The sequence below is a fragment of the Mya arenaria genome, chromosome 8 (assembly GCF_026914265.1).
Source record: "Mya arenaria isolate MELC-2E11 chromosome 8, ASM2691426v1".
In the NCBI taxonomy this organism is placed as follows: domain Eukaryota; kingdom Metazoa; phylum Mollusca; class Bivalvia; order Myida; family Myidae; genus Mya; species Mya arenaria.
Window position 1 is genome coordinate 1,809,066 of NC_069129.1, and position 144,179 is coordinate 1,953,244.

At 36.2% G+C, this 144,179-nt stretch overlaps 8 protein-coding genes across 10 annotated transcripts; 3 read left to right on the forward strand and 5 right to left on the reverse strand.

The window, feature by feature from the left end:
* Positions 1 to 1,381: 1,381 nt before the first annotated feature.
* On the reverse strand, positions 1,382 to 4,179 carry LOC128245050 (cholinesterase 2-like). Its single transcript, XM_052963258.1, has 2 exons — positions 2,257 to 4,179; positions 1,382 to 1,875 (listed from the first exon to the last, which is right to left on the reverse strand). Exons 1-2 carry the CDS (start codon positions 3,750 to 3,752, stop codon positions 1,596 to 1,598), a joined length of 1,776 nt encoding a protein of 591 aa, XP_052819218.1. The 5' UTR covers positions 3,753 to 4,179; the 3' UTR covers positions 1,382 to 1,595.
* Positions 4,180 to 9,681: 5,502 nt separating this feature from the next.
* Positions 9,682 to 10,851, forward strand: LOC128242946 (keratin-associated protein 10-3-like). The gene has a single exon (XM_052960399.1). It carries the CDS (start codon positions 9,682 to 9,684, stop codon positions 10,849 to 10,851), a length of 1,170 nt encoding a protein of 389 aa, XP_052816359.1.
* A 9,368-nt stretch (positions 10,852 to 20,219) lies between these two features.
* Positions 20,220 to 23,669, reverse strand: LOC128242947 (acetylcholinesterase-like). Its single transcript, XM_052960400.1, has 3 exons — positions 22,165 to 23,669; positions 21,588 to 21,792; positions 20,220 to 20,705 (listed from the first exon to the last, which is right to left on the reverse strand). The coding sequence occupies exons 1-3, from the start codon at positions 23,667 to 23,669 to the stop codon at positions 20,220 to 20,222; spliced, it is 2,196 nt and encodes a 731-aa protein (XP_052816360.1).
* A 4,173-nt stretch (positions 23,670 to 27,842) lies between these two features.
* LOC128243771 (cholinesterase 1-like) lies at positions 27,843 to 30,451 on the reverse strand. The gene is made up of 2 exons (XM_052961706.1): positions 28,883 to 30,451; positions 27,843 to 28,538 (listed from the first exon to the last, which is right to left on the reverse strand). Exons 1-2 carry the CDS (start codon positions 30,364 to 30,366, stop codon positions 28,259 to 28,261), a joined length of 1,764 nt encoding a protein of 587 aa, XP_052817666.1. The 5' UTR covers positions 30,367 to 30,451; the 3' UTR covers positions 27,843 to 28,258.
* Positions 30,452 to 37,652: 7,201 nt separating this feature from the next.
* Positions 37,653 to 71,353, reverse strand: LOC128243141 (membrane-bound transcription factor site-1 protease-like). Its single transcript, XM_052960704.1, has 26 exons — positions 71,219 to 71,353; positions 68,124 to 68,451; positions 67,271 to 67,419; positions 66,630 to 66,735; positions 66,121 to 66,203; positions 65,640 to 65,705; positions 64,609 to 64,657; positions 62,477 to 62,593; positions 62,059 to 62,168; positions 61,532 to 61,716; positions 60,389 to 60,568; positions 59,832 to 59,906; positions 59,090 to 59,260; positions 58,533 to 58,677; positions 57,670 to 57,852; positions 56,576 to 56,652; positions 51,344 to 51,439; positions 50,967 to 51,046; positions 50,167 to 50,202; positions 48,932 to 49,088; positions 47,559 to 47,683; positions 45,115 to 45,192; positions 43,530 to 43,667; positions 42,821 to 42,943; positions 42,253 to 42,379; positions 37,653 to 40,684 (listed from the first exon to the last, which is right to left on the reverse strand). The coding sequence occupies exons 2-26, from the start codon at positions 68,302 to 68,304 to the stop codon at positions 40,342 to 40,344; spliced, it is 3,180 nt and encodes a 1,059-aa protein (XP_052816664.1). The 5' UTR covers positions 68,305 to 68,451; positions 71,219 to 71,353; the 3' UTR covers positions 37,653 to 40,341.
* Positions 71,354 to 74,326: 2,973 nt separating this feature from the next.
* LOC128242299 (perlucin-like protein) lies at positions 74,327 to 87,461 on the reverse strand. The gene is made up of 6 exons (XM_052959398.1): positions 87,393 to 87,461; positions 85,693 to 85,787; positions 85,020 to 85,110; positions 83,748 to 83,834; positions 75,264 to 75,393; positions 74,327 to 75,042 (listed from the first exon to the last, which is right to left on the reverse strand). The coding sequence occupies exons 1-6, from the start codon at positions 87,445 to 87,447 to the stop codon at positions 74,994 to 74,996; spliced, it is 507 nt and encodes a 168-aa protein (XP_052815358.1). The 5' UTR covers positions 87,448 to 87,461; the 3' UTR covers positions 74,327 to 74,993.
* A 5,802-nt stretch (positions 87,462 to 93,263) lies between these two features.
* Positions 93,264 to 102,106, forward strand: LOC128244704 (organic cation/carnitine transporter 2-like). 3 transcript variants are annotated; one of them, XM_052962747.1, is made up of 9 exons: positions 93,264 to 93,894; positions 94,499 to 94,827; positions 94,951 to 95,372; positions 95,626 to 95,847; positions 97,619 to 97,753; positions 97,946 to 98,028; positions 99,586 to 99,703; positions 100,589 to 100,661; positions 101,054 to 102,106. In XM_052962747.1, exons 2-9 carry the CDS (start codon positions 94,519 to 94,521, stop codon positions 101,216 to 101,218), a joined length of 1,527 nt encoding a protein of 508 aa, XP_052818707.1. In that variant the 5' UTR covers positions 93,264 to 93,894; positions 94,499 to 94,518; the 3' UTR covers positions 101,219 to 102,106. The 3 variants fall into 3 exon arrangements, 2 of the variants coding, with proteins under 2 accessions (XP_052818707.1, XP_052818706.1); XM_052962746.1 differs by lacking the exon at positions 93,264 to 93,894 and having other exon boundaries at positions 94,333 to 94,827; XR_008262972.1 differs by lacking the exons at positions 93,264 to 93,894; positions 100,589 to 100,661; positions 101,054 to 102,106 and adding an exon at positions 99,006 to 99,169 and having other exon boundaries at positions 94,333 to 94,827; positions 99,586 to 99,641.
* A 1,179-nt stretch (positions 102,107 to 103,285) lies between these two features.
* On the forward strand, positions 103,286 to 114,808 carry LOC128242948 (organic cation/carnitine transporter 2-like). The gene is made up of 9 exons (XM_052960401.1): positions 103,286 to 103,368; positions 103,663 to 103,972; positions 104,287 to 104,708; positions 110,729 to 110,950; positions 111,107 to 111,241; positions 112,721 to 112,803; positions 113,055 to 113,172; positions 114,162 to 114,234; positions 114,394 to 114,808. The coding sequence occupies exons 2-9, from the start codon at positions 103,664 to 103,666 to the stop codon at positions 114,565 to 114,567; spliced, it is 1,536 nt and encodes a 511-aa protein (XP_052816361.1). The 5' UTR covers positions 103,286 to 103,368; position 103,663; the 3' UTR covers positions 114,568 to 114,808.
* Positions 114,809 to 144,179: the final 29,371 nt, after the last annotated feature.

The window sequence follows — 144,179 nt, forward strand, 5'->3', positions numbered from 1 at the left end:
ACTTTAAAGCTGATGCAATTTGAAAGGGACTACGACTAAGTTGGTTAGGATTCATTAAGTAATGTTTTCGTGAATAAGAAACCACGGTCGCTGTTCTGCGCTCCGCTCTCTGATGTTACTTATTCACGAATAAATTACTTAATTAGCTCTGAACTATATTAGAATACAACATACATTAACGGACAATTAATTTGCAGATAGGAACTTATTAAGTACTATGCTAAATCATTAAGAGTTTCAACTTTCGCGGGTGTTTAAAGGTCCGCCTACTGCCACTCATCCGATACACAATCCCTGCGTTGACAGATTTTGCGTTGACAATGTGTCAGCCAAAGAGGTTGTATTCTAAGTCAGTTAGATGACCTAAATTAAAATCTTAATGATTAAGAAGGGCTCGTTCGCCCTTTCTTAAGATTTTAATTTACGTCATCTAGCCATTACTTAAAACTACCATTGTTAACATTGCCACTTACCTTAAATCGAGGCTCTACGCTCTATACGTGTTAAACTGACTGCATTCCAATAGAAAGACAACATAGTTTTAGCGTATCTATTTTCACATATATGAGTGTCGTCTAATGAATTCAAAAATGGAGTATATTTGTTCAGTGTATTTCGAAAGGTTGATAAGAGCAGAGCACTGTATATGATACCCGCCATATGTGAATAGATTCGTTCGTGTGTTTTTTTTAAAATAGAATAGAATATGCTATATTACATATTGTTATGTGTACAACAAACTGGTTATGTGAATAACCGTTTCACTGGGTGAGAGTGGTCTGACGTGGTAAAGGTATCCGCCTCTCACCCAGTAGGTCTTAGGTTCGATCACAACCAGGGGTACTTTCTCATAGCCTCTCAAAATGGTCACAGTACAGGAAACGATCTCGAGAGTGATTCTATAAGCTCAGCTTTCTTCACAATCGAGCTAAATAAAATTAGTAAAAACTAACCGTTTCACACAATATGGTTTTTAGTTATGTTTGGTGTAATGATTCACAGATAAACGAAAACCATTTTAGTTGCATTTTTAAACAATTTCTTGTGGACGAATGTGTACAGTAAAGAAATGTCAATGGAAATGGTGTTTTAACTGTGTATCGAGAACTTAAAACTTCATTTAAATTCAAATCTAATTTAAACAATAATGCGTCCTGATATCTTAGAATTGTAATACTCGAGAGAAAAATTATGTAATGCTATAATTAATAGCTAGTGTTTATTTTTGGCCTTGTAAATGGTAGGGCTAAACGTACACTGTTTGCTCGTGGTAAGGAAAAGTATATCCAGTGTAAAAAAACTAACCAGATTTTAAACTTTAAATATTAACAAAGCTAGTTACCTTTAGACATTTCAATTTGTTAGGAAAACAACTCAATAATAAGGGTTAAGGTTAAATTTATGTTCAATACAAACCACATCTATCTTATTAATCATTTGCTTGAGTTCTCAAATAGTTCCATTCTTTTATTATTTGCAAAATAGAAGCCTTCAGTGTTATTGTATTCATACACGACTTATCAAAGATTTTGTTCAGTTATGTGCTAGACCGGTATTACGAACCATCTGCACATGAAGACTGAGCTTGAGTTGAATTACATCACAAACAACACGATAAGAGCAGAACACAACAAAAACAAAGTTGGCCAAATTGCCTCCCCACCGGCTACACAAGGATCCCATCCACCGCCACCACTATTCTCCGACATTTTAAGGATGGCTGGTACTACGTGGGTCCAGTAGTTGACCTGTTCCCGCCGGAAGTGCGTCCCAGTTTGGTACTCGGCCTTGCCGGCGGCCAGATGGATGTAAGTGGCGTCTTCCGGCTCGTACACTGGCCAGAATGTCAAGCTGCCGTCCATTACGTTTGGATCTCTGTAAACATAAAATAGTATTCGAACTTTCAAAGGAGAGAAGAAATTACTAAAATTAGTATGTCATTTTAAGTCCAACTACACTTTAAAAAAATTATCAATTTTTGATTGGTTTAGGCGATATGTTTACATTTACTTAACGCATGCATTTGTCTGAAAAGATAGAGCTTAATTAATAGGGTCAGTGTTAATATTTACACACTCTTCCCCTGCCTGACTACGTGTATGCAAAACATCCATGTGAAAGTTAAAGCACAGCTGTTATTAAGTAGGTTTGTATTTCACTTAAAACCATATACTTATTTTGACGAAGCTATTTTATTTAGACCGATTATATATTCACAAACGTATAATTTACATCGTATTAAAAATTAATACCAACCCCGTTTTAGCGAAGTTTGTCCAATACTTCATTACGTCCAAAGCCAATTGTACATCTTGTGCTGGTAAATACGGCGCTACGTCTCCGTTAGGACCAGGGAAGCCAAGAACATAACCGATTTCATCTGCATGGTTCGCACCTTGCAGCCATTCAGGTGCCGTGGAATAAGATGGTCTGTGGTCGAAGACGTACATATAGGTGTTTCCGGTGCCACCAGAATGTGCGTGCGATTTCAACCTCTGGATTATGGCAGTCGTAAAGTCAACGTCCATTGCATAGTGGAGTACAGCACTTCTCAGTGTTGTTGGGTCATCTGGATTGTTCCAGTCGGTGTACAGGTGTCTCAAAGATGCAATGAGCGCGTCAGATGCCGTGATATTATGGACCAAGAACAATGCATTCATGTACTGGGCAAATTGGGATTCGGACATCCCACTCTCTATGTCATCTAGTGTCTGTTGGATAAATGGCGCAATTGCTGTCAACGTCAATCCACCTTCATTCGTGTTTTGGCCCATCAGGATGTCCAAGTCACCAAACATTGACGTCGACATTCGGTCGTCATGAAACATTTGTCCTGGGTCGAAACGAATAAAGTCATCGTCTTGAACTGGTTTAAACATATCTGTATTTCTGATCTTTTCTCGAATAACAGACCATGGAACTGATTGTAAACAACTGATCGTTTCCCCATCCATGGCCTTATCATTGCATCCTATACGTTCAATGAACTCCTCAAACTGCTTGTCGGGATCACTTGAATAGCTCCAGTTTGGGCCGACCGATCCGCTCTCTCCGATGGCCCTCTGGAAAAGGCCCCAGTTCCCATCGTAATTTGTTTGATAAATGACGGAAGCCGAGCCTGCCGACTCTCCAAATATAGTCACCCTGTTAGTATCACCACCGAAGGCCTTGATATTGTCGCTGACCCACTTGATAGCTGTGTGTTGATCCCATAGTCCGTAGTTGCCGTACATACCGTACTCTTTACTGGCCAAGAAGCCAAACGCACCGACTCGGTAATTCATAGTGACATAAATTACGTCATTAATCCCTGAAAGCGCTGACGTCATGTACAAATCTTGTAATCCAACCTGAAAAGCTCCTCCATAGATCCATACCATGACAGCTTTCGGTTCCGTCCCGCCAATGGCTCCATCAGGCACAAATATATTTAGATTTAAACAGTCCTCACTGAATTCCATATCAATGCCGTTCTGAACCACTTGAGGACATGGGTGCCCTGGTGTTGTTGCATTAAATGGTACGTCAAAATCAGCCTTTCTGGTGGGCTTCATAAACCGCCCATATCCTTCCGTTGATTCAGCATAAGGTATACCGAGGAATCTGGTCACGTAGTACGAGGATCCATTAAACGTGCCCTCAATCCTCTCTCCAATTATAGAACCCACATAGGTATCGACGGTAACTTGTTGCGCGACAGTTACACATATTAGTGCAAAACACAACAAACTGAAAACAAGTCCTTTTACCATGATGAAGATTTCCCTCTGACAGTATTCTTACAAAACATTGAAAATGATTGCTTCAAATTACTTCGTTTTAAAGAAACCAGCCAACCGTAAGAGTTATTTGACGGGTGGTAGTGTAAACCACACGGCTGAGGTTAAAATCTATCGCATTTCCTGACGTATAATATTCATTGTAAATTAAAATGTATTTCAAGTGTGAAAAAAAAACACAAGCGAATTGTTAATGAATATTTTACTATTAAGTAACGTAATATAAACTGAACTCTGCAGCTGCATTGAATTGTTGAACTAGAAGATCGCCATAAGTTATTCCTGTAATCATCATCGGTTCATTCTGACAACAACAGTCGTTGATCCAGTCACAGGGCATATCATACTTGTAATTAAACAACACCAATGCGAACTTTTTAACAAGCAAAACGTTTCGTCTACTCTGTGCGCTTATTCAACACAATATTTGTTTACAAATTGCAATTTTGCATTCATAAGCAAGCGATACATTGTTCATTTACAGTCGCATTTCACGCAAATCAGGCGTGACTTTCATAACAGATCAAATATAATCAAAATTCAGAAAGTATATGTTCAGTTCTTAAGTATTGTAGGTGTGGTAGACAGGAGACTACATACCACAATCTCTTTATTTGTCCTCTCTTTACTGAACAAAGGCAAAATATGTTTAATACTGTTCAATCTCTGACTGAGGTTACCCTCCGTTCCTTACTATATGGTGATGACACACTGACTGAAGAGCAAAATAGTTCTCTGTTTGATGCAGTTCATCGTTTTATTTATTTGTCAAAAATATTTGAAAGCCAATTACGACTAAAACCACCAACACTCATAACACTCATACATCTTTTACTTTGCCTCTCATTCTTTTTTGTCCTCCTTCCTTTGTCATACTTTATTTTTTTGCTACTTTAATACAGTTGATTAATTTAGTATAAAGATTTTGTTTATTTAATATAGGTAATTACATTTAATCATTCAATCACCTGTATTTAAAACATGATTTAATATGAGCTTGTTTATTAATATAAGTATAACTTCATCACTGATATCTGCCTCAAATGCCAATTGTAATTTAATGGATTTTTTTATCATAACAGGGAAAGGAACTCTACTAGTTTATTTTTACCGTTCCAATCCTGAAATTTGATTATGTATTTGTATTGAAATGTTGATTAATTTTGCTCAAATAAAATATGTTTAAACCAAGTACAGACCACTAAAGAGAAAAATCTCTTTGGTTAAATATTAGTAGAACTGGTACTTGGTGTATTTGTTTGAAGTTGACTGATGGTTTGAGTTTGCGTTATATTTAAAAAACCTCCCTATGATATCATGTTTGTGGAAACATATCGGGCAAAACACCGTCTAGTTTAAAGTTCATTTGTAATAGAGACATCTGTTTCGCAATATTCAGTACAAGGGTTTAATGTCAGTCTTCATGATATAATGTTTTTACCGAAAAGCATGTCATGCGAATGAATTATATAGGTCGACTGTTTTGAATGGTGTGTATAATTCATCGGTGGTAAACTTGATTTAAACTTCATATTCATTCATTCCAGAAGCCTATTTCAATGTTTGTCAATGTGTAATTCGTTTAAAAAGCTCGCTGTCGTGTTCTACTTTAATCACATAGACCCGTTTATTTGTATAAAGCATGCCCTTATTTGCAAATATATCGGGACTACTACAAAAGAACAGCCTTGCCATATTATGTTACCGTCAAAGTACCAGTAACTTTATGGTTGGTATCACGGACGACGTTTGGCAGCGTTCATTAAGACGATGTCCTAATGTGTAAGTCTTAGCTAACGTCTGCTCTGTTCTTGTTAAATGCCTACGTATGGAAGAGAATTCTAAGTGGCTATACAAAACAGTGTTCATGTTAAGTAGCTACGTAAGGCAGCGTTCATGTTAAGTGACTACGCAAGGCAGCGTTCATGTTAAGAAGCTACGCTAGGCAGCGTTCATGTGAAGTGGCTACGCAAGGCAGCGTTCATGTGAAGTGGCTACGCAAGGCAGCGTTCATGTGAAGTGGCTACGCAAGGCAGTGTTCATGTGAAGTGGCTACGCAAGACAGCGTTCATGTGAAGTGGCTACGCAAGGCAGCGTTCGTGATAAGTGGCTACGCAAGGCAGCGTTCATGTTAAGTGGCTACGCAAGGCAGCGTTCATGTTAAGTGGCTACGCAAGGCAGCGTTCATGTTAAGCGGCTACGCAAGGCAGCGTTCATGTTAAGCGGTTACGCTAGGTAGCGTTTATGTTAAGTATCTACATAAGCCAGTGTTCATGTTAAGTGGCTACGTAAGGCAGCGTTCATGTTAAGCGGCTACGCAAGGCAGTGTTCATGTTAAGCGGTTACGCAAGGCAGCGTTCATGTTAAGCGGCTACGCTAGGCAGCGTTCATGTTAAGTAGCTACGCAAGCCAGTGTTCATGTTAAGTGGCTACGTAAGGCAGCGTTCATGTTAAGCGGCTACGCAAGGCAGCGTTCATGTTAAGCGGCTACGCTAGGCAGCGTTCATGTTAAGTCGCTACGTAATGTAGCGTTCATGTTAAGTCGCTACGTAATGTAGCGTTCATGTTAAGTGGATACGCAAGGCAGCGTTCATGTTAAGTCGCTACGTAAGGCAGCGTTCATGTTAAGCGGCTTCGCAAGGCAGCGTTTATGTTAAGCGGTTACGCAAAGCAGCGTTCCTGTTTAGCGGCTACGCAAGGCAGCAAGTAAGGCAGCGTTCAACTCAAATTTGATTCATGTATATGTGAATAGATAGTTTGTTCCACTGACAAACATATGTTTAGAATTTTCACGGAAAGAATCCGTCAAAAGATGTCACCACGAAGCCTAGCTTCATCCCTATTTCAATTAAATGTATACCGCAATTCACTTTACTATACAAAAAATGGTTTGTAATTCAATGTCCGTAAAGAAAAACGTACTCGATCAACGATGCAACGCATAAGACTGATCGTGAAGTTAGCTGTCTTGCAGCCTGACAACATAGCAGCATGACGTTGGCAGCCTGGAAGCGTAACTTGGGAGTGTGGCATCATGACTTTTGTAGCCTAACAGCGTGGCAAGTCTGGCAGCCTGGAAGCGTAACTTGGGAGTGTGGCATCATGACTTTTGTAGCCTAACAGCGTGGCAAGTCTGGCAGCCTGGAAGCGTAACTTGGGAGTGTGGCATCATGACTTTTGTAGCCTAACAGCGTGGCAAGTCTGGCAGCCTGGAAGCGTAACTTGGGAGTGTGGCATCATGACTTTTGTAGCCTAACAGCGTGGCAAGTCTGGCAGCCTAAAATTAGCAGCCAGGCAGCCTGGCAGTCCGGCAGAATGGCAACGTAAACTTAGCAACATTACAGCGTGGTAGCATGGCAGCCTAACATCGTAAAGCTGTCTGTTTGAAAGACTGACAGCTTAGACTGAACAGTCTAACAGAGTGGCGGTCGGACATCATGAAAATAGAAAACTCTGGTATATTAGCAGCGTCAGGTTGGCAGCTTTACCGTCTGACAGAAAGACATCGTAAAGTTAGGAAAATAACAGTCGGCAGTCTAGCAGAATGAGGGTATAATGCACAGTTGTACAACACTTGCATCTATATTGTTTTTATGTGAACTTAGCCATATCTCTTGACGCAGATTTCGCAAAGTAGGACCGTTAGAAACGAGCACACTGTTAGGACTCCCAGCTTCACGCTGCCAGACGGGCACGCTTCTAGGCTGATCTGTTCATACTGCCAAAATATTACGCTATCAGACTCAAAATCACGCTGCCAGACGAGCACGCTATATCAGACTCCAAACTTCACGCTGCAAAGCTGCTAACTAACCGTGCCAGATTGACACGCTGTTAACTCCCCGCTGCAAGGCTGCCACGTTGCTAACACCCCGCTGCCAGGCTACCGCGCTGCTAACTCCCCTTTACAAGACTGCCATGCTGTTGAATCCCCTCTGCCAGCCTGCCACGCTGCGTATCCCTCTAAAAGGCTGCCGTGCTGCTTACTCCCCTCTGCCAGACTGCCACGCTGCTTACCCCTCTAAAGGGCTGCCGCACTGCTTACTCCCCTCTGCCAGGCTGCCGTGCTGCTTACTCCCCTCTGCCAGACTGCCACGCTGCTTATCCCCCTGCAAGGCTGCCGCGCTGCTTACTCCCCTCTGTCGGGCTGCCGTGCTGCTTACTCCCCATTGCCAGGCTGCCACGCTGCTTACCCCTCTGCAAGGCTGTCGCGCTGCTTACTCCCCTCTGTCGGGCTGCCGTGCTGCTTACTCCCCTATGCCAGGCTGCCACGCTGCTTACCCCTCTGCAAGGTTGCCGCGCTGCTTACTCCCCTCTGCCAGGCTGCTGTGCTGCTTACTCTCCTCTGCCAGGCTGCCGTGCTGCTTACTCCCCTCTGCCAGGCTGCCACACTGCTTACCCCTCTGCAAGGTTGCCGCGCTGCTTACTCCCCTCTGTCGGGCTGCCGTGCTGCTTACTCCCCATTGCCAGGCTGCCACGCTGCTTACCCCTCTGCAAGGCTGTCGCGCTGCTTACTCCCCTCTGTCGGGCTGCCGTGCTGCTTACTCCCCTATGCCAGGCTGCCACGCTGCTTACCCCTCTGCAAGGTTGCCGCGCTGCTTACTCCCCTCTGCCAGGCTGCCGCGCTGCTTACTCCCCTCTGCCAGGCTGCCGTGCTGCTTACTCCTCTCTGCCAGGCTGCCACACTGCTTACTCCCCTCTGCCAGGCTGCCGTGCTGCTTACTCCCCTCTGCCAGGCTGCCGCGCTGCTTACTCCCCTCTGCCAGGCTGCCGCGCTGCTTACTCCCCTCTGCCAGGCTGCCGTGCTGCTTACTCCCCTCTGCCAGGCTGCCGCGCTGCTTACTCCCCTCTGCCAGGCTGCCGCGCTGCTTACTCCCCTCTGCCAGGCTGCCACACTGCTTACCCCTCTGCAAGGTTGCCGCGCTGCTTACTCCCCTCTGCCAGGCTGCTGTGCTGCTTACTCCCCTCTGCCAGACTGCCACGCTGCTTACTCCTCTCTGCCAACCTGCCATGCTGTTAACTCCCATCTGCCAGATTGCCATGCTGCTTACCCCTCTGCCATACTGCCGCGCTGCTTACTCCACTCTGTAAGACTGCCGGGGTACTTTCTCCCCTCTGCCAGGCTGCCATGCCGTTAATTCCCCTCTGCCATACTGACGCGCTGCTTACTCCCCTCTGCCAGACTGCCGCGGTACTTACTCCCCTCTACCAGGCTGCCATGCCGTTAATTCTCCTCTGTCAGACGGACGCGCTGCTAACTCCTCTCTGCCAGGCTGTCATGTGCTTACCCCCCTTTACAATACTGCCATGCTGTAAACTCCCTCCTGCCAGATTGCCGCGCTGCTTACTTCCCTCTGCCATACTGCCGCCCTGCTTTCTCCCCTCTGCCAGACTGCGCGCTGTTTACTCCCCTCTGCCTTCCTGTCGCCCTGTGAATCCCTTTGCCAGACTTACGCGATGTAAACTATCCGCTGCCAGACTGCTGCATTGCTATCTACCCGCTTCCAGACTTCCACGCTGCTAACTCCCCGCTGCCAGACTGCCACGTTGCTTACTCCCCTCTGCCAGACTGCCACGCTGCTTACTCCCCTCTGCCAGACTGCCACGCTGCTTACTCCCCTCTGCCAGACTGCCACGCTGCTTACTCCCCTCTGCCAGACTGCCACGCTGCTTACTCCCCGCTGCCAGACTGTCACGTTGCTTACTCCCCTCTGCCAGACTGCCACGCTGCTTACTCCCCTCTGCCAGACTGCCATGCTGCTTACTCCCCTCTGCCAGACTGCCACGCTGCATACTCCCCTCTGTCAGGCTGCCGCGCTGCTAATTCCCCTTTGCCAGGCTGCCACGCTGTTTACCCCTCTGCCAGGCGGCCGCGCTGCTACCTCCCCGCTGCCAGACTGTCATGCTACTTACTCCACTCTGCCAGAGTGCCATGCTACTTACTCCCCTCTGCCAGGCTGCCAAGCTGCTTACTCTCCTCTGCCAGGCTGCCGCCCTGCTAACGCCCCTCTGCCAGGCTGCCGCGCTGCTAACTCCCCTCTGCCAGACTGCCATGCTACCTACTCCCCTCTGCCAGACTGCCATGCTACTTACTCCCCTCTGCCAGACTGCCATGCTACTTACTCCACTCTGCCAGACTGCCATGCTACTTACTCCCCTCTGCCATGCTGCCGCGCTGCTTACTCCCCTCTGCCAGGCTGCCATGCTACTTACTCCCCTCTGCCAGACTGCCACGCTACTTACCCCTTTGTCAGACTGCCATGCTGCTTACTCCCCTCTGTCAGACTGCCATGCTGCTTACTCCCGTCTGTCAGACTGCCATGCTGCTTACTCCCCTCTGCCAGGCTGCCATGCTGACTACTCCCCTCTACCAGGCTGCCATGCTATTACTCCCCTCTGTCAGACTGCCATGCTGCTTACTACCCTTTGCCAGACTGTCATGCTTCTTACTCCCCTCTGCCAGGCTGCCATGCTACTTACTCCCCTCTGCCAGACTGCCACGCTACTTACCCCTTTGTCAGACTGCCATGCTGCTTACTCCCCTCTGCCAGGCTGCCATGCTGCTTACTCCCCTCTGCCAGACTGCCACGCTACTTACCCCTTTGTCAGACTGCCATGCTGCTTACTCCCCTCTGCCAGACTTCCATGCTGCTTACCCCCCATTTGTCAGACTGCCGCGCTGCTTACTCCCCTCTGCCAGACTGCTATGCTACTTACTCCCCTCTGTCAGACTGCCATGCTGCTAACTCCCCTCTGCCAGGCTGCCATGCTGCTTACTCCCCTCTGCCAGGCTGCCACGCTGCTTACTCCCCTCTGCCAGACTGCCGCGCTGCTAATTCCCCTCTGCCAGACTGCCGCGCTGCTAACTCCCCTCTGCAAGGCGGCCGCCGCGCTACTTACTCCCCGCTGCCAGGCACCCACGCTGCTAACTCCCCGCTGCCAGATTGCCCCGCTGTTAGTTCACGCTGCCAGGCTGCCATGTTGTCGTGTTACCAATGCACGCTGCCAGTCCGCCAACTTTACGGACATCGCAAAAAGCTATAATTTTATTAGGGATGCCAACGAGAACTAAAATTGGTACTCGATTACTCGGACAATCTTCCGATCGAGTACTCGGGTACTCGATTACTCGACTTGACTGATAACTTGAATTGGTTTTCGGGAAAGACAAGCTCGTGAATACATGTATCAGTCATGTACATTGTGCATTGGTCGTAATATTGGCCATTTCATCTTTAAATAAGACTGTCATTGTGTACTTTAACAGACAAAACAATAAAAAGAAAACAAATGTTTTTTCATGCTTTTAATTTGTCCTTTTCATTTATCTTTATTGCCCTACAATATAAATAGAAAGTAAACTAGGGTCATATTTCAGCTGTGTGAAGTTAGCTAAACATACGACATTGGACATTGGACATTCAAAATCGAATTTTGTGCTGGCACGACATTGGACATTCAAAAGTGAAAGTCGTGCTAGCACGACATTGGACATTGGACATTCAAAATCGAATGTTGTGCTGGCACGACATTGGACATTGGACATTCAAAAGTGAAAGTCGTGCTAGCACGACATTGGACATTGGACATTCAAAATCGAATGTTGTGCTGGCACGACATTGGACATTGGACATTCAAAAGTGAAAGTCGTGCTAGCACGACATTGGACATTGGACATTCAAAATCGAATGTTGTGCTGGCACGACATTAGACATTGGACATTCAAAATCGAATGTTGTGCTGGCACGACATTGGACATTGGACATTCAAAAGTGAAAGTCGTGCTAGCACGACATTGAACATTGGACATTCAAAATCGAATGTTGTGCTGGCACGACATTGGACATTGGACATTCAAAAGTGAAAGTCGTGCTAGCACGATATTGGACATTGGACATTCAAAATCGAATGTTGTGCTGGCACGACATTGGACATTGGACATTCAAAATCGAATGTTGTGCTGGCACGACATTGGACATTGGACATTCAAAAGTGAAAGTCGTGCTGGCACGACATTGGACATTGGACATTCAAAATCGAATGTTGTGCTGGCACGACATTGGACATTGGACATTCAAAATCGAATGTTGTGCTGGCACGACATTGGACATTGGACATTCAAAATCGAATGTTGTGCTGGCACGACATTGGACATTGGACATTCAAAAATCGAATGTTGTGCTGGCACGACATTGGACATTCAAAAATCGAATGTTGTGCTGGCACGACATTGGACATTGGACATTCAAAAATCGAATGTTGTGCTGGCACGACATTGGACATTGGACATTCAAAATCGAAAGTCGTGCTGGCACGACATTGGACATTGGACATTCAAAATCGAAAGTCGTGCTGGCACGACATTGGACATTGGACATTCAAAATCGAATGTTGTGCTGGCACGACATTGGACATTGGACATTCAAAATCGAATGTTGTGCTGGCACGACATTGGACATTGGACATTCAAAATCGAATGTTGTGCTGGCACGACATTGGACATTGGACATTCAAAAGTGAAAGTCGTCCTAGCAGTTAGCACATTTAAATCAATGTATGACATGTTTTATGAATGAATGTTTTTTTTACCGACTTTAAATTAATTTTGATTGCATGCATTATTCGGATTTTTTGTTTGAGATATTGTCTTGAAATTATTTGAAAAGGGTCAGAGATCACAAAGCAATGAAACATTATAAAATTTATTAACACCAAGAGAGCATTGTCATGACGATTCCATCGCAATATTTGAAACTCAAGCATGATTCAGATATATATGATGTCACATATGCAGAGAAAGATTCAAATGAATATACTTATGAATTGTCGTGGATTATATGTAGACAAACAGTGATAATGCTTTCAAAATGGCATATTTTTAATAAGCTTAATTGTTTACACACCACTGCTACACATCTAGTACCATTTATAAGGGAAGTGAAGATAATTATATCCACAGTATATAATGACATATGGAAAATATAGACATGCATTGATGATTCCTACAAGTATAAATGTAATCGTCCGTACATCTTTTTTATTTGGTTTTACGTAAACACAAAAAAATATTGTCAATGAGTCGATAAAGTAACCTATTCATGCCTGTCGACTTGTTTTTTTATCGACTCAGTTAGTCGAACATGCTACGTCGTCTTCATTTGGTAAAGTTTATATGAAATAATTGTGTTCGATAAACCTTTTTGATAAGTCGACAGAATTACACAAAGCGTTTTATAATCAATCGCATCGACATTAAAGAATTCAAAATGACGTCTTCATCACATACGACATAAGTTCTTATAGGTTTTACAGAATATACAATTTATACATGTAAAATGTGACACCAGCGCCATTGGAAATGGCATCTTGGGCAGAACTGACAATGGTTGAAAGGGTTGAAAGGAAACAAAGCGCAAATAATTATATAAACCCAACAAATGTGCACTTCAGTATGTGTTTATCTACAGAGCATTAGAATAATTATATGTATGTATATCAATCGAAAGGATTGTTTTAATACAACTCTCAATAACAATGTTGCGGACTTTCAAATACAAGTTTCTTTGTTAAATATGTGTTAGGTACCTCAAATGTATAATATTGTCGGACATGGATGTGACTTAAGGCAACATACACACACAGCTAAACTTGTCAATGCATAAACCATTGGCGATAATGCTACATTTTGATGCATGGGGATCCCATATAATTTTGGTATTATTTTAAAGGATACTCCTGACAGATAATTAATGAGTAAAAATGACCTTTGTCCAACAATTATTATTTGTATACTGGTTGTCGTTTCATTATATTTTTTCTCTTAATATTTACCACTTCCATTGGATGCCTAAATAATATTTGGTCACTATGAATAGACAGATAAACGTTATTATAAACCATATTTTAAAAAATAAAAGCTAAGTTGAATGTCGTTATTTAACACAATAATTTGAATGGACAAATTAGAATTGCAGCCTTATCACCAGTCCAAGATTTCGGATATATATATTTCTGCCACCTCAGAAAAGTAGATTCAAACATTTGTCCATGCGTGAAATTCTTATCTTCCCAACGGGCAAAGATAAACAAGTACCCGTATGGAACTCTTTTTTATTGCCTTCACTTTGCTGCATCCAGAACTATTTAAAGAACGATTTGACTATTAACATAATCTGAATCACTGCGCGAATATCTATGACAACCAGGAACTTTTGAATGTCCAATGTCCAATGTCGTGCCAGCACAACATTCGATTTTGAATGTCCAATGTCCAATGTCGTGCTAGCACGACTTTCACTTTTGAATGTCCAATGTCCAATGTCGTGCCAGCACAACATTCGATTTTGAATGTCCAATGTCCAATGTCGTGCCAGCACAACATTCGATTTTGAATGTCCAATGTCCAATGTCGTGCTAGCACGACATTCGATTTTGAATGTCCAATGTCCAATGTCGTGCCAGCACAACATTCGATTTTGAATGTCCAATGTCCAATGTCGTGCTAGCACGACTTTCACTTTTGAATGTCCAATGTCCAATGTCGTGCCAGCACAACATTCGGTTATGAATGTCCAATGTCCAATGTCGTGCTGGCACGACAATCGTTTTTGAATGTCCAATGTCCAATGTCGTGCCAGCACATCATTCGATTTTGAATGTCCAATGTCCAATGTCGTGCTAGCACGACTTTCACTTTTGAATGTCCAATGTCCAATGTCGTGCCAGCACAACATTCGATTTTGAATGTCCAATGTCCAATGTCGTGCCAGCACGACTTTCACTTTTGAATGTCCAATGTCCAATGTCGTGCCAGCACAACATTCGATTTTGAATGTCCAATGTCCAATGTCGTGCTAGCACGACTTTCACTTTTGAATGTCCAATGTCCAATGTCGTGCCAGCACAACATTCGATTTTGAATGTCCAATGTCCAATGTCGTTTGTTTAGCTAACTTCACACAGCTTCATATTTGAGCGTCTAGTTGATCGAAACTACATTCAATAATGAACAACATTCAGAATTACTATAAAGAAAAACTATTTATAAATTATTTTGTTGTTTTCTCTACGAAATACTTAAAATGGCATTTTTTCATACTGAAATATTGCTGTTTTCCGCATTAATATTCATTGTTCCATAATTAAGATATTCACCAATCAATTGTGATAATCATTGCAAAATGTACGCCAATTCAGAAATCATTTCGCGTAACGGTAGTTACTAATTCGCTCGTCAGCGTCCATTGTTTGGTGAAAACACTCTAATTGGTAAACAATACAATTCTGCAGTCAAGTCAAAATGTCAGTAGATGTACCGCTATCAAAACTTGACATCAATGCTATTTGCAAATTAGGGCCCTTTGTTGACAGTTCGCAAATCTCACAACAACTGTCAAAAAAAATATTAGGATCAATTGTGTACACAACGGGGATTAGAGCATTCGGAACTCCTCGGCCATTTTTATCGAAAACAACCTCGGATGTATGCTGGTACATCAGGTTGAAGTAGTTCGTAATTTTTTTAATTATATCATTTATGAAATGTAGTGTTTTAGAATTGTATTTATGGATCTAATTTTAAATTGACTGCCAGTGAAGTATATTATTGCAAACATAATTAAGATTTCCAAGAGTAAAGTCATAAAGTTTAACTGCTAAATAAAATCACTACGCGATCTACTTGCAGCGGACTTAAACGTACCTCTTTTTTAGTATGTAAACCGTCCAAATACATCCGAGGTTGTTTTCGATCAAAATGGCCGAGGATTTCCGAATGGGATTAGAGGGGCCGTAAATTGTCTGCTTGGAAACGCGCCAGATCTGATACTTACGTATGTTAATCGTGAATTTGGTGAATTTAATAAAAAAAATATTTTTCCAGTACTCGAGTAGTGATTTGGTACTCGGATATTCGGATGATTGATCGAGAACTCGGGTATTCGTTGCCATCCATAAATTTTAAACATTTCTTTCCGTATCCGTGTGTAAATGAGTTGCACTTGTCAATCTTTCAAATTGCACTTGTCAATCTTTCAAAATGCACTTGTCAATCTTTCAAATTGCACTTGTCAATCTTTCAAATTGCACTTGTCAATCTTTCAAAATGCACTTGTCAATCTTTCAAATTGCACTTGTCAATCTTTCAAATTGCACTTGTCAATCTTTCAAAATGCACTTGTCAATCTTTCAAAATGCACTTTTCAATCTTTCAAAATGCACTTGTCAATCTTTCAAAATGCACTTGTCAATCTTTCAAATTGCACTTGTCAATCTTTCAAATTGCACTTGTCAATCTTTCAAAATGCACTTGTCAATCTTTCAAATTGCACTTGTCAATCTTTCAAATTGCACTTGTCAATCTTTCAAAATGCACTTGTCAATCTTTCAAATTGCACTTGGCAATCTTTCAAAATGCACTTGTCAATCTTTCAAAATGCACTTGTCAATCTTTCAAAATGCACTTGTCAATCTTTCAAATTGCACTTGTCAATCTTTTAAAATGCACTTGTCAATCTTTCAAATTGCACTTGTCAATCTTTCAAATTGCACTAGTCAATCTTTCAAAATGCACTTGTCAATCTTTCAAATTGCACTTGTCAATCTTTCAAAATGCACTTGTCAATCATTCAAATTGCACTTGTCAATCTTTCAAATTGCACTTGTCAATCTTTCAAAATCTTCTTTCAACATCAAACGTACACAAAGGAGGTCGCAGTGAAAATCTTTAGCCATTTTCTGTAGAACACCAAAATGAACTTTCACTTATTTGGTGTTCGCACTTGTTTGATTCACAAGCTCCGCTCTCTATGTAGTCAAGTGGTATTTAGATCGCCCATGCGTTATAGATTTATTAAATCAGTAAAATGAGTGTCGTGCGATGATAAATTATCGCAGCTTTGTGATTTTTTCATATAAGCAATTAAATGCATTGGTGGTTGTTCAAAAAGGGAAAAGCACCGACAGATTTCTTAAGGGTACGATCATTCAACCCAACAATTTGTAGATTAGTATAATATAACTAATTGCATTAGTATAATAACCTTGAAACGTTTGCATTTTGAGCAGTTACTGGGATGACATCGTTCACTTTCACACTCATAATGATGATATTGTTTGTTTGTTGTTTATTGTTTATTGCATGAAAACATTATACAACGTTTTTAGCAAAAACAAACAGTGAATGGAGAAAAGTACATGTACACTGAAAATTTTCAAGAGTATAAACAAACAGGAAAGATGTAACATCCTGCGACAATTGAATAAATGTTAGTAACATTAACAGTAAACATTTGTAGGCATTATCATAAATATAAAAAGACGTTTAATTAAATAAAGAGTGTCTACGCTGAGGAGCAAAGAAAATAAATTTTGACAAATTGTATATTGTTGTTCTATGATTACTATTCATAATATTTTCAAATTTGTTAATATTAGGCCAGTGACAGTAGTATGGTTTAAAAAATTTAACTCTTAGGTCTCTATATTTTGGGCAGACAAGTAGAAAATGATATTCTGATTCTATCTGATTCATGTTGCATAGTGTACATACTCGGTCATTTAATGGCATGTTGGTATACCTGCCAATCTCAATACCCAATCTGTGAGAAAAAATTCTAAATCTTGCTAAAGCATGTCGGAATTTGTATTCATGAATTACATCTAAATATTTTTCTCGTATAAAAGTGTGCTTAAAAATAGCATACGTTCTTAGTCTAGGCGAATTATTTATCTCAGAATACCAGCTTTGGCAATACGTATCCATTATTCTCCTCTTAATTACTTCTAGTGTGTAAATATCTATAGACTCATTTATCCAAATATCGGAGAAGCCGTACTCGTTCAAAATAGTTTTAACTTGAGAAGCCCAATTTTTATTTTTGTATGTCTTATTGTCAAAATCGTCCCTTCGTAGAAGCTTATATGTGCGTTTAACGAGACTGTTGTCCTTAAGTGATATAACCTTATTCCAATATTTAATTAAATTAACTTTTCTGTAAGTAGAAAGAGGAACCCTTCCTAATTCACCGTACAAAGCACTGAGATTCGTCGATTGTTTAGCTCCCAAAATATAACGCAAAAACCTCACATGAATCATTTCTATATCCGTTGCGGGATTCATTCCCCATATTTCCGAGCAAAAAATCAGAATAGAGCCTACTAAAACATCAAACAATTTTACTTTTTGATGAATAGGTAATTCAACGGTATTAAATATCTGGTATAGCTTAATAAGAGAAAACGATGCGTGCTCTGCAATCATTTTTGAGACCTGTTGAAATTGCCGTTCTTAAAAAGGTTTATTCCCAAATATTTAAATGAATTAACGACTTCTATAGGTTCATTGTAGATATACAAGTTCACATGCGTGGCCCTCCCGTTTTCTAATATCATATAGCTTTAGTTTTTGATACATTTATTTTTAGTCCACAAGCGTTGCAATAGGTTTCAACGTCGTGTGACATTTTTCTAAGACTTTCCGGAGATTTAGCAAAGAGCACCATATCGTCGGCATAGAATAGAAGAAAAAGTTTGATATCTTCCAAAGTAATTATTCCGGGTAAATCTGAGTTAATATTGTTAATTAGGTCATTAATGAAAAACATTGCCAAAAGAGCCGAACTGGGATCCCCCTGTTTAACCAAGTCCGGTCGTTTCAAAGAAGGGGGACAACGACGATTGGTATCTGACGCTCTATAGTTTTTAGCCTCGTTTGCATCTCCTTTTTTGAAAACGGGTGCAATTATACCCCTACCCCACGATGCAGGGTATTCATGATTAAGAAATATATGATTATACAATGATTTCATAAATGGAAGAATTATATCTATTGACGCTTTAAAGATTTCGGCTGGTATCTGATCAATGCCTGCACATTTATTACTATTTTGGGACATAATAGCGTTTCTTATTTCCGTTTCATTTATTTCCGTGTCGAGTTATACATCTCGAGCCGTGTTAGAACTGTTAGGGTCTGCGTATCTCGGAGTATTATTTGGATGCGAAACGCCGTCGCCGGCCAAGTTTTTGAAATGAGTATACAGGCCATCCAATGTTAAAGTATCCGCATGTACATTCGTTTTGCGAGATCTCCCTTTTATTTTTTTCCAGAACTGTCTTGGATTTTTTGACGCCAAGTTATTTATCTTTATACCTTCTTCTCTTCGAAATTTCATAAATGCCTGCTTTTTGGTTTTATTATATCTAGAGCGCGCTGCAATAAAGTTTGTTCTATTATCGTCAGTCTTATTTCTATTATATATATTCCTCCGACGCTTAAATTCTCGTTTGCCATCAAAACATTCCTTATTAAACCAATCTTTGTTTGATTGTTTATATGTACTTTTAGATTTTCCCACGGTCTTGCCAAATATCGTGTCCGCGGTAGTAAACAATAGATCAGAGAATTCATTTACTACGCTCTCTACCGGCTCAGTGTGCAATGACGCGGAAAGGTGCAATAATACGTCACTCTTACTCATGAGTTGACCTTGAAATAACGGGATCTTCTCGTTGTCAAATATAATTTTGGACTCTCCCTTTTTAGGGGGGATCTCACTTGTAGTTGCATCGTTATCATCGTTTGTATTTATACTTCACGCGAAAGAAATACAGGCATGATCAGAAAACTCGTTAAATTCATTAACAGTGAATTTGTCAATAAAATCAAATGTATCGTATTTAAGTAGCAAATAGTCTACAACACTGGTACCCCTACTAGAGCAGAAGGTAAAATCGCCAACATTTTTATCATTACCTAGTCTGCCATTTGCTATTAATAATCCTGTGGCCTGACACAAGTTAATCAAATTTCGCCCACTAAAGTCAATAACTTTTGTCTTTACTGGCCCTATTTACCGAAATATCGTTAAATTCTCTAATAAAAGGTTGATTTTCATCTAAATATTTATCATATATAATAAAATCTATATTATCTGCGGTACGACTATTAAAATCGCCCGTGCAAAAAGTATAGCCAAGATTATCATATTTAACAATATCTGATTCTAAGGTTTCAAAGAAATCAAATTCATTCAAATTATTTGCAGTAAACGATTTTGAGTTACTTGGTGGTCTATATGCATGACATACATAAACATCATTATTGTGCATGAAGATAGAATGATCCAACTTTACCCAAATAAGTCCATTTTCATTTTTGTCAATCACTGAAATATAGTCCTTTAGAAAGCTTTTATAATACAACGAAATTCCACCACTATATCGTCCTGAACGTTTTGGGTTTTTACGTCCGAAAATATGCTCGCAACAGTAATCACTTATATCTAAATTGAGAGTGTTTGTTGATGATATCCAAGTCTCACTAAGAAAGATAATGTCATAACATTGGATTAACTTTATAAAATCACTATCAGCTAACTTGCGTTTTAGTCCATGAATGTTCCAGGATGCTATATTTATGGAATACTCCTGGTGACGTCCCTAGCGGTCTCCTTCGGGTTGTGGTGCATACGGGCGGCCGTTGATGTACAGCGTCTTACCGACGAACTTCACCTCCTTCCCGGCGTCCTTGGCAGCGCGCATGGCGTCGTAGAGCGGCTTCCTGGCGTCACGGACATCCTTGGGGAGTTGCGGACCGATCCCGATATTCCCGTCCTTAAGTGTTTGCTTAATAGTAGGGTCCAAAGAGGCGGAACGAACCCGCTCCCGATCCTGACCGTTATGAAATCTCGCAATGTGGGGGCGTGGCTTGGCAGCGTTGCCCTGGCCGCGCCGGGCCGGGCGGTATGCGGCGTCAAGTTTGAACTCGTCCGGGATGTCCAAGTATGTGGAAATGACCCCATGTATAGATATGGAACAGTTCTCCTGCATGCCGGGCTGTACCTCGGGGACACCATAAAACACCAAATTATCGCGCATGGCCTTTATCTCAAGCTCAGCGAATATGCTCTTTTCAATTACGCAGTACTGAATATGTTCTGCATGAGAATAATTATTAAGAAAATATCGGCCATTTTGGTACTGAATTGTGTTTGCTTGGTTGTATATTAGAGAGAACATATTAAAAGAAGTAGAAGATCTAAGGCAAATGCATACATGTATTGTCAATATGATTTGATAGCTGATTAAAAATGTTTTGTTTTTGTTTTATATTTGGGTTCATGACGTAATCTTCAACTGCCTCCGGCCAACGGCACTCTTAGCTAGCAATGCTAGTTACTTCGCGCATGCGCAGAGGGAACAGCGATCTACGGACAATAGACGATTGTACAAATCATGTAGACCGACAAAATACTATCTATGAAAATAAATGGTTGTTTTTGCCGTCAGGTTTGATTTGCTCTACGTGGAGCTACAGTAGATGGGGTAATTCCTCGAATGTCATTGGCCTGCACATATTTGCGATCACCAATGATCATGAACGTGTTTTAACTCCTGTAGCCGTACATATTGACATGATCAGCTTGATATATGTGGTCAGTTTGCCGATGGTGGCAGATTTTATACTTAGAGCATCATTATCAAGCAAATCAGATTTTTTAGGAAAAAAAATCAACTCTCAAAATAGTTTAATGTCAAACTAGGGCGTTGTTATTTTCAATACAATAATATATTTAATTGCACATAAGCTATAGTTCGAAAATCGTTTGAGTATTTAATTATTTGCAAAATGAACACTTAAGTGCTATTGTATGCATACACAAAAAATGATTTAGTTATGTGCTATATCAGTATTAAAAATCATGTGGACAAAAGAAAACAATTTGTGTTGAATTACATCACAAACGATACGATAAGAGCAGACCACAACAATGACAATGTAACCGTCATTGCCTCTCTGCCGGATACACAAGGGGCCCAATCACTAAATTCAGTATGCCCTGACATTTCACGGATGGCTGGAACCACGTGGGTCCAGTAGCTGACCTGTTCCCGCCGGAAGTGCTCCCTAGTTTGGTACTCGGCCTTGCCAGCGGCCAGATGGATGTAGGTGGCGTCTTCCGGCTCGTACACTGGCCAGAATGTCAAGCTGCCGTCCTTCACGTTCGGATCTCTGTAAACACGGAATGGTATTTGAACTTTGTAAGATGTAAAGCAATGACTAAAATATAGTATGCCTCTTAAAGTAAGACTACATTATCATAAAAGAATCTTCAATTGGTCAAAATCTGTTTTAAGAAGATACCTTTTTGTAAATGCCGTTACCTGCCAAGTTAAAGGCAAATTAGGATTGTCGCAAATGCTGACTCATTCTTTATCTGACGAGTAACGGGCATGCAAAGACATTCATGAGAATATTATAACATAGCAGTCATTCAGAAGATTAGAGTTTCGCTGAAACCGTGTAATTGGTTTGGGAAGATATTTTAAAGACATTTTATGCTTTTATAAAGTTAAAAGAAACGTCTTGTTCAAAGATACCCACCCCGTTTTAGCGAAGTTTGTCCAATATTTCATGACGTCCAAAGCCAACTGTACATCTTGTGCTGGTAAATACGGCGCTACGTCTCCGTAAGTGCCAGGGAAGCCAAGAACATAACCGATTTCGTCTCCATGGTTGGCACCTTGCAGCCATTCAGGTGCCGTGGAGTACGATGGTCTGTGGTCGAAGACGTACATATAGGTGTTTCCGTAGCCACCAGAGTGGGCGTGCGATTTTAACCTCTGTGTAATGGCGGTCGTATAGTCAGCGTCCATAGCATAGTGGAGTACAGCACTTCTAAGTGTTGTTGGGTCATCTGGATTGTTCCAGTCGGTATACTGGTGTCTCAAAGATGCAATGAGCGCGTCAGATGCCTCGATATTATGAACCATGAACAATTCATTCATGTATTCGGCAAATTGGGATTCGGACATTCCGTCCTTTATATCATCTATTGTAAGTTGATTCAGGGACGCAATTTCCATCAACGTCATTCCACCTTCATTCGTGTTTTGGCCCATCAGGATGTCCAATCCACCAAACATTGACGTCGACATTCGGTCGTCATGAAGCATTTGTCCTGGGTCGAAACGAATAAAGTCATCGTCTTGAACTGGTTTGAATATATCTGTAGTTCCAATATTTTCTAAAATAACTGACAATGGAAGTGACTGTAGACAACTAATCTTGTACATATCCTCGGCCTTATCATTGCATCCCAAACGTTCAAGGAAGTCATCAAACTGCTTGTCGGGATGGCTTGAATAGCTCCAGTTTGGGCCGACCGATCCGCTCTCAGCAATGGCTCTCTGGAAAAGGCCCCAGTTCCCGTCGTAATTGGCTTGATAAATGACGGAAGCCGCACCGGCCGACTCTCCAAATATTGTCACTCTATCAAGGTCACCACCAAAAGCATCGATATTGTCGTTGACCCACTTGATAGCTGCGTGTTGATCCCACAGTCCGTTGTTTCCATCCATTCCATAGTATGAATACTTTTTACTGCCTAAGAATCCAAACGCGCTGACTCGGTAGTTCATAGTGACATAAATCACGTCATTTAGCCCAGACAGCGCTGACGTCATGTACGTATCCTGTGATCCAACCTGGAAAGCGCCTCCATAGATCCAGACCATGACAGCTTTCGGTTCCGTGCCGCCAATGGCTCCATCAGGCACAAATATATTTAGATTTAAACAGTCCTCGCTGAATCCCATATCAATGCCGTTCTGGACCCTTTGAGGACATCGGTGCCCTGGTGTTGACGCATTAAATGGTACGTCAAAATCAGCCTTCCTGGTGGGCCTCATAAACCGCCCATATCCTTCCGTTGATTCAGCATAAGGTATACCGAGGAATCTGGTCACGTAGTACGAGGATCCATTAAACGTGCCCTCAATCCTCTCTCCAATTATAGAACCCACATAGGTATCGACGGTAACCTGTTGCGCGACAGTTACACATATTAGTGCAAACCAAAGCAAACTGAAAAGAAGTCCTTTTACCATGATGGCGAGTTTCCTTCTGACGAGAGTTTTTCTCCGTGGTCGTTCGCATTTGTGGTCACGTGATTTTTTTGCTCCCTCACAGTGAGAGTCATATAACACTTAGCTTAAATCTGATTTTGAAATGCTGTTCAATTGCTTCTTTCAAACGAATCCGCCAACCGTTACGGTCATTGAAAGGTCAACAGTGTACGACAAGGTCAATATCGGAGTGTAGACAGAGCTGATAAACAAGGTAAATACACTTAGAAATTGACCATTGTCTGAGTCAGAATAAGAACTACAAACGAATTGTTCATAAATAGTATACTATTATGTAACGGAATGTAAACTGACCTAATTGGCTACTATGATTTGTTGAACTAGAAACTCGCCATACCCCAGTATTAACCATCGGATTATTCTGACAACAGCAGTCGATGATCACGTGACAGGGTTTGCCAAAACAAAGGCGAACTTTTTAACCTTCGAAATGTTTCGTATACTCTTGGGTTCATTCCACATCAAAATTGCATTTACAAGCAAGAAACCGATAAATCTTTCATTTACAGATGCATTACGAGAAACCGATACTTCGTTTCATCCAAAGATGCATTACGTAAAACGGATACATCGTTCATTTACAGATGCATTACGTGAAACGGCTATATCGTTCATTTACAGATGCCTTACGAGAAACCGATACTTCGTTTCATCCAAAGATGCATTACGTGAAACGGATACATCGTTCATTTACAGATGCATTACGAGAAACCGATACTTCGTTTCATCCAAAGATGCATTACGTGAAACGGATACATCGTTCATTTACAGATGCATTACGAGAAACCGATACTTCGTTTCATCCAAAGATGCATTACGTGAAACGGATACATCGTTCATTTACAGATGCATTACGTGAAACGGCTATATCGTTCATTCACAAATGAATTACGTGAAACGGCGACATCGTTCATTTACAGATGCATGCCGTGAAACGGCAATATCGTTCATTTACAGATGCATGCCGTGAAACTGATACATCGTTCATTTACATATGCATGCCGTAAAACGGCTATATCGTTCATTTACATATGCATGCCGTGAAACGGCAATATCGTTCATTTACAGGTGCTTGCCGTGAAACGGATACATCGTTCATTTACAGATGCATGACGTGAAACGGATACATCGTTCATTTACAGATGCATTACGTGAAACGGATACATCGTTCATTTACAGATGAATTATGTGAAACGGATACATCGTTCATTTACAGATGAATTATGTGAAACGGATACATCGTTCATTCACAGATGCTTTGCGTGAACCGATACACCGTTCATTTACAGATGCATTACGTGAAACGGATACATCGTTCATTTACATATGCATTACGTGAAACTGATATATCGTTCATTTACATATACATTACGTGAAACTGATACATCGTTCATTCACAGATGCATTACGTGGAACTGATACATCGTTCATTTACAGATGCATTACGTGAAATTGATACATCGATCTGTATCATCTATTCATTTTATGTTCTGAAAAGGGTGTATAATTCATCGGCGGTGTTAAACTTGATTTAAATTGGATATTCTAACTCATTTCAATAGTTTGCTGTCGCGGTCGTTTCTGTAAAATGCTACCTTATATGCGATTATATCCGACGCGCCATATACCAACCTCACACCATACTGTTATCGATCAAAATTCCAAAAAACAACAACAATTGCATCGCTATCTAAACATTTAACATCGCTACGTTTGACAGGATTTGTGTTCAGTGTATACATGAGGCAGGGCAAATGTTAAGTACCTACGTATGGAAGTGTTTAACGGATACGTTAGGCAGCGTTGATGTTAAAAGCCTACGTAAGGCAGAATTCATATTAAAAGCCTACGCAAGGTAGCGTTCATTTTAAAAGCATACGTAGGGAAGCATTCATGTTAAGTGGCTGCGTAGCGTAGCTATCATATTTAAAGCCTACGTAGGGCAGCGTTCATCTTAAAAGCATACGTAGGACAGCGTTCATTTTAAAAGCCTACGTAGGACAGCGTTCATCTTAAAAGCCTAAGTAGGGCAGCGTTCATCTTAAAAGCATACGTAAGGCATCGTTCATATTTAAAGCCTACGTAGGGCAGCGTTCATTTTAAAAGCATACGTAGGACAGCGTTCATTTTAAGAGCCTACGTAGGGCAGCGTTCATCTTAAAAGCCTACGTAGGACAGCGTTCATTTTAAAAGCCTACGTAGGACAGCGTTCATCTTAAAAGCCTACGTAGGGCAGCGTTCATCGTAAAAGCCTACGTTGCGCAGCTATCATATTTAAAGCCTACGTAGGGCAGCGTTCATCTTAAAAGCCTACGTAGGGCAGCGTTCATCTTAAAAGCCTACGTAGGGCAGCGTTCATCTTAAAAGCCTACGTAGGGCAGCGTTCATATTAAAAGCCTACGTAGGGCAGCTATCATATTTAAAGCCTACGTAGGGCAGCGTTCATGTTAAAAGCCTACGTAAGGCATCGTTCATGTTAAAAGCCTACTTAATGCAGCGTTCGCGTTAAAAGCTTACGTGAGGCAGCATTCGTGTTAAAAGTCTACGTAGGGCAGCGTTCATCTTAAAAGCCTACGTAGGGCAGCGTTCATCTTAAAAGCATACGTAGGGCAGCGTTCATCTTAAAAGCCTACGTAGGGCAGCATTCGTGTTAAAAGTCTACGTAGGGCAGCGTTCATGTTAAAAGCCTACGTAAGGCAGCGTTCGTGTTAAAAGCCTACGTAGGGCAGCGTTCATGTTAAAAGCCTACGTAGGGCAGCATTCGTGTTAAAAGCCTACGTAGGGCAGCGTTCATGTTAAAAGCCTACGTAGGGCAGCATTCATGTTAAAAGCCTACGTAGGGCAGCATTCATGTTAAAAGCCTATGCAGGGCAGCGTTCATGTTAAAAGCCTACGTAGAGCAGCGTTCATTTTAAAAGCCTACGTAGGGCAGCATTCATGTTAAAAGCCTACGTAGGGCAGCATTCATGTAAAAAGCCTACGTAGGGCAGCATTCATGTTAAAAGCCTACGTAGGGCAGCATTCATGTTAAAAGCCTACGTAGGGCAGCATTCATGTTAAAAGCCTACGTAGGACAGCGTGGCTTACTTAAGGCGTATTTTATGTCAAGCCTGTATTGTGACGACGTGTAGGATATACATATTACACAAAAACTCAAGAACGTCAAATTATGGCAATGTAGGACTAGGTTACAACATAAAATCGAGTTAGCATACGTGGTCAAGCTACTGATCCAAAACTGATATCAAAACTCTCGTTGGGGAAACTCAATAACCTCTATGTTAGCCCGTCTAGAGAAACTATAATTGTATAACTTTCTTCCCGTATTAGTTTAAATGCTTTGTACTTGCCAATCTTTCGAAATATCTACATTCAATCTCAAAAGATCTTTGGTTGAAGCAGATCATTGCATACAACAATATAAACCCAAACTTCCACAACGTTTTAATGAATGACTGCGGGATGTCCACACTTGACCAGACAAACAATTATTGCACTGATTTCTTATCCCTGTAGGCATACAAATTGTCAAGGTCGACTTGACCAATGTGGTCAGTTAGACAATGGTATATTTCAATATTGATTAAAGGATAAGTTTCGACGTACCAAAAGTGTTCTGAAGTTCTTTTGTCAACAAAGGGTTTTCATATGACATCCTATCATAGTATTTACATGGTTTGTAACTGCGTTACCCTTGACATAGCAATTCTCTGCCTTGTCCAGTGGTTTCTTTGTAAATATGGCCCATATTTCCATATTCACACCAATTGACTTAATCATACCTTTCAACTTCCACCTTTGTCAAAGATGCATTCATTCGGGGCCATTGGTGGCTCTAGACAACCTGTCATTTATTTCTTTATTCGTTGATATAAAATAGGCATACTGGCCACAATAAAACGCCTCAGGGTAAAATGCTTTAAATTATCAATCACGACCACTAAGATATAAACAACAGCTCCAACGCGCTTACACTAGACAGTTTGTTAAAATAGAACGACTGTATAGCAAACTTTTAATACGATAATGCAACTTTTGTTCTAATGTGTGTTTCCATGTTCTCATCTCCGATTTACACAGGACTCGCTGAGGGTAATATTTGTCAAAAAGCTATAATTAATAGTTGGTGTTTATTTTTGGTATCATAAACAATTCAGTCAACAGGGCGATTGGTAGTGTTTGATAACAATGCTCTTGGTGCAGAAAATTAAACCAACATGGTGTAACAAAACTTACCAGTTTTTAACCTGGAATCATTATAGACAATACTTACTTCAATCAAATCAAATTTGATAGGAAAGAAAATAAGGATTTGGTTGAAATATAGTTTAATGTCAAAACTAATGCATTGTTTAATGATGTTCAATATAAAACCTACATATGTAATTGCACAATCGCTATAGTTCGAAAATCGTTTGAGTATTTTATTATTTGCAAATAAATTCATCAGTAAAACTGTATTCATATACGACTTGTCAAATATTTGGTTCAGGTATGTGCTGTACCACTATTACAAATAATGTGGACACAGGAGCCCAGCTTGTGTTGAATTACATCGCAAACAAGACGATAAGCGCAGAACACAACAATGACAATGTAACCGTTATTGCCTCTCCCCCGGCTACACAAGGGGCCCAATCACCGCCTTCTTTATTCTCCGACATTTCACGGATGGCTGGGACCACGTCCGTCCAGTAGCTGACCTGTTCCCGCCGGAAGTGCGTCCCTGTTTGGTACTCGGCCTTGCCGGCGGCCAGATGGATGTAGGTGGCGTCTTCCGGCTCGAACACTGGCCAGAATGTCAAGCTGCCGTCCATTGCGTTTGGATCTCTGTATAAACAAGATATTATCCAAACTTCATATATTGAGAAGAAATGACAAAAATAAGAATAAGAATCAAGATCACCTAAATTGTCATATAAAAAGATGAGTTAAAATCTGTTTTAGACGATATGTTTTGTTTTGTAAATGCATGCCTTTCTTTGATAAATAAAAGCCAAATTAGGACCAACGTTAGCGTTGGCGCAATCTTTGTCTACCTACCTACAGGTATGTTTAAACGCCTATGTGTATATTAAAGTACAACAGCGATTCAGTATGCTCGTATTAAACCGAGACCGTGGAATTTATATTATTACAATGATTCAGATTTCATAATGTCCAAAGATGCCCACCCTGTTTTAGCGAAATTTGTCCAATACTTCATGACGTCCAAAGCCAATTGTACATCTTGTGCTGGTAAATACAGCTCTGCTTCCTCGTAAGGGCCAGGGAAGCCAAGAACATAGCCAACTTCATCTGCGTGGTTCGCACCTTCCAGCCATTCAGGTGCCGTGGAATAAGACGGTCTGTGGTCGAAGACGTACATATATGTGTTTCCGGTGCCACCAGAGTTTGCGTGCGATTTCAACATCTTTGTAATGGATGTCGTAAAGCTAGCATCCATAGCACTTTGCAGTACAGCACTTCTCAGTGTTGTTGGGTCATCTGGATTGTTCCAGTCGGTGTACTGGTGTCTCAAAGATGCAATGAGCGCGTCAGATGCCTTTGTATTACGGGCCATGAAAAATGCATTCATGTATTGGGCAAACTGGGATTCGGACATTCCGTCCTTTATATCGTCTATTGTCTGTAGAATAAATGGCGCAAACACTATCAATGTCAATCCACCTTCATTCGTGTTTTGGCCAATCAGGATGTCCAAGTCACCAAACATTGACGTCGACATTCGGTCGTCATGAAACATTTGACCTGGGTCGTAACGAATAAAGTCATAGTCTTGAACTGGTTTGAACATATCTGTATTGCTGATCTTTTCTAAAATATCTGACAATGGAATTGACTGTAGACAACTGATCTTCTCATACATGTCCATATCGTTGCAACCTAAACGTTTAGTGAACTCCTCAAACTGCTCCTCGGGATGGCTTGAAAAGCTCAAGCTTGGGCTGCTCTCGGCGATGGCCCTCTGGAAAAGGTCCCAGTTCCCATCGTAATTGGCTTGATAAATGACGGAAGCCGCACCGGCCGACCCCCCAAATATTGTCACTCTATTAGTGTCACCACCGAAGGCCTTGATATTGTCGCTGACCCACTTGATAGCTGTGTGTTGATCCCAAAGTCCGTAGTTGCCGTACATACCGTACTCTTTACTGGCCAAGAAACCAAACGCACCGACTCGGTAATTCATAGTGACATAAATTACGTCATATAGCCCTGAAAGCGCCGACGTCATGTAGAGATCCTGTGATCCAACCTGAAATGCACCTCCATGGATCCAGACCATGACAGCTTTCGGTTCCGTGCCGCCAATGGCTCCATCAGGCACAATGACATTTAGGTTCAAACAGTCCTCGCTGAATCCCATATCAATGCCGTTCTGGACCCTTTGAGGACATCGGTGCCCTGGTGTTGACGCATTAAATGGTGCGTCGAATGGAGCCTTCTTGGTGGGCTTCATAAACCGCCCATATCCTTCCGTTGATTCAGCATAAGGTATACCGAGGAATCGGGTCACGTAGTACGAGGATCCATTAAACGTGTCCTCAATCCTCTCTCCAATTATAGAACCGACATAGGTATCGACGGTAACCTGTTGCGCGACAGTTACACATATTGGTGCAAAACACAACAAAATGAAAACAAGTCCTTTAACCATGATGAAGATTTCCCTCTGACAGTATTCTTACAAAACACGCTTAAATGGAACATTGAAAAGCATAGAATCTACCTCGTTTTGAAAGCCTTCAAATATAAAGCGCAGTAAGGCAAGGATTAACAGTGTATACCATACAGTCAATACTAGGGTACAGTGTATACCATACAGTCAATACTAGGGTACAACCAGGCTGAGGTTAAAAACTAACACAATTAAATGTACATTTCGCAAGTAAAAATCCGTTTTGTACTATTCAGGACAGTGGTTCAAGGTCAGTCGAATAGCATGTCATGCGAATGCTGCCGTGTTCTGCTTTTAACACATACTGCAATTTTAGTGTACCCTATCCGCGACTACAAAATAGCCTTACATCATTCTGTTATCATTGAAAGTAGCATCACCGTAATGATTTGTATCATGGGCCACGTATGGGAGTGTTCATCAAACGATGTACTTATAAATAAGTCTTCACATTTAGTGGCTGCGAATGGATGGAGTCATGTTAAAGGGTATCGTAAGGCAAGATTAACGTTAAGTTGTTGAAATGTTCATGTTAAGTGGCTGCGTATGGCATGGTTCATGTTAAGTGGCTGCGTATGGCATGGTTCATGTCAAGTGGCTGCGTATGGCATGGTTCATGTTAATTCGCTACGTAACGAAGAATTAACGTTAAGTGGCCGAGCATGGAAGGGTTCATATCAAGTGGCTACACATGGCAAGGTTCATGAATAGTGGCTTCGTATGAAAGCGTACAACTTGAGTGGCTGCACATGGCAAGGTTCATGAATAGTGGCTTCGTATGGAAGCGTACAACTTGAGTGGCTGCACATGGCAAGGTTCATGAATAGTGGCTTCGTATGGAAGCGTACAACTTGAGTTGTTGCACATGGCAAGGTTCATGAATAGTGGCTTCGTATGGAAGCGTACAACTTTAGTGGCTGCACATGACAAGGTTCATGAATAGTGGCTTCGTATGGAAGCGTACAACTTTAGTGGCTACACATGGCAAGGTTCATGAATAGTGGCTTCGTCTGGAAGCGTACAACTTGAGTGGCTGCAGATGGCAAGGTTCATGAATAGTGGCTTTGTATGGAAGCGTACAACTTGAGTGGCTTCACATGGCAAGGTTCATGAATAGTGGCTTCGTATGGAAGCGTACAACTCGAGTTGTTACACATGGCAAGGTTCATGAATAGTGGCTTCGTATGGAAGCGTACAACTTTAGTTGTTACACATGGCAAGGTCCATGAATAGTGGCTTCGTATGGAAGCGTACAACTTTAGTTGTTACACATGGCAAGGTTCATGAATAGTGGCTTCGTATGGAAGCGTACAACTTTAGTGGCTGCACATGGCAAGGTTCATGAATAGTGGCTTCGTATGGAAGCGTACAACTTGAGTGGTTACACATGGCAAGGTTCATGAATAGTGGCTTCGTATGGAAGCGTACAACTCGAGTTGTTACACATGGCAAGGTTCATGAATAGTGGCTTCGTATGGAAGCGTACAACTTGAGTGGTTACACATGGCAAGGTTCATGAATAGTGGCTTCGTATGGAAGCGTACAACTTTAGTGGCTGCACATGGCAAGGTTCATGAATAGTGGCTTCGTATGGAAGCGTACAACTTGAGTGGCTGCACATGGCAAGGTTCATGAATAGTGGCTTCGTATGGAAGCGTACAACTTGAGTTGTTACACATGGCAAGGTTCATGAATAGTGGCTTCGTATGGAAGCGTACAACTTGAGTGGTTACACATGGCAAGGTTCATGAATAGTGGCTTCGTATGGAAGCGTACAACTCGAGTTGTTACACATGGCAAGGTTCATGAATAGTGGCTTCGTATGGAAGCGTACAACTTGAGTTGTTACACATGGCAAGGTTCATGAATAGTGGCTTCGTATGGAAGCGTACAACTTTAGTGGTTACACATGGCAAGGTTCATGAATAGTGGCTTCGTATGGAAGCGTACAACTTTAGTGGTTACACATGGCAAGGTTCATGAATAGTGGCTTCGTATGGAAGCGTACAACTGGAGTGGCTACACATGGCAAGGTTCATGAATAGTGGCTTCGTATGGAAGCGTACAACTGGAGTGGCTGCACATGGCAAGGTTCATGAATAGTGGCTTCGTATGGAAGCGTACAACTTTAGTGGTTACACATGGCAAGGTTCATGAATAGTGGCTTCGTATGGAAGCGTACAACTTTAGTTGTTACACATGGCAATATTCATGACAAGTGGCTTCGTATGGAAGCGTAGAATTTGAGTAGCCATGTATGGTAAGGTTAATGTTAAGAGGTTACGGCAGGAAGTGCTTATGTTAAGTGTACACATTGACTCGCATTGAATAACACAAACATACACACTTGCATTACACAATTTATATTTTTCAGTCACATTCATTTGATTATAAATCTCTTTGTTAATTAACTTTTAGTATTTTTTACAATAATACGCGTTGTTATGTATACTTAGGTATTATTTATACATATCAAACCATTTGAATACTCAGATCAAGAGTTGTCATAGGAGTGAAAAAAAATATCATACGCCGCCTGGACACAGAAATGGTTAACTATTTATTTAAAAAGGGGCTTTAACTTTGATAGATGGTAACCAAGGTCAAAATTGACTGTATTTTTAAGCATTAATCATGTGTAACAAACTGTTATAAAACTATTACATTTTCCATAAAGTATTGTCCACAAACCAACTTTTGACAAATACTTACGGCCATAATTACGTCCAAAATGGATAATGTTTAAACAAAGTCGAACTTGTCTTGTATTTTATGGTGTTTAACATGTGTACCAAAATATACCTAATCTGTCGACCCTGGCAGAAGTTAACGTCCGGACACCTTTTCTTTACAATTTTTAATTGAGAAGGGCCCATCAATAATAAGTGGTTTGTAACCTAGTCGAAAATGACCTATATTCTATGGTGTTAAACATGTGTACCAAAAGTTAAATATGTCATTCACGAGTAATCCGTACCCCGTAGTTTGGCGATTTTTTTTTAATTAAACGGTGACATTACTTCGTAGAATTGTAACCAATGTCGAATTGTGACTTGTAGTTTAGATGTTCCACATGTGTACCAAAACTTATTTCATTTTTCACAAGTTATCGCCCGGATAATACCGACTAAACACCCGACCGATCGACAAGCTCACTCCTGTATCCCCCTCCCCCCACACAACAACAACAAAAACACCCGACCGACCGACAAGCTCACTCCTGTATCCCCCTCCCCCCACACAACAACAAAAACACCCGACCGACCGACAAGCTCACTCCTGTATCCCCCTCCCCCCACACAAAAACAAAAACACCCGACCGACCGACCGACAAGCTCACTCCTGTATCCCCCTCCCCCCACACAAAAACAAAAACACTTTGTTTGGTCGGGAAACAATAATACAGCTAAATCTTAAACTACCATGAATATTGGTTTCTAGCTACAAGCACTGTGTATGATAAAAGCGTCACCCAGAAAGCTATTCTAAATGAATCACATTGAAATAATACAAAGTGAGGTCCAGCTGAAATGTAAAATAAAATGTAGATTATCAAAGTTCTGACGGGAATCTTTAACTTAGTGATCTTGTATTGGGTGTTTTAAAGGTATGGATCCTGTTTTCAGAGCTAATGAAAAGTCTAAAAACATATACTGATGACTATTGTGTCTACTAATACAACTTGTTCACACAAGACAAGAGAACCATGAAGGGAACGTCATTTCTCGTCCGTTGGTATCTGTTTTAGTGCAATAGGTGCCACAACTCTAGAACATATTAAGGCCAGAGTTATAAGCCTTGTTTGTCATGTATGTCTTGTCTTTGGAAATATATGTACCAAAGTTATCAAAAAACATATAATATATATAAATATATATATACTATTTACTTTTCTAATAATCGACTAAGCCGACAATATTGTAGCTGGGTGCACGACGACGTTTGCCTGTCCTTGCTATTTTTCTTTGTCGAACAAGAGTTATGCGCCATGGTGTACATGGGCGCAGTTCTCGTGCAACATGTCTACCATTTTCATTTGAATATATTGAACAGTTCGAGTTACGGCAATTTGCACGATGCTGCCACCGACGACAGCAAGGCATTCAAAATCGACCAACCTTGTATTCGTCAAGAGTACTCAACGCACCGAAAGGGAGTGAAATCATCAATGTATTAAAGATCAGAAAACGTCTGATTTATTTAAGAAAATTGTCTCAGTGTAAAGGGAATGCCCAAAGGAATTTTCGCAATGGGTACGAAATACCCAAAAGGGTCTTGGTATGATTGGTACAAAACATCCACACTGTATCTGGGTACGACTCTTTCATGGTATGGAACTTCGCGTACGAACACAAAAACTCCCACGTTTCGTGTGCTAATACATTCTTCTAATAAACTTGTTTAAGTTCAATATCAAACTCAGTGTATTGCCGGTGTAATTTTTATGATCATAATATTCATTTTAACTAAAAAATGTAGAAATGTTCGCAATGTTAACATTCCCATGCGTATTTTTCGTACGATCATCAATTCAGTCAGGCGTTTTACAAACAGGTAAATAGGCTTTGACCTTTTACATCAATTGTAAGACTGTGGTAACTACCCGCGAAGCCCTGGAGCGTGTAGTACATTTTAACACTATACGTTAGAACTGCCAAACGGTTTCTGAAATGCTTATTTGCACTAATAACAACTTCAACCTCAAAGTTTATTGGCAAAAATCGGCATACAAATGCCTATGGCCATTAAATTTAACACAAGAGCTGACGTTGAAGATATTTACATCGTCAATAAAAATGACAAATTAATCAGCTTTCAATAGCGTTCCATTACACTCGAAAATTGTTATAAACGACCTTTTAAGTGACACAGAAGTGTTAAACCAATCACACTCACTTTCAATTTCACACCATACTTAACATCCAGATTACGGACAGTAAAGACGGGGACATGTTGGCCTTTCCACATATATGACCAGCATTTCAAGCTACTAATGCTTGTTAGCACAATATATAATTTATCTGTAAAATGTTTCATAATCATTTACAATAGAGCTCAAGCCACAACTGTTCATGATGTTTTGTCGTCGTTTTACCTACAATCCCCCTATTCACTTTTCACTAAAGTTAACTAACAAATATCTCGCCATAGCAAACAATAACGTTCATCTACGATCTGATCGAGGTGATAATATGATTTTTATACCATTTTCTAATAGCGCATCCAGTGCATTTTTTTCGAATTTCAGTTTTTTATGTCCTTTTTCTTAATTATGTTTAAGTCACGATTAGCTACGGCAAGTTTAGTCTTACCTTTGTACACTTGTATTTGTCTGTCATACCTATAAATGTGCTAAGTTTTGGTCTTAACATATAATATGTGCAATTTGAATATCTTACTAGTTCTTAACCGCATGAATATGTCTTATCTGTGATTATTATCTTACAATCTATAACTAGCCTTTTTAAACCTTGTTAGGATCTAAGTTCAATATGCCTTTCACTTCGTGTTCTTTTAGATACATATATGTTTAATATTCTTTATAAAAGATTTTAATGCCTAATTACACATGCAATTTTTTTCTTTTATATAAATCCTGTTGTTACGGTATTTGTTAAACGATCATGTTCGTAAAAAGCTTTACATAGCTTATGTTTCAAATATTATATATAGAATCCGACAATAAACAAATATTGACTTGACTTGACTTAATTACCCTCTTATACAATTTATAACAGATAACAAGTAAAGTGTGAACTTGTGAAATTCCTCTTTTTATTCAAATAGGCATTCCGACAGGTTGTGAAGTCAAAATTGAAATAAAAGCTTAGCTGAACTAAACCTTTTCATTGTATCATCAGACATTCATTTCATATACTTAAACACATTTATGAAAAGACAACTGAATAAAGAAGAGTAACATAACAAAATGTTAAAATCAACAACAAGACATGTTAGATGAAAGCGATACTAAAACTGGTGGGGTGATGGTGACTGAATGTTTGAAAGTTTGAGTGTGTCACGTGAAAAATTGCGTCATAAATGCCACGTCAGAGTTTGATTGAGAGTTAAGTTTCTTATAACACTTCGAAGAACCTTTTCACAAAACGGCGGTCTGGCGGAGCACTGTCAAAATATTATTTTGGAAACAAGTTTGTGAAGTGATTGGTGAAATTAATCACCTTATCATACTCCAGTAATACAACGAGGGCGGGGCTTATAAAGCAGCATAGACTGCCCTTAGTTTCATTAAAAATGGTGTAGTAAAAAAGTTATCTTTGGTTTAAGTCTTTATTTTAAGCAAAACGTTGCCTTCTAAGTAGCATATATGACGTAATTTATCACGTGGTTTGCACACACAGTAATATGTCTATAAACGCTACCAGGTGATCACTTTATTCGATAAAAAGTTGTTTCCCTGTACCGTAAATGTTGCCACTACAAATGTTCATGGGATCAATCTGGTAATTTAATCACAAATTTCATTCTGTTGATACTGAGGGTCCTCGAGTCGAAATATTTTCAATTAACACAAAAAGACTTCGTCATGTTCTTGTTAAGTGAATATCTTTAGACATCAGTCGTTAATATAACATTATACATTATTATGGTAAATACAATACTAGTACAAGCTGCTTACACTGCAATTATCAAAATGACCAAAATAATGCGGGCACTCCTCCTGTTTATCTCTTATTAACTGTCTTTGCCAGAAGGCTTAAATTATTATTCAAATTAGTAGATGATCCGATTTTGTGAGGATAGATGTAATCTGATAAAAACAATAGCAGAACAACATAAGTACTGACTAACCACTGTATCTACTATCTAGGGTAATGAGAATGCTTATCCTTCTTAGTCTTGCACACATTTGTTACAGTTAAGAGTCAAATAAGATATAACATGTGATTGAATTAATTAACCGTGAATCTGTGTGTACATATATATATATATATATATATATATATATATATATATATATATAGAAATATGTGTCTAAATATCACCGAAATCATAACTTATTAACTTTTCATATTATACCTTAATATTGTTAACATTCTTGTTATTGTTATACCCATTCTCACAATATTCATGTAACATGTTAAACATATAATTAATTAATTAACTCTGTTATAATTGTCACATGCCATGTTTTGTTTCTATACATATTGTTGTGGCGATAAGCTTTTTATGCTTAAGTCGAATAAAATTTCTGTTTTGTTCTGTTCTGTGATATATAATAATATCATGACAAACAATAATGGACTGGAGAAAGTATTGTTACTGTCAGTAAGATAACAAAATAAGGTGAAATAAACACAGAGAAAAATGGACATCCAGAGCTCCAGATAAGGTGGATGTTGACGGGAGTGTTGTCTTGTGTTGTGGGGAAAAGTACCCAGAGAAAACTCCACTTGTCCGGCTTCGTGACCACTCAACAAACACACATACACCCAGGCTGGGAATTGAACCCGGGTTGCATGGTGAGAAGCGAGTGCGCTAGCACTGCACTTTTCGGACAGCCTGTTGTTTACTTGGCATGCTTATCAGCAGGAAAGTATGTAAATTAAAGCAGAGAGAAGCCTGTACTTCCAAGTATAGTATAATAAATAAATATTTCAGTTGGCACTGAAATTATTTTAGTGCCATAGTTTCATTATTTCGCAAAAGTAAATATGTGAACTGAACTTTAGCAAACATTGAAATTGCACATGGGGCTGAGGAAATATATGATGTATTCAATGCCCAAACATCTTACCTGGAGCTCTGAAATTTGCCTCTCAGATATCATTTACAAATCACTGTGTACCCTGGTAATGGCTCATGTTATCAACTATCCTGACTTCAAAACAACAACACAAACAATATAACTGTACAAAACCAGCAAAATCTAGAAATCATTTACTTTCACTCTCATGTCATGGTAAAGACATTCTCTAAACCTGTATAGGTAGCATTACCATGTCACTAACATACTTTTGTCATCAATGTTATTTCAAATACTAACTCTAATATGGTGTAAGAAAATAGAATATAATTAATACATTCACCATATGACATGACAATCATCTCTTAAGGAAAATAAATAAATAAGTACAAAAGTGAAAGATAAAAAAAACAATTAAATCAATACATAAATATTATAAAAATCATATATACATATTTGATGATAAAAATTTAGCTGTATAATTTTTCAATATTTATTTTTGTTTGTGAGAAAGTTAATGAAGACTCGAACAATAATAATATTAACATTCGAGCAATATTTTTTCTCAATATCCTACATTATATTTTCACATTATCCTAAATATATCTGACTCTCAATCAGCAAAAGATAACAAATATTGCACCTTATGACAATTTTTGGAGTAAAAAGTGATTATATTTATAATTTCATGGTTGTGTGATTCACCCTACTAGCAGTAAAATGTTACCTTGGATTCACAAACATACCAAACTAAAACAATTGACCAGGGGATGTAGTCAATAACAATCCTTAGATCTAACTTCAATTTAGCAAGTCTTCTAACAGCTGATAATTGTCAATCCTGAAAATAGCTTCAGCTCTGTTTGGATATGAGGGTTGTAGCCCAAAGCAGGGGAAACCGACTCAGTCATCTTTTGAAATTGTTTCCAAAGTCATCTAAATATTTTTCAAGGAACTTCCATCCATTTTTGAATTTGATGCAAATATATGAGGGAAAAGCAATCATTACAACTGTACAATAGTCAAAAGTTAAAATCTCTATCCTGGCTTCAGAATTAATCCCAGCCCTAGAACCCCGATTACAGAGTTAATTCCAAACTCTAGAACCCCTGATTTCAGAATTAATCCCAACTCTAGAACCCCTCATTTTTCAGAATTAATCCCCAACTCTAGAACCCCTCATTTCAGATTGTATCCCCAACTCTAGAACCCCTGATTTCAGAATTAATCCCAACTCTAGAACCGCTGATTACAGAATTAATCCTAAAGTCTAGAACCCCTGATTCAGAATAAATCCCAAACTCTTATAACCCCTGATTTCAGAATTTATCAAACCTCTAGAACCCCTGATTTCAGAATTTATCCAACCTCTAGAACCCCTGATTTCAGAAATTATCCAACCTCTAGAACCCCTGATTTCAGAGTTAATCCCCAAGTCTAGAACCCCTGATTTCAGAATTTATCCAACCTCTACAACCCCTGATTTCAGAATTAATCCCAACTCTAGAACCCCTCATTTCAGAATTAATCCCAACTCTAGAACCCCTCATTTCAGATTGAATCCCCAACTCTAGAACCGCTCATTTCAGAATTAATCCCTAACTCTAGAACCCCTGATTTCAGAATTTCCCCAACTCTAGAACCCCTCATTTCAGAATTAATTCCAACTCTAGAACCGCTGATTACAGAATTAATCCTAAAGTCTAGAACCCCTGATTCAGAATAAATCCCAAACTCTTATAACCCCTGATTTCAGAATTTATCCAACCTCTAGAATCCCTGATTTCAGAATTTATCCAACCTCTAGAACCCCTGATTTCAGAATTTATCCAACCTCTAGAACCCCTGATTTCAGAATTTATCCAACCTCTAGAACCCCTGATTTCAGAGTTAATCCCCAAGTCTAGAACCCCTGATTTCAGAATTTATCCAACCTCTACAACCCCTGATTTCAAAATAAATCCCAACTCTAGAACACCTGATCACAGAGTAAAATCTGAGTATTTTAGGTGGACTGTAGAATTAATAAGCAAAACAGAGGCAGTCAAAACTTGACAATGGATATGGGATTCAATACAGTTCAATATCATCGTGTCTGTGTTTACTTACTGAGGCATCTTTGGATTGTATTTCGATGTAAACTTTATCAAGCACATTTCCTTTTTACTGCTAGTAAATAATTTACAAACGTCTTCTCTTAAAATATCACAGCAATCAATTTACAAGTTACATTATTAAGGTGACACTCATACTGATGGGGATTTGTAAGTTCTTCCATACATCAAATTGCTGTACTTTTGAGCCCGAGGTCGTTTTCTCCTTGGTTTTGATCGCCGTTTGTAATACTGATTGAGCATGAACAGTATCACCAAGGCAGTTCCCAGAAACGCTAAAGCTGGAAAGAATGTATTCCTGTCCACCTCATGCTTGTGCGAGTGTCTACTTTCACTCTCCTCTGGCTCTTTGACAGGCAATTCTTTCATTTCACTCTCCATGTCAGCCATATTCTCTTGAGGAAGGGAGAGTAACGGCACATGGTTGATGTCAAAGTTGTTGACAGAAAGAAGCTTCTGAGGTTGATACAAGTTTCTGTTAGAACAAAAAGTAATAGGGTAATATCTAAAAACTGTCGTACTGATCACTAATTACTACAGACATAGACATTGAAACTTAATTACATAATCTAAGCAACATTGCAAACCAGGAGCATTTCTTTCTTTTTTTCCACAAAAAAAATAAAAAGTGTAACAATCAATCTCTTGAGACTTATTAGTATAAAAGTGATCATCAATTAAATTTTTGGCAGCAATCCAAAATCGGTACACGCTCTGTTGATAATTGAAAAATGTAATGAGCCCTTGAAGCATTTTATCAACACAAAGTATCTGATGTCCAATAAGATGAACTTTTGATGACCTGAATCACATGAATAGGTTTAATGTGTATAGAGTCTTCTGATTTCAGTTGAACTAAAGAACAAAAGTACAAACTGTACAGTCAGGTACATTTACGCTTAAGAGAGTTTGAGAAATTAGGCAATTATCCATTTAAATTTGCTTTCATGCACTATTAAACAAATACTTTTTAAAGTGAGACTCTTGTTCAAAATCAATACATACACAATCATGTAAAACAAACATAGATTTTAAGTGATAAACCTTAAACTACTTACTTATACTGATTGGTGAGTGCTGAAATATTTACTGTGATCTACTATCATCTCATAAGGTAGAAATGCTATGTTTTCTGCACCTTTCTTTTAAATTAAACCCAGTGTCTTTTATAAGAACTATTGTTTTACGACATTAATCCATCTTTTTTGATATATTAAAACAATTGTATTAATTGTGAAAAATATTATTTGGGAGTAAAAGTGCATCTTTAAAATGAAACAAATTTTGTAGGAAATTAAACAAGAGAATAGCAGGTGTATGGCAATGCTCATCTGCAGCACATTGTGTTAATCTTTGATGTCCACAGGAAATCTTTTGACTTGTTGACTCATTAAAACAATTTGATTAGTTAGTAGTAATAATTGGAAAAAATCAACCTATCAATAAGGGCTATTCCCGTAAAATGTTTATGGTATGGTATAAAGTATATGGTTGGGTGTCTTTATTCGCTAATTTGGACCCCCAAAAAAGTAAATTTGCTTCTGTAAGGGAGAGGTATTATTTAAAAGTGCCTTCACCAACAGGGTTATATGTTTAAATGCAATAGCCCCAATCATTTAAGATAACTTAACCAAAATAAAAACTTTTATACAATTGGCTGCTGTTGGTTTATTCCAGTCATTTAAGGGGCATACCTTGACAATTCTTACAGCCAAAATCGCATGTATGGACATTGCTGCACAAGGCTTAAAACTACTGGTAACATGTGTACAAAGTCTCATGTGATTATCTTGTTAACAGTTTATACAGTTTTCGAGTAATGGCTTCCTAAGATTTTAATTTTTCATCACTTTTTATTCTGGGCAATAAAGGTCATAGCTGGGTAATTATGCATGCCAGAGTTTTAGCCCTTGCTATAAATGTACATATTGTAACTGGTAATGTGTTCCACGTTTGATGCGCATAACTTGAAAGGCGTTTAAATTATTGCCATGAAAAGGTGCCTTGCGAAAATTGTTTAATAATTTTATTATTCCTACTCACGATGGTGCGGTGATATTGAGGGGGTTGGGCTTTGCCCACACCAGGCTGGGACAAGGGGGCAGGGGGCGTGCCCGAGGAGTGCCCATGTGACCTTCTATCACCTTAGAGTACCGATGAAGGTGGTTACCTGGAAAACATAACATTATAAAACATACAAAGAAATACAATCACAATGATATTTTAATGAAAGTACACAAATACTTGCTATCTGATGTCTTAAAATAAATTACATTCACTTTGAAACTTCGTTTCATGAAAGAATATACTATGTAATACAATACTTATAATTTAAAATAAACAATATATAAAAACTTAAATTATTGTAAGAATATTTGTTTTTTGAAAATTACAATAGCTTGATTATGAAAAACACATTGTTTACTGATCATGTTTTCTAGATGTGTGAAGATCTTGTTACTGTTTTTGATAATCACACTTACATATTGAGACTAAATGAAACCAATTCTATTCAATCGATATTTATTTAAATAATCAAAAATTACATGTATAGTTAAATCAATATTTATCAAAACTATCATCGCTTCTGCTAAATATAGTAGTGTGTAACCTTCCATTCTCTCAGGTAGCTGTTTTATGGGTGGCAGAGTTACTAACTCCTGGTCTTCGAATACGGGAGCCAGCATGTTGTGGCTAGTGTACTCCAGCAGAGCACTCAACAGCCAGAAACAGTCTGAAATATACAGCAGCACTCAACAGTCCGAAAACAGTCTAAAACTTACAATATAATATTTCATATTGTTGACATTGTAAGCTACATCAATAAAATGATAACAAATTATTGTTGCTTTGTAGTAATATTCTGACCCTAAAAAAGTGGTTAAACTATTAAGAAGTGAACCTTCTACCTAGCATTGAAGGCCACAGAATTATTAAAAGAAAATGGGCAGAATCAGTTAACTTGAATTTAAAGGCATTTAACAAGTAACATATTAATTGTTTCATTTTTTATGGACATATCAGCATGGGAAACTTGTAATTACATGCATTAAATTAACTAAATGTGTTTTATCTTTATATATTATGGTTTGTGAAATACTCCCCTTTCACAAGAATGCCAAAAATTGCATGTTCTTTTTTAAAAAAAATATAAGCATACAGGTTTTAAAAATAATTAGATTAACATTAACTTAAATGACCTAGGTTAAAGAAAATGTTCATATTGTACAGGCAAACATTAAACATTGTACACTGTACAGGTCATGTGTATTTAAAAACCCAAATATACCGGTAATTCACAAACTTTTATAATCTCTTACCTTTCTTCATATGGCTGTTATCAAGGCAGTTAGAGTCACCATACAGGGCCACCCTGCCCCCACCCCCTGGAGTCTGGTGTAGACCCAGGACCGGCACATCCTGGGCATTAAGAGTATCCCCACTCACTACCTCATGACCTGGGGAAAAATGCAACAAGCTACTTCAGTATAGACTGATATTTGAAATGTGGTATATATGGCCACCATGCTCCCACCCCCTGGAGGCTGGTAGAGTAGAACCAAGGTCCAGTTCATCATCGGCTATACAGGTATCCCCACTCACTACCTCATGACCTGGGAGAGAATACATCAAGCTTCTTGAGTATAGACATGTATTTGAAATGTGGTATAGTATGACAGGGCCACCTTGCCTCACACCCTGGAGTTTGGTCAAGATCCAGGTCCCCTTCATCATCGGCTGTTGGGGTATCCCCATTGACTACTTCATGACCTGGGAGAAAACACATAAAGCTACTTAAGTATAGACTTATATTTTGAAATAAGGTAAATATACGGCAGGGCCACCTTGTCCCCACACCCTGGTGTCTGTTGAAGAGTCAGGACTGGCACATCCTTGGCATTACAAGTATTACTCGTCATCATGACCTGGCAGAAAATGCATAAAAAAACTCAGTTATGTAATGACATACACATGTAATTGATGCATTACATACTGTCCGGACAGTCTGAGCCACCATATCTTGTCTGCAGAAATTTGGTGAAGATCCAACATTATCATTCTTTTTTCAGCACACATTAAGATACTTGTATTCTGAATATGATCATGCGATAATATCTAATCTACATGTTGGTGCTGTTAGTGATGGCTGACAGAACAAGAACAGTCTTACTAGATTATTTGAAAATGAAAGCCAATGTTTTTTGTTCGCCAACAGATTACCTGTACCTTTAAGTTCAGCTATCTGTTCAAATAAAACTTTCAGTTGGCCTTGAGAAATCTTTCTTCTACACATGCACTGGTAGACCATGGTATTAAACTTAAACTTTCCTCTTCATTTTGTACATGCCATCAATGTTCATCTACTCTGACCTGTATGATGTGGATTCCAACCTGGATATTGACTACATGCTGTCAACTTATACAAAGCACACATACCTGGATCGCAAAGGACACATATAGATGTCCACATGAACACATACCCTTACAAGCAGCATTCCACTACCTCTCTTATATTTTATATATGTACAGTTCATTTACCCCCCCCCCCCTTCTAGGTTTTTCCTTTCATCTTTTCAAAAGAAGATAGTGTTTGATATACAACAATGACAATAGGACACTGTATCTTTATCTTTAATTATAATGGTCAAACAGCTCCAGGCTCAGTAATTTTCAGTAACTTATGCCCCCCAAAACCATTTAGACCATCACTGTGAAGTGAAATTATCAAAGCTGAAAGGAACCTGACTTTCCATTATTGTAATTACATTATTTAAGTAGATGTCAACAGTTTAAGATAGGTGATGTACAAAGAAGCTCATTGTGTAGACATCTACTTGTATTCTACAATAAGTAAAACCCTTTTAAGTGAAACTCCAAATACTATTGTGTGCCTGGCATAATCACCTTGATCCTTTAATGGTTTTGTCACAATTACACCTTCCTTAGGAAACTTGGCAATGCTTGTCCCTGAGGCATATTGCACTGAAATGAGATAAAACAAACATTATTGAAACTTCTTAATACCAAAGTCACACAAAAAACATAAATCAGAATTTCAGTTTGCCAGCAAAAGAGAAGGAAGTAATTATGTTCACTTTAGGGCACACAATATATCTTTCTCAGAAAACATTTCAAAACATCCCTCTGTTTTATTTCCTAAACAATAACATGAAGGTTTGAAAATTGCTCATATTTTAGATGAAATTAAAGGAACATCAGTAATAACAATAAGTTCAGGATGTATTATTATGAGGTTATATGTTATTAAGTATAAGGCGAAAGATAAAGAGATTTCACATCTAGATTAAATACAATGGGTTGGTTCCAGCAAATATTTTATACAAAATAGGAAACATTTTACACAATTCTAGTTTTACATTAAGTTGGTTTTGCCAATTAGTAGTTAAAAACTTTGAAAACAGTATGTATCACACATGTTTCCCCAATTTTTTACTACTAATTGGCAAAGCCAACTAACTGTTAAACTAGAATTTCCCAAATTGGATGTCTCCCCTCTCAGGATAGCCAATCAATGTTTCCAGTAAAGTTCACCATGATCACAACCTTGCACCTCCTGACCCCGAAATGAATAGAGGTTCTCTTGACCATGACCACAACCTTGCACCTTCTGACCCCAAAATCAATAGCGGTCCTATTGACCATGACCAAAACCTTGTACCTCCTGACCCTGAAATCAATAGCGGTCCATACGACCATGATCACAACTTTGAACCTTCTGACCCCGAAATCAATGGCGGTCCTATTGACCATGAGCACAACCTTGCACCTCCTGACCCCAAAATCAATAGCGGTCCTTACGACCATGACCACAACCTTGAACCTTCTGACCCCAAAATCAATAGCAGTCCTATTGACCATGACCACAACCTTGTACCTCCCAACCCCGAAATCAATAGCAGTCCTCTTGACCATGACCACAACATTGCAACTCCTGACCCCAAAATCAATAGCAGTCCTCTGACCATGACCACAACCTTGCACCTCCTGACCCCAAAATCACTAGCAGTCCTCTTGACCATGACCACAACCTTGCACCTTCTGACCCCAAATTCACTAGTGGTCCTCTTGACCATGACCACAACATTGCAACTCCTGACCCCAAAATCAATAGCAGTCCTCTGACCATGACCACAACCTTGAACCTTCTGACCCCAAAATCAATAGTGGTCCTCTTGACCATGACCACAACCTTGCACCTTCTGACCCCAAAATCAATAGCGGTCCACTTGACCATGACCACAACCTTGCACCTTCTGACCCCAAAATCAATAGCAGTTTGCTTGACCATGACCACAACATTGCACCTCCTGACCCCAAAATCAATAGCAGTCCTCTTGACCATGACCACAACCTTGCACCTCCTGACCCCAAAATCAATAGCAGTCCTCTTGACCATGACCACAACCTTGCACCTCCTGACCCCAAGATCAATAGCAGTCCTCTTGACCATGACCACAACCTTGCACCTTCTGACCCCAAAATCAATAGCAGTCCGCTTGACCATGACCACAACCTTGCACCTCCTGACCCCAAAATCAATAGCAGTCCTCTTGACCATGACCTCAACCTTGCACCTCCTGACCCCGAAATCAATAGCAGTCCTCTGACCATGACCACAACCTTGCACCTTCTGACCCCAAAATCAATAGCAGTCCGCTTGACCATGACCACAACCTTGCACCTCCTGACCCCAAAATCAATAGCAGTCCTCTTGACCATGACCACAACCTTGCACCTTCTGACCCCAAAATCAATAGCGGTCCACTTGACCATGACCACAACATTGCACCTCCTGACCCCAAAATCAATAGCAGTCCGCTTGACCATGACCACAACCTTGCACCTTCTGACCCCAAAATCAATAGCAGTCCGCTGACCATGACCGCAACCTTGCACCTTCTGACCCCAAAATCAATAGCGGTCCACTTGACCATGACCACAACCTTGCACCTTCGGACCCCAAAATCAATAGCAGTCTGCTTGACCATGACAACAACCTTGCACCTTCTGACCCCAAAATCAATAGCAGTCCTCTTGGCCATGACCACAACCTTGCACCTTCTGACCCCAAAATCAATAGCAGGCATCTTGATCATGACCAATGTGCATACCAATTTTGATCCTCTAAAAGTTATTCAAAACTTATCAATCAAACACAAATGTATAAAGGAAACCACTCGGATACTAGATAAGGCAGTTTTCTTGCCAGGACTCACAGGCTACACAATAAATACTGGTAAGCAGAAATGTTTGATGGGGATAATGGAAAAACATCTGGCATATAAGTTATCTTATGTTATCATTTACTGTCCTCTTTGCATACTCACTGTCGTGTTCGCCGAGCATGAACTCCCCTTCGTAGACGCTATCACTGAAGGCCATACCCAGGGGCGCTATGAGATCGTTGAGGGCTGGAATGTTCGCTCCCCCGGTGTCTGGCATCCACCACTGTCTGTTAACAAGGACAAAATGGCTATTGGTTGTAAGTGAAACCCATACCAAACCCCCTCCTCCTCCATGGATTCAAGCTGGAGCTTACTTATTTAAATCTTGAGGGGGTACAAAATTTTGTTTAAAATAACATGAACATTTGCCAATCTGTTCCTGAAGTTTCAATTGTTGATGTTAAAAAAGCATGAAGAGAAGTTCTGCTATCGCAATATGAGAGAGACTAAAGGCTTATTGTTCAGTTAAAGCTGCACTCTCACAGATTGAAGGTTTTGACAACTATTTGATATTTTGTCTTGAAACGAGCCATTTTTTGCAAAAATCCATGAAAACTAGTTATATAAGACTGCTGACAAAAAATTAGATCGCAGATTTTTAAATTCAGTTCAAAAATTTATGTTTGATGCATTTTTTCTAAACCGTTAGTAACGGTTTAAGCCATAAAACATTAATTTTCGAACGGAAATATGAAAATCTACGATCTGTTTTTTTGTCAGCAATCTTATATCATTGGTTTGCAGATATTTACACAAAAATTTGCCCTTTCCAAGACAAAAAAATAAAAAGTTGTAAAAATGGTCTATCTGTGAGAGTGCAGCTTTTACAATTAATTACCAACATTGTTAACTTTTGAACATGAAATAGTTGATGATGTACTTGATAATATATAAGTTGATAACACAAGTACAGCTGAAACAGTTGTCACAAAGTTTGTTACAAATACTGCAGATTACAACTGTATTGATAAAACTTCCAGAGCAGTAAAGATTTGAAAGTTAACAACGAAAACATTAACAATGTTGTAAACTTTAACAAACTTCTGAACGATTTCCCATTACATCAAAGAAGAGCTTGAGAGGACCATACATCTGATAGTGAGTTTCAATGCCATACATAATGTATTCGCTGACTTAAAAGTGGTTATATGCAAAACCTTAACCAGAATTTCTATGTCGAATAAAAAAGGGGCCATTATTTGAATTTAATGCAAACTAGAGTTATCTAACTTGGTTAATTAAGTAGGTTGGATGGTTGAGTACCATTGTATCAAGTCTCAATGCAATACCTCATGTAGTTGCTGAGATATTAACCTATGTGTGCTTTCATGCAAAACCTTAACCAAGGTGTGACGCCGACGCTGACGCTTGGGCGAGTAGTATAGCTCTCCATATTCTTCGAATAGTCGAGCTAAAAATTGACACAACTATCATTCACTTTTTATGAAAGTTTAATTTCAAACACTCCAGCTTACCTGGTATTTTCATCATAGAAGCGGACCTTTTTCATCACTGAGACGTTATACCAGTCTGCGATTACAATGAGGGAGAGACCGGAGTCAATATCGCGCTGTAACTTGCTCACTTCCTCAGGAAAGTACTCTTCTTCTGAATCCACCATTAGTAAAGTGCCTGGAAAATATGAGGGAACAATGATTTGAAAGGCATTGTGTCATTCTGTGTATAATGGGACAGAATGTGAACACCATTTACAATCTAGATCAATAAATCAAAACTTCAAAATATGTAACAGGTCAAGATATTAGCAATACAATGAACATAATTATAGTTAAAATGATAATGAAGTATTGTCGAAAAAGGGACGTTAATCTACACTATTGGCATCATTCAAATTTGATTTTTAACAAGAACTGTAAAAGTCATGTGACATATTCTCCCGATTGGGCTTTGTCGGACAAATAGTCATTATTAGAGCAAACGAGATGCTTGAAAAACATCTATGCCCCCTTTTATCAAGCGGCAACAAATTCTTCACTTTGCATTAAATTTAGGTAATATTCTTCATCCCTACTAGTTAGAGGACCATAAGACCTCACATACTATAGCTATGACTTGGAGATGCATTTTGTGTTAAAGGCCAACGCGACCATGACCTTTGACCATCTGACCTCAAAATCAATAGCGGTCACCTGCTGGTCATCACCAACCTTGCTATCAAGTTTGAGGAACATAGAACCAAGCATACTCTAGTCATCAATTGGAGAATTTGTTACCTTTGACCTACTGACCTGGAAATCAACAGGGGTCATCTGCTGGTCATGACCAACCTCCTTACCAAGTTTTAATAACTATAGGCCCTGGCACACTCTAAATATCTATCGAAGGTTTGATCTACTACCTATAGTATTATTACTAACCATGAATATAATATATAGATATAAGATCTATATACTAAAGAACTAAGAGCACCGTCATTACAATGACCCTTGTCAGGCGTTTATCTCACTCATTAAACAAAGATTACATTCCTCATTTCTCAATGAACCTGTTTCATCCATCAGTAACAACTCAAAATAAGTTAACATAATAATGCACTATTCCATAGGTTTTACATTCTTCAGATTAAATGTAAAATTGATCATTGATTGAAATGACCTCTGAGATTATTGAAGATAATGGTCATTTCAGTCTGATTTTCAAACCCATAAAACATATACTTTAAAGTCTTACTTTTATCAATCTTACTTACTGTAATGGCTGGCATCAAAGCATGTGAAAGGTGCTCCTGAAATTTTGAAAATATAAACAACTCATGTGAGACAGGCAACATTTATCTGTCACAGGTATATAAATGATTAGTAAACAAGTCTTCTTAAGGACAGAAATTAAATTTACTTTCATATGATAATTCATTGCTTTACTGATTTTTTCTGAAAAAGAACTAACGGTACTTCATGAGGATTCTAAATTGAAAATATCGAAGTTTTACAGAAAAATGCGTACTGATTGTTCCAAATTGTTGGAAGCAGATTCTATAATCAGATCCTAGATTGTTTTTGTTTTTTCAATTCAAAGGGGAATAACTTAACAGACTAAACAAGTTTATCTATCTTAATCCATATCTCAGCTAAAGCTGTAGTGAGTTTGGTTTGTGGTCACCAAGCCTGACAATGCTATAATCTCACATAAATATTAATGATTAGTATACTGTTGTAATAAACTGTTTGACAATCTTTGTGAAATATATAGGTTAAACTAACTAAAGCTATCCTGATACCTCAACCTATTTGCTTTGAGAAGAAATAAGCACTGATAAGCTATCAATAAGAGCATAGCAAGTTGACTCAAACGCTTGCCTGTTTTAATTACAAGCTTACCATTTACGCAGTGTCATGAGATTATCTTGATTTTTTTTATAAATCCAACAAACATTCAGGTTTATGTACCTAAACAACACCACCAAGGCTATAGCACTACCTCATGTTTATGCTTAAAAAACATCAAGCTAAAAAGGGTAAAAAAACCCACCAACTCTGAAGATATACTTACCCAGGACCTCTACAAAGTACCCGGCCTCTCTGAGGTGTTGGTACATGTCCTTGAAGTTAGTGTGTATATGGTCACCATTCCTGGAAAGGCCAACAAGGTATAGGTTGTATATGAAATATTACTATAAATAGAAGAATTGTACATTCATTATTTGCATTTGTGTATTGGCAGCTATTAATAAACACTAACATTAGTGAAAAAAGTTATAAATGCTTTTGTAAAGAAACAGTTAATTTACCTATGGAATACTTTTAGATTTTTATTCTATCACTTAGCCACGAATGACTCATTTTTTAATTTCTATTGTAAACCACAATCACTATACATGTAGTTCCTCATTTTTTTAAGATTTAAAATCAAATTATTAAAGAACCTACCAGTCAAGAGGGTCATTTTTCATGCGTAGATTGTCTCTCGGGAAGTAGCCAGGGGGGTATCGCAGATTGTGGTACTGATCCCATAGTATTCGTTGACTGAGGCGACAAATAAAAGATAAAAAACTTTACAATAGTGAAATATATGTGACAAATCATTTTTGTTTATAGCAAATATATACTTTTTTACCCATATACCCTTTGCAGTAAAGTTGAAATGTTGTTTTTGATGCGCCACCTTTCGAAAACTGATGTCTCCCCTTAAATGAGAGCTTAGTTGAAAGGAGAAAATATTGAAGATGGTGGTATAATAGTTTTTACATTATTTTCAAGTTTTTTTGAGTAAAAGCCAGGACAAAATGTACATTATAAAGAAAATGAAGGAGGGGAGATAACTCTGAAATGATGTGTTTCAAAGTTATAATTCTCAATCTGGCAAGGTGAACAACTTCACAATGCTATATACCTATGTATTAGTGTTTGGACAAAGTTTGCATGATACAAAATGAAAAGGGGGACATAACATTGCAATAAAGTTTCCAAGAGGTACATTTCTTGCAAGGTAAACAACTTCTCACTGGTATCTATATATTTTCCAGGTTTCAATCAATTGATTCAAGCAGTATTTGAGTTCTGCTCTGGAAAGAAAATGGTTTTAGGGACAAGTACAGTGTATATCACCGTTTCAGTCAAGGGGAGACATAACTCCACTGTTATATAATTAATGAGTTTATAATAAGAAGACTAAACACTGATACCAAGGCTTATCAGTTATACAAGGTGACATAAATCCACATTTACCAACACCGGAGTTATGGCCATTGTCATTTCAACACAAATGCATATGATCATTAAGGTGGAACGCGACTATGAATTTTTTTTCGAGTTACTGTCTGAAAATTAGAATACGAATAGAAGAGCATATGCCCGATTAAGAACTGTTTTTACATTTTCAATATTCGGAACAGTTTTGAAACTATGACTCCTCAAAATATACCATGACGTCAATTTTGAGACGTCTCTCATATTTTTGCATTCCAGCTACAATAACCGATATTTTCATCAATTCTTTGTTTACAGCTATGAAATTTCATTGTCAAGTGCGTCTTGTGAAAACGTTCACGCACATATATTTTTCGTTCTCTTGTTGAACGTTATTTTTTAAAAATTCGTCTTTAACGTCATTTTTCGCGGGAAAAACGGCGTCGTGTTTCGCTGAAAAAAGTGCGCCTTTCTTTAATTCTTGAAAAAACGGCTCGTTCAATTTTTGATTTTTTTAAATACATGTATTCAATGTTTCATTACAAATCGCCTGATATCAAAATAAGGGTACCTCACCGAGTTCGTTTTTGCGCAGTATCAAATAATCTAACCCCTATACCTGTTATTTTTCATTACGTATTGTTATAAAACGTTTAGCATGATGTAAATCGAACTATTATTTACGCTAATAAGAGCTTAGTTTTCAATAAACCACCGATCAATAACAGTTGTTGTTAATTTTAGTTAAATTTATAATTCAACCTTGTTTTCTTCTGTTGAATTCGGAATAGTGCACATTTTTAAATCATTAAAGCACTGATTATAAATGAACTATAGTTAAAGTGACATGCTTATCCAAAATCCATGTATAACAAGATCAATTTTGTCTAATAAAATTTTTACTTCTTACTCAATTATGCATTTATGGAAAATATTAATTACTGGTTACAAGATTTCAACCGCTTGTTTAATAACATAATGCGCAAAAACATTAAATTATTGGTGAATGCTAAAACATTTACTGTGGTCTACCCTAATCTCATAATGTAAAAAATACCATGTTTTATGCTCATTTCTTTCAAATCGACTCGATATTTCTCATAAGAACCTTTGTTTTCGACAAGATTTCTGCATCCAAGCGTCAGATCACATACGACCTTACTATCATGGAAGATAAATAGACTTATTTTATTTGCATGTAGAATATAAGCTTTTTATTTATACTTATATATAGCTATATCCTACCTATATTAATATTTTGACACCAATTTGCTATAATTTTAAACTGTACTATTATTGTATATAATATTATTTATGTTCTATGTCTATCAATGTTTGGATATATTGTGATTATGTCCAGCCATGGGGAAAATTAAGATATCGAGTTGAGTTGAAATGGGAGAGTAAGTGTGCATCATTAAATAGTTACTTTAAGCTCATTTTGTTAAGGGTTGTTATAGCTTACATACAAACACACGCACAAAACGTACAATAAAGTCACGTACGCAAGCACGCGTAAAAACGCATTCACAAACCATCCCACACTCAAGCACGCGTGCACACACACACACACACACACACACACACACACACACACACACACCAGCGAGCACACACGCACGCACGCACGCACACACACACACACACACACACACAAACGATCATACGCACGCCCATACACACGCACGCGCACACTCACGCTCTCACGCACATGTATGCTCTCACACGCACTCACATACGCACGCACGCACGAACGCACGCGTGCACAGCCATTGTACGCAAGGCAGGGATATTGAGTGCGGGATAAGGTAGCTATGTTGGCTTCTGTATTGTGGGCATTGAATGCATCGCCGAAAGTTGTCTCATGAAGTTGCTTGTACCCACGAGAAGCTTTGATTACGTGGTAAAGTCAGGAAAACAAAATAACTCGTTATGAATTAAAACAAACAATGCATTGATGAACAAAATTAAACATTTTACTGCACTAAAAACATCAACTTTAAGATCATTCTTTGAGCCATTTGGAACATATATTTTATCATAGCGTGTGTGTGTGTGCGTGTATGTGGGTGTTCGTGTGCGTGGGCATGCGTGCATGTACGAGTATGTGGGCGTATATGTGCGTTCATGTGGGTGCATCTGTGTGAACTATAACAACCCTTTATAAGATGAGATAATAGAAACAATTCAATGTGATCATTTACAATCAGTGCAAACGCAAGTATTAAACAAAAATACGATTTACCACAACTAATATTATTGTTTTAATATGCCTTTAAGAATAAATACATATCGAAAACAATGGTTCTTATGAAGAATATTGAGTTTAATTTGAAAAAAATATGAGACCATAGTAAATCCTTAGCATTCACCAAAAAAAAGAATCATTTTTGCGCTTTCTACTATTAAATAAACAGTTACAATAGTGTAATCAGTGAATAATATTTTGTATGAGTTTATTATTTAGTAAGAAGTAAGGGTTTATCAGTCAAAATAAATGTTTGTTATACATATAAGAGTTTCACTTTAAAATTTTAGTGTATTTTAAATTAACGCCGATGTATCATTCAATTTTGACCCGTTATATATTGACCACAGGACTCATTTTCTTTCTGTTCAAAGAATGACCGATCATTTTTTAATGTCAAGAACTGACCATCCCCCACCCCTCCCCAAACCGTTGCGTAACAAATGACCCTCGTTGAAAATGTTCAAGAGTTATATTCACTACCAAACTTAGTCAATAATATGGTTACCCCTATTAGTGGAATTTATTAAGTGTATATGATTTTATACAACGATAACCGATTGACTACATCAAGATTAGATTCAAAACACTGAACTCTATAGTCGCATATTTGCGCATTTTATAGATCTGTATACTATTACATTTCTCTCCGATAGTGACATACAGAAGAAAACTTTGGATGATTTTAGGGGGGGGGGGGGGGGGGGGGCTGCTGCACCCCCTCTACTGCCTGGATCCGTTTGTGCTTATTACAATGCAGATTTCTGTCAATTATCATTTTTTGGTTTGTTAGTTATATTTCGTGTATGAAATGAGTGTCACACACTGGTTTTACTATGCTATTGCTTAGTTTAGAGCCTTATAACTGCAGATCTTTTCTGAAACTTATAAAATAAATTGGTAACTAATAAAGTAGTAGAACCGTTTATTGTTGTGTTATTACTGTAGATGTATAATATATAAAAAAAACAAAGCACTAATCAGCATAGTCGCAGTTCATAGCATAGTGACTGGAACGATTATTGATGTGTATTAACAAAATATTATAATTCGGCAAATGAGATTGCTTGATAATTAAGAAAGCCTCTCATTAAAATTGCCGCCAGATTTAAGTCATTGATTTATAAAGCTGGTTATTCAGCGCCCGTCTTGTATGGAATTAGTAATGTACAACAACAATAACAAATATCACTAACATAAAACTGATCAGACACTCTAAGATTTCTAATCTTTCCATTTAATAAACAAAAACAATTCGATTAACGTCATGCTAAACGTTTAAATACACTACGAATTGAAAAAGAAACAGGTATAGGGGTTAGATTATTTGAAATTGCGCAAAAACGAACTCGGTGAGGTACCCTTTTCTTAATATCAGGCGATTTGCAATAAAACATTGAATACATGTATTTAAAAAAATCAAAAATTAAACGAGCAGTTTTTTCAAGAATTAAAGAAAGGCGCACTTTTTTCAGCGAAACACGACGCCGTTTTTCCCGCAAAAAATGACGTTATAGACAAATTTAGAAACAATAACGTTCAACAAGAGGAAGAAAAAACTATGAGCGTGAACTTTTTCACAAGACGTACTTGACGTTGAAATTTCATAGCTGTAAACGAAGAATTGATGAAAATATCGGTTATTGTAGCTGGAACGCAATAATATGAGAGACGTCTCAAAATTGACGTCAGTGGCATATTTTGAAGATTCGTAGATTCAAAACTGTTCCGAATATTAAAAATGTAAAAACAGTCCCTAACTGGGCATGTGCTCTTCTATTCGTATACCAATTTTCAGACAGAAACTCGAAAAAAAAATCATAGTCGCGTTCCACCTTAATAACACATTTACTTTCATAATACAGGAGCCCCATGTGGATATCTTGAATAGTTTTTGAGTAATGGCCATGGTTCAAGTTGTTATTTGACAACAATGACACAAAATCTATGACGTTACTTTGTTCTCTTCTTTCATATCATAACGGCAAATAAACTCTATAAACTCTATTAGCTACGTTAGGAACCACAAGCAGATGCTGGTACTTATCTGCTATTCAGACATACCAAGGGCCCAGTGAGGGACCAAATACACGTGTGTGTAAGGCCACTGATAATAAATGTCACCAAGATTCAGGTGAATGTCTTAAATAAACAGACCAGTTAAAATTCTATGAGGAAATATTTTGTTTTCATATTAAATAACTCCTCATTTAAGTTTGACCTACCTTCTAGGTGGTGTGGGAATGATCTTGACCCTGATGGGCAACTTCAAATGGGAAACTCTGGCTTCAGTTTCATCACCCTGAAAACACAACAAACATGCATATATTCCATCAAACAAATGGTTGACTAAGAGTAGGATTATATTCTGTAAATAAGTAAAAGTTTATAAGACTAACGTATTCATTAAAGTATTGCCCAATTCCTCAAAAAGTGTGACTGGTCAATTTCAGTAATTCCAGAATACTACATACACTTTCGACTGGCAGAACAGAATGTAGAGGAACAAAAATCCAGGGTTTAACAGTAAGTGAAAAATTAACCCGAAATGCCAGAAAAATCAATGGAGTATTTACGAGCTGAAATCATATATGCAGGACCGCATAACTGTTGACTTATATAAGGGAGTGATGAACTACATGATAGGGACTTCCAACCAAACCAAGGGCATGTATTTGGCATCCAACATAATGTATGCATTTATGTGTCAAATATCTTTGCCATGTTATTTCAAAACCCTCTTTGGATGACCAAAAATACAAGGACACAACCACCAGTATTCTGTGTGTATATAGGTGCATTCCATTAGGACTGACCTTGAAGTGTGAACTATACCTTTGAGGTAGCAAAATCGGTAGAACAAACAACATGTCACCTTCATATGTCAAATGTCTGTAGCATGTTAATTCAAAATACCCTTATGTATAACAAATTTACAGCCTGGACACAACCACGTACACTTTAAGTTCATATAAAATTATGCAGCTTTCCATAATAATTACCAAAACCCTTTAAGTGTAACCATGAACATCAAGATGGTGGTGTTGGTCTTGCATGTCACATGTCTTACTTGGTAATTTCAAAATCACATTGTGCATACTAAGTAACAGTCTGATCACGAAAAACATATGGAAGCATTGAAGGACAAAGGGAAAAGGAAGGAAGGTGCAATTTTAAATGCCCACCTTCAGAGGCAAAATAAAACAGAGAAGTATTTAAGAAGAAATAAATATTAATTAGAATAAAGCTGAATTATCATTTAATATCAATATTAAGTCTATCCAACACAAAATGTGCCTATTTCATCACTCAAACTTACCTCTGGAGGTGACTCCACAGTGAGAGACACTTGACCCTGAGCCACACCCTCCCACTTGGCAGCCATCTTGTCTACTGCAATTGACACAGCGATGTAGCCAGACCAGGGCCATAATGTGCGTGAGTAGGAGAAAGCCACATCCACGTATGACCCGTGCTGTGGTTGGTACGGCTCCCACTGAGGCTGAAATAACAAGCGTTACCACTGCAGTGTGACAATACCTCCTATTTTACCTAGTCAGAAGCATAGTATGCAGGAATAGGAGAAAGCAACTTCTACATATATGTCATGCTGGGGTTTGTGCAGCTCCAAATGGGACTGAAATTTAAAGAGCTGTCACTGCAATGTGACAAATAGCCCCTATAGGAATAGGAGAAAGCCAAGTCCACATAAGATCCGTGCTGGTGCTTGTATGGTTCCAATTAAGTCTGTTAAGGATATGATAATATTCAGAAATTTTGCTGGAATTTGACAAATACCCCCAATACCGCCAAACCTGGGCCATAATGTGCAGGAATACAAGAAAGTCACAGAGGACCCCTGCTATAGCTTATATAGCTCCTACTTGGGCTAAGATAACAAAAACAAAAAATAAGATTTTACTGATATATTAAGAGAACATTTTCAAGTTGAAGTTACTTCCCTTTAACATCAGAGTTCTATATTTACACCAAAATTATATTCATTCAAATCTGTTACATCACACATATTGATGCAAAACATAAAGTAAGGCATAACTGATCTATGCATTTTGGACTTTTCTTAAAAACTGAAAGGCTACATATTTATCAAGAAGATGAAGACAACTTTAAATTTTGTGACACATAAAATTAATAAGCAAAGATTATTTCCAAACCACAGACCTTGCCTACAATCTTGCCGGAGACCCCCATGCCATTGAGAATGGTGATGTTAACAATGATGGGCATAGCTCCATAGTAGATGGGCTGCGAGCAGTAGGGCCACATGTAGGGGCACTCTGTCAGGTCTATATAGCTCGGGCTTAGACTGAAACACATAGAAATATTGGGTATGGTGATGTTAACAATGATGGGCATAGCTCCGTAGTAGATGGGCTGCGAGCAGTAGGGCCACATGTAAGGGCACTCTGTCAGGTCTATATAACTAGGGCTTAGACTGAAACACAGAGTCATAGAGATATTGGGTATGGTAATGTTAACAATGATGGGCATGGATCTGTTATAATAACTGCAAGTGTATGCTCCTGTATAATTTCAATATCTCATGTTGTGGGTGCAGTTACCTACTTATTTCATAATATTTACTCAATAATAGTTATCTTTAATACACGATTAATAATAAAATGAGTGCCAAAATAATTTCTCGTAAGAATGCATAAATTTATCTGAACATACGAACTGTTGCAAAGTCTAAACGGCTATGCTATAAGCATGCCTACCTAGCCTGTGGTTTGTATGTTCTCAGTGTCTGGTAGGCTCTGACCAGGTCCAGTTTCCCATGTCCCTGTTCAAACATGTTAACATTCGAGTCCGGCAGGCGGCGAGCTGAAGCTATCAGGGCCTGCTTCATGCTAGCGGGGTTGATTACATCAAAACGATCCAACACTGAGCTGGAATTAAAGATATTAGAATTAGAAAGTACACAGTGCTTACAGTTTGAAATATTTTCATGTTTACCCTGAGATTGATTACAAAAATTATATTTCAATTTAATACTCAGACATAAAATCAGGGATTTGAATGATTGACAAAAGAGCTTCAGCCTTCATTGTGAGATTCAGTTTCACCTATTTTTCTATTTTTAGTCACAGTGACATTGACTTTGAACCTAGTGACCCCAATTGACATCCCAAGACCCTAGGGGCCCCAAACACAATCTCATGAAAGGTCTCCATAAACTCTTTCTATATACCAAGTTTGATCACAATATGTTAAGTTATTCAAAAACAATCATTTTTCTATCTTTATTACTGTGACCTTGAGCATGACCCTATAGGCCCCAAACACAATCTCATGGAAAGTCTCCAGCAACTCTTCATGTATACCAAGTTTGGTTGCAATATGTCAACCCTACCTTAAGTTATTGAATAAGCATGAATACAGAGGCAGAGGTATGTAATAAAACTAATATAGTTTCGAACAAAAAACATTAATTAAGCATACATATCATCATGGTTTTACCTTAAGAGCAGAGTAACAGCTCCCGCCACAACTGGTGATGCCACGCTGGTACCAGATAGGGACCTACAGCCACCCCTGGGGAAGAAATAATACATGTGTTGTAAGGGATGAGTTAATGTAATGAAGCCAAGTTGGAAAAGCCTTTTAAAATCAACTTTCATGTCTTCATGTCACTAAAAGGCTTGCAAGCAAAAGAGGGGAGCCAATTGCAATATAATACACTTGAAAGTAGATTCTGGCTTTTCAATTTTACTTGGTGAAAAAGACATGAAATTCATTTTAAAAAAACTTTCAAAGTAAATGAGGATATAAATAACATGTACAATGAACTTCACCTGATTTTCAACCTCCATGACCTTGCAGAACTGATGAAGCAAATAATTTAATAGCATAAAACTATCATGTAACACCTATTGCTTATTAATTCAACCTTCACTTTACCTTACCAGCAGCTGATATATGTCTCACTGTAAGGCTAAAATAACATTCTTTGAAATCAAGACAAGAGTTTTATGTGAGTCTGTCAACAAATCATATTGAACTCCAGAGGGCCTTACTTAAGAGCTGATCCCCTGACAGTAGACCCATGTGTGACAATGTCGGGTTTCATTCTCCCGTACCCTCCAGGTAGCTCCCAAGTTGTCATCCCACGGGAAGAGAACTTGGCAATCTGATTGTCAAAGTTGATTCCCCCAACACCAATCACATCCATCTGGTCTGCCGGGTTGTTAAGGGTACTGGAATACAAAATGTTTTAGGTAAGCAACTGATATAGATATATCAAGCTGTAAGGATTGTTGCATTTGTTTCGTGTTCCATAAACACAGGAGTGCAAGCATGCAAATATAACAAGAGCACCACAAGAAGATGCCATTACTTGTCTGGTGATTTTCAGTCCAAAAAGGGGTATGCCACGTCTATTATGAAAGACAGGGTAATCAACCTTAATATTCTCATTGATAACATGTTTACTAAGTCTTGTGTGAATATTGGAATAGTTTTGAGTCACTGTGAAATCACATATATTCATCTGCACGAAATTTTATGGTTATCCAAAAAATTAACATATTTGTAGATACTTAAAGCTGCACTCCTACAGATTGACCTATTGGACTTTTTTACTTTTTGTCTCAGAATCAGTTTTGGCATCAATGCTTTTATTTCCATCATATAAGATAACTCACAATAGAACAGAGCTAATTGATAGGAAAACTTTCATTTTTCTTAAAGTGTTAGTAACGCTTTTAGCCATAAAACATCAATTTTCAAACTTAAATATCAAAAATTAAGAGCTGATCTTTAATCAGCAGTTTTATATGAGCTGTTTTCAGACATCTACGCAAGATTTGAAGACAAAAAAATAAAAAGTTGTTATCTGTAAGAGTGCAGCTTTAAATACCTGGATTTTTTTGCAGTTCATGTCATACAATTTCAATGTGAGTTAGTGAATATACTTACTCATACATATATAATCTAGGGAACACATATTTTATTGGAATCTTGGTTTGCACTACCTCCGAAACAATCAAAAATCAATATCTGATGAATAGAAATGAGTTCACTGTATGAGCCAAGGTTAAAAGTTTTTGTACAATGAACATACCATGAGCGCCATTGATGACAACGACACAAAGGCTTACACAATACAAATATGAATTAAATTATATCCTAAAAGCCTGAAAAAGGCGAACAACTCATACCCATAAAGAGGCCCATCATTGCCGATTGCGGACACGAGGATGACCTTGTTAGCGGTCAGTTCCCACACCTTGTCCACAAACGGATGGTCCATGAAGTCAGGGCCTCCGATACTCAGGTTTAACACGTTGATCTTCTTCATGATGGCGTAGTTGAAGGCATCTAGGAACCAGGAGGTATAGGAGACCTGTACAGGGAGAGGAATACAAGGTTAATACTACAAGCAGGTCTGGTAATAGATCTTATGGCAATCTATCAGAATGAGTATGGGTAATAAACAACAGCAACATTAGCTGATGCCAGCACTGTTTGGTCAAACAATCAAGAAGCATAACTCAATAGGGATTAAAGCTAGCCTTTGCAAACTTATGCACTAAGACTATAATACCACAAGCAGCTAAAAAAAGGAACATCTTTCATTGCCAAACACGACTCATAATCAGATATGCCAAAACTTCAGGATGAACAGGCTGATACATGTATCTCTGACATACATTAACCTGCAGGACAATGCACCCCTTCCCCATACCTGGTTATTCGTGAACACCCTGAACACATAGACATCAGCATCAGGGGCAAAGCCCAGGCATTCCTTGTGACTGGCTATCACTCCCGCCACAAATGTCCCATGTCCTAAACCTGTAAAAAAACAGCATTGATTTTCGCTTAAAAATATCTTCAAAAGTTTTTGGCAAACTTTACTATCAAAATTTAACCTTACTCAGTGTAAGAGGCTGGCTATGAGTAAACAAAAGCTATTAAAGGTGTTAACAATTTGCTATCCATGATTATTTTAGTAATACATGTCTGCTGAAAAGGGAACATTAGAATTTTATTCTATTTGCTTGATAACATTGTTTATGCTTGTGAGATGAGATTATCATTCATTCCATTTTCATGCAAACGACTGGTTTTGTTTTTCAATTTTCTTTGCACCCTGAACTGACCATCGTCAAGTGTTTTCTCATGGGTCCAGTTTGTCCTGTCCTTGATACGCCCGGGCTTGAAGTGTGGGTGATCCTCTGCCAGACCTGTGTCAAATACTGCAACCCGTACACCGGAGCCTAAAGAACAAATGTAAACTCAGTGTGAAATAAACATGCAAACATCAATACCTATGAAATAGCCACCCTTCACATGACTTAGTGACAAATCAGGAAAAAAGCTCACCAAGAATATATGAAACAAGAGCACCGCGAAACGGAGCATTATACGCCCGAAGAAGATTCGGCTTGAGGTCTTTAATAAACATTTAGGTTATGCTAGTATACTGCTTACTAGGTGTGAAGTGTTTACAACAAAGGCTTAAACTTCCAAGATTGAAACGGAATTGCTAACGCCCCCCAGTGAAATTAGCCTTTGAGGTACGGACCTGGAAAGCATGCTTGACAAATCCTTTTAATGAAGAGATAATTTGTATAAAGTTATTTGAAAATTGCTTTCGTAGTAACCCAGTTATGACCTGGACATGGAATTGCTAACGTCCCCCCCATGGTGATTCTAGTGTTTGAGGTATGGACCTGGAAATTGCGCTCGACACATCCTTTTTATGTAATGATGCTTTGTATTTGAAAATGACTTTATTAGTGACCAAGTTGTGGCCCGGACACGGATTTGCTAACGCACCCCCATGGTGATTCTAGTCTTTGAGGTATGGACCTGAAATTGCGCGCGACACATCCTTTTAGTGTAGTGATAATTTGTATAAAGTTATTTGAAAATCGCTTTATTAGTTACCAAGTTATGGCCCGGACATGGAATTGCTAACGCCCCCCAGTGAAATTAGCCTTTGAGGTACGGACCTGGAAAGCATGCTTGACAAATCCTTTTAATGTAGAGATGATTTGTATAAAGTTATTTGAAAATTTCTTTAGTAGTAACCCAGTTATGGCCTAAACATGGAATTGCTAACGTCCCTCCCCCCATGGTGATTCTAGTGTTTGAGGTATGGACCTGGAAATTGCGCGCGACACATCCTTTTAATGTAATGATGCTTTGTATAAAGTTATTTGAAAATGACTTTATTAGTGACCAAGTTGTGGCCCGGACACGGATTTGCTAACAAACCCCCATGGTGATTCTAGTCTTTGAGGTATGGACCTGGAAATTGCGCGCGACACATCCTTTTAATGTAGTGATGATTTGTATAAAGTTATTTGAAAATCGCTATATTAGTTACCAAGTTATGGCCCGGACACGGAATTGTTAACAGACGGACAGACAGACAGACAGACGGACAGACGATGGAGGCCATAAACATAATACGACCCTTTGGGCGTATAAAAATAATTCATATACAAAATACTTCAGAACCAATTTGTTTCGATTCAAACGCCTGCTTAACAGGTAGTATCCATTTCAAAAACATTGTCCTTTTATTGGTAAAATTGAGAGATAGTCAATTCGGGCTATTCCAGTAAAACATATCATCCCGGATCCCCGGTTAAATAGTATATGGGTGGGTAAATTGGCTTATGAAGGGGGGTGGCATAAATTAAAAATGCCTTCCCCTCGGAGGTTATATGTTTAAATGTAATAGCACTTAGAAGTAAATTACCATAACCATTTGTTTGCTCATAACAGGGTTTCACAATTTGATATCAATCATATGCCCCCCTTCCCACAAATGAAAGTGATTTCATTGACTTTAGTATCGGACAAGCTTGACATTTCATCCTGCCTTTGGAAATAATAGTAACTTTTGATGCCAGGACCATTACTTTTGGTTTCATTTGAAAAGGTTAAACATAATAATTACAATATGTAAAATAAATGACTGAACATACATAACAGATCAAATTACGTTTAAAAGTGATTTCAAGTGAGAAGTGAAATTCACTGATGTTTAAACCAAATTATCGGCTAATATAAATCATGCATTTGTTCATATAGTTTTCAATTAAATCAGATAAAAGTTTCTTCATGAATGATACCGGCTACCCTGACTTGAAATTATAATAATTATTGCAATTTCCTGAAACATAATGACAATTGTATTTAACTTAACTATCAATGTAATGTGTTCAGCATTGAAACCAATATGTTAACCAATGATAATGTAATTGATTAAGCCTTGTACCTTTATAGCCCATGTTCCAAAGAATCTCTGCTTGTAAAGCACTTGTTATCTGGAAAAATATATGACAAACATACACATATTAATAATATTATTACAATTATGTATCAAATATTAAAACTGAACATATGAACATGTACCTGTATCTCAAAAACTACATAGGGGAAACAATCTAACTATATAATAAGTACATGATGTTTAAATCTGTAATGGTATTATGGTATTTTACTGTCACCATTTTCACAGTATATTGAGCAATATTCCACTGGGTTTAAAAAATAGCTTCTTTAAGTAACTGAGTGGTATTAATTTTTCATTTAAAGTTAATGGTTTAAGTACCCGATTCTCTATTTCATAATCATAAGTGTCGTTAGTTTTTTAGATATTGCCATTTGTCTGTGACATTATCCATGTTCAACGAAACTCAAACCCTTACCAGTGAACAAGCAACATATATTTCATTTCAACATTTTTATTATAATGTAAAGCCTACAACCCATAATACAGTTATTTGAAGAAATTTAAATAGTAATAAAAAATATTGCAATTATACAGCGATGAACAAGACTTATCAATACATAATAAGTTTGTACATGAAAATTGCATACGAAAGCATCCATAAAAGATGCAGTTTAACACGTGTGGTTATGATGTATACAACATATTACCATGGTAACATAATGACTCTAAATGCCATCTAGAGGTTTTACAAACTTTTCTTTCTCATGCTTCAAATACATTACAAACCGACTTCACAATCAGTATGATACTAGGTTTTGAGTAGTCTGACCTGATGTAGAAGAATATTGCTTCCAAAGAGATTTACAGGGTAATCCAGTTAAAAATCTCCTTTCGCAAATCTGAATGCAAAGCGCATATCGCAAAGATCATATAATAAATTGTTTAAGGTAATAAATGTATGTACATAATTGATTTGGCCATATGTGTGTCATCCTACATGCTCTTTGAAGCTTATTTTTACTCATTTATCAGAGTGACTTTAAACAAATCTAACCTTACTCGCGTTCTTTTACCTGTTTGGGGATAGCTCTGAGCAAGTTCCTGGATTTTCTGGCGGGAGAATGCCAGTACGCCGTCGCCTGCAATATGCATCATGAATATATAAAAGCGATGATAAAGAAACAGTACATGCAAACCAATATGGGTTCTTAAATAACAAAAGAAATGTTCCAGACCTTGTGGTATGACACGCAAATTTCAGTAAGACTTAAGTAGGAGTACAAACCCTCTACTGGTAAATGCTGACAGGGTTTGCTCAAATTTGAGAATTGTATGTTGTTGAAATATCTTAAAGCTTGCAGTGGGTAAGCAATTTGGACTTGTTCACTCAAAAGTGGATTATGAAAGGTTCAGACACCAGTTAAGAACTTATTTCATTTATATTCATCGAAAGTAGCTTATATATGGGACTTTAACTCAACTCAAATTTGTACCACTATACAGTAAACTTAATTCAGCATGCAAAAATAACATTTAATGGGACCAAACACCTACCAGAGAGAGACTTTTCCTGTTTCTGGACTTGCTGATAGATGATAGCGTGTCATAAGGCTGGTCCACATCTTCTGTCAATGTATCTGCAGGAAAAACAAACCAGGGTTGACAAGGTAATAAAATATGGACTTCCAAGCTCAAGACAGCGGGTTTTCTCTACCAAGTATTTGTAAATGCTGCCAGAGCACTTGAGTAGTAAGAGTAGCAAAATATAAAATTTGGAAAAGCTTTTTGGAATAATGTAAATTATTCATTTTAAGATTTGTCAACTTTTCTTTTGTAATCATGAACAGGGCCGAATTTTAGGTCTAGATGACAATCGGAAAGATTTCCTAAGAGAACTTGCTCTGTTGTTCTCTGATCAAAGCATGTTAAATACAAAAATGAAAACAAACTAGATTTAACTGAGTCAAGGTATTTTGTGAATGACCCTAGAAACCAAGCATAGATACAAGTATGCTTTTTAAAAGGTGATGAGTGATATTAAAGTACACCAAACTTTGCCTTACCGTCAATGAATTTTAGAGTCCTGGTGACTTTCTTATGTGGTGTGACATCCTTGATGACAGGATGATGCTTGAGAATATCCAGGTTTGTAAGAGCTTCTGTAGAGACCTGAAAACCATGAGCAATACATGTAGATATTAGGTCCTATACGTTGATAAATATGAACTTACTTGTCATGATGTTTGTACTTATTGAGTTAAACTGCAATAGAGTTTTCTGTTTTAAAACAGCATATATTCAGATAAATATAAGCTGCATTCACTCAAACACTACTGATCAGTCATAGTGAAGCTGGTACTGTGGCATACGATTACAATACAGATTTAGTAAATCAACCACCACACACTCTCAACCATTATTTCAAATGCCAATACCCATACCTATATGTATGGCATACGACGTGGCTCAAAAGATTACTTTTAACATCAGTAATACCCAAAATATAGCTAAAGTTGTAGCTATAAATAATATACAACAACTTTATTAATTACAACAGTCTGTATATATAGTTACAGCTGTATTATATAGCTGTTGATGTATTTACGTGATAGCTACATAATGAGTTTACAACAGCTTAGGCTGTATATGATAGGTCCTTGTTGTCATATTGTAATGTTTGAGCCCCTGGATAGGCAATGCATACCTGCAGTACATCAAAGTCACTAGGATAGTCAAAGGCGGGATTATGTCTGTCCACCACTGACCATGATGCATTGAAATCTCTAAGAGCTGCAGTCAGATATCTCTCTCTCGTATCTCGCTGATAGTACCCATTGAATGTGACTATGTACTCTGGTAAAACAGAAGTTTTCAAGAATTAAATAACCGCATGTGGTAAAAAGTTTCCTTCGAACATAAGAATGGTTGGTTCCAATTTGTGCTTGCTGATTATGATCCAGTCAGCTATTACATTGCCCTACTTTTATCTCTCAATAAACAGGCAAGCTAAATATATATGATGTAATAAAATAATTAAATAGCATGTTTCAAAGTGTTAGTAATAAGGTCATGTATAGTTCAGTCATACAACAAATAATATATGTATGCACAATATGTTTAAATAGCAGTAACTATTAGGGTGGTAGAAATTACCAGAACACCACAAGCTCTCAGGGCATGTTCAAATTTGTGATTTTATATTGCATGTTCTTGTTGATTTTTTTATGCCAAGTGCTAGTGTTAGAAATCAGGATTGGTTATTCAAAATATTCATTTAGATGACAGTGATTAATGTTTGACTTTGGAACATACACATGAACTCACATGTTACTTACAAGAAAATAATACATATATAATGAATATGCACATTATATCAGCATGGCAAACATTAAACAACAATATCATCATATATAGATTTGACAAAAACAGAACCACTCTCTGACTATCACTCTCTGACTATCACTCTCTATCACTCTCTGACTATCACTCTCTGACTATCACTCTCTGACTATCACTCTCTATCACTCTCTGACTATCACTCTCTGACTATCACTCACCATGATCCACTATTTCTGAGGAGAAGTCTACCTTCACCTGCTCATTTGTGGTTTGGTTGCATGACAAGGGTAGAAAATGGAGTTCAGAGTCATCTTGCTGATTTGTGACAAAATTCCCCGGGAGAATCTGAAGCACCAGCGTCAACAATAGCAAGGTTCTAGATGTCCGCTGAGCTGACATGTCTATGATTCTTACAATAACATTTCGCTTAACTGTTTATATTCAAAGTAGTTCGATGATTCCAGAGATGCATTCCCGGTAGTTATTTTCTTCTTCGATTGTTCTCAAGTAACTGCATCCATGTTTTGAATCATTTGAGACCTGAAACTGAATATACAAGAAAAATGTAACATGGAATAGAGTTCATTTGAAGTGCCAAGCTGCAGAGTAGGAAAGATATTATAACTGGTATCAAAGGTCATGTGACACATATCATTATGTAAAATTAAACAAGAGCAACACCATAAAATAAGAGCTGTCGTATGACAGCGCGCTTGACGTTAGGCTTTGTCTTAAAAAGGAATAAAATTATGATGTAATATGTGCCTGTCAAAAGCAATGAAGAAGGAAAATTAAAAAGCAAACAAGAATCGCCGCAATGTGACTAAACAAAGTTTTCAATGATTGACAGAAAAATTTCCAGTTTTTCGTTGTGAGATTCAGTTTCAACTTTTTTTCTAATTTTAGCAACAGTGACCTTGACCTTCCCCTATGGCCCCCAGATGTAATCCCATGAATGTTCTCCATTCTAAGTTGAGTACAATCTCTATCTGAAGTGTAATCTTATAGTTATAAATGTAAACTAATAAATAGACTCTACCTATGAATTGTAAGGAAAAAGCATTTTTCATGGGTTGAAGTGAAAGGAAAATGTATGATCCTAGTCATGCTTTAATTCCTTTTTATATGCTGACTGGTCCCAATTTATTATCATGATATCATCACTCATAAAAACTGTATCAGGAAAACAATTAAAATAGCCACAATGGGCAGTAAGCATTGGTTGATAAAACCAGATAAAACATTTAGTTGTTTTGTACTTCATGGCCAGATATGCTGAAACTGTTCACAAAAGAGTTCTATAAATTATTAAATAACATAAAATTTCAATTTGGAAAACAAGGATTTGGATCAACCTCATTTGAATCTTAATGATGGCACATGCAGGGGTAATTCTATGTCAGATTTTCAATGAGAGAATTGCTCCCGTTTGTCAAAAATATGAGATAATTTTAGTGAGATTATAATACATGGATAACGCAGTGATAAAACAATGCATAACAGAAACTTATTTCATGAATATCAATATATTTATAAATTTACAATATATAGATATAATATATACACTAGAAGGCTTGACTAGACTGTTTGACTAGAAGGAAACACTTCTTAACAGTTCAGATAGCATGAACATTCATACTCATTATTCTTGAGCAAAAAATAAGATTTAGCCATTTTTGCATTGACTTTTTTTGGGAGATGAAGGCTTTCAATTGTTGTTTTCATCTGAACGTGGTAATTTATTTTGGTCCAGGGACTTTTTGCAAGGAATGCAAACAACGTTTTCTGTTTAGACATTTTGACGCTTCCGATATTGTAGACGCATTTAAAATGCAGTGGTAACCCGCGTAAACAAAATTATTCCAGGTCGCAACACGCTTGAAAACAAGACTTATATGGGTGAAAGTTGCAAATTTTTTAAAAATACTGAAAAATTAAGCTGGGGGCCAGGGGGCCGCAGGGCCCCTGGTGGGTCCAGGGCAAAGCCCTGGCCAGGGATCCAGAGGTTGAGGCCCCCGGAAGCTCCAGGAATTAAGCATTTTAAAACACATTTCAAAGCCTTTCCTGCCTTTTAATCAATCAAATCTATGTTGTATATTTATAATATTTCTGGCAGCTTTTTGTCAACATACATGTACATAAGGCCCCTGACAGAAACATCCCTCAAATGGCTCAATACTTCAATTCTTGCTCATTAATCAAGAATTCATTTAACTCTTGACTCATTCAATAAAAGTTAAAAAATGAAAAACAGAATACAATTAAAGATAAATATTGAATAGTGTTTTGTATTTTTATCAAGTTACCAATCGGACAATTTCACACCCTTCGAATCGACTTTTGACAGCCATTGCCACCTCCATTTGATTTTCGCAGGCTGTTCAAGCTCTTTAGTATTATACCCTGTGGGGTACAAACTTCATTGTTCAATTTTGATAGCAATATTTCGATTTTTTTCATTGTTTATTTTTGCCTCCAATTTGCGGTATGTAGTAAAAGTAGTAAAGGATACTGACCGTAAATATTCGGCGAAAAGCGGCTTTTGTGCCATCCAAGTTTTTGTTGGCGCGAAAACTGCCGAGGTTATTCGGAGAACATTGGAATGACAATGCTTTTTTACGAAAAGAAACGACTATTTTCGGAAACATTCAGCTGATATCGCCAACAAAATTTTACCACTTATGGCAACGCTGTTTATAGAACGAAATAGGGAAACCAGAAAATTTAACTTTGTTTTATCTTCGATTTTGAGTAGATCGCGATGTTGATGATGGGGTTTGGGGTACCCCCTCCATTAGATAAGACAATTGCATTCAATGTAGGGGAGACAATTCGTAAGTAATTCAATACATATAAACAAGAAGCTTTCTGCGACTATGATGCTTTATTTTGTAAAACAACAAAAGGGAAAAGGCACAAACTGCGATCAAGCGCGAGAATATCTTGCATTTATGTGATTTGGATGCAATTTGAGCGATTTTTATGCGAGAAATCGCCAAAATCGCTTTCTAGAATTATCCCTGCACATGGTAATTGACTTTTCTCGGATCCATTTTCAAGTGAGGTTATCTCTTAGTCCATAAAACAGCCCCTGAAGAGTCGTTGACGATTTTTCCTTTGACTGTTCTACTCTACGTTAAGGGGAGCATAATGAATGTCCGATTGTTAGAAAGGTAACCTTAACGCGAATTAATCAATTAAATACTATATTTACAGTGGTCATACCTTAAATTAATATAAAGTCTTTGCTGATGAGACAGCCCATATAAGACTTAAGAAATTAATATTTATTAATCATCTAGCAAACACTTACATATTAAAAACCTTTATGAAACCGATTTTATATATTTATTTGTCTAAATTGTCTAAATTTATCCTTGTTTGAGGTAAAATAAAAGTAAACAACATTTCTCTGGAAACCGGAAGTTCAAACGATAATTAAAACCCGTACCGAACCTAACACGACGTTGTTTATGAAACGAACTCTACCGTGATTGGCACATTGATTTAAGATTAAATACAACTAAATAATTTTCCCTTGCATTATAATCACGAACCTATGTGATTATAATGAATAAACCGATTTGCACTAACAACATTAGAAAAGAACCGTACGTTTCTTATTAGAATAATGAAATTGGTTGAACATAACCACTTTTATTCGATAAGAAAATTTTAACGTTAAAAAGTCGGTCCAGCAAGTTTTTAGATTCACAAACCATTCAGCTCCAAAACCTACACAGATTGCAGTCAGACGATGGTCTGATATGGTATAATAACCTTGCTTTGATTCACTGTCATGTGTTAACAAAACACACACACTACACAAAGTAGTCACTTCACTTGGTGTCAATTGCCTTTTACAAAATTATTTATATGTAACATTGTCTACCTCAGTCGACTTGAAGGGATTGCAAATTAAAACATATAAGTAGATTATGTTTATAGACTCATATCTGGAGCCTTTCTAGTCACCAAAACTATCTTTGTTATTCACTTTATTACTGTACGTTCAACAATCAGCTACTGAATGTGGGTGAAACACATATACATTTTCTATATGTAAACATATTCTATAGTCAACTGACCAATTTGCAAGCAAGATAACACTGATTTCTAGCTCTTAATTCACGACCCCCAATATTAAAATTGGGAGAAAGCTCCACTTGTTTTCTAAACCGTCATTCACGTGACAACATTAGAGAAAAGTTACGTTTCTTATTAGAAAATTAAAATTGGTTAGCGTACCCACTGTGTATTCGGCAAAAACACCTTTTCTGGGGCACGAGTACAAACAATGCGGCACAGACATAACGTGTCTATATGAGCCACGCTGGCGGTCTTATTGGTCTTAGTGCTCGACAAATAAAAACTGTTTTAAGGTTTCTTTTTTGGGTATTTTTTTGTGATGTACATGGCATCGTCTTGTTTCAAAATGGTTGAATCCATTCTTCTTGGTGCTGGCAAACAAGGCGCGAATAGGAAGGACTTTGTTGCCCTTTAACAATATGTTCCGGTTGTTAATAGACATTTATCAGTGAACTATATATGTCACTGAGACAGCGCGCTCGACTATTCCGCCCCTTTTAATTAAAGTTTTGGTGAAAGATGCATTGATTTCTGTAAAAAAAACGATTACATGAAAAACATTAACCAGAATTTCTAAGACAAATAATAAAGGGGCAACATTTACATTACATATGCAAGATAGCGTTATCACACTTGAACGTATCAAGTTTCAATGCAATACATCATGTTGGGTTATTGACTTAAATCTGCTTGCATGCAAAACATTAACCACAACATCTAAGTCGAATGATTCATAGAATATGCAAGACGGAGTTTTCTCCCACCTCAGATAAGTTGATCCATTAATTTAACCATGCTAGAAAAAAAATTCTCCCACCTCAGATAAGTAGATCCAATAATTTAACCATGCTAGATATTCTTATCTTGCCCACGGGCGAAGATAAAATGCCCGGATGGAACTCCTTTGTCATGGTCAACACATTGTAATTACCTCCATTGTTAAAGACTGTCGTCTGTAGCATCAAGGAAATCTTGTCTTCTGGTAATATTTAGAACGCTTATTAATTATTTCTCGCTTCAAATGTCGCTATAAAACAGTTTTCACGCACCATTAAAGAAATAATGCGTCATATTCTCCTTAGAACTATTTAAAAAGACCGATTTGACTATTAACATTAACTGGATCACTGCGTGCATATCCATGACAACCACGTGCTATCTCATATCCATACGCATTTATGTTCACTTAACACAAAAGAGTTCCAGCAAGAAATACATTTTTACTTAATTTTGTTTAACTGAGGTGGGAGAAAAAGCATCTACCATAGCCGCTCGTGTAAGATAGGTTCATCCCGACCCTCGCGCAGGGTGTTTTGCGGAAACTCGGTAAACCTCGTTTCCGCAAAATACCCTACGCTCGGGTCGGAATGAACCTATCTTACACTCTCGGCCACGGAAGATACTTATAATCTTACTTGATTATTTCAGAAGGTTGGATGGATGAGTACCGTTGTGTAAAGTCTCAATGCAATACATCAAGTAGTCGCTGAGATATCAACTTTTATGTGCTTATATTCAAAAGAGTAACCAAAATTTCTAAGTCGAATAATAAAGGGGAATAATTTGCATTATATGCAAGATAAAGTGATCTAACTTTATTAACTAAGTAGGTTCGATAGTTGGAGACACATAGCTAAAGTTGCCATACAACACCATGTATTTGCTGAGATAATGACCTGACCTAATGGTGCTTACATGCAAAACCTAAACCAAGGTGTGACGCCGACGTTACTCTCGCTCTCCTTGGCATACGACTACTCAAGCTGTACCGATATTTTACTGTGTCACACAGTGACGATATTAATCTGATATTATTTACTGTTTTGAAATTTTAACCCGCTCTCCATTCCAAATCATACGTCACCGCTCACAGGGCTGGACCACATGTCTTTCAAAGGATGTTATTTCCGAATTGACTTATGACTTTACGTTCGCATACAATTTTGCGCTCTTAAATTTCGTTCTCAATTTTAAATCATACATCACCACGCACAGTGCTGGACCACGTGTTTTTAAAAGGACGTTATTCCCAAATTGATGTTACGTTCGCATACAATTTGGCGCACTTAACTATCGTTTTATATAATTTTTAAGCATATAATAATAAGAAGAAAATGTTTTTTTAGTGTAAGAACACAATACATTTCACCCCGTAAACACAAAAAGTAAATATTGCGGCTAACTAGGGATGTTCGAGGACTAGTTTATCGACGCATGTTATTTGATGAACACTGATACACAAGATAAAACAAATGATGCCTCGTAGTTTAATTGATACCTTGAGATATAAGTAAAAGGCCTACTACATAACAGAGAAAAACGCAACCGACAAGACATTTATGCAATTATGGGGACTGGGTCGCTTACGCTGACGTGGCCAAGGGAATATGAACACCCATGAATACTATAGAACACAAACAAAAGCAGAAAACAGCATGCATGGTTCTGATAATAAAAGTTTACCAAGACGCTTGAAAACATGTTTAATGGCAATGCAAAAGGAAGGTTAGGTGAAACATAATATCTCCAATGTATGGTTTAATGCAACTCTTGTGTCTTTATACAACAGGGCTGGTTGTAAGACTTTGTGTCGATTTTCGGATGGACACGTACAGACACTACTCTGGTGATAACATATATGGATTATAGGCATGCCGAGATTTACTTTTAAACTGCATCATGTTTCAATTCATGTGGAATCAGCTGTGGGTAAAATTGATTGTTATTTTAAACTTCATGAATCAGCACAAGGTTTTTGTGCATGTTGTCACAGAGTCGTGTAATACAGGTGGTAAAAGCAGGAGAGACATAATAATCGTTTAGAGTTTGGCTACTTCCTATTGTAGTATTCATACCGTGATGAGGAAACACACAAGGTTTTTGTTGTAAAATCTTCTTAATCTTTGTTATGTTTTAATCATTACATTAGTATAACCGATGATGTGGATATGAAGTATTCTTCACATATGTAATTATTCCTGTTCGGTTCAACTCCACATTCAACCCACTATGTTCCCTTGCATACATTCTGGGTTGACGATTTGACCCCTGGAATAAAGATGAAACGTACGGTTTTGACATTAGGTAACACTTGTATATTCACGTAAACCATGTTCACCAAAGTGGTTTAACACATTTTACACGCTTCTCCCTGCAACTCTCTTATACTATTTTACTTCAACATCAACTTCAGCATCAAGAAGACACAAACATGTGTTATTGATATCATCACAAGAAGTATGTTTTAGATATACTTGGTCTACAACTACCTTTTCTCACAGAGAGCATATGCGTCCCAAAGGCTGTGTGTGCATGGAATGTCTGCCCACTGGTAATTTGGAGTGTTAAAGAAAATAGCGCACTCTTCGCCATGTGGATTTGGTTGACCTGGAGCCCAGTCTGAAAAATTAGTTAAACTTGTGCTACTGTTACATTGAATGTCGTTTTGATATGGAATATGACAGTGTGTAACATGGTGCTCCATATATGGTGCATATTAGCTAAATGTTACATTTGGTAATCGTTATGAGGTATGTGAAGTTGGCTTGTACATTGTACATCGTAGTTCAGCTTGTAATTCGTCAATTACAAGCTTGTAGTTGGGTATTCAGCTGGTAGTTCGGCTTTTATATTGTACATAGTAATTCAACTTGTAGTTCGCCAATTACAAGCTTGTAGTTGGGTATTCAACTTGTAGTTCGCCAATTACAAGCTTGTAGTTGAGTATTCAGCTTGTAGTTCGGCTCGTATATTGTACATAGTAATTCAACTTGTAGTTCGCCAATTACAAGCTTGTAGTTGGGTATTCAACTTGTAGTTCGCCAATTACAAGCTTGTAGTTGAGTATTCAGCTTATAGTTCGGCTCGTATATTGTACATAGAAATTCAACTTGTAGTTCGCCAATTACAAGCATGTAGTTGGGTGTTCAGCTTGTAGATCGGCTTGTACATTGTACATCGTAAATTAACTTGTAGTTCGCCAATTACAAGCTTGTATATCGGTATTCAGCTTGTAGTTCACCCTTACTGCACCAGCATTTATAATATTTGAATTACAAGCTAGTAGTTGGGTATTCATCTTGTAGTTCGGAAAAATACATTAGCATACATTATATTTGAAGTACAAGCTAGTAGTTGGGTATTCATCTTGTAGTTCGGACAAATACATTAGCATACATTATATTTGAATTACAAGCTAGTAGTTGGGTATTCATCTTGTAGTTCGGACAAATACATTAGCATACATTATATTTAAATTACAAGCTAGTAGTTGGGTATTCATCTTGTAGTTCGGACAAATACATTAGCATACATTATATTTGAATTACAAGCTAGTAGTTGGGTATTCATCTTGTAGTTCCGAAAAATACATCAGCACACATTATATTTGAATTACAAGCTAGTAGTTGGGCATTCATCTTGTAGTTCGGACCAAATACATCAGCTCACATTATATTTGAATTACAAGCTAGTAGTTGGGTATTCATCTTGTAGTTCGGACCAAATACATCAGCATACGTTGTATTTGAATTACAAGCTAGTAGTTGGGTATTCATCTTGTAGTTCGGACCAAATACATCAGCACACATTATATTTGAATTACAAGCTAGTAGTTGGGTATTCATCTTGTAGTTCGGACAAATACATTAGCATACATTATATTTGAATTACAAGCTAGTAGTTGGGTATTCATCTTGTAGTTCGGACCAAATACATCAGCATACGTTGTATTTGAATAACAAGCTAGTAGTTGGGTATTCATCTTGTAGTTCGGACAAATACATTAGCATACATTATATTTGAATTACAAGCTAGTAGTTGGGTATTCATCATGTAGTTCGGACCAAATACATCAGCATACGTTGCATTTATATTACAAGCTAGTAGTTGGGTATTCATCTTCTAGTTCGGACCAAATATATCAGAACACAATATATTTGAATTACAAGCTAGTAGTTGGGTATTCATCTTGTAGTTCGGACAAATACATTAGCATATATATATATACATTATATTTGAATTACAAGCTAGTAGTTGGGTATTCATCTTGTAGTTCGGACCAAATACATTAGCATACATTATATTTGAATTACAAGCTAGTATTTGGGTATTCATCTTGTAGTTCGGACCAAATACATCAGCATACGTTGTATTTGAATTACAAGCTAGTAGTTGGGTATTCATCTTGTAGTTCGGACCAAATACATCAGCACACATTATATTTGAATTACAAGCTAGTAGTTGGGTATTCATCTTGTAGTTCGGACAAATACATCAGCATACATTATATTTGAATTACAAGCTAGTAGTTGGGTATTCATCTTGTAGTTCGGACCAAATACATCAGCATACGTTGTATTTGAATTACAAGCTAGTAGTTGGGTATTCATCTTGTAGTTCGGACCAAATACATCAGCACACATTATATTTGAATTACAAGCTAGTAGTTGGGTATTCATCTTGTAGTTCGGACCAAATACATCAGCATACATTATATTTGAATTACAAGCTAGTAGTTGGGTATTCATCTTGTAGTTCGGACCAAATACATCAGCATACGTTGTATTTGAATTACAAGCTAGTAGTTGGGTATTCATCTTGTAGTTCGGACCAAATACATTAGCATACCTTATATTTGAATTACAAGCTAGTAGTTGGGTATTCATCTTGTAGTTCGGACCAAATACATCAGCATACATTATATTTGAATTACAAGCTAGTAGTTGGGTATTCATCTTGTAGTTCGGACCAAATACATCAGCATACGTTGTATTTGAATTACAAGCTTATTACATAAGCCTCAAATCTTGCAGTCATGGTTGAGCGCTTTTTTGCCTGTAACTCCTCAAGTATTCGGTTTAGAGCTTCGGTTCCTATCCCAATTTGTTTGAGAGGTCTTACTCCCTGAATCGGGAGAGGTCACATATTGGGCGCATCTAGTATAAATTAGAACCGAGTCTAAAGCGTTCGAATGTTATTTAAGCCAAGTCAAAAGTTTATTTTCAGATCATGTTATTACAGAACATAACTTTACTCAAAATTGAACATAATGACATGGCATGAAAGTAAACATAATCAAAAGCATATGAAGAAAAGTATAAAAAAAGACGATTGAAACTAATACATATAAATAAGTAAATATAATTATGTGACTAGCTTCGTCTAACCTTAGTAAACGATAAAAAACATAGCCATATCATACAAAATTGACTTTTATTACAAGCCATCGGAAAATTAAATGTTGTCAATTTGGGCCAATTAATAGAGTATCTAGGAATATATTGAGTACGTTAATCTCTATGTTAAGGACATATCAAATAGTGATTGTATTATTTCAACCACATTAATGTTACATTTAGTACAAAATGTGTCTTCTCGAAATATTGGAGATGTCATCAGACGACTACACGGTATTGTGTTTAAATGCTGTGGGGGGAAATAGACTGGTCAGCTTTTTTAAGAACATGTTATGATCTATTTTTAGAGAAATGTTTACACACCAGTCTTACAATTATAGTTGACTGCGCATGCGCCAAAATGTTGGCGATTATATCTGCAGACCGTCGGGACCCGGGATCCGGGACCTAAATTTCAAAATTAGTTTTGTTATGTTTTATAAGCGATGCAATGTTTTAACTGCCCTGTGAATCGTTTGAAACTGATTAGTTTTGGAAGGAATTAAATATGCTGCATGCATATGATTTAATGATCATTACATACGTATAATTATAACTTGCTGCCACTTGAGTTCTCATGTGAAAATACTCAATATTATATTTCAAAATGTGCATATTTTGGTAAAAGTTGTTGTTTGAGCAACCGTGTTAGAGGAACAATAGATGACACCACATGTTAAATCGACCATGAGTTCTTGTAGTGTCATTCTAAATTTACTCCGTACGCTTAATTTTACGGTTAGTGTTCACTGAAAGCATAAGTTGAAAACTTCAGGCCTTTGACTGTTGTCATGTGGCATCATCCTGTGGATTTAAAATTCATTATGGTCTTTGTGTCAAATTTGGCCGGGCCTATGTGAACACATGATTTACTTGATAAACCACATCCTGGACGATCTTATATGACACTACAAGAACTCATGGTCGATTTAACATGTGGTGTCATCTATTGTTCCTCTAACACGGTTGCTCAAACAACAACTTTTACCAAAATATGCACATTTTGAAATATAATATTGAGTATTTTCACATGAGAACTCAAGTGGCAGCAAGTTATAATTATACGTATGTAATGATCATTAAATCATATGCATGCAGCATATTTAATTCCTTCCAAAACTGATCAGTTTCAAACGATTCACAGGGCAGTTAAAACATTGCATCGCTTATAAAACATAACAAAACTAATTTTGAAATTTAGGTCCCGGATCCCGGGTCCCGACGGTCTGCAGATATAATCGCCAACATTTTGGCGCATGCGCAGTCAACTATAATTGTAAGACTGGTGTGTAAACATTTCTCTAAAAATAGATCATTACATGTTTTTAAAAAAAGCTGACCAGTCTATTTCCCCCACAGCATTTAAACACAATACCGTGTAGTCGTCTGATGACATCTCCAATATTTCGAGAAGACACAATTTGTACTAAATGTAACATTAATGTGGTTGAAATAATACAATCACTATTTGATATGCAACAAATATTTGACTTGCAACAAATATAATGTATGCTAATGTATTTGTCCGAACTACAAGATGAATACCCAACTACTAGCTTGTAATTCAAATACAACGTTTGCTGATGTATTTGGTCCGAACTACAAGATGAATACCCAACTACTAGCTTGCAATTCAAATATAATGTATGCTGATGTATTTGGTCCGAACTACAAGATGAATACCCAACTACTAGCTTGTAATTCAAATACAACGTATGCTGATGTATTTGGTCCGAACTACAAGATGAATACCCAACTACTAGCTTGTAATTCAAATACAACGTATGCTGATGTATTTGGTCCGAACTACAAGATGAATACCCAACTACTAGCTTGTAATTCAAATATAATGTGTGCTGATGTATTTGGTCCGAACTAGAAGATGAATACCCAACTACTAGCTTGTAATTCAAATACAACGTATGCTGATGTATTTGGTCCGAACTACAAGATGAATACCCAACTACTAGCTTGCAATTCAAATATTATGTATGCTGATGTATTTGTCCGAACTACAAGATGAATACCCAACTACTAGCTTGTAATTCAAATATAATGTGTGCTGATGTATTTGGTCCGAACTAGAAGATGAATACCCAACTACTAGCTTGTAATTCAAATATAATGTGTGCTGATGTATTTGGTCCGAACTAGAAGATGAATACCCAACTACTAGCTTGTTATTCAAATACAACGTATGCTGATGTATTTGTCCGAAATACAAGATGAATACCCAACTACTAGCTTGTTATTCAAATACAACGTATGCTAATGTATTTGGTCCGAACTAGAAGATGAATACCCAACTACTAGCTTGTTATTCAAATACAACGTATGCTGATGTATTTGGTCCGAACTACAAGATGAATACCCAACTACTAGCTTGTAATTCAAATACAACGTATGCTGATGTATTTGTCCGAACTACAAGATGAATACCCAACTACTAGCTTGTTATTCAAATACAACGTATGCTAATGTATTTGGTCCGAACTACAAGATGAATACCCAACTACTAGCTTGTAATTCAAATACAACGTATGCTGATGTATTTGGTCCGAACTACAAGATGAATACCCAACTACTAGCTTGTAATTCAAATATAATGTATGCTGATGTATTTGGTCCGAACTACAAGATGAATACCCAACTACTAGCTTGTAATTCAAATATAACGTATGCTGATGTATTTGGTCCGAACTACAAGATGAATACCCAACTACTAGCTTGTAATTCAAATACAACGTATGCTGATGTATTTGGTCCGAACTACAAGATGAATACCCAACTACTAGCTTGTAATTCAAATATAATGTATGCTGATGTATTTGTCCGAACTACAAGATGAATACCCAACTACTAGCTTGTAATTCAAATATAATGTATGCTGATGTATTTGGTCCGAAATACAAGATGAATACCCAACTACTAGCTTGTAATTCAAATATAATGTATGCTAATGTATTTGTCCGAACTACAAGATGAAAATACCCAACTACTAGCTTGCAATTCAAATATTATGTATGCTGATGTATTTGGTCCGAACTACAAGATGAATACCCAACTACTAGCTTGCAATTCAAATATTATGTATGCTGATGTATTTGTCCGAACTACAAGATGAATACCCAACTACTAGCTTGGAATTCAAATATAATGTATGCTAATGTATTTGGTCCGAACTACAAGATGAATACCCAACTACTAGCTTGCAATTCAAATATAACGTATGCTGATGTATTTGGTCCGAACTACAAGATGAATACCCAACTACTAGCTTGCAATTCAAATATAACGTATGCTGATGTATTTGGTCCGAACTACAAGATGAATACCCAACTACTAGCTTGTAATTCAAATATTATGTGTGCTGATGTATTTGGTCCGAACTAGAAGATGAATACCCAACTACTAGCTTGTAATTCAAATATAATGTGTGCTGATGTATTTGGTCCGAACTACAAGATGAATACCCAACTACTAGCTTGCAATTCAAATATTATGTATGCTGATGTATTTGGTCCGAACTAGAAGATGAATACCCAACTACTAGCTTGTAATTCAAATATAATGTGTGCTGATATTTGGTCCGAACTAGAAGATGAATACCCAACTACTAGCTTGTAATTCAAATATAACGTATGCTGATGTATTTGGTCCGAACTACAAGATGAATACCCAACTACTAGCTTGTAATTCAAATATAATGTGTGCTGATGTATTTGGTCCGAACTAGAAGATGAATACCCAACTACTAGCTTGTAATTCAAATATAATGTGTGCTGATGTATTTGGTCCGAACTACAAGATGAATACCCAACTACTAGCTTGTAATTCAAATATAATGTGTGCTGATGTATTTGGTCCGAACTACAAGATGAATACCCAACTACTAGCTTGTAATTCAAATATAATGTGTGCTGATGTATTTGGTCCGAACTACAAGATGAATACCCAACTACTAGCTTGTTATTCAAATACAACGTATGCTGATGTATTTGGTCCGAACTACAAGATGAATACCCAACTACTAGCTTGTAATTCAAATACAACGTATGCTGATGTATTTGTCCGAACTACAAGATGAATACCCAACTACTAGCTTGTTATTCAAATACAACGTATGCTGATGTATTTGGTCCGAACTACAAGATGAATACCCAACTACTAGCTTGTAATTCAAATACAACGTATGCTGATGTATTTGGTCCGAACTACAAGATGAATACCCAACTACTAGCTTGTAATTCAAATATAATGTATGCTGATGTATTTGGTCCGAACTACAAGATGAATACCCAACTACTAGCTTGTAATTCAAATATAACGTATGCTGATGTATTTGGTCCGAACTACAAGATGAATACCCAACTACTAGCTTGTAATTCAAATACAACGTATGCTGATGTATTTGGTCCGAACTACAAGATGAATACCCAACTACTAGCTTGTAATTCAAATATAATGTATGCTGATGTATTTGTCCGAACTACAAGATGAATACCCAACTACTAGCTTGTAATTCAAATATAATGTATGCTGATGTATTTGGTCCGAACTACAAGATGAATACCCAACTACTAGCTTGTAATTCAAATATAATGTGTGCTGATGTATTTGGTCCGAACTACAAGATGAATACCCAACTACTAGCTTGTAATTCAAATATAATGTGTGCTGATGTATTTGGTCCGAACTACAAGATGAATACCCAACTACTAGCTTGTTATTCAAATACAACGTATGCTGATGTATTTGGTCCGAACTACAAGATGAATACCCAACTACTAGCTTGTAATTCAAATATAACGTATGCTAATGTATTTGGTCCGAACTACAAGATGAATACCCAACTACTAGCTTGCAATTCAAATACAACGTATGCTGATGTATTTGGTCCGAACTACAAGATGAATACCCAACTACTAGCTTGTAATTCAAATATAATATATGCTGATGTATTTGGTCCGAACTACAAGATAAATACACAACTACTAGCTTGTAATTCAGATATAATGTGTGCTGATGTATTTGGTTCGAACTACAAGATGAATACCCAACTACTAGCTTGTAATTCAAATACAACGTATGCTGATTTATTTGGTCCGAACTACAAGATGAAAACCCAACTACTAGCTTGTAATTCAAATATTATAAATGCTGGTGCAGTAAGGGTGAACTACAAGCTGAATACCGATATACAAGCTTGTAATTGGCGAACTACAAGTTAAATTACGATGTACAATGCACAAGCCGATCTACAAGCTGAATACCCAACTACAAGCTTGTAATTGGCGAACTACAAGTTGAATTACTATGTACAATATACGAGCCGAACTATAAGCTGAATACTCAACTACCAGCTTGTAATTGGCGAACTACAAGTTGAATACCCAACTACAAGCTTGTAATTGGCGAACTACAAGTTGAATTACTATGTACAATATAGAAGCCGAACTACAAGCTGAATACCCAACTACAAGCTTGTAATTGACGAATTACAAGCTGAACTACGATGTACAATGTACAAGCCAACTTCACATACCTATCGTTAGGCAACAATTAATGAACGTTTACCGAAGTAATTAGCTTCAGAGTCATCAACAACCCATTTCCAGTGTCCCGGAACTAGTTCCTCCGTCATGCCAAGCCACCATTGGCGACCTAGAGTGTAAGGTTTAAAGTATGTAGAAACTGTACAAAATAATTTGAAAATCAACGTGAGGCGTGTCCTATAGAACAACTGTGTTTTTCGAGAGTAACTCAATTCCTTATATGTTTGGGTAAGGCTTCAGTTTGTCCGTAGACATGGCTCATTGTGTTAATATATATCGAGCCTGCGTCTCAGACTCGGGACGTAAGAGAATACGGATCCTGGCTTCTCAATCAAGCTATACAATAAATCAGTATAAACCAATATATATATATATATATATGTCACCAGAAAAGCATTTTATCGTAATTTTCCATTTATTAGATACCTGCCTATTTAATTATTCCTTTTTAATTTTCGGTTTCAATTTGAGTCAAATTTACCGCCATCTGTCAAATGCGCGTATGAATTCGAATGTGTTACGTAATATTATGTAATAAAGCCAAGGGAGGCCGCTATAGCAAAACGAAGTCAGAAATTAAAGAATTCACTTTATTGAGAAAAATAAGAACAAATAGTTTGTGTTTTAGCAAAATTAACAAATTGCTAACACCAGAACAATTATAAAATGTCACAGCACAAAAAAAACGGAACTAATTTTACAAGCATACACTAATCGTCATTTCTTGTAGATGTTACGTGGCCTTTTTTAAAAAAGTAAATATTTGTGGGATTTTTTGACGATAATAATGTGCAGAATTGAGGGAAGCTCGTGAGTCAATCGCTATTTCTATCGATGATGCGAATTCACCTTCTTCTTTGTATTGGCGAGCTGCTCATATCTATGATAATAAACATAGCATAAATTCAACAAGTTATGAACTTCGAAATGACAAACAACTACATTGTAGTTCACTGAAGTAGCTGTCTAGATAGATTAAAAGCGTGTTCTGCTTCGTGCTTGTCCTCATGGTTCTTTGAAGAACGTGAGAACCATGTTCCTAAATATTGACATGCTTCTGGAGCGTGAGTAAAGTTAGATAGTTTTTTTTAAAGTTGACATGTTTTACCAGTTTTTTTTTTGGTCATGCTATTTTTAGCAACGCGAAAGTAATTCCAGATTATAAACGGTACTCGCATGATACGGAATCAGACAGTGTCATGATACGGATTTTTCAATACGCCGTTCTGTATTTTCATTGTTGGATATGAAAGGGATACGATAGGCATATAATAAATATAATATATTATCTTACTCGTAAATTCACTTAGCACATCCTTCAGAAAGCTATTTTCTATCTCCGTTTCCACTTTGACAAGATGAGCTCCGTGCTGCAAACAGTAATGCTGAAAAATAGTTTAAACGACATATTTCAACATTACATTCATTCTGTTGTTGAAACCGACAGGGTGACATTGTCAGTATGTCCTGAATCTATATAACGTTGTTATACAAATTGTTTAACCTTTCTAAGTAAAGTAAGGGTTCTGTCCGCTACCCTGTAAGGAATTACAATAATACAATAATTGTATCAACGGCATGTGGTAAAACATTTATTCCTAAGTAAACTCCTTTCCTGGTGAACTCGTGTTTCACTGACGGTTCCAAGGCGGTGGTCGCATCTTTATTGATGCGCATGTGGTCATAATGGTGTTCTTTTGTGTTTCTCTTCAGTGTCGTTTGGGGCCTTACCCTGGGTCTCCAAACATGGTGTTTACCTGTAGCTTTTTTGTATTATTGTACCTCGTTGTACATTATAACTCTTCTTAAATAAATCAATAAAGATATAGAACACACAGGAAGGATTCTTATGTTTAAAACTTAAGCGTTCACAGACGTTAACGGTTTACAATTTACACGATACAGTGAATTAACATTTTGTAATATTATTTTTATCAAGGTACTTTGCTGTCTATAACTGAACATACCTCTGCCTCCGTGAAAATAAACGGCCCCTTGCCAAAGTAGTAACAAGAGCCGTTAAAAGCTAGCCATCTGTCTGGACAAAGCGTTACGCCGTTTCCTGTTAAAAGTTTTTGGCATTGTAACTAGCATAAAATATGTTGTCTTTGGCCTCAATATGAAACCGATAGCCATTGCCAACTTTGGAGCTTATCAGGTTAACGGTGACCTCTCATTCGGAACTCCTCGGTCATTTTCTACGAAAAACAAAATCGGATGCAAGCCGGTACATCAGTAGAAGTAGTTCGTAAAATTTGAATAATATCATGAATTAAATGAAGTCTTTGAACGTGTATTTGTAGATCTAAGTTTAATTTGATTGCCAATGAAGTGTATTATTGCTTACATAATTAAGGTTCCCGACAGTTAAGTCATTAAGCTTAACTACTAAATTGAAACTTCTACGCGATCTACTTGCAGCGTAGTAAAAGTGTACAGATTTCTGACATTGTAAACCGTCCATATACATCCGAGGTTGTTTTCGATAGAAAATGGCCGAGGAGTTCCGATTGGGTGATCTCTATCAATTTCTCCGCTCAGTGCAATATTAGCGTAAGCGTAGGCTAGTTTAGCAAGTATTAATATGTTTGACGCATGGTCAGATTATAAGGCAGATAAGAAAAATAAATAAAGATAAATTACGTCATAAATGCTACGTCGGAAGGCAATATTTTGCTTCAAATAAAGACTATAAACATTTGTCCGAGATGTTATAGACAATACAACCTGTGCAACAACATATAAGGCCATAAAAGTTCTTTGTTTCCTAACGTCTCAAAATACAATAGGGTATAGGTAGGTAGGTAGGTAGGTAGGCAGGCAGGCAGGCAGGCAGGCAGGCAATTTTCTTGAGAAACGGGATTCTGTACCAAACCTACCTGTATGAGGGTATATCATTATTGAAGAAAATAATCAATATTAAAATGGTCAAATTCAACAATGTTCACTTACAAAATGTACAGTTGTTTTTTTTTAAATAAAGGGGATAAATACCTAGGACAAAAATGAACAATCTGTGTTTTTTTTTTATTATTGTCATCAATAATGTTTGTTTTATTGTGGCTTGTATTTCAATCACAGTCTAAGGCTGGCATGGAAAATCCATCATAACACAATGATTTCAGATAGAGATTAACATAATTGGTCGATTGGTAGATGACTTTTTTACCAACTACATTCAGATGTTATATGATAACAACCAGTGTGTACAAAGAATGTTCGGCATAATGTGATACGAGTATATGCAAGGAAGTGCTTTTAGCTAAAGCTACTTTTGTTTTCTTCTTTACCAATCAAATGTATTAATACATGCAGAACAAATGTTGTGTCAATAGTTTTAAAGTTATAAGTACTGATCATCACATGACATTTTCCTTTCTGCTTAGTAAAAGATGTTAAAATTATTTTGGATGTATATATGAACTTTCCATGCAAATAGAAACACTTTAAAAACTGGCACTAAATTTAACCTTTTTTTAGATGACAGAAGCAACTTTTGTGCTTATGCATAATATTTCGGGTAAAATATATGAATAAACTAACATGACTTAACGAAAAAAGCAACGTTTGTTTTTTATTTTACTTTATGAAATGCATATTAAGAAACGTGGAATTCATGCATCTGTTTCTAATCACAAAGCATTCGTTTTATAGTGATTTTACATACCATATATTCCTTTGAATAGCAGAAAAGACAAACATAGCCTTATTATGTCTGCCATTGTAACATATGATAGGTAACATGAACAAAAAGTCTTATCTCGACCAATTTGACGTTATCAATCCAACACCTTTAAATAGATTAAATAACTGCCATTCGAATTTAGGTCGTATAATTTACATTTAAAGATATACTGTTACTCCCAAATAAGATTTACCACAATTAATAATATTGTTTAATAGTCCATAAAGGACGAATAAACGTCGAAAACAATGGTTCTTATGAAGGATACCGAATTTAATTTAAAAGAAATGTGCATAAAACACGTTAATTCTACCCTAGGAGACTATAGTAGATCACAGTAAATCTTTTAGCATTCACCAATCATTTAATATGTTTGCGCTTTCTGTTGTTAAATAAACGGTTACAATCTTGTTTTCAGTAATTAATATTTTCCATTATTGCATTATTTAGTAAGTAGTTAAAGGTTTATCAGTCACAATTTATGTTTGTTATACATGTGTATGCATTGATTTTGAATAAGAGTGTCACTTTAGAGATATACTTTTATTCAAAATTAAAACTAACCATACATACATTCGAGCACTAAGCATCTGTTCTCAACAGATATTGGCCTTAACGTTAACGGCATTATATCAATTGACAAGTGACGTAGTTCAACGCACCTCGGCTTAGAACTGTATACTTTCACTTCATCAAAACTGAATGCTTTTTTCGTGCAATCTTGGGTTTAGTTAGTATCAAGTGAGTACTAAACGCTGATAAATAACGTGCACTCAAATGTTAAACTTATAATAATTCCGAATACATTTATCGCGTCAATGTTGTTTCTGTGCCAAGTATAATGTTCCGATTGTCTGCAATTAATTGAAAACTTGGAAGGTCATGATTTTTATCAGGATAATCGTATACATTGTCTTAGTAAATTTTATACCTCTATCAAATTTGACAAATTGAATTTATGCAAAACCACGTTGTTTTGTTAGTGTATGTAATTAAATTGAAATGATATACTATACTATACTACGCACAACCAGCGAACCACAATGGGGCAATATAGACAAACTAATTAAATTCAACAATAAATAATCAATCAACTTGCAAACGCCTTATTGCAAAATTGCCGTCACTGGCTGAAGAACCAGAAGTTTTATGTCTAATTTATGTTCAATCGTTAGCGAACATAATAAATACATATTTTCGTAAATGTTCAGGTCTTTAAGGGGCTTTAAGTTTAAGTTTAAATTTTAAGAATGAATAGTTAAAACCCAGTAGATCAACCAGAATCGGAGTAGCTGTAGGTTCCATCATGTTGGCACTATCACCAGAATCGGAATAGCTGTAGGTTCCATCATGTTGGCACTATCCAGTCAGCACTTACTGTGGCTTTGTGCTGATTGATTCCATTTGGCACATTTGTAATATGAAAGTGAATAACATGCATAGTGTAACATAAAGTGACACGATCATTAGCCCGGTATTTAACAATATACCTGTTTCAGTGTGTGTACCACGTGATAAATTACGTCATTAATTTTACGGACGGCAATAATCTGCTTCGAATGATTTCGTAAAACAAAAATAACGTTTTTCTTTTTCTTCATCATTTTAAATGAAACAAAAGACAATCTTTGTATCTCAAAGAGCCCTGCCTCCGTTTTATTACCTGAGTTTGATTTGGTGATTAGTTTCATCACACACATCGACATACCTGTTTCCAAAACAATGTTTTGAAAGTGCTCCATCAGCCGCCAGCTTTGTGAAAAGGTTTTCGGTGTGTTTCAAGAAACTAAACTTTTAATCAAACTTAAGTAAATGACCGAATGCTTTAGTGCAACGACCTTCCTATTACAACCAATTTAGCTACTACAGTAACTCATCAGGTCATTAAAGTGACTCGCTCATGGTTTGTAAAATGCATTGTTTTAATTACGAAATAAAGTGTGGCAAATTATAAAGAGTGTTAAAACAAAAACTACCAAAAGCTGGAACCCTTCAGCAAATGTTTATATTTGCTCAAATATAGTCTTTGAAGACAACAGTCTTTGACGACCACAATTTTCATTATATTAGCGTTTATAACGCGATTGAAATTTAATTTCGGCGGTGGTGTTGCGTGATTGGTTGGTCTATAGGGATACATGTTTGCAATTGTCAATGGGGAAGTGAATACGGATAAACTTTAGTAATGAAAAAAAGAATATTTGTTAATGATATCAACTCTCTCTCCGGTTTTAAATTGACAGACGATTTTGGTGACATTTCGTCTTATTAATGTTTCATTTGACACTTATATAATAAGTGCGTGGCTGTGTTTGGTATATCTAAGTGTCTTGTGAGAATATTGACACTATTTAGTGCATTATTTTATTGGAAGTGAAACTTAGACTATTTTGATAGCAGTTTCCTTGATTTGACAGCTGATTTAATCAACATAAGCATTTCATCGGTGACATTCTACATTGATCAACATTACACATTGGGACTTCAGACTTCATACTACATGGACAATTTATTTAGAGCTTTAAATATTTAATTAATTAATTTTGACATTTTGATTGATTGCTTTATGAGTTTATTTTTCAATTATTTAAATTTTTTATGTATCTTTTCAGATTGTATTTTGAGTGAACATACCTGGGCACAGCACAGTATGAAGCTCTTACACATCCTGTTGCAGTTGTAGCATAACAAAGGTGTTGGTGAGCAATTAACATCGCATTCATTTATTTACTTAACAACTTATTGTCGTCAATAACCGTTTTAATGCGTGTAAAACTTTCAAAACGTCATATAAAACGAATAAGCCTAATGTTTTAAACAGGAAATTAAAAAAAGTTATTCTCTGTGTTTTTGTATTGACTGGTCGCCGGTCATACGAGTTCGTTATTTTAGAAATTTACTTTCTGTGAAAACGATTTATATACACGCTGTGGTAGTAAATAAGCATGTGAGAATTTACGGGCATATTGTGAATAATTGTTTACATTATGCATTTGATAACAAATATAAGTGCCTTAACACGACATTAATTGACTATTTTAAATTTAAGTGATATAAAATGGAGGTACAAAGCTTAATTCACACCATTTTACTAACAAATATAAGTCGCAATAACGAAATGAACACAATTTAAATTTAACTGATATAAAATGAAAGTTCAAAGCGTAATTGACACGATTTAAAACAAACATTAATGAATAAAAGAAGGCCGAAAAGGATCAGGCCGAAATGATATCTCGGCCGAATCGACACGACACCAGTAATTTTATCGGTGATAATGCAAGGTACCAGTCTAAATAATTTACGCATGCCGGAGACGACAGAGTAACTACGATCTAGAAAGTTGATTAAACCGTCATAGTTCGGTTATGTCCGTGTTTATTCGGAATGTTACCAAGAGTATATATTGTCACATGACTTTATTGAGCCAATTGGGTATCGATATTTTTCACGTGACACAACGATTCAGCATCCTCCTCCATCTTTTTGCGGGGAAAGAAAACGCGAAAACTCACTGTAAGAGGTGGTTTAGGACATTTTCACCAAGGGCAAACTTTGTTTTCTCCATACAATGGCATGCAATGTACCGCTATGGCTCTGGTTGCATTATTGGCTTTTTTTAGTTACGAACACAACCACATGTCTCATTAACGGCTGTCGATGTAGACTGTATTCTGAATGAGGGAAATTCTTTGTATTCTACCATAGTCGAAAGGATAAACGAGGCTCGATATTTATCGCATAATGATTTGCCAACATCCGTTAGGTTTAGAAATGATTTATTTTGTCCGCAATATATGCTTGATGTTTACTATGGTAACGTAAACGGTGATAATGACGTCCATTTGGGTCAATCCCCATTCAGCCGCGTCTTTGATGCCTAACATCAACATTCGTCTTGTTAATGTATCTTTAACAGGTCAACATATCCATCACTCTTGTTTAAGTCCCGGTGGCCGTGTGGACTAGTCGTTTTTTTCGTTTTTTTCTTGACTTTACCGGCGTGGGTTAGAACCCATAACCAAAATACTTTTTTATGCTATAACTGTATTTTTTTATGCAATTTCGATATCAAAGAGTAAAATAATGATACAATAAGTGTTTTCGGATGCATCACCGGAAAAAAAATGTTGGTCCAAAAAACATGAGCGAGTCACTTTAAACCATAAATATTTCCTCACGGAATACTACCGTATCAAGGATAAAAGGGGTCTCAAATATTATCGTATCTGGGACATATTCATATCTCTAACAGCTCGACTTTTATACTGTTAAATTGTGTCAATGCACTTAAACAGCTGTTCCAATTAATTTCATACCATCAGAGATATGTTCAGTAAATTTATTTCAAAAGGTCAAATAGAGTTGAAAACTTGAACTCATTTAGTATTAAGTAAATATTTGATTTCTTTGAAATTATTAAGTCACTAAATGTCTTTGCCAACCGAAATCCTCGTCGAAGGTCAACACAACTAGGCCCCACACTTATTTATGAATCTGACTCACTTTGACATTGACAATAACATATATCAGGCACGTATCTAATTTAATTTATTTTGTAAAATTAACATTTTGTGAGAGTGAACATTTAGAAACACAAGCTCTATCCGATTTAATAGATACTGCTGCTAACGTCATTGTTACAACACTTGTGTTTCAAAAGTAGTTTTATTATGTAAACAAGGATTTAAAAAATATTTGGCACCGCCACAAACAGCTAAAGTCAATACTCTTGGCATCGTCACAGCAAGCATAAGTCAATACTCTATCTGGTTTAAAACTTTGCATCGTCACAGCCAGCACAAGCCAATACTATAAGTTAAAAATAAGCAACAGAGTCGTTTTTAAAGTTGAAGTTTATTTGCTTTGATACATACACTTAAATAGCAAAACAATTAAGCGGTCTATGCCCTACATTATATGAACGTAAAATTGGAATGGTCATGTTTAGGGAGGGATGTTAACTGGGAATAATTGGTTGAGAAGTTATAAATTTTACATGAACGCACATCGTATTCATATAACTGTCAACAACATACAGGCTTCCATTAGCATAACACTTTCCTCAACATTTAATAAGGATGATTAATATAGTAGGTTAACATGTCATTGCGAAAATTCCTAGAAGGTGTATAATAATAAATGAAATGCATCATTAAAGCAAATTTTGACTATAATTGACTCAATTTAACCAACAATTAAACTATACATTTTGAATGTTTCTCTGTGTAAATAGTGGAGTTTTGGAGATGCACTAGCAGTTCGTGTTGTAGATGGACTAGCAGTTAGTGTTGTAGATGGACTAGCAGTTAGTGTTGTAGATGGATTAGTGTAGGGTTTTGAGACGACTGGAATTAGCCATATGGTGTCTGATAGGCTTCCTCAAACTAGATTTGTTTTAGTAACTGAATAAAACATGGAACTGGATAACAATATCGTTGTGTTGAAGTTGAGTTGAGTTGAGTTGAATTAAACAGATGTGCGTCTGTGGCTGTTACGTTACATAGCGTACAGTTCATAAATAATAAACTCGTAACTGGTGGAAAGTTTCCGTACGGTTCCGTATAACTTCCGAACTTGCGCTCTATTGTGTCAGAAAACGGACCTGTTTACATTCTTGAGCTGGCATGTATCAAAGTGCTTGCTTACATGTATTCGGTCACAAGGAGAATGTTAAGTTTCTTAACGATTTATATACTCGTAAAGTATCAACACGCAAATTAATTTAGCAGATATTTAATATTCCGGTATAACTTTGTAAGTGAATGAAATATAGTTTCAAACAACATAACGTTTAGTCCTACTCAGATGACAAATTAAGAATGCAATAAGGCAATATGTACATGTCAGAAAGCACGATGTAGATGTGCGTAAGCAAAATGCACAGGCCAGAACGCAAGATTTAATTTTGCTCCAATTCCGTTCCATAGTCGATTACATGAAGTCCTTTATAACTCTATCAAGAATAAGTCAAGAAATTAGGTCATTAACTTTTCTACAGCACTAATGGATTTGAAAGGCCACTGCCTTTATAGGACAGGTGTTTAATTTGTTGTCTAAACGATTTTCTAACTGAACTAAACTGCCGTGTTAATTTGACAATTAAGGAACTTGCAGGGTCAAACGAACTCACGTTGAACAAACGATAGTACCCGCTCTGCATGTTACTGAATATAATTAGCGTTCAAGGATCTTCAACTCTTTGAATGACAATACATCAAAAGCAAAACACCTTCGGACGGCCTACATATAACTCAAGTATCAAAACATTAATTCGATAAGAAAATGTATATAAATACCTCTGTTTCTGACTATGAATAACCGTTATGTTAAGAACGTCCTTATATTTGCATGTATGCATATAGAATTAGCTTTGTCCTTTGAACATTTCAATCTTAACTAGTGCTAAGACAGAATACATGGATTGATAGTTCAAAACTTTGTATATAATTTCCTTTCCTAGGACAGAGGCATTTACTAAAAGGTACGCTTTTGCACTTTATTTAAACACTGCATAGTCGTTGGTGACGATGTATATATTAACTTTATAGAGGAATTTTAAATATAACATTTGTAAAATACGACACTCCGACAAAGTAAATTACAAGTTACAACTAGAGTGAGAAGCATTCACATTTGTTTGTGAAATGCAACAACTAGGGTCATTTGTTTATTTATTGTTACAACTACGGAGGGCACCATACACATTTGTTTGTTTATTGTTACAACTAGGGAGAACAACATACACATTTGTTTGTTAATTGTTACCACAAGGGAGGACAACATACACATTTGTTTGTTTATTGTTACAACTATGGTGGGCACCATACACATTTGTTTGTTAATTGTTACCACAAGGGAGAACAACATACACATTTGTTTGTTAATTGTTACCACAAGGGAGAACAACATACACATTTGTTTGTTTATTGTTACCACAAGGGAGAACAACATACACATGTGTTTGTGAAATGTTACACTTAGGGAGGACACAATACATATTTGTTTGTTCAATATTAAGATGACTACAATTGATCTGAGATCTAATTCAGCACTTATTTTTCAAGTATCAACACAATGCATTTCAGTCGGTAGCCATTTCCACAGAATGGATGAGAATTTACTGACTCCTGATGAAGTTATAGAAGAGCTAGGCGGATGTGGGCGATTCCAATGGCGCCTCAGTATCATCGCCCACCTTATGAAAACTTTAGCCGGCTGGAGCACCGTCAGCATGCTTCTGATATCAGCGACACCGCCATGGAGGTGTATGGACAACGAACATTGTAATAATGCCACGTTCATGGCAACAAGTAATGATACTGCTAGCGTATGTCCGACAAAATCGTGTTACCATGGAAATGCAACGTGTCAGAATATACAATTCGACGACGGACTTAACACCATTGTAACAGAGGTGAGTACTGCAGTAGGACAGTTTTATATATACTTTCTTGTTTCAACTGGCTTTAATGCACTTTTCAAATAACCGGAATTCAGTACTTTACGTTTATGATTATCATTGTAATCTTTTTTCCAGTATAAGTTGGTTTGCGGGATGGATTTCATACCGAGCACAACTATGACCATTCAGATATCTGGACTACTTGTTGGAAATCTCGTTTCTGGTCAAATGGGAGAGCTGTTTGGAAGAAAGAGACCGTTTTTCTTTGCGGTTTTGCTATTTATGGTCTTCAACCTCGTCGGGTTCTTTGCCAACCACTGGGTGTTATTTGCTGTTTGCCGATTTTTCATAGGGATTGGGGTTGGTACATTTATGACCATGAAGTATGCATTACTATGTGAGTTTTCATTAGCCAGCTGGCGATCATGGATAATTGGCTTCCCATCCTGGCCATTTCAAGCATGTGTTTTCGCATTGGTTGCGTGGTTTATTCAGGACTGGCGGTACATTCAACTCATGATAACGCTGCTTGGAATTCCCTGCCTTGTAGCTTGGTGGTAAATCGTGTTTTGTATGCCCTTTACTTCATTATGTAATTATCTTATTTTAATGAAATTAAACTACTGATTTTTTATTCTGCCATTAAGATATCTTCTTGAATTTGTATACTTTTAATTAAGGTGTCGGTAACATTCATCATTTCATACGAATATTCGAGCCTTTGATTTGTTTAAAATCAACCAGACGATGTTACAATTATAAAGTTGTTTGTGCTTTATATATAAGATACAAGCTTGTGCTTATAAATAGGTGGATACCAGAAAGCTTTCGCTGGCATGTAGCTCACAATAGACTAGACATTGCAGAGGACATCATTCATCACGTTGCTAAAGTGAACGGAAAGACGCTAAAGACTACAGAACATCTTCTACGCGTTCCATCTACATCTGATAAGGACAAGAAACACACTGTTCTAGATATGTTTGCCTCAAGACAACTGATTGTCGTGTCCGTCTTGTTGGCTTTGAACTGGTCGGTATTTAAATCTGGCTACAATTCCGCGCTATAATTTATTTGAAGGAACTCAACCATTTCTTTGCTTGCAGTATAATATTCTTTTATAAATAAAAGTATCAAATCCTTTCAAAATTTAACATTAAAAGTTACTGAAGGTCGTATTTTTACGCACACTCTCGTAGAATATTTTGATTAAAAGGTAAGTTCAAGATTCCAAGGAAAATTTCCAAGTAAAAATGTAATTGAGTACAAGTATTTTTGAGCAATAACATATTTGTTATAGACCTCTTTTTGAAACAATGACACGTTTTTATCAACATATTTTATTAGAAAAACGCCTTTAAAAAGTAAAAGCATTTAGCATTTCGAATCATACTATGCCCTATGGGAAAGTCAATTGAGAGCAAGATTGAGACTATCCACCAATGTGTTAATTTGGAAACAGCAAGTTCGATTAAAGACGTAGAAAACCATTAGACAAACATGATGGTTGGATGTAGTTAGTGCAGCAGAAGGGTGTCCACTTCAGCACATATTTAACTAATTTAATTGAATTATACAACACAGTAATATTATTTATTTACAAAATGTATTCCATATATATTCAAAGATTAATAGCATTTGTTCGTGTTTTCATGCTGTTTGAACTCATCAAATAACATGAAGTGCGAAAGTGTCATATTTACAGTTAAGAACACTAATCATTACGGTTTATAAGTTATAAAATCGTCTTGAGCGCGGAATTTATTGTTAAAGATATGTAATCGGTCACATACGTTTATAACAAAGAATAGCCGATCATTGTAACGCTGTATACCATAGGTTAAATAACGTTCGCGCTAATCCAATCAGAACGCTGTATACCATAGGTTAAATAACGTTCGCGCTAATCCAATCAGAGCGCTGAATACCATTGGTTAAACGACGTCGCGCTAATCCAATCAGAGTGCTGTATACCATTGGTTAAACGACTTCGCGCTAATCCAATCAGAACGCTGTATACCATAGGTTAAATAACGTTCGCGCTAATCCAATCAGAGCGCTGAATACCATTGGTTAAACGACGTCGCGCTAATCCAATCAGAGCGCTGAATACCATAGGTTAAATAACGTTCGCGCTAATCCAATCAGAACGCTGTATACCATAGGTTAAATAACGTTCGCGCTAATCCAATCAGAGCGCTGAATACCATTGGTTAAACGACGTCGCGCTAATCCAATCAGAGTGCTGTATACCATTGGTTAAACGACGTCGCGCTAATCCAATCAGAGCGCTGAATACCATTGGTTAGACGACGTCGCGCTAATCCAATCAGAGTGCTGTATACCGTAGGTTAAATAACGTTCGCGCTAATCCAATCAGAGCGCTGAATACCATTGGTTAAACGACGTCGCGCTAATCCAATCAGAGTGCTGTATACCATTTGTTAAATGAAGTCGCGCTAATCCAATCAGAGCGCTGTATACCATTGGTTTAAAGACGTCTTTCTAATCCAATCAAAGCGATGTATACCATAGGTGAAATGACGTCCCGCTATTCAAATCAGAGCGCTGTATTCAATTGGTTAAATGGCGTCGCACTTATCCAATCAAAGCGCAAAATGAAACAAACAATGACTTCATATCCCCTTATCGTTATGCAGTATGAAATTCAAGATTGTTATAAACAAAAGACTAGGCAAATGTAATAAATTGGTCACCTAAATAAAGTGATTGACTATCCCGTTCAATACCTTTTCATCAATTACAAACAGTGAATCTCACCATGTACCCTTCTACTTAACAGGGCAGCGCTTGGAATTGTTTCATATGGTATTTTGTTCGGAATACAGTCACTGTCCGGGAATATATTCTTCAACCTCTTTCTGTTTTCCGTGGTTGGCATACCAGCGAAAAGCATAGGGACCTGGCTTCAGAATAAGTAAAACATCAGTTTCTAGAAACTTCCTATTATTGCCTTTGATAATTTCCTAATTAATGACCATTGTGTTAAACATGAGTAAATGAAATATACTTTACATTTGCAATTAAGAATTATCATTGTGTCTGAAATTGGTTGTCATATTATGCATTTTAGGAGCTTTTTCTATATGTATGTTTGTTTCATTTGAAGGTTTGGTCGACGAATTACGGCAGCTATTTGTTTCATAATGGTGTCTGCAGGAGGGTTTGTAGTCGGCGGTGTACAGTCAGCAGGTACATGATATTTAAACAAGGATACAATGCCGATTAGCAGCACATGCTGGTATTGAAAAATAATAACAGTGTAAATTATAACCGTTGAGCCGATTGTTCATAACTTTATACTAATTTAACAACATTGTCGTTAATCACGTTGTTAACACAGTTTTAACAAGCAGCACCTTGTTTCCTTGTATCTTAATTATTGGTAGTATTTTTTTTGCACTGAAAATATATTTCGCGAGTCAATTAGTTTGAAAAATTTCACTTGGATTGCCGAAATAAAGCTCTTTTTAACAGAAAGGTCGTTTACTGCCGATAAATTATATCGCGAGGAGCGGACCGAAATAGCGTATACTAAAAATTTCGTAATTTTCAAAGACGGAAAATAAAGCAAAAACTAGGTAAATATTTAACATATATTTGATCCCCTGCAGATGAAGTAGGATTTACATACAGAATTAAGACGTTATGAATTACATTGTCTTTTTACAGACGACACTCTCAATACCTATAAACCTTAAACCATTACCTGTCCGATTTTATTATATATATATATATATAATAATAAAAATAAAGCAAAAACTATATATATATATTTTTTTATTTTTATTTATTTATTTATTTTTTATTTTTTATTTTTTTTTTTTGGGGGGGGGACCCCTGGGATCCGCTTGTCTTAATAATGTCTCAACAAATGTCGGTGCGGTTCCCAGAATATTTAATAGTTAAATACGTTAAAAAGAATTACGTTGAAAGGCGATATCAAAATAACTTCACGAACACGTGCGTTATGTAATGGGCTTTAAGCAAGTACATATTTTATTAAAATACGACGGTTAGAACGGAGGTGCAAAAAGGATAGAAACAAGGTTCCGTGAAGGCCAGTAGGGCGTACATGCCTTTAGATGATAACCTACATGACCAGCCAATGAAAGCGCATATCCGCCTTCAATAAGTATCACGCTTAATCGTTAAGATTTGTTTTGTAGTGGCTGACGCGTGGTCTAGTGGTTACACACTTGACTGTCAATCCATGGGGTCGCATGTGCGATTCCCTGCCGCACCACTAAAAAACTAATCGTCTTCCAGGAGTGACGTTAAATGGGGGTCCCGTGTGACAGTGATATACACTGGTGCACGCTAAAGAACCAAGGTAGCTCAAACCAGAGTTTCATCCTGTCTGTGCAGTATGCTCCAAAAACCTAGTAATCTTATCGGAGCACTTGCCAAATGGGCATGGCTCGAGTGCGAGTTTAAATAAGCTTACACACCACCTAAGCTTTGTAGTTGATAGAAACCCCCTCCCTTACCGTTTTATGTTTAAAATTTTATATAATGAGAAGTACGATTCATTAGATGATGTATCTGAGTGATATATTTTTGCGTTATCGATATTTTACTTCAGTTGTTAAACCTTATTATCCACATTGTTTGAACAAGTACTTTGTTTTCCCCCAAACTGAAGGAAAAAACGCGTATGTTTTCCCTTTCGATTTAACTAGTGTGTCTTTTTTATACCTGGTAAAAAGGCCTGGCGAGGGCTCTAATTTTGTCAAAATTATCTTTTAGATGCACCGAACAAGGACAACCTGACGAACATTTTCGCCTTGATATCGTACATCGGCATTACAACTGCCTGGGGCCCCATTCAGACGATGACAATAGAAATCTACCCTACTGTTATCAGGTAAAACCAATGTGAATGTACTAGAAACTTGAACAGGATCAGGCTCAGCACACCTTTTCTTGATCTGGTATAAATGGTTTCACATTCTCTTGTTAAAGAGTCTGAAGTTTGTAAAGGAAATAATAGATGAAATCAATAAGAAAATAACTACGTTTTGTTCTATAAAATCTTATTTTATTGAAGTACTTTTTCTAAAGGTAATACGATACTTTAGTGATTTAAGATAAAGATTTTTTGAGAAATTGGTGCCAGGTGTTTTCATCGTTATAAAACATGTAAATGTATCGCATCTTATTTTTCTCTCTTCTCTCTGCTTAGTGTGATATTTGACATGGAAGTCCTTTGATACCTGTTCTTCCAAAATTGATTTCATCATTCTTGTTAACTCAAAATGAAATATTGAAATCGCGTAGCTTAGCAGCTATTATACATCGTGAACAAATATTATGAAAATTAAATGCCATCAGTAATATGCCAGTTCATAGGCCATATCACAAAAAAATAAGAAGCGATATTTGTCCATTACAATCATTCGAGGGTGAGTGTGTTCTATTGGTAAATGTGTCCTCCTCTCGACCAAGAGGTTGGGGGTTCGATCGTCACCAGGGGTACGTTCTCACGGCCTCTCAAAATGAACACCGTACCAAAGAAACGGACTCGAGAGTTATTCTATTTTGTCACTTTTCGTCACAATCGAGCTAGGAAAAAATAAGTGTAAACTTACCATTTAAGTAACGAATAGATGCATGGGTTTCAATTGAGTCAATGAATTTAAAACTTTTAATACACCACAATTAGTTTAATTGCTAGATTTTGTCACCCAGTGCTGTGGCATAAGATACGAATAAAACCGAAATACAACTAACATGTGCATTCCTTCAACAGAACCATCGGATTTGGTACCCTAAGTGTGTTTGGTCGCATTGCTGCAATGGTTGGACCACAACTTGTTTATTTAGTAAGTATGAATTCCACTTTAGGCAGTTACCAGCCGATCGGAAAGTATACACAAACACATATTATTGCAATTGGTGGCTTTAGCGTCATATTGAAAAAAAACAAACACACACAGGTTTAAACTTAACCGAAGCATTTGTTTTGCTATAATTGTTTTCGTCTCAGAATATTCAATTTTTATGTAGAAGCAAAAAGCAAATCAAATGATCTCGCATTGTTGATCCAGGATATCCGTAAATGACGTCGCACAGTTTACTATGGGCGTCCGTATGCAGTCGAGTGGTTTGCTGAGGGAGTCCGTATATAGTGACTTCACCCAAATGCATGTTACACACATATTCTTTTACAAGGTGGCTTACTATCAGACTTATACGTTTAAACATTCCTTTGTAGGACTCGCGAGTACCTGGTATAATGTACCATGTGATTGGAGCCATGGGACTTCTTTGTGCGCTAGGAAGCTTGCGACTTCCGGAAACCAAGGATAAAAACTTAGCTGATAAAATAGCGAAGAGAAACAAAATATCTAATGCACCTGAGTCTAATAATGTTGTTTGAAAGTGATACTTGCAATGCACAAACTGTATGTTTGTTCTTAAACATTGGTAGTAGGCTGTGTATAACTAGCATATATACATATGTTTACCTGTACTTTTATGTAAACAGACACTCTGTAAACGTTTCTAATTCAGAATTTCTACCTGCAAACAACAATACATTTGTATGTTCAGGAAAATAAAACGATTATAATAATAATAATTTATCTTCATAAATACATATTAAAGCATAGCATAGATATATCCATGTTCTTCAAACAAGAGCACAGGCATTTTGAGCAATACTAAGTAATAGATGACATAAAATTACATTTTATGATAAATAATGGGCGGAGTGGGCATAGCTAACTGTCGTAACATACTACCTCATTTGCTGACACATTGTCAGCTCAGAATCTCACAAGAGGAGTGTGTATAGGAGAAGTAGGCAGACTTTATAGCTTCAGCGGAAGTTGGAACTCTAAATGAATAAGCCTAGTACTTTCTGATTGCCTATCTGCAATTTCATAATTAATAATGGGCGGAGTGAGCGTAATTAACTGGTTATCTCATTGGCTGACACATTGTCAACGCAAAATCTGATGCAGGAATTGTGTATCGGATGAGTGGCAGTAGGCGGACCTTTAAACACCCGCGAAAGTTGAAACTCTTAATGATTAAGCCCAGTACTTTACGATTGCTTATCTGCAATTTCATTGCCACTCTATACCTCCACCAAATGCTAAAATTACAGAAAAGAAAAGAAAACACTGCATCAGATATGCAACAGTGCATATCTTTATCATGGTTAAGCCCACATGATAAATATATTTTAAATAAAATAGTTATAAGAGTATATAAATTCAGTTAAATAACAGTTCGAAAATTAACCTTTCTAAGGCTGACTCTGATTTTCTCGTATATACATAAACACCCAACAACGTGAACATACTTCAATTAATATTATAGCCATGATCATCATCATTATTATTAGTATTTTTCGCTCAAATCAAATTTGTTAAATAAATTCTTTAAATATTTCTATTGTCGAAAATGGTGTATGCAGTATGTAAAAATGTATGTAAAATTCACACTTTCGTTATCAATGTGATTTAAACTCAATATTCAAATGAGAAAGGTTTTAATTTGTCAAATTATCTACAGCACTAGTGATAGGTCTAATCTAATATGTAAAGTCAGTACAACTGGATTTTTGTCACACTTCTTTATTCTTTTAAGTCTTATGTTGCATATATACTTACACATACGACGAAAATGTGAATTATTATAAACATGTACATCATGTAATAGGTGAATATAAGTGTAAAATGTGCTACCGTAATGCATGTATGAGATTATGTCAACTTAATATTGATGCACGTTTGCCATATCATATATTTTGCAAATTGTACCACATGGGTCTATGACCTTCTGGGAAAAGAGAAATAAACTTGTAAACTTGTATAAAAGTCTCTTCAACTCTTGTAGAACAAAGCGATGATAACCGACTTGAGTTTAATGTTTAGTAATCATAAAATCTTAATACTTGAACACATAACAGCTTCCTCCTCCAAGTCAAGTGATGATGCAACCAAGGCATTGTAAGTACATTAAAACACAAGAAGGTAACTAAAGGATAAAAACATATACACCGATATTTATTGAGCTTGATGTAACGATCATAAGATAAAAAACAAAAAACAATTTTAAGATCATTTTAAAATCACTGGTGTATTGACAGTTCGATTTTAAACGAAATCAACTTCAATAAAGCTTCACCAGAAAGGTTGAAACTAATCAATTTCTTTATAACATAATCTTTATCTGTCTTTAATTTATATGTCTTGGTCCCTATGGCTGCATGCTTCACAGTCAATACGTAAATAATTGTATAATGTATCCCATACTTTATAAAATTCATACCGCGTCAAGACCTACCCTTAGTGCATAGCAGCTATGTTATTTGTATATATGTATTAATGTCAACAAGCACTAGTGAGAGCTGATATAATGAACGATAGCTGAACAAAGTTGTTATTGCAAACCTGCATAGTTTACCGCACGAAAATAGTTTTGTTCCGAAAACTACTGGACTTCTGGGAATGTCCCGGTAGTGTTTATTGTATTATTGGATTACTCTTACCATTTGAAAAGAAAACGTTTGCCAACAAGGTAAGTGCGAAACGTTTGAACACTCCTCCTCTGCCATTGTTTTTGTACAAGAAAACAACATTTGTTAAATTTTTGATAGTTACACAGCAACACCAATGACTACGATTCCCTTTCAGAACGCAAACAGAATATATTTAGTGGGAATTTGATGACATTATATAACATTTGTTGCATATAAGGTGCCATGCCGTGTTTTCTAATATTTTTGTAGTGTTTAACATATAATATCCGAGTCTTCGACTGTTCGATCTTAACTGATAGCCATGCAACTCACATCAATTATGTTTCTGAAAGAATGACAGAAAAAGAACTAACCCCTGATGAAGTTATAGACGAGCTAGGAGGATGTGGACGATTTCAATGGCGCATCAATGTGATCGCTCACCTCATGAAAACCATAATCTGCTTTAGTATAACTGGCCTGATATTTATATCAGCGACCCCCAAGTGGCGATGTGTGGACAACAATGTGTGCACCAATGACACATTTATGAAATATTCCAACGATTCAGACTCCTTTTGCCCTCCTAAAACTTGTACGATTGGAAACAACTCATGCCAGAATATACAGTTTGAAGACGGGTTGAAAACTATGGTCACCGATGTAGGTTTTTATGTTCCGTTATATATTTATATTTCAATAGATATTGTTTAATATGCCGGTAGCTGTAAATATGTAGTAGTTATTTGACTGAACGTTTCGTATCACTAAATATCGTTGAATGATTTTTGAAATTTGAATCTCGGTTCTAGATTGGAGTTGTCAGTCTAGCAAGTATCTTTTTTGCATTTTTTTTCATTTCATACTGTAGATGTATTTTTTGGAGGATCACTCTTCAAGAATATACGTTTCTTTTAGTCTAAACAATGAATGCATTTGAATGAAATTTGTTTAACAATGAGAATTGTCATTCGTAGTTTGAGCTGGTGTGTGATCGTGACTTCATACCAAGTACCACCCAGTCGATTCAGATATCGGGAGCGCTTGTGGGAAATCTTATTTCCGGCCAGTTAGGAGAGTTATTTGGCCGCAAACGACCATTTTTCTTTGCGATCGTTATAACTATGATATTCAACGTCGCTGGATTTTTTGCAAACAACTGGATTTTATACGCGGTCTGTAGGTTTTTCATGGGACTTGGCGAAGGCTTTTTCATGACAATTAAATACGCATTGCTGAGCGAGTTTTCATTGGCGAACTGGAGAGCTTGGATAATCGGATTTCCTTCATGGCCAATACAATCCTGCCTGCTTGCATTATGTGCGTGGTTGATAAAGGACTGGCGCTATTTACAACTCATGACAGCAGCCCTGGGAATTCCTTGTCTGGTAGCGTGGTGGTGAGTATATACCAAAGTTAAGTTATTTATCAGTGTTGACACGTAGCTTCGAACATAAAACATGTCGATTTGAGCAAGGAAGCAATAGACTATTTAAATGGTTTACAAAAAAATATTCCGAATGATAACGAGTAGTATCGGTAAATAGCGTCGTCACATGATTTTTTCTGATTGATTGGACTGAAATATTCATACAGCGCATCGGAAATATATTGATTGTTCAAAGGTTTATTATCGTACTCTCATTTCTGAAAGCGATTATAATTATCTTTAAGATTGCAAGTCGCTTATTTATTGTTAAACGTAACAGACGTTAGAACGACATATCGAAATCGCCGCGTTTCTAGCCAGCAGCCAACATCTGAAATATGTACTGGTATGTAGGAACAAAGGTCAAGGAATCTCAGCATACTTTTAGCAAGACACAAAATGAAACAAGAATATATATTTATTGATACCTTTACTAAATTATCGATATTTTAAGCACAGTCGTACGATTACCTCCTTTAATTTTATGTTAGTCGTAAGATAATAAATTGATAACAAATGTTAATACGAGTTGTAGGCTTAAAGTGTTGGAAATGTTTTGCTAGAAGAAACCTTTATTGGAAGTTATTGCCATAACTTGCCATAACGTTATTTATTGTGGAGCTCGTGTTTTAGAAAAATCATACCAGTAACGCTACCTTCCCTTCGTAGATTATAGTCGTCCTTTCTATGTAAATAATATACTCGTCATATTGAGGGGATATACGCGCGACAATCATATGAAATTTTCAGTCTGTATATGTTCACCATCGAGCTTATAAAGTAGAAGCAAACCAAAAGTCGTCATCGAAATAAATAAATGATAATATTCTTGACAATTAATTATCATTGGGATTAAGATCTGTGGGATAAAACAGCATCGGAAACTTGATATAGCTATGGTTTTCTAGTGTTCGGGTTCAAGTAATATGTTACATTGAACATTGCGATCTAGTCTGATTAACAGAGAAGTTAGCTGGAAACTGGTTTCTGCGTTGACAACCAAAGAGCTTTGCGAGGCATGTGCTGAGAAGGATCCAAGCATGTGCTGCAGGAGTTTTCTTGAGTCCATTTATATAAAGAATCTTGATGTAGTCGGCTGAACGGAGCTGATGGAATGAAACTCTAGAAACACCGCGTTGGCATCACATCGCGATCTGTGCGTTGACAAATGTGCAGGTGGTTGACATCGTCAGTAAAGGTTTCAAGGCTGTAACAAGAGAAGGCCAGTCTTATTGAAGTTTTTAAACCAATCAGGCAAAAATTACGCGCTTATCTAAATACTGTTGAGCAATAAAACATTTTCTAATTGTGTGTTGCTTCTTTCGATAGAGAATTGAAATATAAACGTTGTATCAAAACACCACAAGCAGTTAATCTTTTAGGGTTCGCATAATTCACAACTCTCGGTCATGAGCACTCCGTGACTCCAAGAGTCACAAGTATACATGTGCGAATCTATTACAGTGTAAAAATGCATACACACAATGCACGCAGGTATAAGCCGGACATTAGCCCTAAAACATTGATGTGTAAATCACTTGGGATGCGTACGGAAAGTAAATCACTAACAATAACACAATGCTACTTACATATAAATATTGAGCTAGAATGTATATGTTCTAACATATGGTACACCAACCACCTTTTTTTGCAAAAACCGCGTTGCCATGGCGGTAGAGATTGCGTCATCGCGGCGATATATTCCGTGATAGTCAACGCGGTGGTGCTCGTCATCGCCGCGTTCATCTGCTGCCTTTGCGTACGACTTCCGAAAACATGCACGCGGCGTGTCGCCGCGAAGTGGCTTACCGCTATACAGGTATTTTAACAGTTAGGTGTTACAAATAGAAGACTATTCATGTAAATTGAACGATTGCGAAGGTAAACAATATTATCCGCCAAACTTTATAATTATGTCGCTGGAGTGATGAGTCTTTATTAAAGTATTTTTAATCAATTAATTGACTCAATATAGTATTTATGTGTTGTACCAGGCTTTGGCAGACCATTAAATTCTTAACAACTACAAGGCTATTTAATGACTATCATATCCCAAGCTTGCAAGTAAACAAAACAAGACCAAATATGTTTGTAACTGGGCATTTAATGAAAATGCCTTAAAATATAATTATACATCAGTTGTACGAACATATGGTACACATTGATTACTTAACTGGCGGCAAAAAACCGCCATCCAGATACATTCACAGTATAAAACGAGTATGTAAACAGAGACATTAGACTAAAAAAAAACAAAAAAAAAACACGTTTAAGTCGAGAAAAACAAATATTATGCAAAACAAGTACGTATGGCAAATGCAAACAGGCTGCAAACAGAGTAAATATTATAGGGTTCCTTATCTCCATACGAAATCTATGCTAAATTGTAGTGGAAGTGAGGCGGTTGAAAATAAACATTTAAAAGGTTCACGCGATATTCATTCGCGGAAGACAAAAAAAACAATGGTGAATGATTTTCATTGGCTGGGTATAGCACGTGAAGACTGTCAGGCAATGTAATTGGCTAGCGCTGTCTGGTTATTATAGATGGATACTTTCAGTCCGAAAACACGACAAATAACCAAATCATTGAAATCCTTCACCTAGCAAAAATATAAATACTTTTATCTACCATAACATTTTATTTATTCACTATTTCACAAGTTTAATGAGGGCATTCGAAATTTACATTTTTGGAACAATATTGTTTATCTTTTCTTTGTCAAACTGTAGTGTCAGTTGAGTTCAATATATTTCTAATTTCATTTAATTCCTGGATATCTAAATTAGCTATAAAATCATTACATTTTTCATTTTGCCAACGTCTTACTCTCTCAGTATCATTTTCCTCAATTACTACTTCAACATTAGCTGATTTACATTGAAAAACAACAGCACAGTGAACGTCTGAAAGCAACGGACAGAATTCAGAAATTTCAAATGAATCAAACAGTTTTAAACAGTGCTTTGAGACAACTAACTTTTGGTGTTAAAAAGATGACCTCTAAAAAGACACCCAAGAAGTACACAAAGAAGAAATGGTTTGATAATAATTGCTGTAATGTTCGTAGAGAATTCCATAGATGTAAAAGGATGTTTAAGTCTTGTAAAACAGATGCTAATAAGCAAAGTCTATTGAATTCAAGTAAATTATATAAGAAAACTATTAGAACTGCTGTTGTTGATTATAAACGTAAATTCAAAAAAGACATTAGAAATATGCATAGTAAATCACCTAAAGATTATTGGAAATATGTGAATAGTTTGAATGATAAGTCTAAAAGCTCATGTGTTAATGAAGAAATATTTCTTAACTTTTTTGAAAATTTGAACTCTGCAAACGATGATGTTATGGAAGACCCTATTGTAGATTTCCCAGATGTTACTGTTTTACATAGTCTTGACAATGACATTACTAGAGCTGAAGTTGCAAAAGCTGTCAAGAACCTTAAAAATGATAAAGCTTGTGGTTTAGACCAGATAGCTAATGAATATATTAAATCACCATGTGACATTTTTCTTGATATCTACGTTAATTTGTTCAATGTTGTTTTACAAACTGGCATCTTACCAGAATCCTGGCTTGTTGGTGTTATATTACCAATCTATAAAAATAAAGGGGACATGCAGTCTCCGGAAAATTATAGACCGATTACAATTTTGAGTTGTCTTGGCAAAGTGTTTACTTATATATTTATTTATTTCCTCCAATTATGAAGAGCAAAACGTATTTACAATTGATAAACATATACAGTGATATCACATAATATATATGTAAAGTACATGTTTCATCTGTTCACATTTACATAATGTGGTTGATAATCAAGCAATTCATAACAATACAAAATACAGTAATGCATAATTAGCATTGGATATAGTACATCACATACTAGTTTACATGTACAAGAGAAGTACATTCAGATAAGGCGCTATAGTTTAAGCATAACACCTAACACATGCAACCATTACATCGTAATTAGTTAAGCAATCGTTACTACTTGCCGAAGCAACACTTAACAAATACTGGCACTGATCAGCATAGGGCATTGACATAAACAAGCTAAACTTGCGAATACCATACGCTTTAATGATAAGAAATCAAAATTGTTCTGTGCCTTTGTCGATTTTAGAAAAGCTTTCGACTCTGTATGGAGAGCTGGCCTCTGGGCAAAGTTGTTAAAGTATAATATTAATGGGATAATGTTTAATGTAATAAAAATATGTATAGCAACATAAAATCATGCTTGTTATTAAATAATACTACCACATAATATTTTATGTTGAACAAAAGCACACCATGTATTGACATTACTGATGTTGACTTAGATATATACCTGAAATTAATAGTTCTATTGTATGCTGTAATGTTTGCAAAATCTGAGCAAGAGTTGATATGTACATTAAAGAATTTTGATGACTATTGTAATATATGGAAACTAGATATTAATGTTCAAAAAACAAAAGTAATGGTGTTTGGAGATAAACCAAGACGAAATAGAAATATTATTGTAAATAATAAGCAGTTTGAGGTCGTAGATACATTTAAATACCTGGGTGTTACATTCTCTAAAAATAGACATTTAGTTAATTGTAAAAAGCATGTTGTAGAACAAGCTAGAAAAGCCTTATACTGTTTGTATGTTAAGATAAGAAATTTATGTTTGCCTATAGACTGTCAACTTAAACTATTTGACAATACTGTTGTACCAATATTACTTTATTCATGTGAAGTGTGGGGCTACGGTGATCTTAACCTTATAGAAAAAGTCCATACAGACTTTTTGAAGCATATTTTGAATGTTAAAAAAAGTACACCACATATTATGTTATATGGTGATCTTGGTCGATACCCATTAAGCATTATGTTAAAAAAACGCATAATAGGTTTTTGGTATAAACTAACTCATTACAATTACAATTTGTCATCTGTTTTGTATAAATACTTGTACAAAGATTTCTCTGTTAATGGCCATCAGTATGGATGGTTTAGCAATGTTAAATCGATACTTGATGCTTGTGGTCTGAGTTATATATGGCAAAGTCAATACTTTCCAGGATCTAAATATGCTTTGTTAAACTTAGTTGAAACTTCATTAAAAGACCAGTACAGACAGAACTGGAACAGTGATATTGTTAGTTCATCCAAATGTATTAATTATAGAATATATAAGTCTGAATTTAGGCTTGAAAATTGTTATATTAATGTACATGATAACCTCATGCAACCTCTTGTAGATTTCAGACTATGTAACAACCACCTGCCAATTGAAAAGGGTAGATGGCTTGGCATTGATAGAAATGATAGAAAATGTAATTTATGCACTGTCTTGTAATGAAATTGGCGATGAATTCCATTATCTTCTTCGTTGTCCTTATTTTATGAATGCTAGAAAAATATACTTGCCTACTATAAATATGCAACATGTGAATATACTTACATTCAAGAATATTATGTGTGAAAATGATCCTCATAAGATAGATAACCTTAGCAAATACCTAAAAATTGTTTGTAAAACTTTCAAAAACCCACCTGGCAATAATATCTAATATTTAATAGCTTACTAGTCATAATGATTAATACTGTACTTATGCTGTTTTGTTGTCTATACATGTAGTCTATATTTATTTGTACTTAGTACACCTGTTTTGTTAGTTTAACTTCTAACCATACAGCCTGGTTACTTATAGAAACTGTTTTGTTATACAACACATGTTTAGATACATACATTGTATTGTATTATACATGTCACCTCAAAACACATACTTGTAATATGTGATGAGAGTAAAATAAAACTGTAAACTGATATTTAACAGCTACCTTAATTACCGTAAAGTAACACTTCGCAACGTCGAGTATCATCATGCTTCAATGCGGCGTATAGTGAAAATTATATTAAGAAAATAATGTCCGCGATAAGGAAAAATCGCGGCAATGTGCGAAATATACAAAAAAAAACGCGTAGATATCTTTTTATTTTTATTTTTAACAGGTGGATTCCAGAAAGTTTCAGATGGCATGTAGCGCACGACAGACAGGATGTTGCAGAGGGCATCATTCAGCACGTTGCTAAAGTAAACAAAAAGACGCTTACATCTACAAAGAATGTTTTACGTAAACCTGAGACAGAGAAAAAGGACAAAAAACATAGTGTTTTAGACCTGTTTGGCTCGAGAAAGCTGATTGTCGTATCTTTACTGTCAGCATTGAATTGGTATGGATGAATATCTATTCTTCTTAAGATTGTCATTTATAAATCTACATTATATAACTACATTTATCTTATTTAGTTTTTTTTTTTCAAACACTTACATTGTCGCACCTTTTGGCTGTATTCTACCGTCTAATTGTTGTAAATTTGAATTTTCAGGGTAGCGTTAGGTCTCGTGTCATATGGCATATCCTTTGGAATCCAATCTTTATCCGGAAACATCTTTTTCAACCTCTTCTTGTTTAGTTTGGTCGCAATCCCATCAAAAGGGATAGCAGTGTGGCTTCAAAACAGGTACATTTTATAATAACTATGGTAAAACTAACATCCTTTCATTTTCTTGTCCTTCTCATATCTTTTATGAAAATAAAAAAAATATATCGTTTTTTACAAATGAATGCACCTGTTATATTAAACCAAACATAAGTGTGTTATGCGTTTATTTCAAACTTTACCCTTAACTTTTGCTTTATCCAAGCCAAAATGATAACTGATCCTGTAATCTATCCGTCCGATATCTGTACATTTTGGAAAAAAAATGGATTTGACAGACTATTCTCCCTAGTGTTATTCACATTTTACACTTATATGGTATTTTAAACAAATTATTTGTTTTTGGGTGTAGTTTATTTAAGGAATGAATTGCGGGATTGATGTCATTATCGTGGCATGAACGCAGTTGGGCTGGTTAAAGTGTGTGGATTCCGCAGCATACGTTGACAAGCCCCATTGCGTTCAAATCCCCGATAGTGACATCAAACCCGCAATTCATTACAGTAACTTATATTTACCACAATAGCTTATTATATCATTTAAGAATTGCATTTTTTTACTTCATTTTATTTAAGAAAACCTGACAGTAAACCTTTCTCATCCATTCTGTAATTAAACGACCCGACTGTAACCGGAAACAGTTTACATAATGACGTTACAAAAACGCGGGAAACAATCCACTACTTGAACTCACTTTTAAAAGTAAAACTGAAACACTAATTGTAACAATTTATGTATCATATCATAAATCAATACTTTCGATAATCTTAATCTATTGTTTATGGGACCTGCTTACACAATTTAAACAATTACAGGAAAAACAATTTACATTTAAATTGTTATGCAATGATTTGCGATCCGAACATATCCGAAAAAGTTCATCGGATGATAATCGCAATTTCCGAAAAGCAGTTCATTTAAGGAATAGAAGTTGAGGTGTTAATATTCATCGTCAATACATTTTTAAAGACAGAATAACTCAACGTATAGTTTCAAAATGTATCGGAATTCATTAAAAATGCGAATTGAGTTCGTGTTATTCAAGAGGTCTTTAAGAAATTTGTTGATACAGGTTTATTTTCACAAATTGCATAAGCGTTCCATATCCAGCATCATTGCATTAGACCATTTATTGTATGAGCGCATGATGAAGCAAGTGTGTTTCGTTCAATAACTTTCCAAATGCACAGCATTGTACGGGTTATCAGCATGTAATTGTACTAACCGAGGTGTTTTGTAGACCTATTAACTATATCGCAAGCTACAGTCCTGTAAGAATACCATGCATTGAAATAAGTGGAATCAAACCAGTATATTGTTTGCGATTTTCACAACGACGAATCTGACGAGATACCTAAAAAATCTGTAAAGCAGGTAATACTCAACTTAGTTTTATCTTAGACTATTTGTCTGGTCCTAGTATTTTAAATTTTATTATAAAGCTAACTTCAGGTGAAACATATGAAAAAAATATGTTCTTTTATGTTTCCTCCGCCAAAGATTTGGTCGGCGCCAAACTGCAGTTATATGTTTTATAACGGTGGCTGTGGGAGGTTTTGGCGTCGGAGGGGTCCAAACTGCAGGTACAACGGGGATTGCATTTATTTCAAAGATATTTTTCCATTTCGTTTTATTTGAAACAATTTGATGATAAGAACATAAATCTTCGTTCCTTTGTTTGTTTTGTTTCGATCTGCAGCATTTCATTGCGTTTGCGTATAACAAGAATAATTTGCTCACGTTTACATTGTATTAATGGGAACTTGTTTTCTCTAAAGAGCAACACATGAAGACATTCATGTGTCAACATGTTTAACATACTCTTAATTCACAGATGCACCGCACAAGGACATGTTGACGAATATATTTGCTTTGATTGCAAATATTGGAATCTCAACAGCATGGGGCCCTGTACAGACGATGACTATTGAAATGTATCCCACTGTTATAAGGTAAGAGCCGGGGTCCAGTTAACACGATGACCAGTGAAATTTTACTGAAAGTAACACGGTTTGAGCAATGTTCAGCACAGTTGATCACACTTCGTATCCGACCCTGAGTATTTAAACGTGTCCCATCGTTATAAGGTAAGAGCCGGGGTCCAAATAATATGATGACCAGTGGAATTTTACTGAGTGTAACACGGTTTGAGCCGTGTCCAGCACAGTTGATCACACTTCGTATCCGACCATGAGTATTTAAATGTATCCCACTGTTATAAGGTAAGAACCGGGGTTCGGTTTTGACGATGACCAGTGAAAATTAGGTGAGAACCGGTCCAGCACATTTGATTACAATTGGAATATAACCGACCGTGGGTTTTGAAATATATCCGACTGAGTACAGTCGATAACCATTCAAGTATATATGCAACCGTTCTAAGGTGAGAGGTTAGGAGCAGACAATAGCCGTAGGAATGCATTCGACGATTATAAAACGAGAGCCGGGTTCCAGTAAAGAAGATGCCCAATAAAATGTAATGAAGTGGCCATTGAAATATATCCAACTGAAATAATAATGTTATTGCCGGCTCCTTAAATAGACGACGACCATTGAAATATACCCGACTGTTATAAAGTGATAGCAAGAGTAGAATACCGGCAATGACTTACGATACGTTTCCAACAAATGACTATTGAAATATATCCGACCGTTTAAAGGTGACTTACAGTACAGACGACGACAATTGAAATACATTCGAACATCAACGGCAAATACATAGAACACAAAAACAAACACTCACATATCAGGAACATTGAACAACAGCATAAACAACAAGATTTGTCAATAATACAGTTTTATTTGTCATGGATATGCAGTTCGGCACAATTGGACCCAGTATCATATTGTAACTGGTGTGAGTTTTCAATGCGTTTGTGTTTGCAAACAATGGCGTACTTTACGCAAGCTGTACAAGTAAAGGGATGTTTTATCTTTGCAGAACGATAGGATTCGGTACGTTGAGTGTGTGTGGACGAGTTGCGGGGATGGCGGGGCCACAGCTTGTTTATCTGGTAAGAATCACACCAGCTTTTCCCTGTTTACTAACACAAAGCAGTTTAGTTAACGAAACAGAGTAAGAAGTCAACTATCCAATAGCTGATTCAATTACTAATCGAAACCGTATTGCTTTTTAAAAACTCGCTGCAACATGGTTTATTTATAATTTTCAGGACTCCTATTATCCAGGAATCATGTACCACGTGATAGGAGCAATAGGGGTTTTGTGTGCCTTGGGTAGCCTCAAACTACCTGAAACCATGGATAAAGACTTGTCAGACAAAATAGTAAAAGTGAACAAAGTTTCCCCATCACCCCAACGTAAAAACATCATTAGACTGCAATAGTCCTTCCTACTTTAAAAACAACCTTTGCAAAAAATAGTTAAGCCTTTGAATAAATAATGAATGAACCGCAAAGTATGCTTTTAAACAATATCATAGCATAGTTGTTAATAGTGAATTATACTTAAAACTACATAACGAGTGTCACAGGAACTGAAATTAACAAATAGTTTAGTTGTTTTACATTCGAGTTTTCAAGGATCACATCAACCGGAATAAGACAGATAGTTTATACGGTACAAAACATTCTGATTTATGTGTGTTCGTCATTTTATTGAAGTTTTCGAATTGTCGAAAAATATGGTAAGCTTGTTGGAATATTTTTCTTTTTATAAAATTTGAGAAAGAGCTCTAGTAAACCGGTTAAAACACGTGATAATGAATTTCGCTGTTTCCTCTTTGATTGTTCAAAGGCGTTAACAAAACAATACGGTGTCTGTATGAATTTGCCTTAATATCAATGTTTATTGTTGCATTAAAGCTGCACAGATTGAACGTTTTGACAACTTTTTTTTTATTTTTGTCCTGGAACGAGCCAATTCTTGCGAAAATCCATGGAAACCAGTTATATAAGACGGCTGATAAAAAATTAGATCGCAAATTTATATATTTAAGTTTAAATTTTCGAACGGAAATATGCAAATCTGCAATCTGATCTTTTGTCAGCAATCTTTTATCATTGGTTTGCAGATATTTACGCAAAAATTTGCTCTTTCCAAGACAAAAAATAAATAAAATGTAAAAATGGTATATCTATAAGAGTGCAGCTTTAAAGACATATGTAAGCTATTTCTAGTTCATTGGCCAATAAGTGTGACTCTATAAATAGTAACAAACACTAAGCAATTAGGAAGTGGCGGATCTGCGGTCTAGTGGCAACACACTTGACTGTCAAACCAGGGTTCTCTGGTTCTATTCCTCGCGCCACCATTAAGAACAAAATAACTGGCGCAGGTTTAAGAACCAGGATAGCTGTAAGCAGGGTAACATTCTGTCTGTGTACTATGTTTCCAAAACCTTAAATGACAAAGTCACTAACAACTTTATCAGAGCACTCGCGGAATAAGCCTAGACCGAATGAGAGTATAAATAATCTTACAAACAACCGCATTTAGGCAAACAAAGACCTATCAAAAAAACTGAACTTATTTCTTGCAACTGGCTGCGCGTTCCATTTCCACCAAAGCAAACGACTTCGTCTAAAATCAAAACAAGAATGAAATCATATTTTGGATTAACGTTTATTTCAAACAAGCATAAGCTTATAACAAAAAAAAACTGTGATACAAAGTATCACAGCGGGCCCACAAACACATCTACCATGTAAATATTTTGAAGTTGGTGATGGCTGTTGTCGAGTCAAGGCTATGAAGGAATGAAAAGAGAATTATTTTGGTAAAACATTAGTCTATGCACAACTACAGTTTATATTAAACACTTCTTCCAGGTTTCAGTACAACTATAAGTTTTACAGGGGACAAAATTTTGTGACAGACAGACAGCTCAAAATCAGTATGTCTCTTGCTTACTCGGGAAAAGACATAAATAAGGCAAACCAAAGTTACAGTTCTTGCACAAGCACAGTTGTAACAATGCTTTTTTATTTTGGTACCCATTTTTATATTCAGTAACAATTCTCGGGACATTTAGTTACTTATATTGAAAATAAGTTTCAATAACATATTAGTTAAATCACTATGTGAATTGACACTTACTTTACAATGCATCAGAGTCAAGTTTTCATATATGTTACATTGGTCAGTAACTTATCAATACGGCAGTATCGAGTTTCCCTAAAGCATACATTGGTCAGCTAAGAAATTGGTCATTAAATTCTGAATGAGGCAGTAATTGGCCATCTATATGCACTGGACTATGAAATGTAATGACCATACAACAATTCAACACCCCGAGGGGCTTTGTGCGAAATGTGACAACACGCCTTTGAGGCTTAATGGACTATACAAGTTAATGAACAAATAATATATAAAAATAAAAATACATGTATTACACTTATTTCGCCATTAATGATTCATGCTTTATTTTTTTTACATCAAATGAACATTTCATTAGCAACAGTTTGCCTTGTTTTCCACAAAACAACTTCGAAAATACAACAGATTAAAGAGAAATTTATTTAATTTATTATAAAATGATCAATAGTGGATTGGCAAACAACATTCTTTTGATCGTTCTTTGATGTAGTGCAGATAGTTTTCCACAAGTTTTGAGGCTAACATTTAAAGTCGACATTTACAATTAAAATAATTGGTTAAACAATTGTAAATGAAACACCAAAAAAAGTAATTTAATCCGTGATATCTTCTCATCTTTTCACCAAACCAGCAAAAAAATAAAATTACTCAATTCATTTCAATGAACGGCCATTTTCAATAAATATACACAAACATCCGTCTTTACGTACACTTTAAGGAGTATAAAAAATAAATTAAACAAAATAAGTCTTAAAAAATCTTTAATTTCAAAACTTATTTTGTTTCCTTCTTTGTCTATATGGTCAGCAATTGGTCAGCAATTCTACTCTATTTCTATATCGTCAGCTAACTCGTCAGCACTTTAGTACGTGCCCAGAAACGTTCCGAAAACAAACGTAATGTACGAAAGACAACTTTGTAAAAAATAGACTGTGTCTACATTGTCAAAAGTAACACCGTTTATTTAATGACGAGACAACCATTATGGTAAGAACGACAACTCATGTATTCAAGGGAAAAATTGACTGTGTCTACATTTTCAGCTCAAAAGTACTTGACTTTTTTAGGAAAAAGAGACGCATATTTTCAACCAAGTTTTTAAGTCTCCATAAATATTTTACTCACCACGTATTAAATATAGCGGGCCGCTAATAATATGTTCTCACTAATAAATTGTTGTTTAAAATCTTCATACGTTTCGTCTCCATCAGTATCTGTCAACTAGATATATGTATATGCAATATATAAAGTCATAATTACCTATTAAAAGTCTTCTCACTCGAGCTGAAATGTAATGCTTGATGTTAACAATTAATTTCTAGGTCCAGAAAAACTTTATGCAGAACATAGCAGAGAATTAAGATACAACAAATTTGTAAAGCAAGCATACTATAAGGGAGTACGCAGGACTATATTCAGGTGCATTGCGATTATATATATATATACATTATATGGTTTATAAAACACATGAACTGACATAGAACGCTATTGGCAAAGCTAGTAAGAATACAGATCGATCAATGATGATAAGGTAAAACATAAAGCGACACAATGTGTTTTCAGGTGTAGAAAACAGAGTCAAAATATTATGTAATGTCTAAACATTTTTCAGATACAACATTTAGTGGTAGGCGATTCGTAAGACATGTAGACACACAATGGTTATTTCAGTTGTAAAGAAATACAATGTCAACAACAGAAACAGGCCCACTCGACAAAAAAGTAAGAATGAGAACACCTTGTTTAGCGATACTACGGTTAAGCCCTACAGACGTGAGACCCACAACAACATAGTCATACACACAGACACTACACATGCATTAACATACATTTATTATGAATACTAGGTATATTACCATGGGTCGGTTCATCTGTTTCTCATCCAACCAAGGTTTTAATTATATACCAGAATTGGGAAACTTTATTCAATTCCAGTGTTATACGGCCGTATTCCATTGCACTGGCGTCAAGTATTTACAAGTATCATTTCACGATGCTAATACGGCTTCATGACAAAATGGTGCTTCATTTTAAATACCCTATTATAATGCAAAAAAATGATCTGATGTTTAACATTACAATAGTTAAACTTTAAATGCCATTGGATGTACTTCGATTTCACAAAGGTGAGTAGCTGTTCATATGCTTTAGGTTTGCCGTCCATCATTAATACAAAGTAACACAATGTAAAGTTTGATTCTTTTTGAAAGGACACAGACTGGTTTTCTTATACAGGCATATTGTTATTTAATATTTTTTAAAATACATTTGCTTTACAGATATTGCTATTTTAATACCTCCATTACTATATTATTTGAAGAGTAGCGTCATTATGGTGTTTTTCAAAAACGTTTTCCATGCAAATGTCAGATAAGCCTAATCATACAGCCTCAAAATGATTACCACAAAATTTAACAAACCAGGACTTCAAACAAAAAAAAATATCGGCAAAATGTATGGTTAAACAATTTAAAACTTACGTTGTCAAACATTTTGCGAGATAGTTTTATATAAAAGCGATACATATCAGAAAGTGTATTTTAATTAGACCACAACATTACTAAAACGCTAAATCTATTCGAGAAAATGCATCTCCCAATATCTTACAAGAAGACTATCTAAGTCTTTGAAGCCGAGTTGCGTTTCATGGAAGAGCACTTAGATTTCACCAACCCCCATACCTTCATGTTACATGTGAATGCTATGAAAATATAAACACCTTGCAACGAGAAGGCGGCAAGAGTAAGATACGAGAACAACGACATCTCAAACATCGCGTCAACAATTATCAGTGGCCAAGTAATGCCAAGAAGAGCGGAGACCTTTATGTATATTCTAAAATAATTTCTGTCCCTCAAGGAGCATTTTCTTTCCGATCTTCGCAGACTAATGATGGTTTTAACAAAGAACCCGACATTGGTTATAAGTTAAGCAGCTATTGGCAACAGAAAAGCTACCAATTGGGCAAGACGATCGTTTATGAAACAAATATAAGTTCCGTACCCAATCATTCCTGTTTGCAGATAATTGACAAGAAATGTTGCAACTAAAACCAAAAAAGAGGTAGAGGATATATAAAACGCATACTGAATTTGCAGCTTATATGAAAACAATGAAGCACTAGCAAACGGTTTCTGTACAAATACAATTTGAAAGCCAAAAATAATGTATACAGAAACCAAAGACGACACATGCTTGTGGAAGATTCGTAGCCCATAACAACATGTTGACATTTAAACGACATTTACCACAACAAAAAATACGTAGTTACCGGAAGGAGCATTAGCGACATCGATTTTGGACAACCACTATCGATAGTCGCCGACATAGCATTGTCAGCGACGATTAGTCGATTGTACTCGATTATCGTTTCATCACTAGTTGTGGTACACTTCCTGGAAAGGAAATAAGATGTGTTATATTGACTGTCATTTTATATGAGAATTTGCTTTCCAATAACATTTCTACTTTAATACCTAGATACCTGTTGCTCATCATTTAACGAGTAATACCGAGATTTTTATAAATATTGTTTTAAATATTAAAATATGAAGAAAATGAATATTGCCGAAAGCAATTAAACAAATTGCATTTTGCTGACAATATTATAAACTCACTGACTGAACGAGAACAGCTGTCTTCTCGACATCTGTTTAATATAAAATGGTGGATAGATGGATATATTTCAGTTAGGAATGCATATACACAGACATTTAGCAAAACAACATGAATAGTAAGTAAACCATAGTACACACAACTCGTACATGATATTATAAATAGCCATGTAAGGTACACCGGACCAAGGATTCCACAAAAAGAGAAAACTCTTATTTCCATTTCTTTTCTTTGTTTTGGCCGAAAGGCTTTGGTGGGCATTGTATAATATCAATACTTATATGACTTTTATTGAAATTGAAAAAAAAGAAAGTTATAATGCATTACTATAAATATAACAGTCGGTGTATCACAGTTACTTTACATGATAAGTTATAAGTTATTTAATTATCACATTATAGTATGAATATCACACTATGTAGTACTAATAAAATGCGAGCTTAAGTCTAAATTGTTCCTATACTGGAAATCTTGGAATTTATAAATATGAGGTTACCATGAATTGGATAAAACAATCAAATATTGTGTTTTGTAATGTAACGATTTAAAAGTACAATAATTTTCATCTCTTCTGACTTTTTTATACTGATCAAAAGCAGGGACTCTCTGTTTTATTGTATTTAGTATATCACAATGATCCATAATTCTGCACATCGTCACAGAATAAAATAAAAATAAAATAATGTTCAATTGATTATATAAAAAACACCGGCAATTCTTTATTAAAACGATTATGTACATGCAATTTAAAAACAGGCAATGTTTCAGTCTGTGCTATACTAGATGGCATTCTGTTCCGCAGGGAAATACCAGAAAAGAAGGAGGACTTTAACCCTTCAGTGACAGCCCCTTTCTGACATATATCGTCTTATGTGAATGTACATTGTCATTGGAAATAAGTATCCCATGTAGTCCGGGGCTATGCCATTTTTTAGACATGACCCATAAAAATCATCTACCTATTATATTCAAATTGGGAAAATGCCGTTTCAAGTACAGTGTAGCCAATTGATATAACAAGTCAAATAAATCGAGTATTCAGAGACTGTACTTGTTTTTATTGTTCTCCGTGTTTGCTACTAAAACGTTTACATAAGACTGAGTATCAATAATTATGCAAATGAATGTCAAATTCCAGCTTTACATTGTCTATATTCAACCACAGCTGTATGTGTACGATACGTGTATATGCTGTCAATTATGGATTATGTGTCTATCAACCATGCGATGCAGGAAGCCAAAGTAGTTATACAATGACAAAAATAGCGACAAACCGAGAAGTCAAAATATCATATATACAGCCTATTAAAATGCTTCAGGCAAAGGCCCAAACGAGAATGAAATCATGACACACCACATTTACCAAGTGTTATGTAAGTATGTGCAGCACGGTGACTATATGCAATGTATCTTTGACAACGTGGCACGATTATTTAACAACATCTTAAATCATTTATATGTTTTAATACATATACAAACATGATGCTATTTTAACACTGATACAGAAGATATGACATAACTTTCGCTGTCGGCTCTCCATATCTTCAATGTCCAGGACAGTATCAGATATTTTTTTCTCTACCACGGCACTAACTTGCTATTCTCTATTCACATAGCGTTTAGTAGATTCAATTAACCCCAAATAGTTTTATACTACATCCTTGTTAGCAGTGCTTATGTGTGAGCAAATGTAGGATTAATAGGCAATATACAAACGCTTAGTAAGAGATTTAACTTAATTGGTAATTATTTATCGTGTCGCCAGGGAAGCACGGCATTAAATTCAGTTCATTGGATTACTGTGTCGTCAGTCATCGTCACTGGTGTAGGCTTCCGAGCAATGACATTTGAATGACGTAATGAAGAGTCTTTACATTTGCTTCAGTCAACGGTTAATTTCAAGATGATTTTTACATGAAAAGGATGGGCGCACCCTTACGGTGACAAAAACAATTTGCGGAGTTCTAGTTTGATTATTGAAAGCTTAATGTCACATCACTTGTCCCTAATATATGTTTTCCGAGAATGACCGCATGATTGAAACAGAGTATTGTTAGCACTTTAAACAAAATGTTTACTGACATACACAGAAACGTAGATTTTATTTGTGTTTTTACATTTCTTAATTGCTGCAATATTCTTACTTTAACGACATTTCATCTGCTTCAATAATGGTTAAGTTCAAACGACATACATGTTAATGGTATCCAGAATACGTTCATTATCCTGAAACCCCTTTTGATATGTTCGGGTTTTTCATTAAAATAAGTTCCAAACAAGAAGCTTTTTTTATCTATATTCTCTTTTTACAGCTGGTCGAATAGTTTGATTACCTTTTGTCTTTGTGCTGTTTCCACGTGTTCAAATGCCGATGTTAGTCTATACTTCTTTCTGCATGTTACCTTCATGTTGACCTTGAAAAGTCGGAATGAAGCGCCAGTTGGACGATGCGTCATTTTGTCCAATGCGATTGATATAGTTTTGAACAGGGTTGTTTTCAACCCTGTTCAGTGTAGCCACAAACTCGACACTCACAACATTAATTGCCTATTAATAGTAACAAGTGTCATCTGCCTCTTTACCACCAAAAATATAGTTTGAGAAAGTACGGACTATATAAATTGCAAGATATATTTCCAATAACCGAGCTAGATTTGACAAAGCAAGTAGCAATCATAACGCAATATCTATTTAAATCATTTAATTTGTTGAACTTAAATAAAGATAATATTAAAGTAGTATCCCTGCCCCCCAAAATGAATGAACATCGAAACGTAAACAAAGAATTACTATCCACTCAAAGCACATCATTCCATCACGTGACACAATGATCTCAATGATCGCAGTTTCCCCGCTTAAAACATCACATGATAGCCCACATCACAAACGCACGCTGACGAGTTAGCTGACGATATAGAAACAGAAGAGAGTTGCTGACCATACAGACAAAGAAGGAAAAAAGTTTTGAAATTAAAGATTTTTCAAGACTTATTATGTTTAATTTATTTTATATATTTTTTTTGTAGTGTACGTATAGACGAATGTTTGTGTATTTATTTTTTGAAAATGGCATTTCATTGAAATGAATTGAGTTAATTTTTTTTGCTGGTTTGGTGTAAATATGAGAAAATATCACGGAATTAATAACTTTTTTATTTTTAAGTGTTTCATTTACAATTGTTTGAAATCAATTATTTTAATTTTGATCATTTTGATTAAGAAACTATTTTAATCGGTTGTATTTAAGATTTTGATATTTCTCATTTGAAGTTGTTTTGTGAATAACAAGGCAACCATAGGCAAACTCATGATGAGTAAAGTTTGATTATTATATATTTCATTTTCTTAGTTGGGAATAGCACAAGCATTCACCCTTTTTTATATTTTCATTTTCTATTATTAAACCCAGCACGGGGAGGAAGGCTTCGTGGAGTTTGTTTCTATGCTGTTTCAATAATTCACCAGCCGTTAAATATTATCTATTTATCGTTCCTCCCGGGTGAGAATCCATTTTTATGTAAATAATGTATACATCATTTTAAAATTATATTTAAATTTTTTAACAGTGGCCCTGAAAAGGATCGTTTTCAATTTAATAATTAGTATAGTCTTTGTTAATGCCAACATCTAATTACCAACCGGAAAAAGGTTTTAGTCTGTCTTTTAAATTCATCCTGGATGATCAACCAATTTCTTTTTTATTTCCTTGGTTAATAAATCCTTGGCAAGCCCACTCATATTGTAACACCATAGGATGGAGTTATGTTGGGATTGGTTACATTCTCCGTCCTGGTTTGCTTGGTAACACAGCGACATTAACTTTATTGTCAATAAAATATTAATTTGTCATTTACCATAATGCTTCAATAAACCTGGGGCGGCCTCTGTGGTTGTTTTACTAGGGGACTCTTAGATTTGATGTGTCACATATCAGCACCTTATTAATACACACATGATCGTGAATCATAATGGTGAAAACCCGTATAAAACCCTGTTCATGCAGCGCTATCAGCGTTTTCATTATTCCAGTACAGGCAATAACATCGTACGATTCAATAAGACAAATTAACCACCTACTTCAGTTAGTTACGAAAGTAAATGCAATCAGGTTAAAACGAATTAATTAATATTGTTTTATAAACAACTACAGCAAAAATCATTTCAAAAGGCAGAGCTTATCGGATGGTCGTTTCCCGCGACAAGGACATACATGTGGTCAGTTTAAATTAGGTATCGGAGATCGTCTGTTCTCAAAATGAGAATATAATTGTTCCTTTCCAAGTTGCAATTTATGCTAGTTATGTTTAATGTGGGTATCTTTGTAGAAATAGTGCAGTTATAAATGATTCGCAATCTTTAAATGTTTTATAGGGTTAAACGGAACTACTTTGTTAGACCAAACTTGTGCATGCCTAAAAGCCGAATGACTAAAGCTAGTAGAAGCAACGATTCCGAACAATAAAACGGATTATTCGTCACGGACTTAGAGTTTACAGTTCGAAGGCGTTAACCGAACTTTTATTCAAACAGATATTTGAATGCGTGTGCGCTTAGGCTGTGTTGTTAGTGTCGGATTAGCATAAAACTTGGTTTTTATGAATTGTGTTTTGCTGGGCTTGGCAATTGGTGTTCATATTGCAAAGAGATTTCACTACGCAACGTCTCAGCAATACAACTTAACCGTTCCTGCATTTTAATAATTCTATAAGCAAATTACACTGCAAAACGGAATGGCAAAGGGATTATCGTGATCACATAGAATACAAGTCTTTTGATAAGTCATTTGATGACTGCATACTATAGCTGCCTTGACTGATTTGTTATTCTATGTAGCAGATAGCTCTTTTGTTCTTTTGTTATTTGAGTTTAATTTAATTCTACAGAAGGCAATGATTTCGCAATAAGGTTTCTGTTTTGTGATATTACAGCAAGATTAGCTGAACATATTTCGAAAAATTGATTCTAAATATGATCTTTGACATTTAGTTTAAACCTGTCTTGTTCCGTTCTTGTCGTTTTAGATTTTTAAATGTTTAAGTCCGTCAAACTTTATTCCAGCAACCTGCCATGCACGTCCAGTAAAAAATATATGGCCATGCAGGCACATCTCCATGCCAAACGAGGCAGGCGAACTCTCCACTTCTTTTTTAATTATCTAAAAAATACATTGCAATAAAGCGCAACTTATCTTGTCAAAAGTCATACTTATATAACAAAATAAGTCACATTAAAAGGCTTCTTTCGATGAACTATTTGACGTCAACTATAAGCAAAATGACGTCAGTAAAACACGCCACTAGCGCATTTCTTCGTCAAAAGTGTATATAACTGGAAACTGGTATGTAACAAAGATATACAGCATGTGTTTCCGGACCCGAAACTAAGATAGTAAGTGAATTCTAAAGACTTGGAGCGTTCCTCAGCTTCCATACCTGAGAGGCTAATGCTTATGTTGTAATTAGCAGTCTTATCGCATCAACCTTGTTGCTTGCAACTGACTTTTGCAATTTCTACATTATATTTCCTCGGATCCATTTTTGTATCCCAAAAAGGTTATTGATGTAAAAAATGTCTGTTTCCACTAACCCGAATTGCCCTTTATTTCCCACCCGATCCTTCACTTTCTTTGTTCATAATTTCCTAAAAATTATGCATATATGGAGTGAACATGTTGAAATTTACTATTCCCACTAATCACTCTCTACAACGGTGACACACGCGGTTTAAGTTTTTAGTTTGTAACGATGACTGCATCGTATCTTTGAAAGCTCTGCATTAGGTGCTCTGAATTGTTTCCCTCCGTCTGCAGATAGAGTTGGGATCTCTAATCATAGAAGTACTTGGGGTTTACCTTTTCGTTTATTATTATTTGTTTTATTGATTAGTTTCCTCAAGTTACTGCATACTTTGATAAGATTTACCTTTTGTGTTTTATCTTTATTAAGGATTGTTGGGATAAGAGTGAGGTTTGTGCACATAAACTGGTTTAAACCCCCAGTAAATTTACATTTTACTGACCGTTCTAAGCCGGTACCTAACAATTCTTGATAAACATACCTATTATATATATAAAAAAATATGTCGTATTATTAATAGCAAACAACAACAAACAGTTTACATCGATGTGGCATTGAAAGCTGCTAACAGACGTTTTTTCCTCTTTATTCACCACAAAAAAACACTGTATTCGAGCAGATCTACATGATAAGGGCCCGGCATGGTTTTAAGAACAGAAATTAATTAGAAAATAACTTAAGAATGAGGCTTACATTTTTAATTCTGTAACTATTGATAAATGTGAGAAAAAGTGTGAGGTTATGCCAATATAAACTAGTTGTAGACGCTTGTTTGTACGCTTGTGTCTCTCATTCAGTGTCGTTTTACCCCTTTGCACATACAGAGGATTTATATTTGCATTTTTTATATTACTGGGCTTTTCCCTGTAGAAAAGTTGCCCATATGTTATCTGAAAGGCTAGTTTCCATAGTAAAAGAATTGATTTGCCAATATATATTACTGTACCAAAAGTGACAAACACTAAGCATTTAGGGACTGGCGGATCCGTGGTCTCGTGGTTACAAACTTGACTGTCAATCAAGGGGTCGCAGGTTCAATTCCTCGCCCCCCCCACACACACACACGCACTAAGAAAAAAAAGTAATCGTTATCAGGGAGGAACGTTAAATTGGGGTCTCGTGTGACAGTGCTATTAACTGGTGCACGTTAAAAAACAGGGTAGCTCTAACCACAGTAACATTCTGTCTGTGCACTAAGCTCTTAAACATTTAATGAGTAACAATCTTATCGGAGCTTATGTGAAAAACTACAAAAAAAAGCTCGCGGAATGGGCCTTGCCCGAGTGTGAGTATAAATAAGCTTTCACATCCCCGTAGTAGGTAAAGAACAAAATGTAGTCCATGCAATTGGCAACGTATATCATTTTCTCAAAAACAAACGACATCGTTTAAAATAAAAACAAGAATTATATCATATTCTGGATAAACGTCTATTTCACACAATCATAAGCTTAAAATAATATATGTTGTAACTAATTACTTGTTGTTTAAAGTTTAGTGATCGTCACCATAGCTATCAGTCAACTAAATATATTTGTATGTACTATAACAAATCATATATAACTACTAACAATCTCACTTCAGCTGAAATGTAATTTTTGATGTTAACAATTTGCTAGATCCAGATAGTTTTGTACAACATAACATAGGCATTAGATACAACACATTTTTTAAGCAAACATAATATAATATAATATAATTTTATTCTTCAGATACAACATTAAGTGGTAGGCTATTTGTACGACATATAGACATATAATGGTTATTTTAATTTGTGTAGAAATACAATGTAAACTACAGAAAAAAGACCCATTCGACAAACAAGAAAGAATGAGGACACCTTGTTTAGAGATACAAGACCCTACAGACATACAACAGCAAATACATACATAGACAGACTAAACATGCATAACTATACATTTATAATGAATAATAGGTAAATTACCATGGGTCGGTCCAAATGTTTCTTATTCAACCTAGGTTTTAAGTATATACCAGGAATGGGAGGCCATATTCCATTTCAGTGCAATACGGTCATATTCCATTGTACTGGCGTCAAGTCTCAACTAGTATCATTTCACGATGCTAAAATGACGTCATTAAACACAATGATGCTTCATTTAAATGCCCTTTTTATGTGAAAATGAGTATGTTAAGTGATTTACACAAAAATATATTTAAGAACAGTGTTATGAATTATGCGTTTTGGTCCTGATCATGATCGTCCCTACTTCCGTCGGCTAGTGCCCCATGAAATCAGAGGTAGAGTAAATACAACCTTCCGGATCAAAACGAAGTACTAACGAGCCTATAACAGAACAGTAGTTACAATTTAAATGCCAATGGGTGTACCTCGGTTTCAAAACGGTGAGTAGCCAGCCATAAGGGCTTCTGGTGAGCCGTCAATCATTAATGCAATTAAGTACAGAAACAAGCTCATTAGCCAAACGTTTAAACATAAAGCCCGTTTAATGGCACAGGATAAACGCCAACGACATAGAACACACAAAAAAAAATCACAAACAAGAAACATGGAACAACAGCACAAAACTCCAAAAAACAGCACAGTGCATATATACTATATACAAAAAATAATACGTATGTTTATCAAGAATTGTTAGGTACCGCCTTGGAACGGTCAGTAAAATGTTAATTTACTGGGGGTTAAAACCAGTTTACGTGCACAAACCTTACTCTTACCCCAACAATCCTGAAAAAAGTAAAAACGTAAAAGGTAAATCTTATCAAAGTATGCATTAACTTGAGGAAACTTAATAATGAAACAAATAATAATTAACCAATAAGTAAACCCCAAGTACTTCAAAGATTAGGAATCCCAACTCTATCTGCAGACGGAGGAATACAATTCAGAGTACCTAATGCAAAAACTTTTCAAAATTACAATGCAGTCATTGTTTGAAACAATGAGCATCACACACAGTCTGCCTTAAAAAATAAAAGGTTTAAAACTGTGTGATCATAGAGTTTCATAATAAAAAACATCATTGTACTAAAACTGGGAACAAATAATGAAAACATTATAAAAAAATAAAAGCAACATATATTAGCTTATATTTCCTTCCAAATGATTACCTATGTAAAATATTTGAAGAAAAATGCCGAAACACTCCGAGTCAGCCAAAAACGGTTTTAATGATGAATCTGCGTTTTTTTCCATAAAATCAAAGGACTGAAAGTTTAGTTATGTAAGGATGTTATATTCAACCCTATATTTTGTTTCAGGAATTCATCTTAAAGAAATAATGGCAAGTACTCTTCAAAGTATTGCCTTTATATCCACGGTTTTAATAAAATCCAAGCAATTAATTGAGTCTTTCTGCCCAACTATCTGCTGAAAACATTTAAATTTTCTTTAAAACATCAACATAAAAATCGAGATGAACTATACTATTAGCAATCAGCGATTTAAGACTACTATTGTACTTAGATATAATATTATAATGACCATTAACACATTTTGAGAATTTTTACCTTAATTTATAATATCTGAAACCCTGTCTAGAAGGGTTTCCGTCGTAAGTTTACTGCGAGAGCTGAAATTTTTGACATCTGTACATATTCTAGCAAATCTTATCAACTGTGCGATAAAAACATCATATGATAATCTAGGAACATCTTCATCTAAAGAAGGGTAATTAATTATTTTAAAATTAAAATCATCACGTTTATCATAAAGATTGATACTCAATATATCTTCCTTTACTTCTAGTTGCAGATATAAATAGGATGCTTTTAAGTTGGATGTATTAGATTTATTAAGTGGCAATTGTGAAAGATATAGCGATTTAATATTATCTGTAAACACAAGATTATCCAAACTAAGAATATCATCAATATATCTAAAAGTGCTATTGAATTTATCAACAAAAGCGAGATCTCCAGACTTAGATAATTTCAACATATATTCACTTTCTACAGGGACTTTCATTTTAAAGTAATAAAATGTAGTTTGATTTTTTTTCAAGTTGACACAGAGAGGTTTTTCATACGGGCATTTTGTTCTGTAAGATTGATAAATTTAATATATCAATAAAGAACATTTTTATTAATACATTATTATAATAGTTACGTCATAATGGTGTTTTTTAAAAAGTTTTTCCATATATAAAGTTTAACCATAGAGCCTTAAAATGTTTGTTGCCTCATTTAAGAAACCAGGATTTCAAACAAAGCAAAATTTGTTAGAAAGTGTGACAACATATAAAACTTATGCTGTCGATCATTTTGCGAGATTGTTTTATATAAAAGCGACACATATCAGAAACTGTATTTTAATTAGACCACAAAATTACTCAAACGCTAAATCTATTCGAGGAAATGCATCTCCCAATCTCTTAGATTAAGTGTTTGAAGCCGATTCGCGTTTCATGGAAGTGCACATAGATTTCACCAACCCCCATACTTTCATGTTACATGTGAAGGCTACAAAAATATAAACACCTTGCAACGAGGAGGCGGCAAGAGCAAGATACGAGAACACCGACATCTCAAACATCGCGTCAACAATTATCAGTGGCCAAGTGATGCCAAGAAGAGCGGAGACCTTAATGTAAATTTTGAAATAATTTCTGTCCCTGAAGGAGCATTTTCTAGCCGATCTCCGCAGAATAATGATGGTTTTAACAAAGAAACCGACATTGATTATAAGTAATGCAGTTATTGGCAACAGAAAAGCTCCCAATATGGCAAGGCGATCGTTTATGAAACAGATAAAAGTTCCGTACCCAATCATTCCAGTCCGCAGATAATTGACAAGAAATGTTGCAACTAAAACCAAAACAGGAGTACAGTATATATAAAACGCATACTGAATTTGCAGTTTATATGAAAACAATGAAGCACTAACAAACGGTTTTTGTACAAATACACGAAATATATGATACGCACACACATTCATAGCAAGAAACGTTGAAAGCCAAAAATAATGTATACAGAAACCAAAGACGACACATGCTTGTGGAAGATTCGTAGCCCAAAGTCCAAACTTTGCGAACGTCTGGGCAGACAAGAGGCAGAAAATCAAATTCATATTATTAATACCAGAGGTATTCCTAAGTTCTTTAAATACGAAATAAACTGCCAAAGACAATATTATGCAGACAAACGATACAGTTGTACAAAGACTGTCAATGACTTTATACGAAATGAACAGAGGTGTGGTGTTAAATTGTTTTCGTTCCTCGACAAGCTTTAGGACATCCTTCACACAAACTCTGACGTGCGAATCGTACAACTCCACATCGCGCAGCGGAAGTTCAGTTGTGTAGTCGTGAAGAATAACTGATTTTCTTCCATCAGTAAAGGTGTAGTTAGACTCTGGAATTTCAACCATAGGGCATGATAAAAACTTGTTTACATGAATAACAAGATATCTGGACAAGAGGTGATCACGGAACTTGTCCATGCATTTGTTGTTGTCAGAACATTCGTTGTTGATATCATACGTGGTGAGGTGTATCGTTTGAGAGCCAGCCTTCACAGCAAGTGGCAGAGTGATAAAGTCAACTAATGTATTTTCGAACAAAGTCAAACTGTTGGTTGAATAAAGATAAATTTGTAAAATCGTAACCACAAAATTTGTCGAAGTTGTTTGTATGTCTGAGCTTATATTGTCGTTGTTTTCAAATGCGCTGCAGGCCAATATTTCAGACTTTGTCTGATGAATTTTAATTTTGTGTTCAAGCTCTCTTGATAATTGGTCACATATTACACTTGATAAGTTTTTAGAATCGTACATTTGTTTGTTATAACCCATTTTGTCCTTCACTTGGAGCTCGTACAATACGCCAAGTGGGTTTACATCAACACTGTACACGCATTCGTTGCCCACAATGACACGGCCCTCAGCACACAATAATTTTCCTTGTACCTGAAAAATTGAACAAAATACCGATTATATGTAATGACATTTTTGTGTATTTTTTATTTTAAAGCTGCAATCTCACAGATTGAACGTTTTGACAACTTTTTTTTAATTTTTGTCTTGGAACGAGCCATTTTTTGCAAAAATCCATGGGAACCACTTATATAAGACTGAGATTAAAATTAGATCGCAGATTTTAGCATTTAAGTTAAAAAATGATGTTTTATGCATTTCTTAAACCGTTATTAACGGTTTTAGCCACAAAACATTAGTTTTCGAACGGAAAAATTAAAATCCACGATGTGATTTTGGTCAGCATCTTATATCATTGGTTTGCAGAAACTTACGCAAAACTTTGCTCCTTCCAAGACAAAAAATAAAAAAAAGTTGTAAAAATGGATTATCTGTGAGAATGCAGCTTTAACTTACTATTATACGTATGCACCCAGTAAGACAAGTACTTGTAAACAATAAACTCATTTTCTATTTAAGTCTGTTAACTTAGTTTGGAAGATGACAAACATTTCAAAATGACGTATATTTTTTAAAGAATGCAGTATAAGAGTCCTTTCCTTTTACAACTGATTAACATGGCCTGTTGATTCAAAATTAGAATATAAGGTATTTAAATGTTTTATCATTAAAATGCATATATCTTATACTATTAACGAGTACTTGACCTTTCTGATGGATATCAATTACAATTTAACTTGACTGCTGAAAGAAACTCTAAATGTAAGAAAATAAGAGAAAAGAATACAAATGCTCACCAAAAGAGACATTATATAAAAAAATAATAATTCTAAATCAGTAAGTCTTTAACGGAATATGTGAAGGACAGCACTTATAATATTTACAAACAGCGAAATAATAAAATATCAAAAATCGAACATGTTACCGAAAAAAGGGGAAAAAGAAATTATGATGAAGCGTTTTGAATAACGCATTAAACATATAATGAGTTTCTTCGTTTCGTGTAAATTATAAGACAAGCATCTCTCAACTCGTTAATTCTAGTATGTTAACATAATTCACTTGTTAATCACAAACTATATCATTATTCATATATTGCAAATTTTGATTATAATGATATGGGATTGTTTTAGGATTTTATAGGGAATTATGCTCAATACATTGAATGGCCCGCATGAAATAGACAAATTTGCTATAATGATTACAATCATAAGTTGCTAAGATATATTTCATTGTTTTGGACCCCGCTCACAGAGGCGGTTGATGCTTTTACTGTTTATTGGGGAAACGACAACAATTTTTTGGTTTCCAAATCATTTGATACCAAAGTTTTTGAATCATTTGACATATTGTAAAGGTATGGGGACATTCGTTGCACTCTATTGGCCTTCGAGTCCCTTTTTTCATATTTTGATAGGTGGAAATGCTTCAGTTAAGAAAGATCCACTAGTGATGTTCTTTTAGTAAGATTGGATTATTATGTGTAATGGCAAATGAAATGCGTTACCTTAGTGTACAAGATATTGTTAAAGATAACTGATTATTGATACTATCATATAATAGTTTTTTGTATACAGGTATTCGGATCTTTTAGATGGCAGGAAATAGCCAGTATTTTTCAGACTGTCTCAAACAACACGAAGGAGCAGTTCTAGGAAGTTAATGCTGTGATTTTGTCATTCTACTGTTCATTACTATTCTTTAGCGTTTAGCAAATTTAGACCATGGTGTGAAAAATCAATTTTAATCTTTGTTTTTCCAGCAAAACCTGTATCAGTAGCCATATATTTAGTAACCTCACGTTATTCAGGAAGATAAAGTTACTAAACCAAAACTGAACACCATATTTTACGGTATCGATTGGCCACATGTTGTTTCTAATAAAAACAATTCTTGTAGTGATACTTGGTTAAAACTCTGTATAAGGAACGTGGTAAAACTGGTAAATAAAAAGGAGCATATAACTAGTGGTATTTTAAAAAGAACAGTTCTTTGGAAGACTTTAGAGATATTACATGTTCACAAAATGCATTGCCAATTCCTAAACTGTTTGTGTTGTCGTATTTTAAGATAAGCGAATAATTAGTTTACTCAAGTAAAAAAGTGAGTTAGTTTAATTTATACAAATGAATAGCAAATATTATGTCAATTGTATTACTACAAATTGACTCAAACGTGAGTGGGGAAGGAGAAAAATGTAAACGTTACAAATGTTCATTTATTTATTTTTGAATACGATCTTTTTTCGAAAATAATATATACATTCTTCGTGAACCTTTTTGGGACAGGAAGGAGTTGACCAAATTTTACGAAAGATTTGATCAGATTTTGGATAAAAAAGCATTCACATTTTTTCGGGAAAATCTGTCAAAAATAAAAATATAAAATAGCTGCAATCACCACTAATCCTCTGGGAAGTACTGGCACTTTTGCAATAAACTCATGTTTATTTTGAATTTAAAAAATGGAAATGCTTTCGATTGGAAATCTGATTAATCTCTTCATTCTTTATTTTTCAACTCCTAATTACAGCTACAAATGTTGCACCGGATATACTAATTTGTTTCTGGTGAGTGTGTATTTGTAATGGCAGTCACAACAATTTGAGACCGAACATAATAACGACGAAAGCGGCATAGTATAGATGTTATCGGACTGGTGATTTAAAGCTCGAAATAAAGAAAACCAACCATTTCTCCGATGCATTAGCTGAATGATGTCATAGTTCTTCCATTTTCAATCTAAAACTATGATTTGAAATTAATATCGATTTTTAATATATTATGCGTAAGCTTCATTCGTCAGATAGTAATATTTATCTACCCTTTCTTACATCAATAATACTATGAGCGCTACAGAAGAGCAATAGTTAACCATGATTCTTTTGAATGTATAACAAGAAAGACCATTGATGCAAAGCATCAAAGGGCGCCGTTTAATAGTTTATGCATTTGTTATATGTTGAAAAACAAGGAAAGTCAAGGCCAACAAGCATATTACAATGCATCGAACCGCATCCATGAAATTCTCAAAATATTTGTAGTATTCTGCTTAACAACATAGGCTAAAGCATTGAAATTGAAGAGTTTCAAGTTGAACATTTCATTAGGGGTGTGGTACATTAATGAACACGACAGAATTAGGGTGTTTGTGGACTGTCATTTTGTCATTGCCACCTATCCATATACCAAGTTTTATTTCAATACCATGAGTATTTTAAAGGAATGCTCTTGTCAAGAAAAAGAGGCAAAGGGCAATAATTCTGTAATTAGCTGAAATACAGCTATAGTCATTGTGCACTGCACTTCCTCTTGTTGTGCTTTACCATTGAATGATGTTTAATGAAATTCCAAAAAAAAGTTTTCTTGTTATGCTACGGACAGGAAAAGGAACAAAGGGAATAACTCTTGCAATTCGCTAAAATAGAGTTATTGTTCTTGTACACTGCAGTTCTAATCATTTAGGGGGAGGGGGCAAAGTCACCATGCTGGAATGACAACTTGAAGGGAAGAATAAGTTTCCTGATTATATGGGGAATTCATGAATAACAATTTTTGTAGTACTTTAATAAACATTATCATTTCGTATGAAAGTTACAAACATAAATAGAATAGAAATATTGAACTGTTATATTAAAAGAGAACATTGTTTACTAGATGAAATGCATTTATAACATAACATGCCTTGTTTTTAGCTGTTTAATAATACTAAAATGTATGAAATTGGACAAATTGCATAAAAAACTGGTCAATCGAGTTATAATGTTAACTTCTCCATTTAAATGGTAAAGAAGAGTTGAAAATGGATGTTTTAGTTGATAGTGATATTAACCGAAAAAAAGCATGTGTCTTATAGGACAATGGCAAATTTTTCAAATATGATAAAAATAATGCATACAAACTGAATATGTATCAGACTATGCATGAAAGAAATAATACTGTTTCTTTTTTTCACAAAGGTTTTGAAATACAACAATGCACATATAAGCATAAATAGGCCAAATATGCACAAAATAATAGTAAACAATGTGTAAAAGTGATACTGAACACTTAAAATAATTTCTTTGTGCATTAAATGAATATATACCAGAAAAGCAATACTAAATCAAGTCCAAAATGTATAATAACATGAAGAACACCCCTTTATGAATATCTTCATAACAAATCAGAGTACATGTAAACAATAATCATTTATATAATTAGTATCAAATGTGTCTACTTAAAAGTGTGTTTTCATATGCATTAAATTAATATATACCAGAAAAGCAATTATAAAAATCCTTAAATGTATAAGAAACTGAAGGCAACAAAGAATAACACCCATTTATGAATATCTCCAAAACAAATCAGAGGTCACCTAAACAATAATCATTCATACAATTAGTTTCAAATGTGTCTAGTTTTTGTGTGTCCGTTCATTATCTTTAAATGAGCATCTTTAAAATGAAACTCTTATTTGAAATCAATACATATAACAGGGCTTTCATTAAGAATTTGAAACTGGAAGTATAAACTTCCTGTCCATCAATTTTGGAAGTTTTACACTGAAATGTGGAAGTTAATATCTCCCGAATACAATATCTTTTACCACTATTTTTCAATTAGAATGTTAAAAATCAAGTAATTTGTAACTTTAACTTGCCAAATTCAAAGACTTATATTATAATAAATCATTTTATCTTAAGACTGATTGAAATTGTGACCATAAAAGTAATATTGACAGAAGGTTTGAATATTTTGAACTTCCAAACTTTCTACTTTGGCGGTTTTCTTCAAAATTATGGAAGTTTTTGTACTTCCTAGAAATCAATTTTGAAAGTTTTAACCCCATTTCTAAGGAGTAATATACTTCCAAGCTTCCTTTAATGGAAGCCCTGCATATAATTGTATTTATAACACACATCGAATTGACTGATAAAACAATAACTACTTACTAAATAATGCATTTACTGAAATATTGTTTACTGATTTATAACAAGCTTGTGACCCTGTTTATAATAGCAGAAAGCATGACAAATATTAAATGATTGGTGATTGCTAAAAGATTTACTGTGGTCTACCATAGTATCACAAGGCAGAAATACCATGTTTTATGTTCATTCTTATAAGCAAATTGAACTCAAAATCCTTCATTAGAAACATTGTTGTTGACATCTATCAACCCATTTTGAAAAATCAAAACAATAATATTAATTGTGATAAGTCTTGTTTGGGAGTAAGAGTGCATCTTTAAAAATAGTGTGTGTGGTTTTTTTTTACTTTATATGAAATATGTACCAATTCAATTTGACAAATGAGACAAAAAAATTAAGTTAGGAAATAGAAGTAGTAATTGTACATAATACAAAACAACAAAAAAATGACAAAGCTCAATATAACAGGAAATCTATATGAAAACAAAAATCATTAAAGGCCATAATGATTTAAACTGAATTAAGGTATTTCAGTTATACACACTTTAATAAAAGCTTTAACCGACAACATAGTTATTATCAAGGTACACTATGGGACTTTTATCCAAATTTTGAAGATATTTTACCGTGAAAAAAAAAGGTTATTTAAGTTTCATTACACCCAGCCCCAAACTCCAAGGGCTACAAAGAGCGACAAGTAAATATTTTGTCTATATTTGATTTTTGTTTCACATTATCAGAGCTTATGAAATAAACACAACAGTTTCTGGTTAAATAAACTTCAGTTAACAGAAAACATAAGTTCAACCGAACAGCATTATTGATACACTTGCAAAAAAATCATTTTGATTGATCTTGTGAGTCTTCTGAACAGAGCACTATTTCGATGTTTGAAAATATAAAGCAGTTTTATAAATTCATAAAAAATAATTAATAATAAGACAACCTGCTGAAATCATTTTAAATATTTTCTATGATGTCTAATGAACAATTTAAAAGACAATTTATGATAGTTTACCGTTCAATTTTGAAGAAAATATACATAATGTCATGTAACCATACATTTTTATAGCTAATAAAATGCTTAAAAATCAACCCTTTTCTTGTAAAAATTGATAAAGCTTTATTGGACTTATTCATAAACTGTAATCATTCAAATAAAGGAATTTTACGTATGATAACAACTCAGAATTCAGATTTAAAAACAATGAATGTACTTTCAAATTAAAATGTGTAAAGAAACAAGAACACCATGTACATGTAGGCGGTAATGCCCCTCCAAAATCGTCAGAGTGAAAGTTCTCAACTAATTTGTCTTTTTAATATTATAACATTTAAACAGTCTCTGTGGTAATCGATGATGTTTGTTTTATTTTGTCAATGGTATTCTCACATTTAGAATTTTTCACAATAAGTCTTCACTCTTCAACATTTGAAGTTTGGTCTGTTCCCATGCGTTTGTACATGTAGTGTGTGTGCACAGATGATAATTACTCAATGCTGAGTCAATGTTGATTTGGTTTTTATGCCCCTTCAGGTTCTTTACCCATCTAGAATGTTTAGTGCTGTAAAGGAAAAAAAGTACTTTAAAAGCCATTCTAACTTATTAGTATAGATAATAATACTGCCATACATATACAAAATAAAATATAAACAGTTTACTTTTTCTCGACATTTTTTAAAAAAACAACAACAAGCTGATACATTCATGTAGATAACATATAAAGAAAATTACTAAATTTATCAATAAAATTCATCATCATCATCATCATCATCATCATCATCATCATCATCATCATCATCATCACCACCACCACCACCACCACCACCACCACCACCACCACTTGATTATTGAATACAGTGAGTTTATAAAACAACAAACACCAACTCAAATATGTTTTATATGAAATACTCACATCATCTCTATCAGATGTGACTGCCTTGTGGATGAAATGGATGTCAAATCTGTCTCAATGATCCAACATAGTATTTAATGCAGGCTGGAAATCTTCATAACCCCAATTTGTTGACTTAGTAATATTCAGTCATTTTCCTACCTGAAAGAAATTAGACTTCTGATTATCAACCGGCAGAAATTACAACTGTGAAAGACAAATGCACAAGTATCAATTATACATTCTGCACTAATATCTGTTTTAGCAAAGAGTAAGTTGGTAAGCACAAATGTGTAGTTGTTGTGCATATGGTTGATAATGATTAACAACAGTACGGGGTTTTAACGAGTCCTACACCAAGCAAATGAATGTCGCTAGTGTCAAAGCTGTCGTGGCGTCCAGCCCGAAACCATGTACGTCTTTTCTTACAGGTTTATTTTGATAATATGCAGTTTGTAAACAATGGGTATGTTTATGTATGTTAAAAATAGGTCACATACCAAAACACATCATTTCTAAACAAAATTTTAAGTCTAATATTTTTCTAAGATAAAACAATCAAATAAAAGATTACATACTCATATCATATACATAAATAATGTGCATAAGTACATTTAAAAATATGAAACATGTACATAATGCAGCAGTCGATTGTAACCATGGCCCCCCAGGTTATGCCGGGGATAGTCGGGGAAACGGGCTGTGTTTTTACACATCAGGTGGCCCTGCAGTGCCGGGTGAATGCGGTGGTTTTGTCTTCGAGCAAAATATAGCGGGGAATATGCCTTACCTAGGCTCCCTGGGGTGCAGGGGCATATGGCAGGGATTTGACCATCAGTTCGTCCTCGCAGGACGAGGATTTTACCTGGGGTTGGCTGGACCGAAAGTCAAAGTCCCGGCTACTCCCCTGACCTGGGGGGGGGAGCGTGGTTACAATTGACTGGTGCATAATGCACCAGTCAATTGTAACCACGCCCCACCACCGCATTCACCCGGCACTGTGGAGGTAAAAACACGGTCCTTTTCCCCCGCTATCCCCCAACCTGGGGGGGGGGCGTGGTTACAATTGACTGGTGCATAAGTAGATGTAACATGTATATTTATAATAATATATAATTATAGTACATGTATGTAAAAATATTAACACGCTGTCTTAACATTTAGCAAATGAAAATGATTTAAGAATTCCAAAGATAAATTAAAAAAACAAACATTTTTGAACACATCAACGTACAAAACTACTCAAAGATACTTACATACATAGCCCTTTGATACGGATATCCCAGTTCCATGCCGATTGTTGACATTCGTTTTTTTTGACAGAAAATCTTCTCTTACGCGTATAATTCGCTTATAATCTACGTTTTACTGTAATGACTCAAATTGTTAGGTGTATCGTAATCAACTGTCAGTGTGCACTTTTAGTGTTTACTTATTTTAAACGTATATTCATGATAAAACCATCACCCGAGTTTCCAACTACTACGATGTAGAAATTCCATTATTGACCTATGAATAGCGGGGAAATACCTTCTGGTTCTAAAAATAGCAACATCCGGTATGTGTTACAACCCGGAGACAATCGAAATAAAATTTTACTAATGTCACCTTCAACACATTAACAAATAAAGTTAGGTGAACATTTAATCCCAATATCGATTAGATTAAAGAAAAAAGATTACCTCATGGTTTATCAATGCAGTAAACATAACAAAACAACGTAAAACATAATTATTCCCATTCACATAATTACCGGTCCACACATTTTACATTTCCGGCACATGATATTTTAGATATTTCAGGTAACCAATCGGAAAACGTATACGAACAGTTATTAAACTTATTTGTCGTTCTTCCGAAATAATGTTTTGAAGATAAATTGAAGACTATCTATTCAACCATAAAAAGCATTTTTAACACCCATGCAATCGCCACCCATTTGCATTTTTTAATCATTATAAAATAACAGTAAAACCCAACTATCAACCAACTTAAAAACCGCTCCTACCACTAACAAAAATAAATTCCCATTCCATAATAGGCGCGCACTTCAGTGCGGCGCCAATGATCGAGTTTAACGAGATACACACTACCCAAGGAAACATACCTCATATTTTGAATCACCAGTGGCAGACGTGTTGTACGTTTGTTTGTTGACTCTTAAGTATGCTGGGTTTGGCGTGAAAAGACGTCTGAACGTAGGTAATATGAAATAGCCCACCTGGTTTTCGCACGTTGATTGAATGCCAAAATACCACGGGATATCATAACAATCATTTATATCATCATACCACTGTTCTTCATACTCGTCCTCGTTTGGAAATACTTTAACATCGCAATATTTTGATGCGGCATCCAGTAGCGATTCTATCCTAAAAAACAAAAAATCTTCGAGTTCAGATGGACACTGTATGTCGATTTGTATAGAAACGAACGATGCGTTCAAACCTAGAAGACATGGCAAATGTGTGCGCTTGTCATACAAACTTTCCCTTGACTCTTTGCATAGGTTTATATGTGTAGAAACTTGGACATCGTTGAGGCAGTAAACGTAGTTTGCAATGAAATCAACAACATTTCGGGAACTGTCTGTGAGCGTTGTGTTCATAGTACTATTATTTGTTTTACATTCATACGAATAAAAGATGCTTCCATCAACGCACGAGTCGTTAAAATGTGTTTTTCTTGCATTGCAAAATATCTCATCAGTAGCAATAATACGCTCGTGTGTGTTGTTTAAAACTGTATTTTCACTTTCCTCTAATTCCGTAAGTATTTCATAAACAATGTTGATAGTGTCTTTATAATACAACACGTAGTTATAGTTTCCAATTGATTTTTGGAATTTCAAGAAACCATTGCTTTCATTTTCGGATTTATTAATGATTCCATCATTGCAGATAAAGTAATAAATATTTTTAAACGGAAACAGACGTGGCGTTGTCTTAGTGTAGTTTGCTGTTTCATTAAAGCCGCTTGAACAGGTATCGACAACTTGATTGTTCGTATGGTGGTAGTGTGAAGCAATGGAAGGGTTACAAATGTAACAGAAGACGTTTGAATACAATTCATCCATGTAAGGCGAAATAAATGTATTACATGCAAAATCAATATCTGGGTCATATATTTCCCAAAGACCGGTCTCGTTGCATTTCTGGTATTTCAATGTATAGTTCTTGCTTGCCAAGTTGGCCAGAAAGGCCCAGTCTTGCATATCTATGTTGTAATCATCACCGTTGAAGTACATTAGATAGCACTGGCCGGATTCCAAGTGTCGCCTTATTTTGTTAGCTGAAAAAGGAGCGAAGGGGTCATCAGTACAGGTGTATACGCTGCCCCAAGACGTGTAGCTATATTCACCATTACACTGAGCACAGTAGCTGTTAAAGTATGAAATTCCACTGAAATTCGATGTAACTGGAGACCACTTCGACTTATCGAGACAGTGTAGTTCTAGAGAATTGAAATTAACGCCGAGGTGAAATAGAGGGAAACACTTTTGTACAAAATAAAACCAGTTCAATACTAAATAATTATGATCCGTGTAAGTGAATTTTAGATCCAATTCCACGAAGTGTGTTTTAATGTATCCGAAAATTGATCCAGGACAGCAGTTTTTCTGTAACATACAGTCCGGCTTACAACTGCACTGACGACAAATACCCGATACCAACGTCTCATTTTGTACCCAATCCTGCCCAGTGTGTTCCACATACATATTGTCGCATTGTGATGGTTGTCGAGGACAGAATTCGTAGTAAATATTGACTAACTTCTTAATATTCAACGGTCCGTTATTTGTCGACAAGAGTGCGTCTTGAAGATACAGTGTCCGGTCCTTCTGTAATTCATCGTTAGTGAGAGAAGACTGTGATTGCCATATCACAAAATTGAAGAAAATAATTATTTGTAAAAATAAGCCTAACATACTTCCTTTTAGGCTTTGTATTAGTAAAATACGCTCGTTACATTTCTTCAATAGTGCACATCCTGGAAAGAAAATGAAAATATTTCTTCTTGGATGTCACTTTATATGGGAAATTGGCTTCCAATTATTTTTATACATTAACTACAGGACACGTTTTTACTAGTTATTCCAGAGGAAAATTTTAATATTGTTTAAAATATTAATAAAACATTTCAATATTGCCAAAAATAATGAATAAAATCGCGTTTTATTGACAATATTGTAAAATTATTGACTGAATGGTAATAGCTGCCGTCTCGCAATCTGTTTTCAAATTGAGGATCCTCTTATTAAATTTTATTCAAAATTGGGGAAATGCCGTTGTTATTAAAGTATTATCAATTGCTACAACAGGTGAAATAAATCAAGTATTTAGAGACTGTACTAGTTTTTGAAATCTGTTTGCTGGTAAAACGTTAATACAATACTTTGTATCACAAATTGTACAAATGGATGTCAAAGTACAGCTTTCCATTGGATGTATTCAACCATAGCGACAGTCAGAGATTGTGATTATGGCTATATATGTATATGTTCGTATAATAGCTCAAAACATGTTTGATCAATGGCACTGGCAGTGTTTCGAAAAATATCGGTCGATTAATTGCCATAAATATTAAAATAATATTGACCGTACTTTTGAGTGGAATCGTCAAACGATAATTGAGGTCATTACACTCTGCATTGTTAATTTCTCGTCATGCTTATATTAACCTAATGTTTATGGGTTAGGTAAGTATGCATATATTTGGAATCCGATGAACAAATCAGAACATTCATGAAGATAAACACGCATAAAAACAGGTGCACAATTTTGGAACCCCATCATGCGTACAATGTAATTTTTTACTGTTTAAATATGACAGGGTACGATTGTATAATCGATCAATTATAGACTACGTTTCTATCAACCATGTGATGCAGGAAGCCGAAGTAGTTATACCATAAAAACTACAGGGACAACTCCAGTAGTCAAAATATTATAAAATCATCCTATTCAAGGCAAAGCCCCTAGCGAGAATGAGCTCATGACACACATTTACAAACCACATTTACCAAGTGTTTTGTTAGTATGTATCTTTGACAACATGGCATGAGTATTTAACAACATCTTAATCCATTAATATATTTTAATATCTGTACAAACATAATGTTATTTTAACACTGATACACAACATTTGACATACCGTTCGCTTTCGGTGCAGCCTATCGTCAAATTCCTTCGCCGTAATTAGTTTTATACTACACCCGTGTTAGCAGTGTTTATGATTGAGCAAATAAAGGATTAATAGGCAATGTACAAGTGCTTTGTAAAAGAGTTAACTTTATTTTGTAATTATTGATTGTGTGGCCAGGGAAGCACGGCATCCACATTACAGATCATTGTGTCGTCATTCACCGTCCCTGGCGTAGGTTCCCGAACAATAACCTTTGAATGACTTTATGAAGAGTTTTCACACTTGCTCGTCCAACGGTCAATATTAATAGGGTCTTTACTATAAAAATGAAGGGCGCTGCTAAAGGGTGCAAAATACAATTTGCGGATATCTAGTTTGATTAGTTGAAGCCTCATGTCGCATCATTTGTCCCGAATGTATTTCACGAGAATGCCCACTTGATTAAGAACAAAACTAAATGTTCACTGACGTACTCATTAATGCAGTTAGTATTGATAACGCATAATTCGTAATGACTACAATTCTCTAACATAAGTGACAGAATATATTTGGGGTTTGCATGTGCTGCAATAATGTTAAAATTCAAACTTTTTTTGTTAGGAACAGTGACCGGCTTCGTGACTTTTCCAAAAAGACAGACTAGTTAATTGTTTCCAGAACTTGATCACTGCCCTAGAGAGCCCATTTATTTGCTCGGGATTTCATTAAAAACGTCCGACCAATAAGCTTTTTTGATCTATTTTCTTTTTTCACAACTGGACGAATAGTAATATTACCTTTTGTCTGTGTTTTTCCAAGTGGTCAAATGCCGATTTAAATTTTTGTGTTTGTAAGTAGAGTCAATCTATTTTTATTCGTTATTGCGGCAGCGTTTACGTCTTCCTGTTGTCGCCATGTTAC

Bases quoted from the DNA above. Each gene is read 5' to 3' on its own strand.
- LOC128245050 (XM_052963258.1), bottom strand. From the start codon at position 3,752: ATGGTAAAAGGACTTGTTTTCAGTTTGTTGTGTTTTGCACTAATATGT. The intron at 1,876-2,256 runs GTTGGTATTAAT...TTATGTTTACAG, and splicing joins ACAAACTTCGCTAAAACGGG to AGATCCAAACGTAATGGACG.
- LOC128243771 (XM_052961706.1), bottom strand. From the start codon at position 30,366: ATGGTTAAAGGACTTGTTTTCATTTTGTTGTGTTTTGCACCAATATGT. The intron at 28,539-28,882 runs GTGGGCATCTTT...TTGTTTATACAG, and splicing joins ACAAATTTCGCTAAAACAGG to AGATCCAAACGCAATGGACG.
- LOC128242299 (XM_052959398.1), bottom strand. From the start codon at position 87,447: ATGGCAGACATAATAAGGCTATGTTTGTCTTTTCTGCTATTCAAAGGA. The intron at 85,111-85,692 runs GTATGTTCAGTT...ACTATTTTTCAG, and splicing joins TTATTTTCACGGAGGCAGAG to CATTACTGTTTGCAGCACGG. The intron at 75,043-75,263 runs GTAGTTGTAGAC...TCTTTATTCCAG, and splicing joins TATGCTCTCTGTGAGAAAAG to GGGTCAAATCGTCAACCCAG.
- LOC128244704 (XM_052962746.1), top strand. From the start codon at position 94,432: ATGACTACAATTGATCTGAGATCTAATTCAGCACTTATTTTTCAAGTA. The intron at 94,828-94,950 runs GTGAGTACTGCA...TCTTTTTTCCAG, and splicing joins TTAACACCATTGTAACAGAG to TATAAGTTGGTTTGCGGGAT. The intron at 98,029-99,585 runs GTACATGATATT...ATTATCTTTTAG, and splicing joins CGGCGGTGTACAGTCAGCAG to ATGCACCGAACAAGGACAAC.
- LOC128242946 (XM_052960399.1), top strand. From the start codon at position 9,682: ATGCTACTTACTCCACTCTGCCAGAGTGCCATGCTACTTACTCCCCTC.
- LOC128242947 (XM_052960400.1), bottom strand. From the start codon at position 23,669: ATGGTAAAAGGACTTCTTTTCAGTTTGCTTTGGTTTGCACTAATATGT. The intron at 21,793-22,164 runs GTGGGTATCTTT...CCGTGTTTACAG, and splicing joins ACAAACTTCGCTAAAACGGG to AGATCCGAACGTGAAGGACG. The intron at 20,706-21,587 runs GTATCCGGCAGA...GAACATATTCAG, and splicing joins TTAGTGATTGGGCCCCTTGT to TACTGCGTAATTGAAAAGAG.
- LOC128242948 (XM_052960401.1), top strand. From the start codon at position 103,664: ATGACAGAAAAAGAACTAACCCCTGATGAAGTTATAGACGAGCTAGGA. The intron at 103,973-104,286 runs GTAGGTTTTTAT...TGTCATTCGTAG, and splicing joins TGAAAACTATGGTCACCGAT to TTTGAGCTGGTGTGTGATCG. The intron at 110,951-111,106 runs GTATGGATGAAT...TTGAATTTTCAG, and splicing joins TTACTGTCAGCATTGAATTG to GGTAGCGTTAGGTCTCGTGT.
- LOC128243141 (XM_052960704.1), bottom strand. From the start codon at position 68,304: ATGTCAGCTCAGCGGACATCTAGAACCTTGCTATTGTTGACGCTGGTG. The intron at 62,594-64,608 runs GTACAAGGCTTA...TTTGTTCTTTAG, and splicing joins TTGGAACATGGGCTATAAAG to GCTCCGGTGTACGGGTTGCA. The intron at 45,193-47,558 runs GTGAGTATGCAA...ATCTCATTTCAG, and splicing joins CATGCTCGGCGAACACGACA to TGCAATATGCCTCAGGGACA.